This window comes from Oncorhynchus mykiss, chromosome 30 (genome assembly GCF_057628025.1).
Source record: "Oncorhynchus mykiss isolate SJ-2025 chromosome 30, ASM5762802v1, whole genome shotgun sequence".
Taxonomy (NCBI): domain Eukaryota; kingdom Metazoa; phylum Chordata; class Actinopteri; order Salmoniformes; family Salmonidae; genus Oncorhynchus; species Oncorhynchus mykiss.
Window position 1 is genome coordinate 15,417,288 of NC_143051.1, and position 123,840 is coordinate 15,541,127.

Consider the following 123,840-nt stretch of genomic DNA (forward strand, 5'->3'; position numbering starts at 1 on the left):
AATACCACTATAAACCTTTTGTTAATTAAAAAATAATTTATCATCACCCTGTAATTTAGCGTGCTGGTATAATTTGGCAGGCAAGTGTAGTATTTTTCATATAATTACCTGTACTATATACAGACGTGGGACTGATTTAGACCTGGGACAACAGGTGTGTGCAATTAATTATCAGGTAGAACAGAAACCCAACAGGCTCCGGCCCTCGCGGGTAAAAGTCGACTACCCTTGATATAGGGAATAGGGTGCCATTTGGTAGTCAGACATTCTGTATCTGGATAGAGTTCCTGTGGAGCGAATGATGGACTTATCTACATTACAGGCTGCACGCTGAAGTTAAACACACACGTCCACTATAACAGTGTTTCCCAACTCCGGTCCTCCAGTACCTTCAACGGTACATGTTTTTGTTGTGGCCCCAGACAAGCACACCTGATTCAACTTGTCAACTAATCATCAAAACCTTGATTAGTTGAATCAGGTGAGTTTGTCCCTGTGCTACAACATACATGTGTACTGGAGGACCGAAGTTGGGGAAACGCTGCACTGGCCAAATGATACATGAACATCCTGCCATTCATGTGATAAATCCAGGGAAAGGAAGTATCTATAGACCTCTGGAGTCTTTGAATTGGTCCCTACTGTACATTGGGTATTTATTAAAGCTACGACGTTAATGTTAAGTGGTTGGTAATAACATAGTTTGTAATCTTTCCAGAGTGGACTGAGTCAACAAAGTTTGATTTGATCCAAAAATGGTACGAGGATCGTTGATCATCATCATCATCAATAGGCTAAAGCAGGCAGGAGAAAGAAGACTCTGCCTTACTCAAATGAGAGACAGCTTAACATTCAATTAAATCATTATTGAAAAAAGGTAATAAATTAGTCAAATGAGTTCTTCTCAACAAGTAGTGAGCATTTTATGGTTTCACTTTTAAAAAACCAGGTGTGCATTAGAAAATAAAAACACTGAATATCGTTATTATTCCAACGGGTAACTTCATCAAATCATTGAAATTGCATGGAAGACATTTTGTTAATACTAGTTTATTGCTTTGACTTTGTACTAATTCTCATTGTAACAATAGATCCAATACATTATAGGGATTAAAAGAAGTGAGGGAGGATGGATGGATGGATGGAATGTTGGAAGGGCAGCAAGTCAGAGGGCCCATCTCAAAAGACACCCTATTCCCTATATAGTGTAGTACTTTAGACCAAGGGCCCTTCAGGCTCTCGTCAACAGCAGTGCGCTAGATAGGGAATATGGTGCCATTTTGGGACGCAGACAGAGGATGGAATCTTGAAAGGGACAGTAAGACAACATGCAGAAGATTAGATCATGCTCAGCCTTCGTGTTGATTAGAAAATCAGAGCTGTGCTTATCTCAGTTCCTATAGAAGCTAATGTGTATCAAGGGAAGGCAGGGTGACGTGCTGGGTCAGTACTGTCACTGTGGGATGCTAAAGGTCATGCCTCCAGTCCCAGCTTAAAATGTGACAGAATTTGAATAGAGGAGCAATGATTCAGTTTTAAAACTATACACTTGCAATTGGTACGTTCATTCCAATCAGTTGTTTCTGTAATCAGTCTTGTGGAAAAACATTTAAGGGCTTGTTCAAGCTGTTGACTCAGTGTATGTCGTTGCATAGTAAGGGACTGAGATTACAATGAAAATATACATTTTCTGTGATTTCCTTATCAAAGTTATATTGTGTTATGTAAGGCGTATCGTTCTGTACTGTGCTGTAGCCACTCAACACCACTGAAAGTAGATCGTGTCTCATCACTGCAACTCCCCAACGGGCTCGGGAGAGGCGAAGGTGGAATCATGTGTCCTCCGAAACATGATCCGCCTAACCGCGCTCCTTAACACCCACCATCTTAACTCTGAAACCAGCCACACGAATGTGTTAGAGGAAACTGTTCAACTGGCGACTGGGGTCAGCCCGCAGGCACCCGGCCCACCACAAGGAGTCTCTAGAGCGCGATGAGCCAAGTAAAGCCCCACCAGCCAAACTCTCCCCTCACCCGGACGACACTGGGCCAATTGTGCGCCGTCCTACGGGACGTGTCACAGCACGGGAATGAACCCGGGTCTGTAGTAACGCCTCTAGTACTGTGATGCAGTCTCTTAGACCGCTGCGCCACTCGGGAGGCCCAGATCAAGATATTTAACTCTAAAAAGACTATAGCATGTAAAGCGACACATCAGTCTAATATGGATAAGTGTGTACTGTCTACCACTGAATGAACAATTAACTGATTTGACATAATTTGGCATGGCTTCTATTTAAGGACAATAACAAAAAGCTATTTACCATCCAACAATACATACGTAATGAAATGATGCCAAACTGAATCTCTAGGCCCTACTGAATGTGGTCTTGCCATTGTCTAACTCAGAACAGTCACTTGTCGTCGATTTGACAAAAGCAGCAACAAAAACAGCAGATGTCCCAAGCGTAAAATGCTTCAGAATCTCCAGACGCTTTGAATGGTACATTAAGCACCTGAATCAACTAACTGTTGGCTTGATTGAACCTAATTCATTTGTCCAAGCCTCTCATGCTGCCAGAGACTTGCTTGTACTGGCTGAAAACAGAACTGTGATTCTGAGAAAAAGCCTCTCGTGGTGCCAGAGACTTGCTTGTACTGGCTGAAAACAGAACTGTGATTCTGAGAAAAGCCTCTCGTGGTGCCAGAGACTTGCTTGTACTGGCTGAAAACAGAGAACTGTGATTCTGAGAAAAAGCCTCTCGTGGTGCCAGAGACTTGCTTGTACTGGCTGAAAACAGAGAACTGTGATTCTGAGAAAAAGCCTCTCGTGGTGCCAGAGACTTGCTTGTACTGGCTGAAAACAGAACTGTGATTCTGAGAAAAAGCCTCTCGTGGTGCCAGAGACTTGCTTGTACTGGCTGAAAACAGAGAACTGTGATTCTGAGAAAAAGCCTCTCGTGGTGCCAGAGACTTGCTTGTACTGGCTGAAAACAGAACTGTGATTCTGAGAAAAAGCCTCTCGTGGTGCCAGAGACTTGCTTGTACTGGCTGAAAACAGAACTGTGATTCTGAGAAAAAGAAAGTGTCCTCCATTGTTAGGCCGGATGCAATTATGACTAACAGTTAAATCAATCGTTGAGCTCTGGGACTGTGTGTGTGAAGTATGGGAGTGTCTGAGAACAGTCATGCATCGTCAATTTGACGAGACAAAAATGCTACATTTATTCAACTTTATAGGAAACAATATCAAAAAAACAAAATGGGACACATTCATAACGGACTCAAAACTAACATTCACTTTAAACAATAAAAACCCCCACAAAAATACAATCATAGAAATGGTCCATGTAATTTTAGCTGTCAGAGGAGACGCGGTGGAGTGTATGAACAAACAGAAAGGACGACTTACAAGTACTCTGATTACAGTAATTACAGGAGTCTCTTCAGGTGCCAGTGTCCACTACAGTGGGTACAAGAATATAACTTTGGGGTGAGTGTTCTCCAGTTCTGTCCATTAGAAAATCTTTACATAACATTACCTCTATGAGCAAACCATTGTTTAGGGTCTGTCAGCGAACCATAAACAACCATACACCATACGGCTAAAGTGGACTCTCTCTTTTCGATAAAGCAAGGAGGACGTCTGTATTGAATCCTGCCACGGTTAGATGCAGTAAAGAAGTATTTATAAAGCTATTGGCTAAGAGACATGCATAGATAGGAGAGGCTACAGTACCAGAGATCATGCTTCTGACATGGATGAATGCCTCCCAGGCATTATCTCATCAGCCACCACCTGACTGTACCATTCACACGACTGGCTGCATCACACCAACAGTACTCAGTCTGTTCACTCGACGTGCATCATGAGAAGGTGCGTGTGTTGGGCGAATCAACGAGACAAGATTTCTCTATCGACAATGAGAGAAAGTAAGGCTCTGGTCCAACATCCACACTAGCACACTGCTTTGAAGCTATTATGGTTGGTGCATGCACTTTAAGTAGTATGCTAGTGTTGATGTTGGAAAGCAGCCAAAGAATGTGTGATAGTTGGTTGGTTTGGAAAACATCTCATCATAGACATGAGCTGATTGGCTGGCCTAAACCAGCTGACATAAAACACAGGAGTGAGATACTACGTGACAAAGACGGGTGAGAATGAAGGAGTACTGATACAGAGAGAAGGGACATCACCCTCTATAGTCTGACTTGGGGTCAGTGTTTTCTTACCCTTTGGTCTGGTCTGAGGAACACGCATGTCTGAGGGGTGGGCGGCAAGACAGAGGTTTTTAAAGAGATCAACAGGTAGAAAACATACAATAACCCCTTTAACCTGACCCTTTGTGAAGACGTGTAAAATATCTTCCGAATGCCATGAAACAATGCTAGAGAGAGAGAGTCCCCATTCCAAAACTGATTTGGAAAACAGAGCCTGCCTCCTTCCAGTCTTTCTCTCACTATTATGCAATACCATATTGGCTGTTTCAAGGAGTCACTTTCTCTTTCTTTTCTTTTTTTGCAAAGACTGCTTTTTGTATAGAGAATCATGAGTCGGGAGACTATCGGAGTGGCATGGATGTACTTCAAAGAGGGATGGAACAAGTGTCACACACGAGGCCTAAGTTCTTCTCTTGTTGTAACCTAGTCCCTCTCTTTTCAGGACAGCATACTGTAGAACTGTAGAACGAGTATCATGAAACAACCTGGACTGGAGGGCAAGGACAGAGAGCTGATGTTTTGGTGAAATGGCTGTGGTTTTCATCTTTCTATTCATGACGAGTCGTCCATTTTTGGGCCTTTTTTCCAGTCTGGGTATCCCCACAGTGGAGTAGATGGGGACATGACGTCTTTGCAGTGCCTCAGAAAGAGAGTTGAGTTGAGCTGTGGAAGGTGTGGTGAGGATGAGAGGAGGGGACAGAACAGGGCGCACACAGTACATTCATCAGAAGCTTAGAGACAGTCCGTCTCCTATAGCAACAGATTAGAGAACTAATCAAACAAATCAAAGCTATTCTGACTGTTGGAGAGCTGCAGCAGTTCATTGGTTCATCTGGAAATCTATTGATCACAAATTAGGAAACCAGTAGAGGAAAAAAACTGAGCAGATAACAGAACACCAAACCGTGTAAAAAATGTACAAAACCCAAACTTGGGTTGATATTTAGGAAAAGGCATAGATAGATACAGTATATATGATGTGGTTGGTGAGTGAAACTGGTCAGTTGGTAGTGTTAGGTGGTCAAGTAGTAGTGTTGTTCTCTCTCTTCTTTGGGCCAGGACTCTGCTCAGATGGTACCCTCTGGTGGCCAGTGTATGCATATTCAGTAGGGACTCCACTGGTTCACTTGAGGCTGGGTTAGGGTTGGATAGGGCTATGGCCAGATGAAGGGAGAGGATTAAGGGAGGAAGGTGTGGAGGGAGGGTGTGAGTGAAGGGCTTCATGTGAGGAGTAGTTAGGGTTGATGGGTGTTGGTTTGTAAACAGAGAAAGGATAGTATGATGAAGACTCCACTAGTGGGGGCTCTAAAACGGAGCAGATGATTTAAAATACACCACATAGCCAAAGGTATGTGTTCACCCTCTCGTCAAACATCTCATTCCAAAATCATGGGCATTAATATGGGGTTGGTCCCCCCTTTGCTGCTATTACAGCCTCTATCTACCCTTCTGGGAAGGATTTCCACTATATGATGGAACATTGCTGCAGGGACTTGCGTTCATTCAGCCACAAGAGCATTAGTGAGGTCGGGCACTGATGTTGGGCGATTAGGCTTGGCTCGCAGTCGGCGTTCCAATTCATCCCAAAAGGTGTTTGATGGGGTTGAAGTCAGGGCTCTGTGCAGGCCAGTCAAGTTCTTCCACACCGATCTCGACAAACCATTTCTGTATGGACCTCGCTTTGTGCACGGGGGCATTGTCATGCTGAAACAGGAAAGGGCCTTTTTTTGGCAAATTGTTGCCACAAAGTTGAAAGCACAGAATCCTCTAGAATGTTATTGTATGCTGTAGCGTTAAGATGCCCCTTCACTGGAACTAAGGGGCCTAACCTGAACCATGAAAAACAGCCCCAGGTCATTATGCATTCGGGCAGGTAGCGATCTCCTGTCATCGCCAGAATGCACAGTGTGATTCATCACTCCAGAGAACGCATTTCCACTGCTTCAATGGTGGCGAGCTTTACACTACTCCAGCCGACGCTTGGCATCTCGCATTGTGATCTTAGGCTTGTATGCAGCTTCTCGGCCACGGAAACCCATTTCATTAAGCTCCCGACGAACAGTCCTTGTGCTGGTAATGCTTCCAGAGGCAGTTTGGAACTTGGTAGTGAGTGTTGCAACCGAGGACAGACGATTTTTACATGCTACACGCTTTAGCACTTGGCAGTCCTGTTCTGTGAGCTTGTGTGGCCTACCACCTCGGGGCTGAGCTGTTGTTGCTCCTAGACGTTTCCACTTCACAATAACAGCACTTACAGTTGACCAGGGCAGCTCTAGCATGGCAGAAATATGACGAACTGACTTGGTGGCATCCTATGATGGTGCCACGTTGAATGTCACTGAGCTCTTCAGTACAGGTCATTCTACTGCCAATGTTTGTATATGGAGATTGCATGGCTTTGTGCTCGATTTTATACACCTGTCAGCAATGGGTGTGGCTGAAATAGCCGAATCCACTAATTTGAAGGGTTGACCACATACTTTTGGCCATGTAGTGTATGTGGAGGGAGAAATTATTAAAGATGAGGATCAGTCAATGGTAAAAAGTGTGGGTCCTAAGGTGTGGACTGTGAATTCCTAAAGGAGTCAGACCTCCAAAGTTAGGAATCAAATTAGTTTGGTGATTAGTGGGAAGAGCTATGGGCATAGTGGGTTGTTCCAGGGGTGCTGCTACAGTCCAGTATTGTGACATGACATCTCAGGGCCATTGTGGTGAGGGTCTAGCGGTGGACCCAGTTCATTCCCAGACTCAGCCCCAGCCTCAGTCAGTGAGTACAATACCAGTCACTTTATGTTGCTGGACTCTGAGTGGGAGATGTTGAGTGTGTTGGCGGAAGGGAAAAGGTCACGATGGTCTGTGGGGCTGTGGTAGTCCGACGTCAGGTCTGGTTCTAACAGGGAGGACAAGGTGAAGTTGGAGGAGCCTTTCTTCAGACACTGTGTGTAGAAGTTAAGAAGGAGGTCCAGCTTGTTCTCTATCGACTGCACCTGTACAGAGATTAACACACACTAATTATTTTGTGCACTAAAATCTATTTATGACATTATAGTATTTTTTTACTCGGTATTTCATTATAAATTACAAAGCTAAATGGCAGTTAGTAGTACTACTAACCCAATAATTATCATTAGACAAATACAAGCATAAATTGAGAAATCATGCACTCACCCCTATATTATACTGAACAAAAATATAAACGCAACATGCAACAATTTCAAAGATTTTACTGAGTTACAGTTCATATAAGGAAATCGGTCAATTAAATAAATAAATTAGATCCTGATCTATGGATTTCACATGACTGGACAGGGGCGTAGCCATGGGTGGGCCTGGGACGGCACCCACTTAAAAGCCAGGCCAAGCCAATCAGAATGCGTTTTTCCCCACAAAAGGGCTTTATTACAAACAGAAATACTCCTCAGCACCCCCCCTCCCCTGATGATCCTATAAGTGGAAAAGCCGGATGTGTAGGTCCTGGGCTGCGTGATCTGCAGTTGTGAGGCCGGTTGGACGTCCTCATAAATTCTTTAAAACGACGTTGGAGGCGGCTTATGGTCGAGAAATGAACATACATATCTCTAGCAACAGCTCTGGTGGACATTCCTGCAGTCAACATGCTAATTGCATGCTCTCAAAACTTGAGACATCTGTGGCATTGTGTTGTGTGACAAAACTGGACATTTTAGAGTGGCCTTTTATTGTCCCCAGTACACCTGTGTAATGATCATGCTGTTTAATCAGCTTCTTGCTATGCCACACCTTTCAGGTGGATTGAATATCTTGACAAAGGATCAAATAACACTTATTTTGTACAAAATGATTCTGCAACTTCTGGATATCAGGACAGTGATCACTCATCTCGGATTAGACAAAGATTTTTTCTTCAACATACAATACGCACAAGACCTTCTATAAACATCCGGCAGGGCCGACACCCCCGTTATTTGCGAGAGGAACCGACGCAGGTACAAAGAGCTGGATGCCTGGTCAGGACCCGAAAAAAGCGAATGAGCAAGCTGCCGTTACCGTCAATACTACTCGCCAACGTGCAATCATTGGACAATGAACTAGACGAGGTACAATCACGAATATCCTACCAACGGGACATCAAAAACTGTAATATCCTATGTTTCACGGAATCGTGGCTGAATGATGAGATGGATATTCAGCTAGCGGGATACACGCTGCACTGGCAAGATAGAACAGCACACTCCGGTAAGACAAAGGGGGGGGGGGGGGGGGGGTCTGTGCATATTTGTAAACAGCTGGTGCACGAAATCTAAGGAAATCTCTAGATTTTGCTCGCCTGAAGTAGAGTATAGTGATAAATTGCAGGCCACACTACTTGCCTAGAGAGCTTTCAGCTATACTTTTCGTGGCTGTTTATTTACCACCACAGACATATGCTGGCACTAAGACAGCACTCAGTCAGGAAATAAGCAAACAGGAAACCATTCACCAAGAGGCGGCTCTCGTAGTGGCCGGACACTTTAATCAGGGAAACATAAATCAGTTCTACCAAATTAACATCAACATGTTAAATGTGCAGCCAGAGGGAAAACAATTCTAGATCACCTTGACTCCACACACAGAGACACATACAATGCTTTCCCTCGCCCTCCATTTGGTAAATCCGACCACAGCTCTATCCTCCTGATTCCTGCTTACAAGCAAAAATAAAAACAGGAAGCACCAGTGACTCGGTCTATAAAAAAAGTGGTCAGATGAAGCAGATGCTAAACTACAGGACTGTTTTGCTATCACAGACTGGAACATGTTCCGGGATTCTTCCGATGGCATTGAGGAGTACACCACATCAGTTACTGGCTTTATCAATAAGTGCATGGAGGACGTCATCCCCACAGTGACATACCCCAACCAGAAGCCATGTAAATCAGTTCTACAGGCAACATTCACACTGAGCTAAAGGGTAGAGCTGCCTCTTTCAAGGTGCGGGACTCTAACCCGGAAGCTTACAAGAAATCCTGCTATGCCCTGCGACGAACCATCAAACAGGCAAAGTGTCACTACAGGGCTAAGATTGAATCATACTACACCGGCTCCGATGCATGTCTTATGTGGCAGGGCTGGCAAACTATTACAGACTACAAAGGGAAGCACAGCCGCGAGCTGCCCAGTGACACGAGCCTACCAGACAAGCTAAATCACTTCTATGCTCGCTTTGAGGCAAGCAACACTGAGGCATGCATGAGAGCATCAGCTGTTCCGGACGACTGTGTGATCACGCTCTCCGTAGCCAACGTGAGTAAGACCTTTAAACAGGTCAACATACAAGGCTGCAGGGCCAGACGGATTACCAGGATGTGTGCTCCGGGCATGTGCTGACCAACTGGCAGGTGTCTTCACTGTCATTTTTAACATGTCCCTGATTGCGTCTGTAATACCAACATGTTTCAAGCAGACCACCATAGACCCTGTGCCCAATAACACAAAGGTAACCTGCCTAAATGACTATAGACCCGTAGCACTCACGTCCGTAGCCATGAAGTGCTTTGAAAGGTTGGTAATGGCTCACATCAACACCCTTATCCCAGAAACCCTAGACCCACTCCAATTTGCATACCGCCCAAACAGATCCACAGAAGATGCAATCTCTATTGCACTCCAACCTGCCCTGGCCGGGTGGTGCCAGAATAACAACCTATTCCTCAACGTAACCAAGACTAAAGAGATTATTGTGGACTACAGGAAAAGGAGGACCGAGCATGCCCCCATTCTCATCGACAGGGCTGTAGTGGAGCAGATTGAGAGTTTCAAGTTCCTTGGTGTCCACATCAACAACAAACTAGAATGGTCCAAACACACCAAGACAGTTTTGAAGAGGGCACGATAAAGCCTATTCCCCCTCAGGAAACTAAAAAGATTTGGCATGGGTCCTGAGATCCTCAAAAGGTTCTACAGCTGCAACATGGAGAGCATGGTTGCATCACTGCCTGGTATGGCAATTACTCGGCCTCTGACCGCAAGGCACTTCAGAGGGTAGTACGTACGGCCCAGTACATCACTGGGGCTAAGCTGCCTGCCATCCAGGACCTCTACACCAGGCGGTGTCAGAGGAAGGCCCTAAAAAGTGTCAAAGACCCATCCACCCCAGTCATAGACTGTTCTCTCTACTACCGCATGGCAAGCGGTACCGGAGTGCCAAGTCTAGGACAAAAAGGCTTCTCAACAGTTTTTACCCCCAAGCCATAAGACTCCTGAACAGGTAGGACTATTTGCATTGTGTCGCCCCTCCCCACCTGTCTTTTTACTGTTGTTTTATTTCTTTAACTACCTATTGTTCACCTAATTTTTTTGCACTATTGGTTAGAACCTGTAAGTAAGCATTTCACTGTAAGGTCTACCTACACCTGTTGTATTCAGCGCACGTGACAATTAAACTTTGATTTGATTTGGAATGCTCATGAACAGGGATGTAAACAAATGTGTGGCAAAAGAATTTGAGTGAAATAACTTTTTGTGCGTATGGAACATTTCTGGAATTTTTTATTTCAGCTCATGAAACATGGGACCAGCACTTTAAATGTTGCGTTTGTATTTTTGCTCAGTGTACATGGAATATTAGCCTAATCAGGGGAGCCACGCATTGATGATCAGGGTTTTTCCTGTCTCAAAGTGGTGGCCGTGGCCGTGCGTTAACATGATGATCAACCTACTGTACTGGAGCTCTGTACCTGTTTCTCCACCTTGATGACACGTCCCATCATACTGAGCTCGTCCATAAGGTCTAGTTCTGGAGGGGTCTTCTCTCCCTTCTCACTCCTCACCTTCTTATTATCTGGCTGGTAGGACGATCCACGACCCACTATCTGATCCACTCTGGGGAGGACCAGGACAACACACAACAATCATTATCAAAATGGTTCATTTAGTGGTGTTATGGTTACTACTGATGATAGAGTGTGTGTGGAACGAATCCACTGTGTCTCCAACTGTTGTAGGTTGTGTGTGTGTGTGTGTGTGTGTGTGTGTGTGTGTGTGTGTGTGTGTGTGTGTGTGTGTGTGTGTGTACCTGGATTGTAGACTCTTGATCCTCCCCAGCATGTCCAGGTGTCCAGCAGAGTACTGCTCTATGACGTCCTTCACGTCGTATGGACGCAGAGTCTCCTTAAACTTCCGCTTGGCCACCAGGAACTTCAGAATCCTACACACACAAGTAGAGATCTACTAGAATGTGTTGCCTGTGGGTGCCTCACACTGCAGAATAAAAGCAGTGAATACTGCAAAAGTGTTAAACCATGAAACAAGTCATGCACGTCATCAATGCCACTACGTAGGTGTGATTAAGTGGGATTTGCAGCCAAAGTGACCGTGTCAATATTATTCACAAATGGCCTCATTAAAAGAAAACCACTGGAGGACTGCAGGGATTCCCCTTTGTTGTGGACTTTGACAATGGCATTGGTTCTGTATTACCAATGACATATGTAGAGCCATGTATAGAACACTGACTGTATACAGGGCCTTCGGAAAGTATTCAGACCCCTTCACTTTCTTCACATTTTGTTACGTTACAGCCTTATCCTAAAATTGATCAAATATATATTTTTCTTATCAATCTACAGACAATACCTCAATGACGAAGCAAAAACTATTTTTTAGAAATGTTTGCTCATTTATTTAAAAAAATACAAGACCGAAATATTACATTTACGTAAGTATTCAGACCTTTGGCAGCGGTTAACAGCATCAAGTCTTCTTGGGCATGACGCTAAAAGCTTGGAATATTTGTATTTGGGGAGTTTCTCCCATTCTTCTCTGCAGATCCTCTCAAGCTCAGTCAGAGGCACTGTGCATATCTTTAATAGACACCCTTATTCCGGTGCACTGTGTAAGGAGAGAGGGACACACTCAGTTTTCTGCACACCCTGTCCCTCTGCTTAGTCAGCATCTCTCTCACACACACACGAGGTGGACCCCTGTGTGTGTCTCGTCTACCTCCTCTCAGCGAGACAGCTGTGTGTGTGTGTGTGTGTGGTGACCCCACAGTTACAGAGACTGATGCTCTGACTCCCAGTGTAAAAAGCTAATTATATTCACATCCACCCTCCACCAATCGGTAGCCTTTCCTAGAGAGAAGTAAAGAGTGTGTTGGGACTGTAGAGTGTTGAACATATACTGGGCAGAGTTCTGGCTGCTTGTCACACTATAGAAGAGTAGTCAGACACCCGAACACTAAGGTGCTGGCTCGGCAGAATGCAGGAAAAACCAAATGTTAGCGTAGCCAAACATACGCACTTAACCTGTCAAACAAAGCCGTGATGGATTGCTCCATGAGTCGGAGTGGGCAGAGAGGGGAGGGAGGGCGAGGCGGGTGGGGAGGGGGGCTGTTTTATGAGGAAACACTATCTCTCACACACAGATGGGCTAAGACCTCTTTAATATCCGTGTGTTCTGTCAGGGGGAGGACACACACATTACATTTGTAGTGGTGGTGGTTTGGTGAAACAGACACACACAATCACAGCAGGGATATGGAACACAATGTAATGTGGAAACGTGTTAACCATTGTTGGCAACTGAACAACTGGCATGTGCAATGGCAGTTTAGTGCTATGTGCTGCAACGCTGTGCTGCAACGCTGTGCTGCAACGCTAGTGTGTTGATGGCAAACACACACTTTTCCTCTTTATCCCCCTTTCCCTCTTCTTTCTTCTGCTCTGCAGGAGAGAGAGAAAGTAGGAAAAGAGGGGTGGTGGTTGACAGCTGGTACCACAGAAGCCGTCAGCGCACCCTTCCTCCTTCCTCTTCCTCACAGTGGGCTCTTGATGACTACGGAGTTTTTCAAAAATATTTTTGCAAGATGTATTTTTTTTATTTTGCAGGTAGATGCATATTTGTTTCTGTTCGGGTGGGTCTCAGGTGTGGGTAAAATAAAGAGTAAGGAAAAGTAGAAAGGAATGAACAAGAAAAAGAAAAATATCATTTTATTTCCATCCTCTAAGGGGTTCTTCAAAGCGCTGAGTCTCTCTCTTCATCGAGTGGTATGACCGTATTAATACATTGGCTGCCTGAAGTATTCCCACTGCAGCTACCTGGTATAGGGGCATAGCTGGGTGCACTAAATCATTAGCTACAGACTCAGAGGCTCTGGTAGGGAATCAGTACTACAAAGTTATTGAGATCTGGACCAAACATATTCAAGTCAGCATTGTCGTGGAAATTTCCTCTATTTACCAAATCATGAGAGCAAACCACACACAAGTCAGAGTTAGTGATCACAAAGTCCATATTTAATTATATGAGCTCTATCACAACCCTGTGACTCTCAGATCAATTCAGTGTCTATCAATGAATTCTCTGAGAGTCCCTCACACATTGCAACTGAGATCCTTTAATAGCAAAGACACACATAGCCAGACAGCATAGGCATAATTTATCGTTCAGCTTTGTCTCCTAAACTATGCTCTTTTCTCAAACTCAGAACCATAAACCAATCCTCCATATCAACAGCCATATATCGAATACATCCTATCTTGACAAGATCACAGAGACACACTGACTGGCACACAGACATTGTGGAGCCAAGAGATACACGCTTGACCTCTCCCCTCTCTCCGGCCCAAGCAACTTAGTCTTGACATAGAACAGATACTGCAACCCCGCCACAGTATTATACAAAATAACATTCTGAATGAGAAGTAACTTACAAACATATGATGAATATAAAACATCTTACCTATGTTACCAACCAATTCTGATTATTCCCCAACAGCATTCGGTCATTTTTGGTTTGGTTTTATGTGAATGACTCATGGCAACAGCAGTGAAGTGGGTTGTGATGGAGGATAGGTGCAGTGAATTGTGTTGTTTTATAGTGTCAGCCATAGTAAGTACAGCGCCATTGGAGCAAATGAGGTTTAAGTGCCTTGCTCAAGGGCACATAGACAGATTTTTTACCTTGTTGGCTCAAGAGTCTTCTTCGGGTGTTCAAACCAGCGACATTTCAGTTACTGGGCCAATGCTCAAACCACTAGGCTACCTGCTGTCGTTAACACCAAAAGAGAAACTCCTGCTTACATGAGCTCAATCAACAGCTTCTAACTTTAAAAGCAGAGGAATGGAACTATCACTTCTTTAAAAACCTCAACACGGAGGATCAAACAATAGGCAAATGGTTGACTTTACAAACTCTGGATAAAACAGTTTCAAAAATATAAAATGTTCACAACTGTGCAGAAATACAGAAGTTGACTACTAGTGGCTTTAGCACAACTTGATTAGTTTGAGTAGAGTACTATAACAAGTATGCAGATCTCTCTCCTCCTCCTCTCTCACCATCCCTGCATATCCCAAACACCACACATTTACACAGGCAAGTAGGCAGGCTGATTAACTACATTAGCCTTCCTATAGTGAAGCCTCAGCAATACAGTCGATGCTAATATCTAACCAGTTTCTTAAAAGACATCAATCTTACGTGTGGAGTCTTACATAAGATTCCAGTGTTTCTACAGTGATGTAGTGTGGACACAGAATATTCACGTTTCAGTATGGTAGCTAATAGGGCCTACACTCAAATGAATCCAGACCCAATCCACTAACCCTTTCATATAAACACATGCACTCACATAACCCCTCATACTTATAGAATACTGTACACAGTGTACACATGGAAACACACACACACAGTCTGATGCAACATGAAAGATGCTGTGTGTCTGTATGGCTGACCCTTGGGATCTGCCAGTAGTGGTTCAATTACAATCCACTCACACCAACTACCCACAGACCAACATACCTGCCTCACTGACAGTTGTTTGCTGGCAATTGTAGTGTTTTTCTGCCTCCCTCAGTGGAATAAGTTTTGCATGTGCGTGCGTCTGTGTGTATAGAGCGATGAAGGTATTCCTCCAGGATATTTACATGGTTAAGCACAGAGAAACCTCACGGGGTCGTGTTCCCCCCCCCCCCCCCCCCTGAACACATGGAGCTGTTAATTAGTGCATAGGTTTGCCAGCTAGGCATTTTTCTCGTTCCTTCACACCATTCTTTCTCCATTCCTTATATCGTAGCTAGTTTTTCCTAATATTGGAAGTTCCCTTGTGGGCATAGAAAGGTGGTCTATGTACACGACTACACCACAGCATGCACAATCTTACCTTTAAAACAATGTTATATGAAGACTTTGGTCAACAAATTCTTATGATAATTTCCATCAAAGTAAGACGAGACAAAATAACTGTACAATAGAGACTAGTATAGTGATGTCATGTTTGTCTATTTTTGGGGGCCAGGGAGTGATCGCTAAAACACACAGTGTATCATTAACATGGAGCTCTGCAATAGACTCTCCATGATCACGGCTCTGTCAGCTGCCCTCCAGGCCCTGACTGACTGACTGAGACAAGGTCAGAGCCAAGCAGCTGGCCTGCGGCAGGAAGGATCAGTTACCACACTAAAGAGGACATTTCCCTACCGTCAGCTGAAACTGCATACGGCCAGAGTCCACTGGAAAAGCCAACCATTCATCTTACTCCATCCACCATAACATGAAGTACTGTAGGCCCAAATATAATATTCGGGCCTATTGTGACAATAGGACCAGAGGAGGCAGGTGACCTGGTTCCATCATGATGTGGACCAGTAGGTACCCTGTGGGTACAGGTAGGGGTGCTGTGAGAGGGGTTGTAGGACTCACCTAACAGCCCGTATCAAGGTCTTCACTGCTGTGATCACCTCCTCCATGGCAACATCACAATATGGTTTGTCTTCAACACTGTCCTCCCCCACTCCTTCCACTGGAGACAGGACAGCATATAGTTAAGGGTGAGAGGGAGGGAGTGAGTGAGTACAATAACATACATGAGAGAGACAGTATGTGAGTATGTACTGTTTAAGTGTATGTAAATGTAGAGAGTGTGTGTTCATGTGAGTGAGTCAAGTCCCAGTTCCCACCGTCTGCAGGAGGTCTGGGTTTGAGTCGTAGGGAGGTGCGGAACCGCGTGCGATCGTTGAAGCTCCAGCTCTTCTGCACCTTTCCGGGACTGGTGGCTTCTGGGACATTGTCCGTGCTGGGCGACTGGCGGACACTTGTCCCGGGAGGCAGTGGGGACGCCTTGTTCCGGCTCGCCTGGGACAAACGGGAGTTGTTCAGCCGCATCCTGTCCCGGAATCCCATTTTGCTGCTGCTGAAACAACGAAGGAAATTAACTTGTGTCTACATGTTTATCTGTCACTTAGGACAACCTTAGAGTTCTGTTGTGTGATTTTCCTCATTGACTATAGGTTCATAGTGTCCAGTGGACGATCCAGTTGTTTTAGACACTGAGTTTAGCCAATCTGCAGAGAAGCAGTCCCAGGTAGTTAGCAGGTACAGACAGCAGTACACTACATAGTGTGTAGCTACTGACTCCCATTAAAAACAGTCACACACAACATACTCAATGACCAACAAAGCACAGAGAGAACAGAGACAGACATTCAGACGGAGATGTCACACAGGCATGCATGACTGACTGACTGGCTGATTTACTGCCGGATTTATTGACTGACTGGCTGACTGGGGGGGTATAGGTATATATAGGGAATAGAGAGCAAATTGTGACGTACACTCGGTGACCACTTACATGTTACAAAGTCACAAAGCATTTCAAACGTCACGCACCAGAGAACGATTAGAGACATGTTGTTTACGCTGATATAACCCTTGTTTGTGCGCTGGCCTGCCATTTAAATGTAATATTTAAGTAGCTGGAAAAGCATTAGGGGAAACGGCATTTCATATGCCGGAGCTGAAATGCTCAGGATGACTTAGAAGGGAAGGGTGGACAGAGTAAGATGTTGAATTACTGTTAGCCCTTTGCATTCCATTGGAAATGACATTAAAAATGGATGTGCTAGGGTTAAAAACACAGATGAACCCTCCAAAGACATGCACGGCATACTGAGCAAAGGATTTGAAGAGAAACATTTTAGCAGACAAAAGGGGAAAAACGATCAGGGGAGGGGAAATGTTTCTGCATGCAACAAGCATATGGTTGCATTGCATGCAGGATCATTTGAACCCTTTCTCCATAATTCACTACAGAGCAGAAGTGATCAAAGAATGCATGCATGAACAATGTGTGCAATTAACAAGTAACGGTCATGCAACACTATTAAGAAAACAGCATGTGTGACTTGCTAATTATTTGACCTTTTCATTCAAAAAATATGTTTTATTTGTCAGAACCTTCTGTAAAAATTATGAAATATGCTGTAAAATCTGTAAGTGTGTGAGGAGGCCAATGCTGACATTAGATCCACATAAACCATGAAACAAATTCCTTTGTTTTCTAATAAAGAATGCATGGTTTATTGTGTCATCCAGTTCACTGAAAGAAAGTGGTTTACAACAGAGTTATCCTTTGAACAGAACACCCTGTCATTCTTCTCACACAGTAAAGGCCCAGGCAAAGATTTCAACACCAGAGCAGTGTTTCCCATTCTCAAAGATCAATTCCAAAATGTGACTATCAAATGTGCAATTTACAACCATTTTCCGCCTGATGACCATCCTCAATGACAAGTGTCTTCACACTATGCTAAATGAAGAGACTAAAACCAACTCCTTATTGAAAGTGGGATATTTCGAGGGGACCAAATCCTTATTGAAAGTGGGATATTTCGAGGGGACCAAATCCTTATTGAAAGTGGGATATTTCAAGGGGACCAAATCCTTATTGAAAGTGGGATATTTCGAGGGGACCAAATCCTTATTGAAAGTGGGATATTTCAAGGGGACCAAATCCTTATTGAAAGTGGGATATTTCGAGGGGACCAAATCCTTATTGAAAGTGGGATATTTCAAGGGGACCAAATCCTTATTGAAAGTGGGATATTTCGAGGGGACCAAATCCTTATTGAAAGTGGGATATTTCAAGTGGACAAACTCCTTATTGAAAGTGGGCTATTTCAAGGGGACCAACTCCTTATTCGAAGGAGAAAATGTACAGAGACACACCCACTGCACTGGACCAGAAGGCTGTGGGACCCTCAGGCAGAGTGGGAAGGGGGTAGTGTGAATGTGTGAGTAAGGAAGGATGGGGGGGGGGTGCACAGGCTTGTCACCGTGGATACCTCTGCTGCTTACGGCCAGCGTGAATCCAAAAGAGAACGCTTTTTAGAAACGAGTTGACTGAGGAAACACACAAGGCAGAAGGAGGGTGAAGAGAATAGGAGGAGAGGAAGAGTAGAGGAGGAAGGGAAGAGGAAGAGGGGAGAAGAAGAAGAGGGGGTGGGGGCTAGAAGGGGAGAGGAGAGAGGAGAAAAGGAGAATTGGAAGATAGGAGAGAAAGAGGAGGAGGAAAAAGGAGACCAGAGGCAGGGTACGCAAGCAGTGAGATCCTAAAAGGTGAGGGGCTGAGGGAGGTGAAAAGGAGAGGGTGAAGTGGAGGGGTAGCCCAGTACTGCAACTCAACAGTCTTAAATGGCTTCCTTTCCTAGTCTCCTTTCACTTTGAAGGTTTGCCAATGTATTTTGACACACCCATGGAGGAGGGAGGTGTTGAGTTGGGGGTGTACTGTAGGCAGCAGGAGAGTCTGCAGAGGAAGCAGTTCACCGGAGTATATCCATAATAAGACTGCAGCCCCCGTTCCAGAAAGTCGAAAATAATTAGCTCCACACCTAACCATTGTCTTCTTGATTTGGGAGACACACTGCCATCAATGTGTTATTAATGTCTTTCAGTACATGCAGTACTATTCAATCAACTGTATGGCAAATACAGCATACATCTGGTTCATACTGAGGGGCTACAAGACCAAACATATATCATGGAAAACATGGCATGTTATTGTATGTATCTGTCATGCTGGGTTGTGTCCCATTACCATGGAGGACCACTTCCTAGCTGGATTTGTCAGAGAGAGAATGCAGAGACACATATGTTCAGAAGAACAAACCTGCTAGGGACTTCTGCCTTCCTGAGAACAGGGTTGATGGAGGGATGACATGGAAAAGAAGCGGATGACAGGAGAGAGAGAGCGGGACAAAAAGGAGAGAAAGAGGGGATGAATGGATGAGGGTGATGGAGTTGACATGAAGATGAATCAGACGAGGAAAGTGAATGAGAGGCAGACAGAGATGGAGCAAGCAGTGCTGTTAATTACACACAGGTTTAGAATCAGTATTTGTGACAGGTGGTTAGATACACAACAGTACATCCACACAGGAACCACAGACCAGGGAACAGCCAGCATTTCTTTCTAAACCAGCTCGCTGCTATAAAGAGTAAAACCTGCGGCATCCTCTGGTGAGAGATTGTTTGATACAAATTAGTGCATGTGTCACGGTGATCTTTTCTTGCGTGTGTATATGTCAGTGTGCATCTATATATTGGTCTGTCGTTTATCTGTGTGTATGTGTGTGTGTGTGTGTGTGGTGGTGCGTACCTGTCCCCTGACAGGTAGGGGGAGCTGTAGGGCCGTAGCCCGGACAGCAGGGTGTTGTGGGAGTTGTGAAGGACATTCTTGGCGCTACGCCGTCGCTGAAGGTGACTGAACAGTAGTGTCAGTTCTCTGACCCCATGTGCACAAAAAAAACAAAGAAAGCAAGAAACAAAACAAAAAAACAAAAAAAACATAAAAAGGATGTCAAATTAAGGGTCAAAACATAAAAAAGGTGGGGATAATTCATATGTAATTTATCAAAATTAAGCATGACAAATATTGATGGCACCATCAACACGCTTTGCTTGTCACTGGACACAGAGCTGAGAGGCAAAAAAAAGTATATGTAAGTCATAAAAGTCCCCCTCTTTTTAAACAAACTAAATGAGTCAAATTAATATGTAAATACTTAAAATAAGAGAATACAATCTTGAGAAATAATAAAGATAAACAATGGTGGTAGTCACATTTGAGGCCTGAAGAAACCTGTAATAACTTAAAAAGGGAGAATGAAAATGAATGAAAGTGCACCCCACTGTTTTAGACCAGGAAGATAGAATGCCCATGGTCACCACTGGTAAAAGCAACTCAATTGCTGGGATATTGTTCATTTTTGTATATTTGTGTACGTTCATGTGTGTATGTTCATGTGTGTGTCATGTTAATTATATGTAGGTGCAAGTTACATTTAGGTTCTCTTCCTAGATCCTTTAATTCATCTGTACAGCCTCTCCTCACCTCCCTACAATGCTCTCTCAATGTTCAACCGGTTAGCAGTGTCAGCTGGCTTTCAAAACCACATTATTTTAGGATAGGTGAGACACGCTTGCTACTCCAAGTCACACCTAAGTCAAATCTACCTGTACAAACATTTTGTTCTTTTAATTTCATGGACAGTGGGGATGGTTAAATTCATGGGTCGACCAGCACCAACACATAACAACGGCAATATTGGAGAGGAGAAGAAGGGAGTACCTACCTGAAGGATGGAAGCATGCTGTCATAGAAGTACCAAGTGGCTGTCAGGTAGGAGTGCTGAGCATCAGTAGAGTACAGACGCCAAGCAGCCTGGAACACACACACACACAGGAACATGCAGGAACATGTTAAGCCACTAAAGAAAAATGATCCAATCATACAGCAATTTGTTAGTGGGTTCAGTTTTATTATTTTATTTAACCTTCATTTAACAAGGCAAGTCAGTTAAGAACAAACTCTTATTTACAATGACAGCCTAGGAACAGTGGGTTAACTGCCTTGTTCAGGGGCCGAAAGACAAATATTTACCTTGTCAGCTCGGGGATTCGATCACGCAACCTTCCGGTTACTGGTCCAACGTCCAACCACTATGCTACCTGTCACCCCTTATGACCTAGTCTGTTGATTGAGTGGATGACACCTGAGCTATCTGTGGTCACCTGTATAAGGTTGGCAGCAGGAGTCCTCCTCTTCTCAAAGTGCTTCTGTCTGTGCTGCTCCTGCACCTTCAGAGCAAAGCCTGACCCCAGGATACCCTGAGAGAGGGTTCAGAAGGAGCGGATCAGAGGGAGGGCCAAAGGAATGAGCGCCGATTGGCTGGGAGGGGAACTGACAGTGATGTACACCAATGAGAGAGACTCACAGCAGGAAGGGCGAAGAAGGACACACCCAGGAGCGCGAAGCCGGCAGCTAGGAGTCGGCCCAACCAGGTGCGGGGTGTTTTGTCACCATAGCCGATGGTGGTGAGAGTAATCTGGAAGTAGAAACACACACACACACACACACACACACACACACACAGAATAAGTCTTCCAGTGGTAAATACTATACAGAGCAAAACTAGTAAAACAGCATGGTACTAGAGAGACATTCTATTGGTCAGTCTCATCCTAGATCTGGAGAAAGGGAAATTCATACCCAAGTCAGTGGGTGTGTGTGTCAAATCAAATGTTATTTGTCACATGCTTCGTAAACAACAGGTGTAGGCTAACTGTGAAATGCGTATGGGTCCTTTTCCAACAATAGCAGAATTGGTCAGGAGCCCAGAAGACGACTGCTATCCAATGCAATGCAATCTTTCCTGTGTGAGTGAGTGTGTGTGTGGTACTGACCGTTCCCCACCAGAGGGAGTCTGCGTAGGTGTTGAACTCTGTGTTGACATCCTTCTCTGCCAGGTAAACCAGGAAGGAGGCAAAGATCAGGACCAGGAAACCAATGTACCACGCTGTAATGAGCTCCTGAGACCGAGAAAGGAGGGGGGAGGGGCAGGTAGTCATCAAAAGATCATCAAAAACATAATCAATTAACATCAATCAATATATGCCAAATATTAAAGAGCAAACAACACAATCACCACCATCACCTGACAACAATCACCATCACCTGACAACACAAACACCACCACTTGACAACATATTAATCACCTGACAACATAATAATCACCTGACAACATAATAATCACCTGACAACACAATCCACACCATCACCTGACAACACAATAAACACCAGACAACACAATCCCCACCATCACCTGAAAACACTATAATCATTATCACCTGAAAACACTATAATCATTATCACCTGACAACATTATAATCATTATCACCTGACCACACAACCACCATCATCACCTGACAACACAACAACATCATCACCTGACAACACAACATCATCACCTGACAACACAATTGACACCGTCACCTGACAATAGTATAACACCATCACATGACAACACAATCACCTCCACCCCCTGACAACACTACAATCACCTCCACCACCTGACACCACTACAACCATCACCACCATCATCTGACACAACTACAACCATCACCACCATCATCTGACAACACTACAACCATCACCACCATCATCTGACACAACTACAACCATCACCACCATCATCTGACAACACTATAAACCACCACCTGATAACAATCACCACCTGACAACACTATAATCCCCACCACAATCACCTGACAACACAATCCCCACCACAATCACCTGACAACACTATAATCCCCACCACAATCACCTGACAACACAATCCCCACCACAATCACCTGACAACACAATCCCCACCACAATCACCTGACAACACAATCCCCACCACAATCATCTGACAACACAATCCCCACCACAATCACCTGACAACGCAATCCCCACCACAATCACATGACAAGGCAATCCCCACCACAATCACCTGACAACGCAATCCCCACGACCTATAGCTGACAATGCAATCACCTCCACCACCTGACAACACAATCCCCACCACAATCACCTGACAACACAATCCCCACCACAATCACCTGACAACACAATCCCCACCACGATCACCTGACAAGGCAATCCCCACCACAATCACCTGACAACGCAATCCCCACGACCTATAGCTGACAACGCAATCCCCTCCACCACCTGACAACACAATTACCTCCACCACAATCATCGCCACCATCACCTGACAACACTGTAACCATCACCACCACCACGTGGCAACACAATCACCACCACCACTTGGCAACACAATCACCTCCACCACTTGGCAACACAATCACCACCACTACTTGGCAACACAATCACCACCACCACCTGGCAACACAATCACCACCACCACTTGACAACACAATCACCTCCACCACTTGGCAACACAATCACCACCACCACTTGGCAACACAATCACCTCCAATACTTGGCAACACAATCACCTCCACCACCTGGCAACACAATCACCTCTACCACCTGGCAACACAATCACCTCCACCACTTGACAACACAATCACCACCACCACTTGGCAACACAATCACCACCACCACCTGGCAACACAATCACCTCCACCACTTGACAACACAATCACCAACACCACTTGACAACACAATCACCACCACCACTTGGCAACACAATCACCACCACCACTTGGCAACACAATCACCTCCACCACTTGGCAACACAATCACCTCCACCACTTGGCAACACAATCACCTCCACCACTTGGCAACACAATCACCTCCACCACTTGGCAACACAATCACCTCCACCACTTGGCAACACAATCACCTCCACCACTTGGCAACACAATCACCTCCACCACTTGGCAACACAATCACCTCCACCACTTGGCAACACAATCACCTCCACCACTTGGCAACACAATCACCTCCACCACTTGGCAACACAATCACCTCCACCACTTGGCAACACAATCACCACCACCACTTGGCAACACTGTAATCATCACCACCACCACTTGGCAACACAATCACCACCACCACTTGGCAACACAATCACCTCCACCACCTGGCAACACAATCACCTCCACCACTTGGCAACACAATCACTACCTGGCAACACCACCACCACCTGGCAACACAATCACTACCTGGCAACACCACCACCACCTGGCAACACAATCACTACCTGGCAACACAATCACTACCTGGCAACACAATCACTACCTGGCAACACAATCACTACCTGGCAACACCACCACCACCTGGCAACACAATCACCCCCACCACTTGGCAACACAATCACCTCCACCACTTGGCAACACAATCACCTCCACCACTTGGCAACACAATCACCTCCACCACTTGGCAACACAATCACCTCCACCACTTGGCAACACAATCACCTCCACCACTTGGCAACACAATCACCTCCACAACTTGGCAACACAATCACCTCCACCACTTGGCAACACAATCACCTCCACCACTTGGCAACACAATCACCTCCACCACTTGGCAACACAATCACTACCTGGCAACACAATCACTACCTGGCAACACAATCACCCCCACCACTTGGCAACACAATCACCTCCACCACTTGGCAACACAATCACCTCCACCACTTGGCAACACAATCACCTCCACCACTTGGCAACACAATCACCTCCACCACTTGGCAACACAATCACCTCCACCACTTGGCAACACAATCACCTCCACCACTTGGCAACACAATCACCTCCACCACTTGGCAACACAATCACCTCCACCACTTGGCAACACAATCACCTCCACCACTTGGCAACACAATCACCTCCACCACTTGGCAACACAATCACCTCCACCACTTGGCAACACAATCACCTCCACCACTTGGCAACACAATCACCACCACCACTTGGCAACACTGTAATCATCACCACCACCACTTGGCAACACAATCACCACCATCACTTGGCAACACAATCACCTCCACCACCTGGCAACACAATCACCTCCACCACTTGGCAACACAATCACTACCTGGCAACACCACCACCACCTGGCAACACAATCACTACCTGGCAACACCACCACCACCTGGCAACACAATCACTACCTGGCAACACAATCACTACCTGGCAACACAATCACTACCTGGCAACACAATCACTACCTGGCAACACCACCACCACCTGGCAACACAATCACCCCCACCACTTGGCAACACAATCACCTCCACCACTTGGCAACACAATCACCTCCACCACTTGGCAACACAATCACCTCCACCACTTGGCAACACAATCACCTCCACCACTTGGCAACACAATCACCTCCACCACTTGGCAACACAATCACCTCCACCACTTGGCAACACAATCACCTCCACAACTTGGCAACACAATCACCTCCACCACTTGGCAACACAATCACCTCCACCACTTGGCAACACAATCACCTCCACCACTTGGCAACACAATCACTACCTGGCAACACAATCACTACCTGGCAACACAATCACCCCCACCACTTGGCAACACAATCACCTCCACCACTTGGCAACACAATCACCTCCACCACTTGGCAACACAATCACCTCCACCACTTGGCAACACAATCACCTCCACCACTTGGCAACACAATCACCTCCACCACTTGGCAACACAATCACCTCCACCACTTGGCAACACAATCACCTCCACCACTTGGCAACACAATCACCTCCACCACTTGGCAACACAATCACCTCCACCACTTGGCAACACAATCACCTCCACCACTTGGCAACACAATCACCTCCACCACTTGGCAACACAATCACCTCCACCACTTGGCAACACAATCACCTCCACCACTTGGCAACACAATCACCACCACCACTTGGCAACACAATCACCACCACCACTTGGCAACACAATCACCACCACCACTTGGCAACACAATCACCTCCACCACTTGGAAACACAATCACTACCTGGCGACACCACCACCTGGCAACACAATCACAACCTGGCAACACCACCACCACCTGGCAACACAATCACCACCAGTTAACACAATCACCACCAGTTAACACAATCACCACCAGTTAACACAATCACCACCAGTTAACACAATCACCACCAGTTAACACAATCACCACCAGTTAACACAATCACCACCAGTTAACACAATCACCACCAGTTAACACAATCACCACCAGTTAACACAATCACCACCAGTTAACACAATCACCACCAGTTAACACAATCACCACCAGTTAACACAATCACCACCAGTTAACACAATCACCACCAGTTAACACAATCAACACCAGTTAACACAATCACCACCAGTTAACACAATCACCACCAGTTAACACAATCACCACCAGCACCACCTGACAACACTATAATCATCATCACCTGACAACACAATCACCACCGACACCTGACAATAGTATAACATCATCACATGACAACACAATCACCTCCACCACCTGACAACACAACAATCACCTTCACCACCTGACAACACTACAATCACCTCCACCACCTGACAACACTACAATCAACACCACCATCATATTAAAACACTACAATCATCACCACCATCATCTGACAACACTATAAACCACCACCTGACAACACAATCACCAAGTGACAACACAATCACGACCATCACCTGACAACACAATCACCTGATAATACTATAATCGTCACCATCACCTGACAACACTATAAACCACCACCTGATAACACAATCACCACCTGACAACACAATCACCACTACCACCTGACAGCACTATAACCACCACCATCACCTGATAACACTATAATCCTCACCAACACTATAATCCCCACCATCACCTGACAACACAATCCCCACCATCACCTGACAACACAATCCCCACCACAATCACCTGACAACACAATCCCCACCATCACCTGACAACACAATCCCCACCACAATCACCTGACAACACAATCCCCACCACAATCACCTGACAACACAATCCCCACCATCACCTGACAACACAATCCCCACCACAATCATCTGACAACACAATCCCCACCACAATCACCTGACCATGCAATCCCCACCACAATCACATGACAAGGCAATCCCCACCACAATCACCTGACAACGCAATCCCCACGACCTATAGCTGACAATGCAATCACCTCCACCACCTGACAACACAATCCCCACCACAATCACCTGACAACACAATCCCCACCACAATCACCTGACAACACAATCCCCACCACGATCACCTGACAAGGCAATCCCCACCACAATCACCTGACAACGCAATCCCCACGACCTATAGCTGACAACGCAATCCCCTCCACCACCTGACAACACAATTACCTCCACCACAATCATCGCCACCATCACCTGACAACACTGTAACCATCACCACCACCACGTGGCAACACAATCACCACCACCACTTGGCAACACAATCACCTCCACCACTTGGCAACACAATCACCACCACTACTTGGCAACACAATCACCACCACCACCTGGCAACACAATCACCACCACCACTTGACAACACAATCACCTCCACCACTTGGCAACACAATCACCACCACCACTTGGCAACACAATCACCTCCAATACTTGGCAACACAATCACCTCCACCACCTGGCAACACAATCACCTCTACCACCTGGCAACACAATCACCTCCACCACTTGACAACACAATCACCACCACCACCTGGCAACACAATCACCTCCACCACTTGACAACACAATCACCAACACCACTTGACAACACAATCACCACCACCACTTGGCAACACAATCACCACCACCACTTGGCAACACAATCACCTCCACCACTTGGCAACACAATCACCTCCACCACTTGGCAACACAATCACCTCCACCACTTGGCAACACAATCACCTCCACCACTTGGCAACACAATCACCTCCACCACTTGGCAACACAATCACCTCCACCACTTGGCAACACAATCACCTCCACCACTTGGCAACACAATCACCTCCACCACTTGGCAACACAATCACCTCCACCACTTGGCAACACAATCACCTCCACCACTTGGCAACACAATCACCACCACCACTTGGCAACACTGTAATCATCACCACCACCACTTGGCAACACAATCACCACCACCACTTGGCAACACAATCACCTCCACCACCTGGCAACACAATCACCTCCACCACTTGGCAACACAATCACTACCTGGCAACACCACCACCACCTGGCAACACAATCACTACCTGGCAACACCACCACCACCTGGCAACACAATCACTACCTGGCAACACAATCACTACCTGGCAACACAATCACTACCTGGCAACACAATCACTACCTGGCAACACCACCACCACCTGGCAACACAATCACCCCCACCACTTGGCAACACAATCACCTCCACCACTTGGCAACACAATCACCTCCACCACTTGGCAACACAATCACCTCCACCACTTGGCAACACAATCACCTCCACCACTTGGCAACACAATCACCTCCACCACTTGGCAACACAATCACCTCCACCACTTGGCAACACAATCACCTCCACCACTTGGCAACACAATCACCTCCACCACTTGGCAACACAATCACCTCCACCACTTGGCAACACAATCACCTCCACCACTTGGCAACACAATCACCTCCACCACTTGGCAACACAATCACCTCCACCACTTGGCAACACAATCACCACCACCACTTGGCAACACAATCACCTCCACCACTTGGAAACACAATCACTACCTGGCGACACCACCACCTGGCAACACAATCACAACCTGGCAACACCACCACCACCTGGCAACACAATCACCACCAGTTAACACAATCACCACCAGTTAACACAATCACCACCAGTTAACACAATCACCACCAGTTAACACAATCACCACCAGTTAACACAATCACCACCAGTTAACACAATCACCACCAGTTAACACAATCACCACCAGTTAACACAATCAACACCAGTTAACACAATCAACACCAGTTAACACAATCACCACCAGTTAACACAATCACCACCAGTTAACACAATCACCACCAGTTAACACAATCACCACCAGTTAACACAATCACCACCAGTTAACACAATCACCACCAGTTAACACAATCACCACCAGCACCACCTGACAACACTATAATCATCATCACCTGACAACACAATCACCACCGACACCTGACAATAGTATAACATCATCACATGACAACACAATCACCTCCACCACCTGACAACACAACAATCACCTTCACCACCTGACAACACTACAATCACCACCACCACCTGACAACACTACAATCAACACCACCATCATATTAAAACACTACAATCATCACCACCATCATCTGACAACACTATAAACCACCACCTGACAACACAATCACCAAGTGACAACACAATCACGACCATCACCTGACAACACAATCACCTGATAATACTATAATCGTCACCATCACCTGACAACACTATAAACCACCACCTGATAACACAATCACCACCTGACAACACAATCACCACTACCACCTGACAGCACTATAACCACCACCATCACCTGATAACACTATAATCCTCACCAACACTATAATCCCCACCATCACCTGACAACACAATCCCCACCACAATCACCTGACAACACAATCCCCACCATCACCTGACAACACAATCCCCACCACAATCACCTGACAACACAATCCCCACCACAATCACCTGACAACACAATCCCCACCACAATCACCTGACAACACAATCCCCACCACAATCACCTGACAACACAATCCCCACCACAATCACCTGACAACACAATCCCCACCACAATCACCTGACAACACAATCCCCACCATCACCTGACAACACAATCCCCACCACAATCACCTGACAACACAATCCCCACCACAATCACCTGACAACACAATCCCCACCATCACCTCACAACGCAATCCCCACCACAATCACCTGACAAGGCAATCCCCACCACAATCACCTGACAAGGCAATCCCCACCACAATCACCTGACAACGCAATCCCCACGACCTATAGCTGACAACGCAATCACCTCCACCACCTGACAACACTGTAATCATCACCTCCACCACTTGGCAACACAATCATCGCCACTATCACCTGACAACACTGTAATCATCACCACCACCACCTGGCAACACAATCACCACCACCACCTGGCAACACAATCACCACCACCACCACCTGACAAGACTATAATCATCATCACCTGACAACACAATCACCACCGTCACCTGACAACAGTATAACACCATCACATGACAACACAATCACCTCCACCACCTGACAACACAACAATCACCTTCACCACCTGACAACACAACAATCACCTTCACCACCTGACAACACAACAATCACCTTCACCACCTAACACAACAATCACCTTCACCACCTGACAACACAACAATCACCTTCACCACCTAACACAACAATCACCTTCACCACCAGACAACACAACAATCACCTTCACCACCTGACAACACAACAATCACCTTCACCACCTAACACAACAATCACCTTCACCACCTGACAACACAACAATCACCTTCACCACCTGACAACACAACAATCACCTTCACCACCTGACAACACAACAATCACCTTCACCACCTGACAACACAACAATCACCTTCACCACCTGACAACACAACAATCACCTTCACCACCTGACAACACAACAATCACCTTCACCACCTGACAACACAACAATCACCTTCACCACCTGACAACACAACAATCACCTTCACCAGCTGACAACACTACAATCATCACCACCATCACCTGTCAACACTATAAACCACCACCTGATAACACAATCACCACCTGACAACACAATCACCACCTGACAACATAATCACCACTACCTCCTGACAACACAATCACCACGTGACAACACAATCACCACGTGACAACACAATCACGGCCATCACCTGACAACACAATCACCACCATCACCTGACAGCACTATAATCACCACCATCACCTGACAACGCAATCCCCACCACAATCACCTGACAATGCAATCCCCACCACAATCACCTGACAACACAATCCCCACGACCTATAGCTGACAATGCAATCACCTCCACCACCTGACAACACAATCCCCTCCACCACAATCATCGCCACCATCACCTGACAACACTGTAATCATCGCCACCATCACCTGACAACATTATAATCATCACCACCATAAACCACCACCACCACCTGACAACACTATAAACCACCACCACCTGACAACACTATAATCATCACCATCACCTGACAACACTATAAACCACCACCACCACCTGTCAACACAATAAACCACCACCACCTGACAACACTATAAACCACCACCACCACCTGTCAACACAATAAACCACCACCACCACCTGTCAACACAATAAACCACCACCACCTGACAACACTATAAACCACCACCACCACCACCTGTCAACACAATACACCACCACCACCACCTGTCAACACAATAAACCACCACCACCACCTGTCAACACAATAAACCACCACCACCACCTGTCAACACAATAAACCACCACCACCTGACAACACTATAATTACCATCACCTGTCAACACAATAATCCCCATCACCTGACAACACTATAAACCACCACCACCACCTGTCAACACAATAAACCACCACCACCTGTCAACACAATAAACCACCACCACCTGACAACACAATAAACCACCACCACCACCTGTCAACACAATAAACCACCACCACCTGTCAACACTATAAACCACCACCACCACCTGTCAACACAATAAACCACCACCACCTGTCAACACAATAAACCACCACCACCTGACAACACTATAATCACCATCACCTGACAACACAATAATCCCCATCACCTGACAACACTATAAACCACCACCACCACCTGTCAACACAATAAACCACCATCACCTGTCAACACTATAAACCACCACCACCTGACAACACAATAAACCACCACCACCTGTCAACACAATAAACCACCACCACCACCTGTCAACACAATAAACCACCATCACCTGTCAACACTATAAACCACCACCACCTGACAACACTATAATCACCATCACCTGACAACACTATAATCCCCATCACCTGTCAACACAATAAACCACCACCACCTGTCAACACAATAAACCACCACCACCTGACAACACTATAATCACCATCACCTGACAACACAATAAACCACCACCACCACCTGTCAACACAATAAACCACCACCACCTGACAACACAATAATCCCCATCACCTGACAACACAATAATCCCCATCACCTGACAACACTATAAACCACCACCACCACCTGTCAACACAATAAACCACCACCACCTGACAACACAATAATCCCCATCACCTGACAACACAATAATCCCCATCACCTGACAACACTATAAACCACCACCACCTGACAACACTATAATCATCACCATCACCTGACAACACTATAAACCACCACCACCACCTGTCAACACAATAAACCACCACCACCTGACAACACTATAAACCACCACCACCACCTGTCAACACAATAAACCACCACCACCACCTGTCAACACAATAAACCACCACCACCTGACAACACTATAAACCACCACCACCACCACCTGTCAACACAATACACCACCACCACCACCTGTCAACACAATAAACCACCACCACCACCTGTCAACACAATAAACCACCACCACCTGACAACACTATAATCACCATCACCTGACAACACAATAAACCACCACCACCACCTGTCAACACAATAAACCACCACCACCTGACAACACAATAAACCACCACCACCACCTGTCAACACAATAAACCACCACCACCTGTCAACACAATAAACCACCACCACCTGACAACACAATAAACCACCACCACCTGTCAACACAATAAACCACCACCACCTGACAACACAATAAACCACCACCACCTGACAACACAATAAACCACCACCACCTGTCAACACAATAAACCACCACCACCACCTGTCAACACAATAAACAACCACCACCACCTGTCAACACAATAAACCACCACCACCTGTCAACACAATAAACCACCACCACCTGTCAACACAATAAACCACCACCACCTGACAACACTATAATCACCATCACCTGACAACACAATAATCCCCATCACCTGACAACACTATAAACCACCACCACCACCTGTCAACACAATAAACCACCACCACCTGACAACACTATAAACCACCACCACCACCTGTCAACACAATAAACCACCACCACCTGACAACACTATAATCACCATCACCTGTCAACACAATAAACCACCACCACCACCTGTCAACACAATAAACCACCACCACCTGACAACACTATAATCACCATCACCTGTCAACACAATAATCCCCATCACCTGACAACACTATAAACCACCACCACCACCTGTCAACACAATAAACCACCACCACCTGACAACACTATAAACCACCACCACCACCTGTCAACACAATAAACCACCACCACCTGTCAACACTATAAACCACCACCACCTGACAACACTATAAACCACCACCACCTGTCAACACAATAAACCACCACCACCACCTGTCAACACAATAAACCACCACCACCTGACAACACTATAATCACCATCACCTGACAACACAATAATCACCATCACCTGACAACACTATAAACCACCACCACCTGTCAACACAATAAACCACCACCACCTGACAACACTATAAACCACCACCACCTGTCAACACAATAAACCACCACCTGTCAACACAATAATCCCCATCACCTGACAACACTATAAACCACCACCACCACCTGTCAACACAATAAACCACCACCACCTGACAACACTATAATCACCATCACCTGACAACACTATAAACCCCATCACCTGACAACACAATAATCCCCATCACCTGACAACACTATAATCCCCATCACCTGACAACACAATAATCCCCATCACCTGACAACACAATAATCCCCATCACCTGACAACACAATAATCCCCATCACCTGACAACACTATAATCCCCATCACCTGACAACACAATAATCCCCATCACCTGACAACACAATAATCCCCATCACCTGACAACACAATAATCCCCATCACCTGACAACACTATAAACCACCACCACCACCTGTCAACACAATAAACCACCACCACCTGACAACACTATAAACCACCACCACCTGTCAACACAATAAACCACCACCACCACCTGTCAACACAATAAACCACCACCACCACCTGTCAACACAATAAACCACCACCACCTGACAACACTATAATCCCCATCACCTGACAACACAATAATCCCCATCACCTGACAACACAATAATCCCCATCACCTGACAACACAATAATCATCATCACCTGACATCCCTGACTACCAGTCTAAGGTGGATATAGTTTCTGAGGTCCATGACCCTAACCTTTCAGTATGTGTACAGTATCTGTGGGTGTGTTGTGGTTGGCATGACACCCACTGTCATTTTGCTTTGACCACATATCACTAAAACTAGTCGTTTCATCATCCACTGTGTGTGTGTGTGTGTGTGTGTGTGTGTGTGTGTGTGTGTGTGTGTGTATGTCCACCTTGCTGTGGGCATAGACCACAGAGCCCAGTAGTTTCCAGGTGCCTCCTCGTCTGTCCATGCGTACCATCCGGAGGATCTGGAGGAACCGCATGCTGCGCAGGGCAGAGGTGGCAAATATGTTCCCCTGGGTACCCGCTGCGATCACCGCCAACGACGCCACAAACACTATGAAGTCTATGGAGAAAGAGGGGGAAGAAAGAGTGGAGGTGAAAGGAGAGAAGAGAGAAGGTGAAAGGAAAGAGAGGAGGTGAAAGGAAAGAGACGAGGTGAAAGGAGAAAGAGGAGTGAAAGGGGGTAAGAGAAAGAGATGCACAATGCACATCCAGTACACACTCAGTCCCAGTAAGCTCAGACACATATCAATAGATCAATAACTATCCATTAGCTACTGCTCTTTGGAAACCATGTATGTATGTATGTATGTATTTAAATACTACTCTGTACATGTATCGTAAGTACAGTCGTGGCCAAAAGTTTTGAGAACGACACAAATTAATTTTCACGAAGTCTGCTTCCTCAGTTTGTATGATGACAATTTGCATATACTCCAGAATGTTATGAAGAGTGATCAGATGAATTGCAATTAATTGCAAAGTCCCTTTTTGCCATGCAAATGAACTGAATCACAAACAAACAAAAAATCCACCGCATTTCAGCCCTGCAACACAAAAGGAACAGCTGACATGTCATTAATTCTCTCTTTAACACAGGTGTGAGTGTTGACGAGGAGAAGACTGGAGATCACTCTTTCATGCTGATTGAGTTCGAATAACAGACTGGAAGCTTCAAAAAGGAGGGTGGTGCTTGGAATCATTGTTCTTCTTCTGTCAACCATGCTTACCTGCAAGGAAGCACGTGCCGTCGTCATTGCTTTGCACAAAAAGGGCTTCACAGGCAAGGATATTGCTGCCAGTAAGATTGCACCTAAATCAACCATTTATCGGATTAACAAGAATTTCAAGGAGAGCGGTTCAATTGTTGTGAAGGCTTCAGGGCGCCCAAGAAAGTCCAGCAAGCGCCAGGACCGTCTCCTAAAGTTGATTCAGCTGCGGGATCGGGGCACCACCAGTATAGCGCTTGCTCAGGAATGGCAGCAGGCAGGTGTGAGTGCATCTACACGCACAGTGAGGCGAAGACTTTTGGAGGATGGCCTAGTGTCAAAAAAGGCAGCTAAGAAGCCACTTCTCTCCAGGAAAAACATCAGGGACAGACTGATATTCTGCAAAAGGTACAGGGATTGGACTGCTAAGGACTGGGGTAAAGTCATTTTCTCTGATGAATCCCGTTTCCGATTGTTTGGGACATCCAGAAAAAAGCTTGTCCGGAGAAGACAAGGTGAGCGCTACCATCAGTCCTATGTCATGCCAACAGTAAAGCATCCTGAGACCATTCATGTGTGGGGTTGCTTCTCAGCCAAGGGAGTGGGCTCACTCACAATTTTGCCTAAGAACACAGCCATGAATAAAGAATGATACCAACACATCCTCCGAGAGCAAGAATGGGCTGCCATCAGTCAGGATGTGGCCCAGAAGTTAATTGACAGCATGCCAGGGCAGATTGCAGAGGTCTTGAAAAAGAAGGGTCAACACCGCAAATATTGACTCTTTGCATCAATTTCATGTAATTGTCAATAAAAGCCTTTGACACTTATGAAATGCTTGTAATTATACTTTAGTATTCCATAGTAACATCTGACAAAAATATCTAAACACACTGAAGCAGCAAACTGTGAAAATTAATATTTGTGTCATTCTCAAAACTTTTGGCCACGACTGTATACTTACACATGATCTTGTAGTTGAATAGACACACACACACACACACACACACACACACACACACACAGGGAGAGAGAGACAGAGACAGCATCTTGCCTATGACACAGAAGGGTTTCCTGGCGAAGCGTAGTCTCCCCTGCCATCCTCTGTAGCGACAGCAGCAGCCAGATGCCCAAACCCTCACAGCGTATTCCAGACCAAACACCACGATCATCACAAACTCCTGTAGGGGGAGACAGACAGCGAGAGAGAAAACACCATGATCATTACAACCTCATCTAGGGGGAGACAGAGGGAGAGGGTCAGTCATTAGTCATAATGAGGAAACCAACTGAACAGCACAGATCAGCATAGGGTCACAGCAAGGTCAGTTAAAGAAGCTCACCATCTGTTTACAAAATGATCATCTGTGACAATGGACAAAGAGTTAGAGGAGGAGAAGGACAAAGGAAAGAGAATGGGAGTGGAAACAGACAAAATCATTCTCCTTAGTCACTGTCAGGGTTGCCAAATATAGTGCTATATATAGTATGAGTCAAAAGTTTGGACACACCTACTCATTCAAGGGTTTTTCTTTATTTTTACTAGAATAGAATAATAGGGAAGACATTCAAACTATAAAGTAACAATCATGTAGTAACCAAAAAAGTGTTAAACAAATCCAAATATACAGTTGAAGTCGGAAGTTTACATACACCTTAGTCAAATACATTTGAACTCAGTTTCACAATTCCTGACATTTTATCCAAGTACAAATTCCCTGTTTTAGGTCAGTTAGGATCACCACTTTATTTTAAGAATGTGAAATGTCAGAATAATAGAAGAGAGAATTATCAGCTTTCATCACATTCTCAGTGGATCAGAAGTTTACATACACTCAATTAGTATTTGGTAGCATTGCCTTTAAAATTGTTTTACTTGGGTAAAACATTTCAGGTAGCATTCCACAAGCTTCCCACAATAAGTTGGGTGAATTTTGTCCCATTCCTCCTGACAGAGCTGGTGTAACAGTCAGATTCGTAGGCATCCTTGCTCGCACACACTTTTAAAGTTCTGCCCACAAATTTTCTATAGGATTGAGGTCAGGGCTTTGTGATGGCCACTCCAATACCTTGACTTTGTTGTCCTTAAGCCATTTTGCCACAAATTTGGAAGTATGCTTGCGGTCATTGTCCATCTGAAAGACCCATTTGCAACCAAGCTTTAACTTCCTGACTGATGTCTTGAGATGTTGCTTCAATATATCCACATAATTTTCCTATCTCATGATGCCATCTATTTTGTGAAGCGCACCAGTCCCTCCTGCAGCAAAGCACCCTCACAACATGATGCTGCCACCCCCGTGCTCCACGGTTGGGATGGTGTTCTTTGGCTTGCAAGTCTCCTCTGTTTTCCTCCAAGCATACTTCCAAAGTTGTGCCAAAATGGCTTAATAAGTACAACAAAGTCAAGGTATTTGACTAAAATGTGTGGGCAGAACTGAAAAAGTGTGTGCGAGCATGGAGGCCTACAAACTTGACTCAGTTACACCAGCTCTGTCAGGAGGAATGGGGCAGTTAAGTTCAACACTTTAAAGGCAATGCTACCCAATACTGAGTGTATGTAAACTTCTGACCCACTGGGAATGTGATGAAAGAAATAAAAGCTGAAATAAATCAGTCTCAACTATTATTCTGACATTTCACATTCTTAAAATAAAGTGTTGATCATAATTGACAGGGAATTTTTACTTGGATTAAATGTTAGGAAGCATGAAAAACTGAGTTTAAATGTATTTGGCTAAGGTGTATGTAAACTTCCAACTTCAACTGTATATAGTAATTAATTGATGTTTGTCTCTCTGTTCCATTTCCCATATTTCATTTGCATTAGCGGGTAAATTGGCTCAATCTTCCATAACAGTACTGTTCACGTAGGCCTCCCGGGTGGCGCAGTGGTTAAGAGTCCCTGGGTTCGCGCCCAGGCTCTGTCGTAACCGGCCGCGACCGGGAGGTCCGTGGGGCGACGCACAATTGGCCTAGCGTCGTCCGGGTTAGGGAAGGATTAGTCGGTAGGGATCTCCTTGTCTAATCGCGCACCAGCGACTCCTGTGGCGGGCCGGGCGCAGTGCGCGCTAGCCAAGTTTGCCAGGTGCATGGTGTAGCCTCCGACACATTGGTGCGGCTGGCTTCCGGTGTAGCAATGAGACAAGATAGTAGCTACTACAACAATTGGATACCACGAAATTGGGGAGAAAAAGGGGTAAAATTCAAAATAAAAAACTAAAAAACTAAAAAACGGTACTGTTCACGTAAGCAAAGCTCAATAAGGAATAAAAGACTGATTCAAAGAGTGAATGGTCATAATGTAGAATCATAAAATACAAGGTTGACCATTCATTAACAGTTAGAGAGGAGGGCAAACAGGAGAGAGAAACAGAGCAAGAAAGATTGGGAGAAAGAGAGATAGAAGGGGTGGAGGGAGAGAGAGTAAAAGGAGAGGCAGAGAGTAAAATAAAAAGTGAGAGGAAGGAAGATAGAAGGGGTGGAGGGAGAGAGGAAGGGAGATAGAAGGGGTGGAGGGAGATAGAAGGGGTGGAGGGAGAGAGAGAGAAAGGGAGATAGAAGGGGTGGAGGGAGAGGGAGATAGAAGGGGTGGAGGGAGAGAGAGAGAAAGGGAGATAGAAGGGGTGGAGGGAGAGAGAGAGTAAAAGGAGAGGCAGAGAGTAAAATAAAAAGTGAGAGGAAGGGAGATAGAAGGGGTGGAGGGAGAGAGAGAGGAAGGGAGATAGAAGGGGTGGAGGGAGATAGAAGGGGTGGAGGGAGAGCGAGAGAAAGGGAGATAGAAGGGGTGGAGGGAGAGGGAGATAGAAGGGGTGGAGGGAGAGAGAGAGAAAGGGAGATAGAAGGGGTGGAGGGAGAGAGAGAGGAAGGGAGATAGAAGGGGTGGAGGGAGAGAGAGAGGAAGGGAGATAGAAGGGGTGGAGGGAGATAGAAGGGGTGGAGGGAGAGCGAGAGAAAGGGAGATAGAAGGGGTGGAGGGAGAGAGAGAGGAAGGGAGATAGAAGGGGTGGAGGGAGAGAGAGAGGAAGGGAGATAGAAGGGGTGGAGGGAGATAGAAGGGGTGGAGGGAGAGAGAGAGAAAGGGAGATAGAAGGGGTGGAGGGAGAGAGAGAGAAAGGGAGATAGAAGGGGTGGAGGGAGAGAGAGAGGAAGGGAGATAGAAGGGGTGGAGGGAGATAGAAGGGGTGGAGGGAGAGAGAGAGGAAGGAAGGGAAAAAGTGAGAGGAAGGGAGATAGAAGGGGTGGAGGGAGAGAGAGAGAGGAAGGGAGATAGAAGGGGTGGAGGGAGAGAGAGAGGAAGGGAGATAGAGAGAGGAAGGGAGATAGAAGGGGTGGAGGGAGAGAGAGAGAGAGGAAGGGAGATAGAAGGGGTGGAGGAAGAGAGAGAAAAGGGGTGGAGGGAGAGAGAGAGGAAGGGAGATAGAAGGGGTGGAGGGAGAGAGAGAGGAAGGGAGATAGAAGGGGTGGAGGGAGAGAGAGAGAAAGGGAGATAGAAGGGGTGGAGGTAGAGAGAGAAAGGGCGATAGAAGGGGTGGAGGGAGATAGAAGGGGTGGAGGGAGAGAGAGAGAAAGGGAGATAGAAGGGGTGGGGGGAAGGGAGAGAGGAAGGGAGATAGAAGGGGTGGGGGGAGAGAGAGAGGAAGGGAGATAGAAGGGGTGGGGGGAGAGAGAGAGGAAGGGAGATAGAAGGGGTGGAGGGAGATAGAAGGGGTGGAGGGAGAGAGAGGAAGGAAGGGAAAAAGTGAGAGGAAGGGAGATAGAAGGGGTGGAGGGAGAGAGAGAGAGGAAGGGAGATAGAAGGGGTGGAGGGAGAGAGAGAGGAAGGGAGATAGAAGGGGTGGAGGGAGAGAGAGAGGAAGGGAGATAGAAGGGGTGGGGGGAAGGGAGAGAGGAAGGGAGATAGAAGGGGTGGGGGGAGAGAGAGAGGAAGGGAGATAGAAGGGGTGGAGGGAGAGAGAGAGAGGAAGGGAGATAGAAGGGGTGGAGGGAGAGAGAGAGGAAGGGAGATAGAAGGGGTGGAGGGAGAGAGAGAGGAAGGGAGATAGAGAGAGGAAGGGAGATAGAAGGGGTGGGGGGAAGGGAGAGAGGAAGGGAGATAGAAGGGGTGGGGGAGAGAGAGAGGAAGGGAGATAGAAGGGGTGGGGGGAGAGAGAGAGGAAGGGAGATAGAAGGGGTGGAGGGAGATAGAAGGGGTGGAGGGAGAGAGAGGAAGGAAGGGAAAAAGTGAGAGGAAGGGAGATAGAAGGGGTGGAGGGAGAGAGAGAGAGGAAGGGAGATAGAAGGGGTGGAGGGAGAGAGAGAGGAAGGGAGATAGAGAGAGGAAGGGAGATAGAAGGGGTGGAGGGAGAGAGAGAGAGAGGAAGGGAGATAGAAGGGGTGGAGGAAGAGAGAGAAAAGGGGTGGAGGGAGAGAGAGAGGAAGGGAGATAGAAGGGGTGGAGGGAGAGAGAGAGGAAGGAAGATAGAAGGGGTGGAGGGAGAGAGAGAGAAAGGGAGATAGAAGGGGTGGAGGTAGAGAGAGAAAGGGCGATAGAAGGGGTGGAGGGAGATAGAAGGGGTGGAGGGAGAGAGAGAGAAAGGGAGATAGAAGGGGTGGGGGGAAGGGAGAGAGGAAGGGAGATAGAAGGGGTGGGGGGAGAGAGAGAGGAAGGGAGATAGAAGGGGTGGGGGGAGAGAGAGAGGAAGGGAGATAGAAGGGGTGGAGGGAGATAGAAGGGGTGGAGGGAGAGAGAGGAAGGAAGGGAAAAAGTGAGAGGAAGGGAGATAGAAGGGGTGGAGGGAGAGAGAGAGAGGAAGGGAGATAGAAGGGGTGGAGGGAGAGAGAGAGGAAGGGAGATAGAAGGGGTGGAGGGAGAGAGAGAGGAAGGGAGATAGAAGGGGTGGGGGGAAGGGAGAGAGGAAGGGAGATAGAAGGGGTGGGGGGAGAGAGAGAGGAAGGGAGATAGAAGGGGTGGAGGGAGAGAGAGAGAGGAAGGGAGATAGAAGGGGTGGAGGGAGAGAGAGAGGAAGGGAGATAGAAGGGGTGGAGGGAGAGAGAGAGGAAGGGAGATAGAGAGAGGAAGGGAGATAGAAGGGGTGGGGGGAAGGGAGAGAGGAAGGGAGATAGAAGGGGTGGGGGGAGAGAGAGAGGAAGGGAGATAGAAGGGGTGGGGGGAGAGAGAGAGGAAGGGAGATAGAAGGGGTGGAGGGAGATAGAAGGGGTGGAGGGAGAGAGAGGAAGGAAGGGAAAAAGTGAGAGGAAGGGAGATAGAAGGGGTGGAGGGAGAGAGAGAGAGGAAGGGAGATAGAAGGGGTGGAGGGAGAGAGAGAGAGAGGAAGGGAGATAGAAGGGGTGGAGGAAGAGAGAGAAAAGGGGTGGAGGGAGAGAGAGAGGAAGGGAGATAGAAGGGGTGGAGGGAGAGAGAGAGGAAGGGAGATAGAAGGGGTGGAGGGAGAGAGAGAGAAAGGGAGATAGAAGGGGTGGAGGTAGAGAGAGAAAGGGCGATAGAAGGGGTGGAGGGAGATAGAAGGGGTGGAGGGAGAGAGAGAGAAAGGGAGATAGAAGGGGTGGGGGGAAGGGAGAGAGGAAGGGAGATAGAAGGGGTGGGGGGAGAGAGAGAGGAAGGGAGATAGAAGGGGTGGGGGGAGAGAGAGAGGAAGGGAGATAGAAGGGGTGGAGGGAGAGAGAGAGGAAGGGAGATAGAAGGGGTGGAGGGAGAGAGAGACAGTAAAAGGAGAGGCAGAGAGTAAAAGAAAAAGTGAGAGGAAGGGAGGGAAATTAAACAGGTGATAAAGGCAGAGAGTAAAAGCAGAAAGCCATCCTCCTAAAGATGAAAGAGGAAGTAGTGATTATGGCTGTTTGGATTACTGGTTCATGTCTGGGATTTCCTCTATACTCAACAATACCTGAGTCCTCCCGCCTGCTTACACCACCGTTTCTTACACTGCCATTCTTCCGCGGAACACACACACACACTCAACGGCAGGTGTGACGGGAAGCAGAATCAGACACTCTGTAGCTCTTCCCCAGTATGATGTTGTAATCACACTCAGACAAATGCAGTACACATACGGTCCAGAAAATGGCAGACCTGGGTTCGAATACTATTCGGAATCATTTCAAATACTTTAGCTAAGCTTAATTGAGCTTGCCTGGCACAATGGAACCAATAGAATAGTCCCAAAATGACAAACCCCACCCATATGGCACTCCAGGCAGGCTATAGTAAACATTCAAAGTATTTGAAAGATTTCAAATACTATTTGAACCGAGGTGTGAAAAATGATGTTACAGTATATGGTTTATATAGCTGCCCCTAAACCACCCTACCACTTAGGAGCAATGCCTGGGCTAGTCAGATAAAGGGAGAGGAAGATTCAGTGGGATAACTAGTGTTTACACTAACAGTATATCAACTTAGCTACTGTAGGTTCCAGTCTGCCTCCGCTTTCTCCAACCTGTTGTTGTCTTGCCAAACAAGGCAATGATATAGTGATGTTGAAAGCAAAACCAGACAGGTACTCAGGCTAACACATTACTGATTTAGAATCGTGTTAAGGTAGGTTGGCACTTGGCAGGGGCAAATTGTACATTTAGTGTAAAAAATAAAATAAATAAACTGGTCCTAAATCAGCCCTCCTACTCTGAGAGGCTTGGTACATCTGTCCCGTGGAGCTGGGTGTATGGTGGAGGGGAGGAGATGGGGGCTGACGGCTTACCAGGATGAAGAGGCCTTCGTTGGCTATCTTTTGATGGTCTGGTATGGTGGAGAACACAGACAGAACCAGACAGCTGAACACCAGCAGGAAACTGTAACACACACACAGAGACAGGTCAACATACACTCTAAACATAGCCAAATGCTTAGACAGACACAAAAATAGACATTAGGCAGACAAGTGTGTATATGGTGAGAGAGGGAGAAACAGACCATGGCTATAAGATAGAATTGGTTTTCTTTTTCATTGTACTCTAGTATAGATTATTAACTTGAGTGTGCGGAACAATGGACACTGGTCACTTCTGTGGGACAATGTCACACATTCATCCAGCCTTGCATTGTGTCCCCAGTAGATGTATTTGATAATTACAATTATGGTGTTGTACTCTGCACAGCATGTCTGGCATGCTGAGTGGACACAGATTCTCACAACACCATTATCCCAGAAACCCTAAACCCACTCCAATTTGTATACCACCCCAACAGATCCACCGATGATACAATCTCTATTGCACTCCACACTGCCCTTTCCCACCTGGACAAAAGGAACACCTATGTGAGAATGCTATTCATTGACAACAGCTCAGCATTCAACACCCTAGTGCCCTCAAAGCTCATCAATAAGCTAAGGACCCTGGGACTAAACACCTCCCTCTGCAACTGGATCCTTGACTTCCTGACGGGCCGCCCTCAGGTGCTTAAGGGTAGGTAACAACACATCCGCCACTCTGATCCTCAACACAGGGGCCCCTCAGGGGTGTGTGCTCAGTCCCCTCCTGTACTCCCTGTTCACTCATGACTGCATGGCCAGGTATGACACCAACACCATCATTACGTTTACAGATGACAACAGTGGTAGGACTGATCACTGACAATGATGAGACAGCCTATAGGGAGGAGGTCAGAGGCCTGGCCGTGTGGTGCCAGGACAACAACCTCTCCCTCAACGTGATCAAGACAAAGGAGATGATTATGGATTACAGGAAAAAGAGGACAGAGCACGCCCCCATTCTCATCGACGGGGCTGCAGTTTAGCAGGTTGAGAGCTTCAAGTTCCTTGGTGTCCACATCACCAACAATCGAACAGGGTCCAAGCACACCAAGATCGTCGTGAAGAGGGCACAACTAAACCTATTCCCCCTCAGGAGACTGAAAATATTTGGCATCGGTCCTCAGATCCTCAAAAGGTTCTACAGCTGCACCATCGAGAGCATCCTGACTGGTTGCATCACTGCCTGGTATGGCAACTGCTCGGCCTCCAACCATAAGGCACTACAGAGGGTAGTGCGATCGGCCCAGTACATCACCCTGGCCAAGCTTCCTGCCATCCAGGACCTCGACACCAGGCGGGGTCAGAGGAAGACCCTAAAAATTGTCAAAGACTCCAGCCACCCTAGTCATAGACTGTTCTCTCGGATACCTCTCATGGCAAGAGGTACTGGAGCGCCAAGTCTAGGTCCAAGAAGCTTCTAAACAGCTCCTACCCCCAAGCCATAAGACTCCTGAACACCTAATCAAATAGCTTCCCAGACAATTACACCGCTGCTACTCTCTGTTGTTATCTATGCTTTGTCACTTTAATAACTCTACCCACATGTACATATTACCTCAATTAACCGGTGCCCCAGCACATTGACTCTGTACCAGTACCCCCCTGTATATAGTCCCATTGTAGTCCCATAGTCCCATTGTTATTTTACTGCTGCTCTTGAATTACTTGTTACTTTTATTTCTTATCGGTTTTTTTTTAACTGCATTGTTAGTTAAGGGCTCATAATAAGCATTTCACTGTAAGGTCTACACCTGTTGTATTCGGTGCATGTGACTAATACATTTTGATTACAATACCAGTACTTTTGAAACGCACAAGGTTCTTTGACAGTTGGAGCAGTGCCGTTAACCCGACTCCATTCCAGGTGATCCCAGTGGAGTTTTTTTCCCCTCTCTCATGTGAATATTCTGGGAGCACAGTACGATTAGCCAGGTGGCAGCTGCTGGGGTAGAGACTAGGCCTCACAGTATGCTGCTGGGGTAGAGGCTAGTTCTCACAGTATGCTGCTGGGGTAGAGGCTAGTTCTCACAGTATGCTGCTGGGGTAGAGGCTAGGTCTCACAGTATGCTGCTGGGGTAGAGCATAGGCCTCACAGTATGCTGCTGGGGTAGAGGCTAGTTCTCACAGTATGCTGCTGGGGTAGAGGCTAGGTCTCACAGTATGCTGCTGGGGTAGAGGCTAGGTCTCACAGTATGCTGCTGGGGTAGAGGCTAGGTCTCACAGTATGCTGCTGGGGTAGAGGCTAGTTCTCACAGTATGCTGCTGGGGTAGAGGCCAGGTTCTCACAGTATGCTACTGGGGTAGAGGCCAGGTTCTCACAGTATGCTGCTGGGGTAGAGGCCAGGTTCTCACAGTATGCTGCTGGGGTAGAGGCTAGGTCTCACAGTATGCTGCTGGGGTAGAGGCCAGGTCTCACAGTATGCTGCTGGGGTAGAGACCAGGTCTCACAGTATGCTGCTGGGGTAGAGGCCAGTTCTCACAGTATGCGGCTGGGGTAGAGGCCAGTTCTCACAGTATGCTGCGGGGGTAGAGGCTGGGCCTCACAGTATGCTGCTGGGGTAGAGGCTGGGTCTCACAGTATGCTGCTGGGGTAGAGGATAGGTCTCACACACATTCTCTCTAATCTCTGGTGACAGCTAACGAAGGCCATGACCAGTAATACCCTCTATTACGACAACAACAATCTAACCTAAGATAAACGACTGTATGAATGGAGCAATCACACTGTGGATATGGATGGGTCATCACTGAAGGAATGACAATCACACTGTGGATATGGATGGGTCATCACTGAAGGAATGACAATCACACTGTGGATATGGATGGGTCATCACTGAAGGAATGACAATCACACTGGTTAGTGTTTAACGGAGTGTGTGGCAAAGCCATAATTGTGATTATATTTGGTCTGTTGGACAACAAGGGTGATGGTAACACTATAATGAATGACAAAGTGACTTTATAATGTTGTTCAACTCTGGTGAGTAACATGTCCACTGTATTCACATGTGGCAAATAACCCTGAAACTTGACCAAACAAAAAATGTAAAAAATTAACAATAAAGAACAAGAGTAATAACACACAGAGTGGACAGAGAACTGTTCTTATCCACTATCTCCATCTCTCTATCACACACTACAAGAGTCTACTACAGTCCATCCATCCTCATTCCCTTCTCTTTACAGTAAACAGGGGTGAAAGGACACAGGGGGAGAATCATTTCCTTCCAGACTCTCACACACACACACAACCACAGATGATCATTGTAAATGAAGGAAGGAAGAGGATGACTGATTGGTGTGGGTGACCAGGGATAGAATCGCAGAGGATCTGACAACAACCCAATGTCAGAGTCAGACACACTGTAGTAGCTACAACAGGACTGGAACCCACCCATTGGGACAACAGGAAGAAAGGAACACAAGACACATATGTCGTAGAGATGTGACAGTTCAGACAGCAGTTGGGAGGAATATGTCAACCAGGGAGAGAATACACCAGAAGCCGTATGTATATCATGCATCTCAGAGGAGTGCTGATCTAGGATCTGCAACTTTCCCCGTCCTTGTAATCTTACTCATTGTGATCTAAAAGGCTAAACTGATCTTAGGTTATATTGTTTTAATAGAGGAGTGTCCACATCCACCCCGGGGTTAATTTGTTCTAGAGGAGTGTCCACATCCACCCCGGGGTTAATTTGTTCTAGAGGAGTGTCCACATCCACCCCGGGGTTAATTTGTTCTAGAGGATTGTCCACGTCCACCCCCAGGTCATATTGTTTGAGGATTGTCCACCCCAGGGTAAAATTTTAATAGACGATAGTCCACGTCCACCCCTGGGTTAATTTGTTCTAGAGGAGTGTCCACGTCCACCCCTAGGGTTAATTTGTTCTAGAGGACTGTCCACGTCCACCACTGGGTTAATCTGTTCTAGAGTGTGTGTCTGTGTGTGTGTGTGTGTGTGTGTGTGCGCCTCGCCTGATCAAACAAATGTGAATAGATGAATAGGACGTAATTCAAAAGATAACTTCTTGTGGAGATGATCCGGTGGGTGCAAAGCCTTATACCACATGTTATTCTAGCGCGTCAAACCACAAGCCACGCCTGGCCCATGTCGAGCTAGCAGCCACCCGTGCTGGCCTGGCCCATGTCGAGCTAGCAGCCACCTGTGCTGGCCTGGCCCATGTCGAGCTAGCAGCCACCCGTGCTGGCCTGGCCCATGTCGAGCTAGCAGACACCCGTGCTGGCCTGGCCCATGTCGAGCTAGCAGCCACCCGTGCTGGCCTGGCCCATGTCGAGCTAGCAGCCACCCGTGCTGGCCTGGCCCATGTCGAGCAGCAGCCACTACTGTGCCGCTTAGGCATAACACGCATCCAATAAAAATTACTACCTCATATTACTCTCTGGCCACCGCTTCCTTCAATTGTCATGAATTAACACACAAATCAAAATGGAAAGAATACATTTGCTTAATCTTTAGGACCTCCTAAAAAAAGGAAGAAAAGGTATTTAAAAAGGAAGGAACTAGCTCAACTTACATTTTCCACTGCAAAATGTTTTGCTATGGTGTGCCATAATGACTACGACACCAGTCTGCAGGGGTCATACTATAATAGTTAAATTAAACAGGTCTGAGAACTGGACACCAGGGCCCGCTTTCCCAAAACTATCTTAAGACTAAGTTCATCTTTAGAACCCTCTTAAAGAGCCTTTTGAAAGACGCACTACGCAGAAATCGCACCGTCATTTCCTGATTGCTCATATTCTAATAGTTTGCCTAATTTCAGTTTGTGACAAAACAAGCGAGTATAATGTATAGAATCATTGTACCATCTAAACTGCTGTGAAATATAGTTTTTACAACCAAAAATATTGTATTTTCAGCTGTTTGAAGCTGGTGTACAAATCGAAAAGATTAAAAAAATATATATATATATATATATATATATATATATATATATAACTTAAGGGGAAGCATAGAAATCGCGAACAGAGAACAGATCGATTACTTCCTAGGCTTGCTTTCAATAGAACGATCGATCTAACACACATTTCTATGTGCATTTTGTCAGGTTCCCGACAAAGTTACATATTGCAGCTTTAAATTTCCAAACCCTTTCCCAAAACCGTCTTTATTGACGTTGCATTTGAAATCACCTCAGACCACTAGTAGAACAGCTAAGTGCGTCGTTAGACTACAGTTTGACCTCCAGCATCACTTTACTCGCAGAAAAACTCAGCTAAACATACAATGAAGATGTTCATCTGTCTCTGTGACCGCAGAAATCATCAAAGTTCAATATAAATAACATAACTTTACAATGTTATAACAATCTAGCTATTATATAATTTGGTTAAATATTGACATCACATTCATGTATGTCGATAGACCTACCTAGTATTAAGCCATTATGCGGCGCTTCAATATTTGTATATACACTGCTCAAAAAAAATAAAGGGAACACTTAACACAATGTCAATCACACTTCTGTAAAATCAAACTGTCCACTTAGGAAGCAACACTGATTGACAATAAATTTCACATGCTGTTGTGCAACTGGAATAGACAACAGGTGGAAATTATAGGCAATTAGCAAGACACCCCCAATAAAGGAATGGTTGTGCAGGTGGTGACCACAGACCACTTCTCAGTTCCTATGCTTCCTGGCTGATGTTTTGGTCACTTTTGAATGCTGGCGGTGCTTTCACTCTAGTGGTAGCATGAGACAGAGTCTACAACCCACACAAGTGGCTCAGGTAGTGCAGCTCATCCAGGATGGCACATCAATGCGAGCTGTGGCAAGGTTTGCTGTGTCTGTCAGCGTAGTGTCCAGAGCATGGAGGTGCTACCAGGAGACAGGCCAGTACATCAGGAGACGTGGAGGAGGCCGTAGGAGGGCAACAACCCAGCAGCAGGACCGCTACCTCCGCCTTTGTGCAAGGAGGAGCAGGAGGAGCACTGCCAGAGCCCGGCAAAATGACTTCCAGCAGGCCACAAATGTGCATGTGTCTGCTCAAACGGTCAGAAACAGACTCCATGAGGGTGGTATGAGGGCCCGACGTCCACAGGTGGGGGTTGTGCTTACAGCCCAACACCGTGCAGGACGTTTGGCATTTGCCAGAGAACACCAAGATTGGCAAATTCGCCACTGGCGCCCTGTGCTCTTCACAGATGAAAGCAGGTTCACACTGAGCACGTGACAGACGTGACAGAGTCTGGAGACGCCGTGGAGAACGTTCTGCTGCCTGCAACATCCTCCAGCATGACCGGTTTGGAGGTGGGTCAGTCATGGTTTGTCATCATATCCTATTTTTAGGTCACGTTCACGTTCTATAGCGGACGAGGGAACAAGCGACTGACTTTGGCTTTATTCATTCATGCTCACAGTTTACACAAACTGAAAAAAATATCAAACATTACATGCAAAATAGCAGGAGAAAACACAAATAATACTTAACACATGGTAAACATAATACAAATACATAATAGGATACAGAAAATGTATTCTCTCTAAGGGAGCACTGTATTGTGTACAAAAAAAGAAAGAAAAGATTGACCAGCCATTACTAATTTAGCTCTTCAGCCTAAATTCTTGAATCATTTCACCACGGGAAAGCTCCTGTAACACAGTCGAGTTTCCCCTTTGTAACGAGAGCACTGCGTGGTGTTTTGGGAAACGGGTGTGACATCTTTTAGGACATTATTTTTTAGGATGAATCCTTAAAAAACACGTTTTAGCCCGAGTTACATTGCTATCAGGAAACCTGGCTCAGGTCTGAAAGACAACACCCCCTTTGAACATTAGCAATTAACTGGAAACATTTGGGCAAAAATCCACCAAAATCTGCTTAGTTGTTCGTTGCCTCAAAATCCTGGAGGTCAGAAAAATGATAACGGCAAAAGCGTATGATATATAGCCCATGCATTGTCCATGTGCGAGAGGTCGCATTTCAACATTTCAGCTGAGGGAACAGTTTTAGCCACAACACCCCCCACCCCTCTCCAGCTCCCTTCAGAGAAATGTCAATTAAGGAGGCGCATCAGTAGAAAAACCACCAAATCAGCAGTCTCTTGTTTCTGAGGAGGTCGAATGGAGTATAATCTGCTGTATAGCTCCTCCCGAGTGGTTTTCGGTTTCCATATAAACAAACTGATATCAGACTAAACTATGTCAAAAACACTGTCTTGCAAGGTAATGAGAGTCACAATTAAAATTGAGAGAAATGCTACTGTATTGATGACATTATGAGAAGAAACTTTGTTTAAAAACGTACCAGTAAGCACTTAATATCATTTTTTGCATAGGCCCTTATGGATTGATTGATTGATGATTGATGATTGATTGATGCAGGGAATTGGAAATTGACAAAAGCCAAAACAGATCAGTGAAAAAGTATTACCAGACTGGTCATGACAGGTAAAAGCATTTGGTCAGAAGCAATACCACCTTCTGGCCTTCTCTGGGAAGATCTCAATTGCATACTCCTTACATCCGCTCTCCTCATCTCCTTATCAAAACCTATTGTCTCTGTGTGTGTGTGTGTGTGTGTGTGTGTGTGTGCGCGCACGCACGCACGCACGCACGCACGCGTATCGCTCTGTGTGCGAGCGCACGCCTCTCGCTCTGTGTGCGTGCGTCTCGCTCAGAGAGGCATGCGCGCACACACAGAGAGGCATGCGCGCACACACAGAGAGGCATGCGCGCACACACAGAGAGGCATGCGCGCACACACAGAGAGGCATGCGCGCACACACAGAGAGGCATGCGCGCACACACAGAGGCGCGCACACACAGAGAGGCGCACGTGTGCACACAAAGAGAGACGCGCACACACAGAGAGGCGCTCTCTCTCTCCTATCCCAGCTGTTGTACTTTCTGAACAGATACAATTTGGGCCTGCTCTGCGGGTCCCTGCCTTCTCCCTTCCACCCGTAAAGACCTACGGCCTGCTGTGACCCTCTGCCAACGAACCTGGGGGTGAGGAGACATCCTGAACCGCAGGATTTTTTTCTCCATCTGACACCCCACTACAAAAGCAAACCCAGCCAACCAATGTAGCCAGTCTGGGAGAGGGTATATTTGTAGCATGAGTGAGAACAGGACACAAACCAAACCATCCTAAATGGGATGACAAGCCACAGATACACTATGGGATAAATGCCTGGTAGAATATACATTAGCCAGTTGCATGCATGCATGCACACACACACACACACACAATATCTATTTACCATATGATCTGAAAACAAAACAATGGGAATCTTGCCTTTCAGCTACACCTCAACTCTAGGTTGGTTTGACCACTGTTTCCTACTACAGACAGAAGAAAAAAAACAGGAGACTTCTCCAGCAGCCTTTGGCTCTCTGCAAGGAAACATGTCTTCAAATCCAACAGTGTTGTGTCTTGTGTATATTTGAAGTTTCTTTGAAATTCAAGCTAGTTGTAAACAGACACTACCTCTCTGTCCAGCTACACAAAAACACAGCCTGGTCCAAATAAACAGCCAGAATAGGCCTCTTTCATTTTGAGCAACAGTAGGAAACATAGGAGTCTACGTCCCAAATTGCACCTTATTCCCTTTATAGTGCACTACTGTTGACCGGGTCCCATAAGGCTCTGATCAAAAGTAGTGCACTATATAGGGAATAGAGAGACATTTTTGGTGAAGCATTCTGAGCTACATTACTTTTCAGGGAAGTAGGCTTTTAATGGAAGTTAGGTTGGGCCTCTTGTTTGTAAGTGCCTTGACCTACTATAAATGTTTTCCTGAATGCATACTGAAAGTGCAATAGAAAAAAGACACTTTACTTGAATCCTGAGGTCTTTATTAGTATAGGAATGAAAAAACAAAACAGGCACAATGGATATTTTTAACCATCTGTCACCATGCCATCAGTGTTTATTTATTTATTCATTCAATTAAAACAACCGCTTGTCCCCACCCGACCTCAGATGCCGGCATAGTGAAGCCCCCGCCCCAAAGAGACTTTCCAAGGGCGGGAAAGCCCAGCCCGATGCCCGGTCAGGCATGGTTGTGAGCGCACCCACAACCACCAGGACCAGCACACATACCGCTCACAGCGTGAAACCAAAATCAAAAACATACAATAATCACATCCCCACCAACTGGGGTCCATTTCAGGGGATCTCTTTACATGACTGGTTTTTGATATTCTAGAGAATACAGACCATGTCCAATGTATATTTGGAGTTTTGTGGATATTCACCAAATCCTGACATTCTGAATCCATGTGTATTTTAGACACACACTACCGTTCAAAAAAGTCTGGGGTCATTTAGAAATGTACTTGTTTTTGAAAGAAAAGCACATTTTTTGGTCCATTAAAATAACATCAAATTGATCAGAAATACAGTGAAGACATAGTTAATGTTGTAAATGACTATAGTAGCTGGAAACGGCTGATTTGTTATGGAATATCTACATAGGTGTACAGAGGACCATTATCAGCAACCATCACGTCTGTGTTCCAATGGCACGTTGTGTTAGCTAATCCAAGTTAATCATTTTAAAAAGGCTAATTGATCATTAGAAAACCCTTTTGCAATTATGTTAGCACAGCTGAAAAATGTTGTTCTGATTAAAGAAGCAATAAAACTGGCCTTCTTTAGACTAGTTGAGTGTCTGGAGCATCAGTATTTGTGAGTTCGATGACAGGCTCAAAATGGACAGAAACAAATAACTTTCTTCTGAAACTCGTCAGTCTATTCTTGTTCTGAGAAATGAAGGCTATTCCATGCGAGAAATTACCAATAAACTGAAGACCTCGTACAACGCGGTGTACTACTCCCTTCACAGAACAGTGCAAACTGGCTCTAACCAGAATAGAAAGAGTGGGAGGCCCCGGTGCACAACTGCGCAAGAGGACAAGTACATTAGAGTGTCTAGTTTGAGAAACAGATGCCTACAAGTCCTCAACTGGCAGCTTCATTAAATAGTACCTGTAAAACACCAGTCTCAATGTCAACAGTGAAGAGGCGACTCTGGGATGCTGGCCTTCTAGGCAGAGTTGCAAAGAAAAGCCATATCTCAGAAGATTAACACAGACACTGGACAGAGGAAGATTGGAAAAAAAGTTATGGACAGACAAATAAGTTTGAGGTGTTCGGATCACAAAGAAGAACATTCGTGAAACACAGAAAAAATAAAAAGATACTGGAGGAGTGCTTGACGCCATTTGTCAAGCATGGTGGAAACAATGTGATGGTCTGGGGGTGCTTTGGTGGTGGTAAAGTGGGAGATTTGTACAGGGTAAAAGGGATCTTGAAGGAAGGCTATCACTCCGTTTTGCAATGCCATGCCCTGTGGACAGCTCTTAATTGGAGCCAATTTCCTCCTACAACAGGACAATCACCCAAAGCACAGCTCCAAACTATGCAAGAACTATTCAGGGAAGAAGCAGTCAGTTGGTATTCTGTCTATAATGGAGTGGCCTGCACAGTCACTGGATGTAAACCCTATTGAGCTGTTCTGGGAGCAGCTTGACCGTATGGTACGTAAGAAGTGCCCTTCAAGCCAATCCTACTTGTGTGAGGTGCTTCAGGAACCATGGGGTGAAATCTCTTCAGATTACCTCAACAAACTGACAACTAGAATGCCAAAGGTCTGCAAGGCTGTAATTTCTGCAAATGGAAAATATGTACAAAAGCAAAGTTTGAAGGACAATTATTGTTTCAATTAAAAATTATTATTTATAACCTTGTCAACGTCTTGACTATATTTCCTATTCATTTTGCAACTCATTTGATGTGTGTTTCATGGAAAACAAGGACATTGCTAAGTGACTCCAAACTTTTGAATGGTAGTGTATATGATGTTGGGATTACTCTGAATATCACACATGGACATTTCCTATGGTTGGATATGGACTCATTCAATATCCTGAGATATGGGACATCCTATTTTCTCTCTTCATGTTGACAAATACCGACTGTATACATCACATATCTGGGTTCTCAGCATATTCAAGATACGAAGCTATATTGATTTCAGATGTTTCTCTTGGCTGAGGTCCATATCCGGATCTTGATATGTTTTTTGATCTATGTATAGTCCCTCCACCCCTACAGTACATGTACAAATGACCTCGACTAACCTGTACCCCCGCACATTGACTCAGTACCGGTACTCCCTGTATATACCTCCTTATTGTGTTAATTTTGATTATTTTTTACCTTTAGTTTATTTGGTAAATATTTTCGTAACTCTTTCTTGAACTGCACTGTTGGTTAAAGGCTTGTAAGTAAGCATTTCACGTTAAGGTTTACACATTGTATTTGGCACGTGACAAATAAAGTTTGATTTGATATGCTGTCAATCAGGATGATTTCTGATGCATTTCTGAGTTCAACACATGCTCAATTGACAAATATGAAATACATATTTTTTCTTTCATGCACAAAGAAAGCATTTATGGATTGCCTCCGGATATCATACACATAAGGCCGGATATTGACTTATTAGATATCCTGAGATAGGCCTATGTGGACATCTTATTTTCTGTATACGATAACAAATAGTAGGCCTACATGGTATGTTTTCTCAGCACATACAAGGCATATGCTCTTGACTGAGGTCCATATCAAGATCTTGATATGCTAAATAAGAAACATTTTTGAAGCTTATTTGAGTGGAGGACATGCTCAATAAATTTGATGAATATTAAATCCTTATCATTTTTTCAAACACTAGCTATAATTGTTGACTAGGTATCCACTTTCCCTTTGTTTTCCCTCTGGATAAAGGTCCACACAAACCGCAAGCTAAAAGCACTAACTGGTAGCCTAGCAACAAGAATCACATTTTCTTTTTGTCATTTTTTAGTTTGGGTATCACAAATTAGTGTGTAAATGGGTGTGTGGTCGAACTGACAACTGGTGAAACAAGGAAGTGAGATGTTTGTCAGAAAATATCTCAAAAGTAGTTCATGCTAAAGTAAGTAGGTCATTTGAGAGGCTTTATTTATTAAAAATATATAAAATATATATAATTTGGCCAGCAGCAGTAAGTAGAGCTAGCTAGCTAGGCTTGATAGGGGGGGGGGGGGGGGGAAGCTAACTGGGAGCCTTGCTAGCTGACAAATAACGAAAACAAATTACCGCCATCAAGGTGACAGTTAATATTTTTAAAACGTAGGCATATTTTGTATTATTGGTTAATATAAGCTAGCTAGATACTGATAACTTAGCTATCTATCAAAGTAGCAATTTGGCTAGCTAAGGTTAGCTACCTTGTTCCAGTTTGTTTTCTCGTCATGAATGAAGCAAGTAGCTACCTTGTGGTAGGGTTACGTGAAATGACAATATTTTCTTGCAATATCGACAATTTTGATTCATGATTTATGCATTGACAGTTTGGATTGGATCACAGACCAGCAATACTCACCGCTGACGACCCAATCTACATTCCTCGTCCATAACAAACAGGGCAGGCAGGAGTATTGAGGGTGTGCAACTTTTATTTTCTGTTAAACAAATCAAATACATTTTTAGCAACGATTGACCGGTTTGCATCTTTACAGAAAACGTGATTGGAGCTCTGGGATTTTCTATGCTGCATTTGTTTTTAAACAGTAATAGCCGAGATGTGCTTTCGAAACAGCAACTTGGATCAGGTGTGTGTATTGAATGTATCTCACCCCAGATATTTTCTGAAATCCAGATTGGATGCATGTAGAAACTGTCCCATTACAGAGAATATCCTAGCTCCGTATATGAAATTAAGGACATGCGTATCTGGAGCATGTCAAGTCCTTATATCTAACGGAAGTGTAAAGATATTCTCTGATATTGACCATTTTCACCCAGTGATCCTCACCCCTGATTGGAGGACCTCAAACATTTATACTGTGCATGTGTGTATGTATTTATTCATACACTCATTAATTCCAACCTTCAAACAGCCACAGACCAACCCATCTTTCATCATTCTACCATTTCCTCTTGCAATACATCCCTCCATTCTACCATTGTGTCTCACTAGGGACTTGAACCTCCCAATCTGCAACATTAATGCAGAAATTGCCCCAAAAATACACATTTTATCCAAGAGCACAATTATATTTCCTATCGACTGACTGTTGTCCTTCAAATCCTGCAACAATACGGTTTGCACGTCCAACCGCACCCTGATATGACATAACCATTCCTGGACCTGACTCCAAAAACAAGCCACCAACAGTACCAAAATAAATGCTCTATTGATTCGGTTTCCGCGTGGCAGAGTCTGCGCAGGGCTGACTGTTCAATACCCCAAATACTGAGCATTCTTTTTGTAGAGAGAATTTTATATAATAGCTTAAATTTAAAGAATAGACTGATGCATCAATTGTTGTTTTGTATATCTGTTCATAACCCCGATGCCATGGTATTGGGACATCAAATCTGTTACCGACTATCTTGAATTTTATGTGGCATAGTTGTCAACCCTCTTGACCGTAAGTGAAACATACATTTGACTATTTATATTGATAATTTTAAGACATTTTAATTGGTGGCAGACAAACTAATTCCTTTTTAGTAATTGCCTATTCCATTTTTGTGGCAGAGCTGCGATGAGTTGGTTATAAGTTTGTATTGAGCATACATCTCCATGCACCTTGATTAATTGCTTATGTGAGAATTTTACTGCTGTTTACAAAGTCATTCATAAACATGATACCTTCCTTATACATTCAAAAACATTGGTTTATCCACTATCAGTACATTGGAGTTTAGCAATATTATTTACTGTGTGATATGTTCTGCCTCTTCTGGAGAGTAAAACTGGAATTGTAGCCAACAGTGCATGGTTCCATTTAAAAAGCAGGATACTTTAAACAGGGTTCTATTGTCAAGCCACCAGAAAATAATGGTTTCAATCTGTATAAACAGCAAAGATACCCCTTTTAAATGTCAGATGTGCCTCTCTTAGTAACCTACCGGAACCAGTTTGGATTTAGAAACAGTTTTGGTATAATAAACTTGAATACAGTGGTGTAATGCCTTGATATTGAATAGTTTTAGCACTTCAAACTCATTCATTATATAAATATACCAGTTTAACGTTATCTGGTTTGCCATTCCAAATAAAATATGTAAACTGCGGTATCACTACAGTATTAATGAGAGTTTCAAGAGTAAGTTTTCTATAGAAATGGATTGTTGCAAGATCATTCAACTTTTTCGGAATGTGTACGCCAACCACATCAACTGCACATTTAAGTCGGGAGACCACATATCAATTTAAAGTGTCTTTTAGAGACCCAATCCGTAATATAGTACAATTATCATAGTTGGATAAACTGGAGAAATTATCCAGGTCCTCAATAAGACCCTTCAGGGTTGAACATTGTGGACTCAAGAGAGAACTTGAATCATCGTCTCTAACGCATTCATTTCTAACCCTTTAATTTTATGATTGGATCGGATTTTTATAGTTAACAATTTATAACAAACAAGTATGGTGATAGAGGGCAACCTTGTTTTACACCTCTTGACAATTCAGAGAAATAACCATTGATAATTTTACATAAAGGAGTATTGTACATTACTTTTAACCATTTTATGAGAGATTCACCAAAATTGAAATAATAATACTTTTTTAATTATAGCTTTACTTTATCTGCTATAAAGATTGCCTGGTTTCCCTGCATTCTCATAGGTTTTCAATTATTTCTAATAATTGTCTAATGTTATCGTCAATTAATTTTTGCATTCAATATTGCAAGGGTGACATTTTGTGTGTGAGACAGTTTACCATTTATATATGAATAATAAAAAAAAACATTCAAGTAGTGGATCTTTCAGTAATTCATCAAATATATATATTTTTACCTTTATTTAACTAGGCAAGTCAGTTAAGAACAAATTCTTATTTTCAATGACGGCCTAGGAACAGTGGGTTAACTGCCATGTTCAGTGGCAGAAGGACAGATTTTTGCCTCGTCAGTTCGGGGATTTGATCTTGCAACTGCTCGGTTACAAGTCCAACACTCTAACCACTAGGCTACCTCCCGCCAGGTAGATCTCTATTGGAATACCGTCAAGGCCAGGGGTTTTCCCGAGTATGAAAGGAGTCAATTGTCAACCGTAGTTTGGGTCTGCGCAATTTATCCTTCACAAAAATGTGTGTTGCAGATAGTTTAACTTTAAAGTTGGAGGAACTTGAAAGGACATTTTTTTTTAATACATTTTGCTTCTTCATTCAAAATATCCTTGTGAGAAAATTATTTCTCCATCATTTAACTATTTTCTGTAGGTTCTATGTTGAAGGTGTGTGGCACCAGCTCTGATCGACGGGGCTCTGAATGAAGGCTTTCAGGCATTGACAGTCTCCGTCCAATTTACCCCGTTTAAAAAAAAAAATGAAACCAGATCTTTCCTGAATAAGTTCCTAAAACTACTTTTGTTTTGCATCTAAACTATTAGAGGCAGATCAGTTTAACCATCCGTGTTGGAGCTGGGGTGGGCTGTTCTCTGCAGGCAGATCAGTTTAACCAGTCATGTTGGACCTACATGGGTCGGCAGCTCTGTGCAGGCAGATCAGTTTAACCAGGCATGTTGGAGCTGGGTTGGGAAGCTCTGTGCAGGCAGATCAGTTTAACCAGGTGTGTTGTAGCTGGGGTAAGAAGCTCTGTACAGGCATATCAGTTTAACCAGGTGTGTTGTAACTTGGGTAGGAAGCTCAGGTGTATAAAATTGAGCACATAGCCATGCAATCTATATAGACAAACATTAGCAGCAGAATGGCCTTACTGAAGAGCTCAGTGGCTTTCAACGTGGCACCGCCATAGGATGCCAATTTCCAACAAGTCAGTTAGTGAAATTTCTTCCCTGCTAGAGCTGCCCCGGTCAACTGTAAGTTCTGTTATTGTGAAGTGGAAATGTCTAGGAGCAACAACAGCTCAGCGAAGTGATCGGTCACACAAGCTCACAGAACGGGACAGCAGAGTGCTGAAGTGCGTAGCGCACTGTCCTTGGTTTCAACACTCACTACCGAGTTCCTAACTGCCTCTGGAAGCAACTTCAGCACAATACCTAAATCGGGAGCTTTATGAAATTGGTTTCCATGGCCGAGCAGCTGCACAAGATCACAATACGCAATGACAAGTGTCGGCTAGTGCAGTGTAAAGCTCACCGCCATTGGACTCTGGAGCAGTAGAAAGGCGGTCTCTGGAGTAAACTTCCAACTTCAACTGTACTAACAGTATTAACAGTATTAACAGTTTAAAATGTAAATACCTTATTTAGATATGTAGTCAGACCATTTGCTATGAGATTCGAAATTGAGCTCAGGTGCATCCTGTTTCCATTTATCATCCTTCAGATGTTTCTACAACTTGAATGCAGTCCACCTTTGGTAAATTCAATTGATTGGACATGATTCTGAAAGGCACACACCTGTCTATATAAAAGGTCCCAACAGTGCATGAGGGAAAACCAATCCATGAAGTCAAAGCAATTGTCTGTAGAGCTCCGAGACAGCATTGAGTTAAGGCACAGATCTGGGGAAGGGTACCAAAACATTTCTGCAGCATTGAATGTCCAAGAACACAGTGGCCTCCATCATTCTTAAATGGAAGTTTGGAACCACCAAGACTCTTCCTAGAGCTGGCTGCCCGGACAAACTGAGCTATCAGGGGGAGAAGGGCCTTGGTCAGGGAGAGGACCAAGAACCCGATGGTCACTCTGACAGAGCTCCAGAGTTCCTCTGTGGGGATGGGAGAACCTCCCAGAAAGGCAACCATTTCTGTAGCACTCCACCAAATCAGGGCTTTGTGGTAGAGTGGCCAGACGGAAGCCACTACTCAGTAAAAGGCACATGACAGCCTGCTTGGAGTTTGCCAAAAGGCACCTAAAGACCCTCAGACTATGAGAAACAAGATTGCCTGGTCTGATGAAACCAAGATTGAACTCTTTGTTTTTCAGCAGCAGGGATTGGGAGACTAGTCAGGATTGAGGGAAAGATGAATGGAGCCAAGTAGAGATCTTTGTTGAAAATCTGCTCCAGAGCACTCAGGACCACAGACTGGGGCGAAGGTTCACCTTCCAACAGGACAATGACCCTAAGCACACAGCCAAGACAATGCAGGAGTAGTTTCGGGGCAAGTCTCTGAATTTCCTTCAGTGGCCCAGCCAGAGCCTGGACTTTAACCCTGATCGAACATCTCTGGAGAAAACTGAAAATTGCTGTGCAGCAACGCTCCCCATCCAACCTGGTAGAGCATGAGAAAAACCGATGCTGTAATCGCTGCCAAAGGTGCTTCAACAAAGCACTGAGTAAAGGGTCTGAATACTTCTGTAATCATTTTTTTAAAAATAAATTAGCAAACATTTCTAAAAACCTGTTTTTGCTTTGTCATTATTTTTTAGAATAGGGATGTAACGTAACAAAATGTGGAAAAGGGTCTGAATACTTTCTGAAAGCCCTGCATGTCCATGAAGGCAAGGGGGAGTGACTAGGCATCCGGATAGATAAGAGTAAAAAGAAGATTGAAAAAATTATTGATTAGCAACATCATATTGCGTGTAAAAGTGTGGTGCGTGTGTATGTGTTGCGTCAGTATGCGTGTGTTTTGTCTGAGAGTGTCAATGTAGTGTGTATACACTGAGTGTACAAAACAGGAGAACCTGCTCTTTCCATGAAATAGCTTTCACTTTGATTCACCTGGTCAGTCTATGATCCCTTAGTGATGTCACTTGTTAAATCCACTTCAAGCAGTGTAGATCAAGGGGAGGAGACCAGTTAAAGAAGGACTTTTAAGCCTTGAGACAATTGAAACATGGATTGTGTATGTGTGCTATTCAGAGGGTGAATGGGCTAGTTAAAATATTAAAGTGCCTTTGAACGGGGTATGGTAGGTGCCAGGTGCACTGGTTAGTGTGTGTCAAGACCTGCAACATTGCTGGGTTTTTCATGCTCAACGTGTGTATCAAGAATGGTCCACCACCCAAAGGACATTGAGCCAACTTGACAAAACTGTGGGAAGCATTGGAGTCAACATGTGGAATGCTTTGTAGAGTCCATGCCCAAACGAATTGAGGCTGTTCTGAGGGCAAAACTCAATATTAGGAAGGCGTTCTTAATGTTTTCTTACACTCAGTGTATATAGTCTTGTGAGTGTGCATAGAGTTAGGGTCAGTGCAGATAGTCCAGGTAACCATTAATTAATTATTTAGCAGTCTTATGGCTTGGAGGTAGAAGTGGTCTTGGAGCCTGTTTTTCCAAGCCGAAGCTCTGGTACCATTTGCGAGATGGTAGCCGAGTGAACAGTCTATGGCTTGGGCCATTTTTTTGGCCATCCTCTGACACCGCCTGACAGAGGTCCTGGATGACAGGGAGTTCAGCTCCAGTGATGTAGTCGGCTGTCCGCACCACCAACTGTAGCGCTTTGTGGTCAAGGGTGGTGCATTTCAGTGTGGCAGAAGTTTTGTTGCCTACCCTCACCACCTGGGGCTGTCCCATCAGGAAGTCCGAAATCCAGGATCCAATTAGAGGGAGGTGTTCAGTCCCATGGCCCCCAGCTTGGTGATGAGCTTGGAGGGCACTATGACGCTGAGCTGTAGTTTATGAAGAGCATTCTCACAGTTATTTCCCATCTTGTACAGGTGGGAGAGTGCATTGTTAAGTGCAATTGCGATTGTGTCATCTGTGGATCTGTTGGGGCGGTATGTGAATTGGAGTGTGTCCAGGGTGTTGATGTAGGGTCATGACCAACCAGCCTTTCAAAGTACATCATAATTACAGATGGGAATGCTACAGGGAAATGGTCATTTCGGCTGGGTACCTTGAAGTTCCTTGGGAACAGGGCCATGGTATGCGCTTGCTTTGAGAACACACCCTGGTATTCCATCTGGCCCGGCAGCCTTGCAAGTGTTAACCTGTTACAAAAGTTTCTCACATCGGCCACAGAAAGAGAGAGATCACACATTCATCTGGAACAACAGGGGCTTTTACGCAAGACTCAATGTGGTATTCCTCAAAGCGAGCATAAAATGTATTTAGCTTGTTTGGGAGTTTTGCGTCACTAGGCATCTTATGGCTGGGTTTCCCTTTTTAACCCATTATCGTCTGCAAGCCCTACCACATACCAAGAGCGTCATAGCCGGTAATAAAATTCCACCTTCCTCCTATATTGTCCATTTGCATGTTGTCTCGGAGGTCGTAGCAGGCTTTCTTGTATGTGTCCATGTCCCGTTGCTTGTAAGTGGTAGCTCTAGCATTTAGCCCAGCAAGGACATTGCCAACCACTAATCTGTGGTTTTTGGTTTGGATATTATTTTTTGGTTTAGATATGTTAGTATAGTCACTGTGGGGACAAGTCATTTATGCACATATTTATGAAGCTTGTGGCTGATGTGGTAAACTTCTTAATGCTATCAGATGAATCCCAGAACATATTCCAGTCTGTACTAGCAAAACAGTCTTGTAGCTTAGCATCTGCTTCATCGGACCACGTCCGTATTGAGCTGGTACTTCCTGTTTGAGCTTTTGTTTGTAAACAGGAAGCAGAAGAATATAGTCTTGGTCAGACTTACCAAAGGGAGGAAGAGGGAGGGCCTTATATGCATTTATGTGGGTAGAATAAACATGGTTTTAGCACTCCTAATGGTGCAGGAGACGTGTTGGAAAAAATAAGGTAGAACGGTTGGTAAAAGTAAGGTAGAGCGGTTAAGTAATCCGGGGTTAATGTCTCCGCCCATCAGAAACGCTGCCTCTGGGTGAGCGGTTTATAGCTTTTTTCTAATGTCCCCATACAGTTCATTGAGTTCCAAAGGGGTGTTGGCTTGTGGAGGGATGAATACAGTCGTGATGATTATGGATGAGAACTCTCTTGGTAGATAAGTGTCTGCAGCTTACCATGAGGTGTTCTATATTAGGTGAGCAAAAGCTCAAGATTTCCTTCACACTGGAAGAAGCACACCAGTTGTTGATGAAGAGACAACCCTCCCCCTTCGGACTTTCCCCGAGGCTGCCTTCGCATGGAGAAACGTCTTACTACTGCAGCACCTGCATAGAGTCACCCTGCCACGTCTCTGCAAGGCATATAATACTTTGGCTTTTCCAGTCTCTCTGATAGAAGACTACGGAACAAAGCTCATCCATCTTATTCTCAAGTGAATGGATATTTTCTAATAGAATGGAGGGGTAGTGCCGGTCGATATTATATTCGCCTCAATCTCACCAGGATGCCGGCACATCTCCCACATCTATACCTGCAGCATTTTGGTAGCCCAGGAATGGGGTCCAGTATGAACAAAGGAACAGCTAAGTTGACGTCAAATTTGAAGACGAAATCGAGGTTAGTAAGTGTTGATCTGATATCCAGAATATGCTTGATGGTCATATGTGCACATCACGTTAAGTTTAGGAATTAACTCCACGTAAGGGTTAAGGTTTGGGACACACTTAAATTTTTTAAAGTATAAACAACTTTCTATCACTGGATTCGAACTTGCAACCTTTGGAATCAGAGGCAGATGCTTAAGCCCATCCACAACACCCTAGAAAAACCGAAACCTACTTGAAGGTAACGTTGCTCACTGTTGCCCATAGTGGCCGGTTTCCACGTCATCTCCCAACATCCTTAGACATGGATGGGCATCGAATACTGACTTGAATAGGTCTGCACTCCTTTGTCCAGTAGTAGGGGTTACGGCGACACTGGCGAGTGTGGGGCTGCCCTGCTTTGTCCAGGAGTGGGGGTTATGGCGTTGAAGGGGTGTGTGGCAACACTGGCGAGCACAAGAGAGTGTCAGCAAACGGGAAAAAAAAAGGTGGTAACAGTAGAATAGGTTATAAATAGTGTCTCCGTGTCTTTAAATAGCGACTGTAGGCAAATTTACTTTTCCTCAGGAAGCAGCACAGCTCTGTACAGGCCTGCCTCTCTCTCACTCCCCCTCTCTTGGTAACAGCACAGTACAGGCCTGCATCTCCCCCGGTAACAGCACAGTACAGGCCTGCCTCTCTCGCTCCCTCTTCTCAGGTAACAGAACAGCTCACACTCCACCACTAATCCCCAACCCATGCATGTCGCTGGTGACCAGAAACTTCAGGGAAGAGGGGAAAAAAAAAAAAGTGCTTTTTCAAGGTAGGAAAGAAGCCAACGGTGCACTTTATAGACTTTGGTAACCTTGGGAGAAAACTGCCTACTCATTAGTCACGGTGTGGAAAAACGAGGCACCCAAGAAAAGAGAGAAGTGTGTGTTTGCGGGACCAGGGAAACCCTGCATTTTGACAGACAGTTTCCACTATCAGCCATCTTTCCAAATGTTATTCTTTCATTCACATCTTGATCGTATAAATCTTATTATTTGGTGTGTATTATTATTACTACAAGTGTGTAATGGTAATGCGTGTTTTTTTTTATTTGGGTCAAAGACGAGACGTGTAAATTTGGTGTCCGAAGGCCAGTCATTTAACATAAAAAGATAAAAATGTATAATTATAATATTAAAATCACCCAATTCTTACCCTTATTTTGAACCAGAAATATTTGTGTTGCAAACTATTAAATTAAGGAAGTTATTGAGCGTTAAAGTGTCAAAATGTCCTTTAGTGTAACTGTCCGGGTTAAAAATTCTAATGACAAATTGTTTTTAAAATGTAGAAATTCATCTAAAAATAAAAGTTGTGTTATATCACAATGTCACCCGTTATGCTGAATGACAGTAGCTTTGTTATCCCATGTTTTCACTAGTTTACAACATTTAATCATGCAATTCATATTTACTTGTATGAATACTGCATATTATATTTAATTATATTTTATGCCATTTTAAGGAACATTATCTTTATACTGTACATGCCATTATCTAATAAAGGAGAGGGCTGCACGGCACAGACAAAAGATGAAAGCAGATCCAGTTGTTTTCATGCTACTGTCAGCAACAGAATAGGATATAAAGCTGGGTGGATAACACTTAACATTAAGTTGAACTATTACATTGTAGTTAATGTTTTATTGCACTGCAGTTAAGGTATAACTGATGGATTATATTACTTAATAAAATATTACACACAAAATATGGATAATGAATTATATTATTTAATAGCTGCTTCACATTTGGGGCACTCTATGCAAAATCAGGCTGCACAAGTTTGAATTGAAGTAGTTTGATGGGCATTTTATGGAGCTATTTTGTGTAGGTATCTCGAAATTGCATTTGTATACCTGTATTGCATAGACATTTACCAGTTATTGTCACAATGCACAATTTTTTTTTTTAAGGGTTGGATCAGCTAAATATTGCGGAAAGAATATTGGTTCCATCAATGTAATTGTCTGCATCATTTCCAATCCCCCATATATTTTGGGGGTAAATATATATATCCACATACACATGCATACATATACACATACACATAGACATACATACTTTTTTAAAGAATATACCTTTATTATTATTCCCGCAAACCCTTCCTCCGATCCCCCAATTGGAGTAAACTAATAAACACTTCGGCTTTTACCTTCAATTCATACATCTTATACACATTTTACATTCACAGTCTATTTTACAATAGTTATTTTTGGTTTGTTTTTAGTCCTTCCTCTATTTCTGATGTCCATGCAGTTTGATTTCTATTTGTAACTGTGCTATTTCACAAAAGTTCTGAACATACAGTGCCTTGCGAAAGTATTCGGGCCCCTTGAACTTTGCGACCTTTTGCCACATTTCAGGCTTCAAACAAAGATATAAAACTGTATTTTTTTGTGAAGAATCAACAACAAGTGGGACACAATCATGAAGTGGAACGACATTTATTGGATATTTCAAACTTTTTTAACAAATCAAAAACTGAAAAATTGGGCGTGCAAAATTATTCAGCCCCCTTAAGTTCATACTTTGTAGCGCCACCTTTTGCTGCGATTACAGCTGTAAGTCGCTTGGGGTATGTCTCTATCAGTTTTGCACATCGAGAGACTGACATTTTTTCCCATTCCTGCAAAACTGCAAAACAGCTCGAGCTCAGTGAGGTTGGATGGAGAGCATTTGTGAACAGCAGTTTTCAGTTCTTTCCACAGATTCTCGATTGGATTCAGGTCTGGACTTTGACTTGGCCATTCTAACACCTGGATATGTTTATTTTTGAACCATTCCATTGTAGATTTTGCTTTATGTTTTGGATCATTGTCTTGTTGGAAGACAAATCTCCGTCCCAGTCTTTGGTCTTTTGCAGACTCCATCAGGTTTTCTTCCGATTGGTCCTGTATTTGGCTCCATCCATCTTCCCATCAATTTTAACCATCTTCCCTGTCCCTGCTGAAGAAAAGCAGGCCCAAACCATGATGCTGCCACCACCATGTTCGACAGTGGGGATGGTGTGTTCAGGGTGATGAGCTGTGTTGCTTTTACGCCAAACATAACGTTTTGCATTGTTGCCAAAAAGTTCAGTTTTGGTTTCATCTGACCAGAGCACCTTCTTCCACATGTTTGGTGTGTCTCCCAGGTGGCTTGTGGCATGTCTTTAAGAAATGGCTTTCTTCTTGCCACTCTTCCATAAAGGCCAGATTTGTGCAATATACGACTGATTGTTGTCCTATGGACAGAGTCTCCCACCTCAACTGTAGATCTCTGCAGTTCATCCAGAGTGATCATGGGCCTCTTGGCTGCATCTCTGATCAGTCTTCTCCTTGTATGAGCTGAAAGTTTAGAGGGACGGCCAGGTCTTGGTAGATTTGCAGTGGTCTGATACTCCTTCCATTTCAATATTATCGCTTGCACAGTGCTCCTTGGGATGTTTAAAGCTTGGGAAATCTTTTTGTATCCAAATCCGGCTTTAAACTTCTTCACAACAGTATCTCGGACCTGCCTGGTGTGTTCCTTGTTCTTCATGATGCTCTCTGCGCTTTTGACGGACCTCTGACACTATCACAGTGCAGGTGCATTTATACGGAGACTTGATTACACACAGGTGGATTGTATTTATCATCATTAGTCATTTAGGTCAACATTGGATCATTCAGAGATCCTCACTGAACTTCTGGAGAGAGTTTGCTGCACTGAAAGTAAAGGGGCTGAATAATTTTGCACGCCCAATTTTTCATTTTTTGATGTGTTAAAAAAGTTTGAAATATCCAATAAATGTCGTTCCACTTCATGATTGTGTCCCACTTGTTGTTGATTCTTCACAAAAAAAGACAGTTTTATATCTTTATGTTTGAAGCCTGAAATGTGGCAAAAGGTCGCAAAGTTCAAGGGGGCCGAATACTTTCGCAAGGCACTGTATATACATTTTACAGACCCCGTATGTTCTACATGTTTTATCTTGCTATTAGTCCCACCCTTCAGCTCCATTCAACCTCTCCCATCTATCTCTCAACATCATCCATTTTGGATTTCTATTTGCCATATATTTTTCAACTGTGCTGTGATGCTTCACAAACGACCTGAACCTTTCTATTCTCATAGCTTCTACAGATTGTAAATTAAAAATAAACATTTTTGCTAAAATAATTGTTATATTATTGATTGATTGACTATGGCTTTTCAAATCACCCAGTATTGCTGTCTGCAGCATTAGTTCTAGGCAAATGTTGCAATTCTTCAGCCATTCCTGGACCTGTGACCAAAAACGAGATACATAAGGACAATACCGAAATAAATGTTCTAGTGACTCTGCCTCCTCACAGCAGAATCTGTAGAGATGGGAAGATTGTATCCCCCATTAATATAACATTCTATTAGTTGCAAGAATTTTGTATAGTAAGTTAAATTGAAAAATTCAACATTTTGCATCCGGCGTGTTTTGCGTATCTATTCATAAACCATGTGCCATGGAATGGGTACATCGAAAATCTCTTCCCAACTATTTCACCATTTATATGGCACAGCTGTCAGTTTTTTGGTTCTTAAATGAAATTGGTATATGTTTTTATTTATCACACTTTTCTTTGACCATTTATGTTCTTTAATACAGGGCCGACATACAAGTACCTTACTTTTTCCCCTTCTACTTGCCTCTTCCATTTTTGTGGTAATGCTGCAATTAATTTGTTGTAATTTTGGGTAGAGCAAACATTTCCATATGTCTGTGTTAGCTGCATGTGTGACAGTCCTATTTATGATATCATTCACAAATATTTTACCTTTTTTTTTTTTAATTTCTTCAAAAAATACTGTTTTTTTTTTATCAATAAGTATATTTGAATTTAACCACAATATTTGTTGTATTATTTGTTCTGTCTTTTCAGGTAGATTAAACTGAAATTGCAACCAACTTTCTAAGGCTTGTTTAAAAAATAAAGATATTTTGGAGATGATTTCCTTTTCAAACAATCGAAAGTGAGCAGGTGTAATCTGAATAAAGGGAAAAAAGCCCTTCTTGAACATAGGATGAGACATTCCTACCAATTTACTAGAGAACCAGTTTGGATTTAAGTATAACTTTTGTATGACTGATGCCTTTAGTGAGAGGTCTAATGCTTTAATATTTAATAATTTCAGCCCTCCAAATTCATATTCGTTATATAAATAGGCTCTTAATTTTCTGGCTTGCCGTTCCAAATAAAATTGAATATTTTATGTTCATATAATTTAAAAAGCAGGTCACTAGGTGCAGGCAAAACCATAAGCAAATAGGTAAACTTTGATATGACTAAAGAGTTAATCAGGGTGATTTTTCCACAAATAGACAGGTATTTTCCTTTCCATGGTAGCAAGATCTTATCTATTTTTGCTAACGTTCTATAAAGATTTATTGGAGTGAGATCATTTCTTTCTTTTGGGATTTATATACCGAGTATGTCCACATTTCCGTCAGACAATTTTATTGGTAAACTACATGGTAATGTAAAATTTGAATTTTTTTAGTGATCCATAATTTGGTTTTAATCCAGAGAGAATAGCAAAAGTATCAAGATCCTCTATAAGGCCGTGGAAAGACTAAATTGTGGTTAAAAGAAAATGTGAATCAGAGTACAATGACACCTTAGTTTTTAAGCCACGGATTTCTAATCCCTTATTATTGTTTGATCTAATCTTAACAGCTAACATTTTGATGGCAATAATAAATAGATATGCCGATAGTGGACATCCTTGTTTTACTCCTCTAGAGAGTTTAAAACTTTCAGAGATGTAGCCATTATTTACTATTTTACACTGAGGGTTACTATACATATTTTTAACCCATTTTCTAAGAGATTCCCCAAAATTGAAATATTCTAGGCATTTATATATAAACTCCAGTCGTACTTTATCAAAAGCCTTTTCAAAATCAGCTATGAAAACCAGGCCTGGTCTCCCCGATATTTCATAGTATTCTATTGTTTCCAGTACTTGTCTTATATTATCTCCAATGTATCGTCCATGTAAAAAACCTGTCTGATTAGGATGAATAATATCTGACAATACTTTTTAAATTCTACGCGCCAAGCATTTTGCATCACAACACTGAAGTGTAAGAGGTCTCCAATTTTTTAAATGGACTGGATCTTTATATATACCACTTGGGTCCTGTTTCAGTAATAATGATATCAGACCTTGTTGTTGCGTGTCTGATAATCAACCATTTATATAGGAGTGGTTAAAACATGCTAATAATGGTCCTTTGAGTATATCAAAAAAAGTTTTGTATACTTCCGCTGGTATGCAATCCAGCCCTGGAGTTTTCCCATCCTTAAAGGCCACAATTGCATCAAGCAGTTCCTCCTCTGTAATTTGGCCTTCACATGAGTCTTTCTGTACAGATGTTAATTTTACAATATTGTTAGGAAGTAAATCCATACAATTAGTTTCAGTTAGTGGAGATGGAGGAGCCTGAAATGAAAACATATTCTTAAAGTACTTTACTTCCTCTTTCAAAATATCATTTGGTGAATCATGCGTGAGTCCATAATTTGTAACAAGTTTTAATACATTTTGTTTGGTAGCATTTCTATGCTGAAGATTGAAAAAGAATTTGGTGCATTTTTCCCCATATTCCATCCAGTTTGCTTTATTTTTACAATCTATTACACTGAATCTTTCTTGAATAAGTTCCTCCATTTCTTTTAGTTTTCCCTCTAACTTATTCTGTGCCTCTATGGTACCGTTTTTATTGCTATCTAACTGTACTGTTAGTCCTTCAATTTCCTTTGTTAATATGGACTCTTTTGATCGAAATTGCTTTTGTTTTATTGATGAGTACTGAATTGCATGGCCTCTAAAGGCACACTTAAGTGTCCCATACAATAAGGGGATCTGCTGTACCTATGTTATGTCTGAAAAAGTCTGTGATAAATTCTTCTGTCCTAGATCTAAACAATTTATCATCTAGTAGGCTTTGATTAAATTTCCAATATCCTCGCCCACATGGAAATTCCGTAAGAGTAATATATATGCCAATTATGTGATGATCCGACCGCATTCTGTCCCCTATCAACACTAACTTTTGGTGCCAGAGAGAATGGCATAAGAAAGTAGTCAAGACGACTAGCTTGATTAAGTCTCCGCCATGTATATCTCACTAGGTCAGGGTATTTAAGTCTCCATATATCCACTAATTCCAATATATCCATGACATTCATGATTTCCTTAAGTGCTTGAGGGTGATAGTTTGTAGTGTGATTTCCTTTCCGGTATTTAAGACCGTATTAAAATCTCCCACCATAATAATAGAGTCTAGTGTAGAGTTGATAAATTCTTATATATATTTTCAAACAAGCTTGGATCATCATTATTCGGACTGTATAGGTTGATAAGCCATATCTGTTTATTGTCCAATAACATTAAAAATAATCCATCTACCTCGATAATCTGTTTGGACAATTTGCACATTTGGATCAAAATTACTGTTAATTAAAACCATCACCCCTTTTGAATTTCTTTGCCCATGGGAGAAATATATTTCGCCCCCCAGTTCGATTTCCACAAAACTTCATCTAAAATTGTTGAATGGGTTCCCTGTAAACAATATATATTATATTCCTTCCCTTTTAGCCAGATAAATACTGATCGTCTTTTCTTATTATCTGCTAGGCTATTACAATTGTAACTGGCTATACTTATTTCACCACTTACCATAAAGATACACAACTTTCAATTCTATTTATCAAAATATATGTTTGTAAACATACCATTAAAAAGTAACATGATGATTGAGTATCTATATAGCTGTACCATGATATTTGCATTGCTACTAAGTAAACCTCCAATTGGTCCCCACCATTCCACCCGCTAAAAGCCCTCATCCCGAGCTGGGCCGTCATCCCAATGCCCGTCAGACCACCTCTGACCCCCGCATCCCATAGCCCTGAACAGACTGGGATCCATCCTTCGAAAAGAGCACACAGTGCCATTTATCGAATTGAAGTAGATCAACTGCCAAATGCATTTCCATCGCCCTCACCTCAATTTGTATTATATATAGCTGTGGATCATCCTCTATTGTCCCTAACATCTTTACTCCTTCGCAACAGTTGTGGAATACACACATACACCCACTCAACCCTTTCCCCACCCACAATCACAAACTCCCATTCACAGCAGTTGCACAATGCATAATTACAACATTAACTATCATGTAATAATTGGGTAATAATGCAACGTAAAGTGTTGCTGCAGGCTCAAATTATAGTAAAGTGATTATTATTAATATTAACAATGAAATAGTAAAACATGTTTGAGAGAGAAAGGGAGAGGGAGTTGATTTAACATTTAAACTTTGATTAAATGTTATAATTGTATAGGCTACTATTAACATCTTGGTGACAGGGGGCAGTATTTTCACGTCCGGATGAAATGCATGCCCAAATTCAACTGCCTGCTACTCACCCCCAGAAGATAAGATATGCATATTATTAGTAGATGTGGATAGAAAACACTGTAGTTTCTAAAACTGTTTGAATCATGTCTGTGAGTAGAACAGAACTTATTTAGCAGGTGAAACCCCGAGGACAAACCATTCAGATTATTTGTTTTTTGAGGTCATTCTCTTTTCAATGGGTTTTCATTGGGAATCCACTGGATGTCAACAGTCTTTAGAAATTGGTTGAGGTTTTTCCTTTGTGTAATGAAGAAGTAGCCCTGTTCAAAACGAGGGTCACTTGAAGTGCACTGTTTGTTAGAGGCGCATGACCAGAGAGGTAGCGTCAGTTTCTTTACTTCCTGTATTGAACACAGATCATCCCGTCTTAAATTTTATCGATTATTTACTTTAAAAAATACCTAAAGTTGTATTACAAAAGTAGTTACAGGTAACTTGAGATATGTTGTAGTCACATTGCGCAAGTTGGAACCGGTGTTTTTCTGGATCAAATGCGCCAAATAAATGGACATTTTGGAAATATATCGACATATTGGAGTGCCAACAGAAGAAGCTTGTCAAAGGTAAGGCATGATTTATATTTTTATTTCTGCGTTTTGTGTCGCGCCTGCAGGGTTGAAATATGCTCCTCTCTCTTTGGTTACGGGGGTGCTATCCTCAGATAATAGCCTTTTTGAAATCTGATATGTTGGCTGGATTCACAACATGTGTAGCTTTAATTTGGTATCTTACGTGTGATTTCATGAAAGTTTGACTTTTAGAGTAATATATTTGAATTTGGTGCTCATTTAATAGATGTGAATCCTATTCTGTGCCAGTCTCATAACTGCTACATTTTTGGAGGATGAAGGAGGATGTCAATCCTGATCATCCACCCACCCATCCATACAATGACACAATATGATACTGGGGAGAAAAAAAAGAGGGAAACATTTAGAAAAATGTAGGCGCCGCTGATAAGGGAATTACATGCGTAATGGTAATGATTAAAATATTCCACCCTGAAACCATATAATTGTATGAAATGTATTAGAATCATACAACTATAATCTGATGATGTGTGTAGTTTTAGTCAGAATTAGAACAATTACCTTTTGTTCCTTTTTAGTATGTAAGCAGGGTCCAAGTGTGAAACAAATGATAAGAGGAGCTATCGACAGACAAGTTGTACTACTGTGTTCCTTACAGGACATTCTGTCTCCACCCGTGGAGGGGAGAAACTGTTAGGCTTGTGGAAAATTATGAAACATGTTGCAGATTAAAGAAACAATGTATCTGTGTAGTGGAAAAACATTGACTGTCTGAGCAAGGCGTAGCTTAAGATTTCAACTTGTTTGTGTGTGTTATAAAGACTGTTTGCATTTTTGATATTAGAATGTTCTCGTTAACAAACTGTACTAACTTTTTGCATAAGTTGAGTCTATGCCTAATTATTATTAAACCCATGGTCTTACAAACCTTGGGGATTGGTCAAAGCTATTGATTGTTAGTTATTATCATTGTGATTGAAAATTCTCCTGACAGCTTGGTCCTTCGAAGCCGGATTTCAATACCTGTTTTCTGTTGTCCCATGGGAGTGCCGAAAACCGTGCACGGACGGATCAGAGATCCGTAAGTTAACTTCTTGGTGACGGGGCAGTATTGAGTAGCTTGGATGAATAAGGTGCCCAGAGTAAACTGCCTGCTACTCTGTCCCAGATGCTAATATACGCATATTATTAGTAGTATCGGATAGAACACACTCTGAAGTTTCTAAAACTGTTTGAATGATGTCTGAGTATAACAGAACTCATATGGCAGGCGAAAACCTGAGACAAATCCAACCAGGAAGTGGGAAATCTGAGGTTTGTAGTTTCATTTATGTGATTGCCTATCCAATATGCTGTGTCTATGGGGCCAGATTGCACTTCCCAAGGCTTTCAGCAGATGTCAACAGTCTTTAGAAAGTTGTTTGAGGCTTCTATTATGGAAGGGTGTCGAATAAGCGCGGTTTCAACAAGTGGACTAGGCTGAGGCCAATCAGTTGTTTACTGCGCGGTCACGCGGGCGCGCCGTTACTTATTTTTCCTCTGTAATGAATACACTATTGTCCGGTTGGAATATTATTGAAGATTTATTATAAAAAGACCCAAAGAATTGATTGTAAACATCAATTGACATGTTTCTACAAACTGTAATGGAACTCTTGATTTTGTCTGGATTTTGCGCTCGCGCATTGTGCCTTTGGAATAGTGAACTAAACACGTGAACAAAACGGAGGTATTTGGACATAAATATGGATATAATCGAACAAAACAAACATTTCTTGTGGAAGTGGGAGTCCTGGGAGTGCATTCCAACGAAGATCAGCAAAAGTAAATTAAGTTTTATAATGCTATTTAATGACTTTTGTTGACTCCACAATTTGGCGGGTAACTGTATGGCTTGCTTTTATTGCTGAATGCTGTTCAGATTATTGAATATTGTGCTTCTGCCGTAAAGCTTTTTTGAAATCTGACACAGCAAGAACAAGTTTATCTTTAATTCCATGTAAAACATGCATCTTTCATCAAAGTTCATGATGAGTATTTATGTTATTTGATGTGGCTCTCTGCAATTTCTCCAGATGTTTTGGAGGCATTTCTAAACATGGCGCCAATGTAAACTGAGATTTTTGGATATAAATATGAACCTGATCGAACAAAACATACATGTATTGTGTAACATGAAGTCCTGGGAGTGTCATCTGATGAAGATCGTCAAATGTTAGTGATTAATTGTATCTATATTTCTGCAACACCTCTCTTTGGTTGCTTTTTTTTAAATGCTTTTTGTGACTTGCTGACCTAACATGTTCTGCTTTCCCCAAAAAGCCTTTTTGAAATCGGACACTGTGGTTGGATTAACGAGAAGTGTATCTTTAAAATGGTGTAAAATACAACAGATTTCTGTTGTTTTGAATTTGGTGCCCTGCAATTTCACTGGCTGTTGGCGAGGTCGGACACTAGCATTCCAAACGATCCCAGAGAGGTTAAAGACCTGACCTCTGGAAATTGAGGTTCCATTTAAGGACAGAGGCAAACTGGTACGCAACAGAAAACTGTGACAAAAACCAACCAACATTGAAACCTCCACTGCAAAAAAATAAGGTTGGTGCTTTTTATTCATGTATATATACTGTATATTGGATAATATCTGTATGATTGCATTAAATGAGGTAAAGGATTTTAAGAGAATGCCGGAATTAACCGGAGATGAGTAAAGGATTTTAATGTATTTAAGGTGTTAGATGCTAAAATATCCCAAGGAGCATATATCTGGTGACTTGTCTTTAGAATTGTGTGTGGAGAAAAATGATTTAAAGGGAACCAAGTATTCTATGCAAATGGAAGACAGGAATTAGTTGTAAATTCAACAAAGAAGCAGGGTCCGTAATGACCCTGGGCAACTGTGGCCACTGCCGAATAAAAATAGCTAATGGTGAGACCTAAAATGTATAATAGGGTCAAAAGACGTAGGCAGAAAAACGTAAATTGGAAGGCGAAATATAATAATTGAATTATAAGAGAGAAGGTCAGAGACATGATTGTATTAATATAGGTCGCCTGTCTAAATACGTTTAAATAGAAGGGGATTGTCAGATCTTCCGGAGGCGCACATCTAGGTCTGGTTATCCAATGAAGAAGGGAAACCTATATAGTGGGATGAGATACGAGATATTAACGAGTCAAAGGTCACAAGGAACAACAGAAAAATAGTCTGTTAACTAGGACTTTACAAACCCTGGGACATAGCTTATTAGTTGTATACGTGTGAGACCTAATGTCCGATCAAAAGACACCTCTATAGATAAAGTTTTAAGAAAGGAAAAAGCACACACATAGGGACATACACATCAATTGTGAGACACAGATTGTGAGAAGAGATCAGAGTTTTAAAAGCACACATACAATAAGAGGATAATTATTTGCGTGTGAGACAGATATATTGATCAGTCAAAAGGAACAACAAAGAATAAGTAGAACTTATGTTTGTATACGTGTGAGATCTAAATAATTTCAGGATTCATACAAATAATTATTCAAAAATTCTAGGAAAGATTAACGGAAGGTATTTATCAACATAGGTTAAGGATAATAACGGTAGAAAGCACATACACATAGATCGTGAGAAGAAGCAGAATATCCTCAAAGGAGGTCCCGGAATTAACAGGGGATGAGAGGTAAATCTAATGCCCAAAATGGAGAAAGAAGATCGAATTTGAGAGACGTCTAGATGTAGAAAAATTAGAATGAATAATAAAGTAGATACATAAGACATGTGTAGATAGTCAAGGGAAACAGCACGTCGAGGGTTAGATACCTGGCTGTCTGAAGCCCGGAAAAGAAGGTAAGAAGGCAAGTGTAGAGAAAGGGTGAGAAAGTTTCGAGAAGGACATCAGCAGGGGAAAAATTGTGTGTGTGAGACGTAATAACTTACCAAAGTCACAATAGGAATTATTCCTAAATTCTGAGTAGGAGATAGAGTCAAGAGAGGAAAGGAAAAGAGAAGATAAGGGGACATACAGAGAGAAAGAGAGAGGCAGAGACAATGAGAGAGAGAGAGAGAGAGAGAGTAAGGAGAATCATCGCCGGAGAAATGCTTGGACCTTTAAATTAGGGCTATTTTCTGGGAATTGTCTTGGGTAATAAATATGTGCCTGATTTTATGACTATAGACATTAATAAATAGGGTTATTTGCGAGGAGTCTCCATCATTTCAATCGTTTTAGTGGTCCAGTGGTATACAGTGCCTTGCGAAAGTATTCGGCCCCTTTGAACTTTGCGACCTTTTGCCACATTTCAGGCTTCAAACATAAAGATATAAAACTATATTTTTTTGTGAAGAATCAACAACAAGTGGGACACAATCATGAAGTGGAACGACATTTATTGGATATTTCAAACTTTTTTAACAAATCAAAAACTGAAAAATTGGGCGTGCAAAATTATTCAGCCCCCTTAAATTTTGCTGCGATTACAGCTCTAAGTCGCTTGGGGTATGTCTCTATCAGTTTTGCACATCGAGAGACTGACATTTTTTCCCATTCCTCCTTGCAAAACAGCTCGAGCTCAGTGAGGTTGGATGGAGAGCATTTGTGAACAGCAGTTTTCAGTTCTTATCACAGATTCTCGATTGGATTCAGGTCTGGACTTTGACTTGGCCATTCTAACACCTGGATATGTTTATTTTTGAACCATTCCATTGTAGATTTTGCTTTATGTTTTGGATCATTGTCTTGTTGGAAGACAAATCTCCGTCCCAGTCTCAGGTCTTTTGCAGACTCCATCAGGTTTTCTTCCAGAATGGTCCTGTATTTGGCTCCATCCATCTTCCCATCAATTTTAACCATCTTCCCTGTCCCTGCTGAAGAAAAGCAGGCCCAAACCATGATGCTGCCACCACCATGTTTGACAGTGGGGATGGTGTGTTCAGCTGTGTTGCTTTTACACCAAACATAACATTTTGCATTGTTGCCAAAAAGTTCAATTTTGGTTTCATCTGACCAGAGCACCTTCTTCCACATGTTTGGTGTGTCTCCCAGGTGGCTTGTGGCAAACTTTAAACTACACTTTTTATGGATATCTTTAAGAAATGGCTTTCTTCTTGCCACTCTTCCATAAAGGCCAGATTTGTGCAATATACGACTGATTGTTGTCCTATGGACAGAGTCTCCCACCTCAGCTGTAGATCTCTGCAGTTCATCCAGAGTGATCATGGGCCTCTTGGCTGCATCTCTGATCAGTCTTCTCCTTGTATGAGCTGAAAGTTTAGAGGGACGGGTCATGGTCATGGGCCAGGTCATGGTAGATGGGTCATGGTAGGTCATGGTAGATTTGCAGTGGTCTGATACTCCTTCCATTTCAATATTATCGCTTGCACAGTGCTCCTTGGGATGTTTAAAGCTTGGGAAATCTTTTTGTATCCAAATCCGGCTTTAAACTTCTTCACAACAGTATCTCGGACCTGCCTGGTGTGTTCCTTGTTCTTCATGATGCTCTCTGCGCTTTTAACGGACCTCTGAGACTATCACAGTGCAGGTGCATTTATACGGAGACTTGATTACACACAGGTGGATTGTATTTATCATCATTAGTCATTTAGGTCAACATTGGATCATTCAGAGATCCTCACTGAACTTCTGGAGAGAGTTTGCTGCACTGAAAGTAAAGGGGCTGAATAATTTTGCACGCCCAATTTTTCAGTTTTTGATTTGTTAAAAAAGTTTGAAATATCCAATAAATGTCGTTCCACTTCATGATTGTGTCCCACTTGTTGTTGATTCTTTACAAAAAAATACAGTTTTATATCTTTATGTTTGAAGCCTGAAATGTGGCAAAAGGTCGCAAAGTTCAAGGTGGCCGAATACTTTCGCAAGGCACTGTAATTCTAGCCTACCACGCGGGAGACCCGGGTTTGTTTCCCAGCCTATGCACCAATTGACTAAAATCCAGGTTTCTGATTGTAATTCAATTATTGGTATGTTTTGCCTGGAAAGATACGGTCGTTAGTGTTTAAGATATAAACTGAAAGTTTTAATAACTTGTTTAGGTTCAATTGAAAGACTAATTCATTCAAAATAATAGCGAGGCGATTTCGATGTAATACGTTGTCTGTTCCCTAAATGGTCTGCTGGAATAAGGTATTGAGAATAGGAGTCGTATTTAAATAACAATCACAGAAGAGACAGTTACCTAAATCTAATGCATTTATTTAATGGTAATAGAGGTGTGTCCACCGAAATGTTTTTATTCTTATGGATTGACTGATGTATTTTATACATTTGGTGATTTACATGTTACTTTTAAAGTCTTGGACATTTCATACGTGTGAAGCCGAAAGAGAAGAGAAAGTTGTAAAATGTGTTTTAATCTTACGATAGAGGTAAGGCAGGCCGTTGTTTGAGTAGGGGTTATATTTTCGCCTACTGGTAAGAATAGGTGAGTTAGTTATGCTCGCTGGGCTATATTTGGCTGTAAGGGATTCAGGTCTGAATAGTTAACTTTCACGATTCATGACAGTTTCTGATTATTCTTTTTTTTTTGTTTTATTGTTTAGGTAATACCAGTGAATTTGAGCAGGAAGTTAATGTATTCTAACATAATAATCTGTTTCCATTACATAGAACAAAAGCAGATTGACTGAAGGTGCTTATCCTTAAGGGAACTATACAGTCATCTCTCATGGCGGACCATGTGGATCTGCTGCCATAAGGTTAGGGTTTTCTGTTCAACAAAAGTACTGAGTGGAGGGGGAGCCTGGACATGTAGAATTTTTAACACAAGACATGCATCAGTGTATTGCATTAGATTTTTCCAATTCAGGAGCTCAAGCTTTTTGAGAATGTAACAGTGATGATGGCTATGGGGCTTCCTATCAAGCACTTTAAGAGACTAGTTGCAGACAGACTGAATGGGTTTTAATGTTGTAAAGCAAGCTTGGGCAAAATCAGTCAAGTCATATGTTAATTAGGGGAGGGAGCGAGTGAGATAGAGGCATATTTCTACCAAATTGAGAAGGCCTGGAAATGTTTTGTTTGTATTTAACCTAGGGGTTGCCTTTGGGTTTGAGGAGATATCCATGTTTCCTAGAGTCACAATATCTTAAAGGGGTACACACACACACATGGTATTTTAGAAGTCGTATTTTCTGAGTTTTAATTAAACACATGAATTATTTTGATAAAGGAATGTTCTGGGAACCTGGGATACAACATGTAGAAAATGTTTGATGTTTTTTCTTTCATTTGTCTAATATAGTAAGAAACATTTCTTTGAAGGGGTGGTATGACTTTTGACCTAAATCATGGCTTTCCTTTGTGGTCTGATCAGCTTCATGGGAAGGCCAGTTGGATAATGAATTTAAGGTCATTTGCGATACTGATTTTAAGGTAATTTGTGTAGATGATAATTATGATGGAGTTTATAGTTCTTTGACATATTTGTAATTTGAACCAATGAGAAGCCTTAGACTAAGGGTAGACTTCCTTAAGTCTCTCTTCCTATGGCCATAAGGGTACAATCATTTTTCTTTGTGGAGGATTTCAGAGTAGTGATTTTGATCTGATTATGTTATTTGAAAGTTTGTTTTATCTTTTGACCAGTAGTAGTATTTTTTATACAATACTCTCATGGAGAATTATGGGTTAAAAAAGGGGGTGAAGGTGGGTTTATAAAAAACTGTCATAAGGTTATTTTGAAACTCCCACTATTTTGGCTTAACCTGTCTGGGACAGGAACCCCGTTCCGCTAGCGGAACCCAGTTGACAAATTATTACAAACAGTAACCAGCCAAGCAGAAGCGTTCCAAAACTCAGAAATAATTAATCCCGCATAAATGATCCAAAATATTTCAACCGGACAATAACGTTGTCAATATAAAACGTAAACAAGAAATGCACTTGCGCCTGAAAACTCTGCGTCACGTTAGGGTCCACTCGTGCAGACTGGTCTTACTCCCTCATTTATAAGAATACAAGCCTGAAACGATTTCTAAAGACTGTTGACATCTAGTGGAAGGCATAGGAACTGCAAATGGAGTCCTAAATCAACGGATACTGTAATGGCATTGAATAGAAAACTACAAAATAAAAAATAAAAAACGACTTCCTGAATGGATTTTTCTCAGGTGTTCGGCTGCTAAATCAGTTCTGTTATCCTCACAGACACTATTTTAACAGTTTTGGAAACTTTAGTGTTTTCTATCCCAATCTACCAGTTATATGCATATCATATCTTCTGGGCCCGAGTAGCAGGCCATTTAATTTGGGCATGCTTTTCATCCAAAATTCCGAATGCTGCCCCCTAACCTAGAGAGGTTAACATAAAACTTAATTAATGTTCCAACCGGACAATTCCTTTGTCTGTACAAATGAAGTGGAACGTAGCTACCTTTCACGTGAGCGCGCCAGACCAAGGCTGTGGCACTCTGCCAGACCACACACTCAAAGAGCTCTTATGATCCCCTCCTTTAGAGTAGAATCTTCAAAATAGGTTCTAAATACTGTTGACATCTAGTGGAAGCCTTGGGAAGTGAAACATAACTAATATCACCCTGTATCTTCAATGGGGGCTGAGTTGAAAAACTACAAAACTCAGATTTCCCACTTCCTGGTTGGATTTTACCTGCCATATGAGTTCTGTTATACTCACAGACAACATTCAAACAGTTTTAGAAACTTCAGAGTGTTTTCTATCCAAATTTACTAATTATATGCATATTCTAGGCTTTACGGCTGAGTAGCAGGCAGCTTAATTTGGGCACGTTTTTCATCCAAGCTACCCAATACTGACCCCTACCCTAAGTAATGTTTAGAAAGTTTTGTTTTCCCTTAGGTAGTCACCTGTTGCTGTATTCAGTGTAAGACATTTAACACAAGGCTGTAAAATTGATAATAGTATTATTATATTTTGTTGTTGAATAAGGTTATAAAGTTAGCAAGAATAAGTGTAATAATGGTAGACTTATGTTAAGTATGTAGAACATATTCTGAGCCAACAGGACAGGGATATATGACATCTGTGGTGATTCAGGATCATTGAGAGTATCGAGATAAACTTGATCAACTAGGTAATAATCTTAGAGATTACTACCATAGACATGTTGATTTTTCTAAAAATCCATGAGTGCAGACAGGGAGACAGTGAGACATTTAGTCAATATTTTGAAAACAGAAACCATATTTGATACTGACTGTTTTGAGAAAGAGCGACAGACAGATAGAAGGGCAGACGGAGAAGCCCTTCCCCGCACTGCTGAGACCTTGATGGTTTGGGAGTAGCATGAGGAGAGAAGATAGAAGTGACACAGAATGGGAAGATAACAGTTACTGAGTGGAGACCAGCATAGTTAAATTATAAACAGGATTAGATGGCAGAGTGTAAGGCTCTCCCGAGAAATGGGGGACAGAAATAATACTGTGACACACAGAAAAGACAAAATAAGAATGAGAAGGAAGAGATTTTGGTTCGCTTAGCTTTAGGATATTCATTCATGGAGAGACTGTCGGCTCCATTGGTTTTAAAAATGTGAAAAGTTAGGAGAGGAGGCAGGTATTTTCTTTTTTAGTTTAAGTGTATCGTTAGCAAATTCGCTAGGAAGAGACATGATGATTTTGTTGAAAGCAGTCGTTACCCTAACTAAAAGGGGAACGGTTTCAGGAACTCAGGTGTTAGACACTGAACCATTGCCCAGAAATGATTCTGCACAACAGGCCGAAATAGTAGCATTGACTAGAGCCTGCGAAATAAGAAAGGAGAGAAAGGTTACTATTTACACAGACAGCACACATGCATTTAAAACCATAAAAAGCAGCACAAATAAATCTTAAAGATAAGACACTTGACAGAGAATTGTTACAGGATAGCTAAGAACGAACGCCCCAGGAAGAATTGGACATGTGGAAAATGAAAGGAGCGATCCTACAAGATAATGTCAGACTTTAGAATAATTTACTAATCTTACCTAAGTCATTGTTTAGATATGCAGCAAATTGACACCTGGGCAGAGCCATGTACCAACAGGGAGGAAGGATGGTAGAGCAGGTTAGGAAACTTAGTGGCCTAGGGGATAACTACTTTCTTTTTTTTTAAATGGTTGAATATCCAGTCCAACATTTGGAAATGGACTTCATTGAACTATTCCGAAGTAAGGGGAAGAAGGGGTGTTTAACAATAATAGATAAGTATAGTAAATGGGTAGAAGCGTTCCCAACTTACTTGGCGGACACGATTATGGTAGTTAAAATATTAGGTCAAGATATTATCCCTAGAATTGGTTTACTAGGATCTATTTCTTTAAATAATGGATGACATTTTAGCTAATCAGGTAGAACAAATAGAATGCCAGAGTTAGGGACCAGAACAGTTAGACATAGAAGTTGAAGATTTACTAGCAGAACACAAGACTGTTTGTTAACCAAACCCGTATGTCCAACAGGTGAATTACAGGAGAAGATGATTCACTCAATCCAACCAGGAGACTGGCTGTGGATCCAGTCCCCGAGGAGAAAAGACTGGAAGCAGACCCGTTGGGAAGTCCCAGACCAGGTTCTGTTAAACCACCTTTGCCATTAGAACAGCTGAGAGTCACTTGGGTCCACATTACCCACTGCAAAAGGGTATTTACACATACAAGCACTGCTGCTCACACACACACACACACACACACAGAGAGAGTTAGGAGAAGAACCGAGTACCAACAGGGTCCGGAGGTCACCTCCTTAACGAAGATTCCCTATCCCGACCGCTCATCACTGTGTGTGCTCCTAGAGGTTTGAGTATGGGGTGGTACGTAGCAGACCGACTAAGGGCAGGAGAGGGTTGGCGGTTTTTGGGAAGAGTAGGGACTCTGAGGTGCAACATAGTCTTGATAACCTTTCTGATACATCCAGATCCACCACCTGCCGGTATTAATTATGACGCCATTGTCATTGATAAGTAAAAAATAAAATATATAATACACTGATGAGTGACTTACAGAATAAGGAGTCAAAGAAGATCAAGAAGGTAAACATTAAACAATTCCCTTGGAAAGCAAATAACTTTACAGGGATTGGGTTGGTCAGATTGAAGTACTCGGCCACCCACGTCGGTTCACTTTAACTCCTGATGAGTACCAGTGATATAGATACAAGAATGGCACCGAGAACTTAGATGATTTTAATGGCTGAAAGGTCATCGTTAATGCGACTGACTTAGGTTTGGAAGTACAGGAGAAAATTCTTAACCTCACAGCACCTATAACTGATGTAGGGTGGGCTCGTACCAGCAAAGGACGCATACGACAGAAACTTCCAAAAAGGGTGGTTAGGAACTTGCACCCCGGGGTTATTGGTCCAACCAGTTCGAGTTAGTCATCAGAGGCCAGTTACAGGAGGCTAAAGTAGGCACAGGAGGAGTTTTGACCAGGATGGGAGTAGCTTTGTCTAGATGGATGCTATTGGCATCCCCAGGGGAGTTCCAGATGAATACAAAGCTAGGAATTAAATTAGGTGAAGGCTTTACCACTACGTTCTTTTGGTGGTTGACAATAAATAAAAATGGGGATTGGATTACATCTATTATAATTAAACAGAGATTCATGAATGAAACCGGGGATGCAGTAAAGGGGAATTCTGACCAATTATCCTCCACCTCCCTCATGACCTGGTAAAACAGACCGACTTTCCATATATTATTGGCAGAAAAGGGAGGTGGAGGGAAAATGACTGGGGTTCAATTGCTGTACGTTTATTTTTTAATAACACAGCTCCAGACGGATCAGTGAACAAGGCCCTGGCTGGTTTGACCACATTAGCTCATGAGTTAGCAGAGAACTCTTGGGTGGAAGTACTGTATTGTGGGCTGCTTTCACCTGTATGTGTGTGTTGGTGTGGTGTGGATGCCGTTTGGTCCCATGTGCGAGAAGTTTAATCACTAGAACTCTAGGGAGATCGATGACGCAACAGATGGTGAGATATGGACCGATTCCGAGCTCCGACCAGTGGGTTAAAGAATACAGGCCTCCAGGCCTAGGAGATGGCTCCGTTTCTTTTAACCACGAGGTGCCAATGTTAGTCTCATCTATCTTCAATGTTTAGACAGACTGTTCCTTTAACCTCAGAGCTACCCCCCTACTTTTTTCAATTTCCACCTGAAGACATACCCAAATCTAACTGCCTGTAGCTCTGGCCCAGAAGCAAGGATATGCATATTCTTGGTACCATTTGACAGAAAACACTGAAGTTAGTGTAAATGTGAATTGAACGTAGAACAATAGATCTGGTTTAGATAATACAATGAAAAAACCATACGGTTTTTATTTTTATTGTTGTATCATCATCTTTAAAATGAACAAGATAAAACAAACATTCAGATAGGATGATGGGGACGATTTCAGTGAAAAACGTAAGGCGGCAACAGTACTTGTGCAAAGTTTCAGAATGATAACTTCCAAAATGAGTGTGGTACATGACATTTATCATGAAGTCACCCAGGTGGCCCACACAAGAAGCCCAAATGTACTCAAGTGGCGAAATTGGTGAAGTTATACATTTTGAATGGAATAACTATATACAAAATACCAAAATGGTATTCTAACACACCCACCCAAAAAATTGAGAAAAAACATGAAAAAATATATATACATTTACAAAATAACACTTTCAATATTTGGAAGACCCTCAGTCCTCTACACAATATTGTGCTGCTGATGCCAGGTGCAATTGCAGTCTCTTTCTGCTGTAAAGCAGAGGGTCACCAAGCATGTGGCGTAGGTGATGGGGGACTTCATTTTGCAAAGAACACAGCGACGCCTCCATGCTGTGCCCTTTTGGCCCTGAGGCACATCCATGCCTGCAGAAATAAATTTGGGCAGATGAACACCACTTGTGGCAGGAGCAGAAGGGACAGAGGTAGAGGGGCCAGAACATGGTGCAGTGGTGCTGTAACCAGCAAGCTCCTTGATGAGCAGCTCCCTGAAGGCTAGCTGTGAGATGGGGGGGCTTTCCACAGCTCTTAGCCATTTCCTTGTGTAGGATGAATGCATTCACCACAGCAATGTCGATGAAATGATAGGTCTTGTACCATTTCATCGTCTTAGACGAGGAGAACATTGTAATAGCCTATCAGCTGACAGGTCCACACCTCCCATGCTCTCGTTGTAGTCCTTATTGCAGTTGGAATGGGGACATTTTCCATGCCCCAGTAGCGCTGAGACAACAGGTGTCCGGCTGGATAGACCAGCTTCAGTGGGGGATGGACACCTTGGCACTGGGGGCTCCCATTCGGAGTCGATGTCACTGTGAAAGAAAATGTTCAGTTAGAATAGTTTCACATGTTTATTATACCTGTATCAACAGGTATAATAAACAGATATATACAGTGCCTTGCGAAAGTATTCGGCCCCCTTGAACTTTTGCCACATTTCAGGCTTCAAACATAAATATATAAAACTGTATTTTTTTGTGACGAATCAACAACAAGTGGGACACAATCATGAAGTGGAACGACATTTATTGGATATTTCAAACTTTTTTAACAAATCAAAAACTGAAATTGGGTGTTCAAAATTATTCAGCCTCCTTAAGTTAATACTTTGTAGCGCCACCTTTTGCTGCGATTACAGCTGTAAGTCGCTTGGGGTATGTCTATCAGTTTTGCACATCGAGAGACTGAATTTTTTTCCCATTCCTCCTTGCAAAACAGCTCGAGCTCAGTGAGGTTGGATGGAGAGCATTTGTGAACAGCAGTTTTCAGTTCTTTCCACAGATTCTCGATTGGATTCAGGTCTGGACTTTGACTTGGCCATTCTAACACCTGGATATGTTTATTTTTGAACCATTCCATTGTAGATTTTGTTCTATGTTTTGGATCATTGTCTTGTTGGAAGACAAATCTCCGTCCCAGTCTCAGTCAGGTCTTTTGCAGACTCCATCAGGTTTTCTTCCAGAATGGTCCTGTATTTGGCTCCATCCATCTTCCCATCAATGTTAACCATCTTCCCTGTCCCTGCTGAAGAAAAGCAGGCCCAAACCATGATGCTGCCACCACCATGTTTGACAGTGGGGATGGTGTGTTCAGCTGTGTTGCTTTTACGCCAAACATAACATTTTGCATTGTTGCCAAAAAGTTACATTTTGGTTTCATCTGACCAGAGCACCTTCTTCCACATGTTTGGTGCGTCTCCCAGGTGGCTTGTGGCAAACTTTAAATGACACTTTTTATGGATATCTTTAAGAAATGGCTTTCTTGCCACTCTTCCATAAAGGCCAGATTTGTGCAATATACAACTGATTGTTGTCCTATGGACAGAGTCTCCCACCTCAGCTATAGATCTCTGCAGTTCATCCAGAGTGATCATGGGCCTCTTGGCTGCATCTCTGATCAGTCTTCTCCTTGTATGAGCTGAAAGTTTAGAGGGACGGCCAGGTCTTGGTAGATTTGCAGTGGTCTGATACTCCTTCCATTTCAATATTATCGCTTGCACAGTGCTCCTTGGGATGTTTAAAGCTTGGGAAATCTTTTTGTATCCAAATCCGGCTTTAAACTTCTTCACAACAGTATCTCGGACCTGCCTGGTGGTGTTCCTTGTTCTTCATGATGCTCTCTGCGCTTTTAACGGACCCCTGAGACTATCACAGTGCAGGTGCATTTATACGGAGACTTGATTACACACAGGTGGATTGTATTTATCATTAGTCATTTTAGGTCAACATTGGATCATTCAGAGATCCTCACTGAACTTCTGGAGAGAGTTTGCTGCACTGAAAGTAAAGGGGCTGAATAATTTTGCACGCCCAATTTTTCATTTTTTGATGTGTTAAAAAAGTTTGAAATATCCAATAAATTTCGTTCCACTTCATGATTGTGTCCCACTTGTTGTTGATTCTTCACAAAAAAATACAGTTTTATATCTTTATGTTTGAAGCCTGAAATGTGGCAAAAGGTCGCAAAGTTCAAGGGGGCCGAATACTTTCCCAAGGCACTGTATATAGAGTACAGGGAACATAAGGTTATTATATATATTATTATAGATCTGCTAGATTTCCCGTCTCATTTATATGACAGACCAGCTAGATCTACTGTCTATTTTAGATTATGACATTTCAGCTAGATCTTCTGTCTCTATTATATTATGACAGACCAGCTAGATCTACTGTCTCCAATTCACTTTGGTCATTGTTGTGGGCCTGCCCTCCCCTCAACAGCCTCAAATAGGCTATTTCATGTGGGGGTGGGGTGGGGTGGAGCGGCAGACACACGCATCTCGGCAATGCTCCCTCTAATCCGCAATATGTATATATACACACATAAACATAGGCTATGGGTCATACACATACATACAAACATACTCCCACCCACAATGTATAGCCAACGTGTACTTTACACATTTTATAAAATATTTATATATTGCTACTACATTTTTTTTTTTTTTTTAATCACAAATAATATTTGATATTATTAATTTCAAACAACGGCATTAGCATGAGAAGAACTTACCAGTCCAAATTGATGTCCTCTCCGTTCAAAACATATTCCTCCATTTGGGAATTAAAGCTATGCTCGCTAAATGAATCGTCCTCCAACAATCTCTGTCTGACTTTCCCGATCAATTTCTTCTAAAATTGTGTGTACATCTGTATATCTAGACTTAGATTTAGCTTTCCCTGACTTAGTCGCCATACTGATTGATATATAAACAGCTGAAGATGAGCTTTACCAAAATAGTGCTGTGCGTAACATGCGTGGCTCCTTCCGGTATGAATCTTCAATGGCGAATGACCCTCTACGCCAGAGTTTACAACATGGGTTGGTCTTCCAACACATAACCATTGCCGTTTACCTCAGCTCATTGGCTATCTATCCAGCTAGATTTCAAGACGATCAGTGGTCATTGGGTTAAAATACAGTCAATCAACGAAACAGCGGTCATATCATTGGTGCACAAAGTCGTCATTACTTGTCTTCAAATCGGTTTCTTTCAGTCAATACGTCCCGCGAAATGTGTTACAAACAACCCGTTGATTGCAAAGAAATCCAACATGACTAGATAAAGTCACGTTTAGTGTGTGTATTTACATCGAATGTGTGGTAGAAAATTTAATGAGACTGAATTCACGACAAGTGGTTCACAAAAATGTTCGTGTTAGGCTATAAAAATTGATTTTATCAAACAAAAGACCATTCATTGTGTAACAATGATCATTGGGATTGCAAACAGAGGAAGATCGTCAAAGGGTACACAATTTATTTTATTGCGATTTGTGATTTTGTTACGCCTGTGCTGGTTGAAATAGTTTTTATTTTTTATGGGGCTCTGTCCTCAGATAATCGCATCGTATTCTTTCGCAGTAAATCCTTTTTTAAATCTGACAACTCAGTTGTATTAGCAAGATCCTAGGCTTTCGAACCATGTGAGACACTTGTATTTTCATGAATGTTTAATAGGACTATTTATGTAGCGAACACCGTATGTTGTTGAATTTAATCCCGCTAACGGGTTCTGTGCGCAGAGAGGTTAATGAAGACTGTATTAAAAAAACTAAAAAGAACAGTTATAATTGGATATAGGCCTAGAGCAGTCGATGAGGAGTACCCGATGTAAATACATGTCTTGGTTTTGTGTAATATTTTTGATTCCATATGACGGTGGATGTATCAGTGAGTATTATTTAGTCATTAAGGGTGGATTGATACGGGAATTATATGGTTAATGGTAATGATTAAAACATTCCACCCTGAAACCATATAATTGTATGACATCTGATGTGTGTAGTTTTAGTCAGTATTAGAACAAGGACGTTTTGTTCCTTTTTAGTATGTAAGCAGAGTGCAAGTGTGAAACAAATGATAAGAGGAGCTATCAACAGACAAGTTGTACTACTGTGTTCTTTACAGGACTCTGTCTCCACACAACATCTCCACAAAACATTGACTCTCTGAGCAAGGCGTAGTTTAAGATTTGAACTTGTTTGTGTGTGTTATAAAGACTGTTCTAAAATCAAAAATGCAAACATTCTCCTGAATAAACTGTACTAACCTTTTGCATAAGCTGAGTCTTTGCCTATTGAGTAGTGAATGGGATATCAACCAGATTCCTTATTCTATGGCTTCCCTAATGTGTCTAGTGTTACAATACATAGTTTCAGGCTTTTATTTTGAAAAATGAGCCTGAACGACAACATTGCGTCCGTGGTCAGCTGGAGGCTCTGAGTGATTTGTGCGTAATAGACAAATGGTACCATTGTTTCTCTCTTTCCTACTAAGAAGCCACCTGTCCCGGTTTATATATTATCGAATAGATATTTGAAAAACACCTTGAGGATTGATTATAAAAAACGTTTGCCATGTTTCTGTCGATATTATGGATCTAATTTGGAATATTGTTCGGCGTTGTCGTGACCGACAACCTGGTTTCCGGTGGATTTCTCAACTAAGCGTGAAGTACAAACGGAGGTATTTCGGCTATAAAAACAATCTTTATGGTACAAAATGAACATTTGCTGTCTAACTGGGAGTCTCGTGAGTGAAAACATCCAAAGCTCATTAAAGGTAAACGATTTAATTTGATTGCTTTTCTGATTTTCGTGACCAAGCTGCCTGCTGCTAGCTAGGCATAATGCTATGCTAGGCTATCGATAAACTTACACAAATGCTTGTCTTGCTTTGGCTGTAAAGCATAACTTCAAAATCTGAGATGACAGGGTGATTAACAGAAGGCTAAGCTATGTTTCAATATTTCATATTTTCTAGTAATATTTTTTGTCCGTTGCGTTATGCTAATTAGTGTCAGGTGATGACAATTCTCCCGGCTCCGGGAGAGGGAGTTAAGAGGTTAAGCCTCAATCTCAAACATTGGAGCAACCACTTGCTTCCTCCACGCCACTGTTTTTTTACACCATTTTATAACTTTAAAGAATTCCTCAAAGAGAAATACTATTGCTGCTACTAATAATAGTTCATAGGATCATTATTGTTATTGCTGAAGGAATCCTATTTAATCAATATTTTTGGGTCGTAGTGATGTGTCGTTCAGGGTAACAAAATAGTCATACAGTATAACACCAGTATTTTATATTAAAGTACAATAACTTTGTTTTGCTGACTTAGAGACAAAAACAACTCTCAAAGGATGAAGTGAAAGATTGAAAAAAATTATAAAATCTTGGACAGTGTAATGCAAAGTCTTTGTAAAAAACCTTCAACAAATTTGGAGTTGTACCTATTATACACCAAATATGTGGTTTTCAAAATAAAATAGTTTCATTATACATTATACTGTGTTATACTGAATTACATTTTACTAGGGTGCATTCATATGAACCACAATAAAAATGAATTATTGGCTTTATTCTTGAACATAAATATTATAACAGCATAGGTGACACTCCAATGAACATAAAAACAAACCTTTTAGAGAATTGTAATTGCGGTTTTATTTTTGCTACTTTGTAAACATACGTCTTTGACCCATATTCCAAATTCCTGAGACACCCAAAGGGAGTGGGGTTATGGCCAGGGTCACCATTGTGCCGCGCCCCTAGAGCAATTAGGGTTAAGTGCCTTGCTCAAGGGCACAGCGACAGATTTTCACCTAGTCGGCTCCGGTATTCGAACCAGCAACCTTTATGATCTAACCTCGAGGCTACCTGCCACTTTTTTTTTTTTGCAAAACGTTTTGCTACTACAGTGTGCACTAATTAATACAACCCTACATTCTCATTGACCTAACGCAGCCTACATACTGTATCATGTATATTAGCTCTGATTAGTCTGTTTAGATCTGGTATCCATGGTTTACTATATCAACAGCACCGCCCAAATGCAACTACCTACTTCAATACTTCTGACATGAGTAGACATAGTACTGCAACAATTAATAACTGTAAACGTCATCTATAAACTTGGCAATACAGGTAGTCAGATCAAAGTTGGTTAATGACGCAGCAGTCCAGAACACACACACACAAATGCCATATTGTGGTATGGCACACACGCACTCTTCAATATAATTAGTGTGTTGTACTGTGTATACATACTGCCTTCTTTCAAGAGCTTGCCTGGCGGGACCTCCAACAACTGTTATGGTACCATTGTCCCCCTGAAGATGATGCATTTCAAACAGCGAGTCCCTTGCTGGAAAATAACATACATATGAACATCAGTCATTAGACTGAAGCGGAATCAGATGAATGGTATTAAATACAAACACATCGTTTACAGGTGTTTGAAGCCATTCCATTTGCTCCGTTCTGGTCATTATTATGAGCCGTTCTTCCCCTCAGCAGCCTCCTGTGATTAAGGTCTATGGTTCGTACGTACCAGTGCTTATGGCATCTGAAATGCTGAGATCTTTTAAACAGATTGATTAAAAATGATACACATGCATGCACTGTAAAAAAAATATCTACTGTACCAGCAAAAAGTTTGGACACCTATTTATTCATGTAAAATATATATAATAATAAATGTAATATCTATATTTAATAATAAATGTAATATATATATGTATAGCTCAAAAAAATAAAGGGAACACTTAAACACCACAATGTAACTCCAAGTCAATCACACTTCTGTGAAATCAAACTGTCCACTTAGGAAACAACACTGATTGACAATAAATGTCACATGCTGTTGTGCAAATGGAATAGACAACAGGTTGAAATTATAGGCAATTAGCAAGACACCCCCAATAAAGGAGTGGTTCTGCAGGTGGTGACCACAGACCACGTCTCAGTTCCTATGCTTCTTGGCTGATGTTTTGGTCACTTTTGAATGCTGGCGGTGCTGTCACTCGTGGTAGACAGAGTCTACAACCTACACAAGTGGCTCAGGTAGTGCAGCTCATCCAGGATGGCACATCAATGCGAGCTGTGGCAAGAAGATTTGCTGTGTCTGTCAGCGTAGTGTCCTGAGCATGGAGGCACTACCAGGAGACAGGCCAGTACATCAGGAGATGTGGAGGAGGCCGTAGGAGGGCAACAACCCAGCAGCAGGACCGCTACCTCTGCCTTTGTGCAAGGAGGAGCACTGTCAGAGCCCTGTAAAATGACCTCCAGCAGGCCACAAATGCGCATTTGTCTGCTCAAACGGTCAGAAACAGACTCCATGAGGGTGGTAGAGGGCCCGACGTCCACAGGTGGGCGTTGTGCTTACAGCCCAACACCGTGCAGGACATTTTTCATTTGCCAGAGAACACCAAGATTGGCAAATTCGCCACTGGTGCCCTGTGCTCTTCACAGATGAAAGCAGGTTCACACTGAGCACATGTGACAGACGTGACAGAGTCTGGAGACGCCGTGGAGAACGTTCTGCTGCCTGCAACATCCTCCAGCATGACCGGTTTGGCGGTGGGTCAGTCATGGTGTGGGGTGGCATTTCTTTGGGGGGCTGCACAGCCCTCCATGTGCTCGCCAGAGGTAGCCTGACTGCCATTAGGTACCGAGATGAGATCCTCAGACCCCTTGTGAGACCATATGCTGGTGCGGTTGGCCCTGGGTTCCTCCTAATGCAAGACAATGCTAGACCTCATGTGGCTGGAGTGTGTCAGCAGTTCCTGCAAGAGGAAGGCATTGATGCTATGGACTGGCCGCCCATTCCTCAGACCTGAATCCAATTGAGCACATCTGGGACATCATGTCTCGCTCCATCCACCAACGCCACGCTGCACCACAGACTGTCCAGGAGTTGGCGGATGCTTTAGTCCAGGTCTGGGAGGAAATCCCTCAGGAGACCATCCGCCACCTCATCAGGAGCATGCCCAGGCATTGTAGGGAGGTCATACAGGCACGTGGAGGCCACACGCACTACTGAGCCTCATTTTGACTTGTTTTAAGGACATTACATCAAAGTTGGATCAGCCTGTAGTGTGGTTTTCCATTTTAATTTTGAGTGTGACTCCAAATCCAGACCTCCATGGGTTGATAAATTTGATTTCCATTGATAATTTTTGTGATTTTGTTGTCGGCACATTCAACTATGTAAAGAAAGAAAAAAGTATTTAATAAGAATATTTCATTCATTCATATCTAGGATGTGTTATTTTAGTGTTCCCTTTATTTTTTTGAGCAGTGTATAAACCAATGCATATATTTAATGTGTCCTATGATTAAAAGGACTCCGTGTTCAATGTCTGGCTAATAGTAGTTTCTCTCTCCCATCACATCAACCTGTGTAAATACATTGTGTATATGGTTAGGAGGGCAGATCATTAGACCAGTAAGTGACGTTAAAAGACCACGTTACCACAGAGGGGGCAGTAACTTAAAGGGATAGCTCTGTCTTCAAGGTTAGAAAACTAAAATGTTGGAGGGGGACATGGTGGTGAGTGCTGTGACTGTGGATAATGGAGTGTACACATTACTCTAAGAAGAATGGATTTTATAGATTTGATTTATTTAGATTGTTTTCCGAGTGTGAATGACCAATAAATTGCTTGATTATGCATTTGAAAAGTCCAATAAAAAGCCTACAGTAATGTTACAGAATTAATACACCATAGACAAATAACTGTACTCTTCCAGCCCTGGCTATGTCAAAGAAGATGAAAGTCTTAGTGAAAGATTTATTAAGGTACTGCTACATGGGCCACTTTCAAAGGAAATACTCATATGCCTTCACCACCAGTTATCTAGAACTGGACGAGCGCAGACAGGCAGGCACACCTGATATCAGGAAGTCCAGTTAGTGCATCCAATCAAAGCCCATTGTGTATGTAGTAATATCGTCTAATAATGAATACTTGCGGAGTTGGCATCAGCAGAAACTCCAGCTAGCATTTCTCTATGTAAAATATTCTAATTGGTTAAAGGGGAGGTGCTGTGAGAACTGTGACATTTACATGCGCTAGTGTTACCGCTAGCAGGTAATTAGTCAAACCTCAGGGCTACGCTCCCAATGGCACCGTATTCCCAATATAGTACATTACTTTTGGCCATATCCCTATCGAGTTATGGGCTCTGATCAAAAGCAGTGCACTATAGAGGGAATAGAGTACAATATGGGACTTAGACCAGGGTTATGAAATGCCTTGAAGGCTGGAGTTAGACAGTTTGGGAATACAAAGTTATACGCAGTTGTATATTTATTACAAGTCCATTGTAATAAGTAATATAATTAAATAAATATACAGTACCAGTCAAAAGTTGACACCTACTCACTCAAGAGATTCTTTATTTTTACTATTTTCTACATTGTAGAATAATAGTGAAGACATCACAATGAAATAACACTATGAATACCACTATGAAATAAGACATGGAATCATGTGGTAAGCAAAAAAGTGTTAAATCAAAATATATTTGAGATTCTTCAAAGTAGCCACCCTTTTCCTTGATGACAGCTTTGCACAATCTTGGCATTCTCTCAACCAGCTTCATGAGGTAGTCAGTCACCTGGAATGCATTTCAATTAACAGGTTTGCCTTGATAAAAGTTCAGTTGTGGAATTTCTTTCCTTCTTAATGCGTTTGAGCCAATACATTGTGTTGTGACAACGTATGGGTGGTATACAGAAGATGGTATTTTACCAAATACGGCTAAGTCCATATTATGGCAAGAACAGCTCAAATAAGCAAAGAGAAACAACAGTCCATTACTTTAAGACATGAAGGTCAGTCAATGTAGAAAATGTCAAGAACATTGAAAGTTTCTTCAAGTGCAGTTGCAAAAACTATCAAGCTCTATGATGAAACTGGCAGCGTTACCTCTGCTGCAGAGGATAAGTTCATTAGAGTTACCAGTCTCAGAAATTCTGCAGCGATAACCCAACCCATCCCATCTGGTTTGCGCTTAGTGGGACTATAATTTGTTTTTCAACAAGACAATGACCGAACACACTACCAGGCTGTGTAAGGGCTATTTGACCAAAAGGAGAGTGATGGAGTGTTGCATCAGATGACCTGTCCTCCACAATCCTACCAACTCAAACCAATTGAGATGGTTTGGGATGAGTTGGACCACCGAGTGAAGGAAAAGCAGCTAACAAGTGCACAGCATATGTGGGAACTCCTTCAAGACTGTTGGAAAAGCATTCCAGGTGACACTGGTTGAGAGAATGCCAAGAGTGTGCAAAGCTGTCACCAAGGCAAAGGGTGGCTACTTTGAAGAATCTAAAATATATTTTGATTTGTTTAACACTTTTTTTTGGTTACTACAGGATTCCATATGTGTTATTTCATAGTTTTAATGTCTTCACTATTATTCTACAATGTGAAAAATAGTTAATATAAAAAAACCTTGAATGAGTAGCTGTGTCCAAACTTTTGACTGGTACTGTATATAAAAAATATATGCCATTTAGCAGACATTTTACATACTGGTGGTCCAGGAATCGAACCCACTATCCTGGCGTTGCAAGCGCCATGCTCAACAAACTGAGCTTCAGAGGACCATTGACAAGTAAATTGACTTGACTGACCCTTTTAAACCATCTTCTACCTTCTCATAGCAGAGGTTTAGGCAACTGAATCTGTATAGTACACTGCTTTTGATAGGGCTCTGGTCAAACGTAGTGCACTGAATAGGGAATATGATGCCATTTGGGACAGAAACGCACTATTTTTCCATTGGTTGGCCACACTGACTGAATCTCTGGTCCACTAGCTTCTATAGGAGTTGGACTTCCAGTAGCAGAACTTCTGCCCTGCAAACCCACTATCTGGTCCACTGAAGAAAGCTGGGTTTGGAATCTCTTAAAATAGACTCCCCAGTGGATGTGAAACACATTTTGAAAGAGCGTAATTTTGTTCACAAGTAGTAAGCAAAAGGACAACAAGACTGTATACATGACTTGTACTGTATATTGCGTTTTTGGGTAAACTACAGCATACCTGAAGTCAATGACATCAATCTGCCAATGTATGCTAACCCAATGGAAAGACGAGCAGGGAGATTGAACATACAGTACCTAAACATTTTCTGAAAACTATCGCTTATACGTCCTGGAAAGTGCAACCTCTACCCACCATGCTCTACTCACTTTCCTCTCCCCTCCCCCCTCCCTCTCAACAGGGATTGAACCTTTGCCAGGTTCAGAGTGGGCCACTTGTAGGCCTCTCAGTCACTCGCTGTCTGCCTGTCTCTCTCTGCATCATTACAACAAATTAAGTGACAGGCCATGGAGGGAACGGAATGGGAGAGGAGGGATAATACTTCTGAATTATTCATCCCTTTCTGACATCCCTCCAGCTCGTCCACCCCTCCCTTCTCAGTCTTGCTTTCGCTCGCTCTCTCATTGTCCCTCTCCCTCAGTTTCCCTTTCTCCCACTGTCTCTCATTCTCTTCCCCCCCTCTACACCCCCTTCTTTTTCCCCTCTCTCACACTGTTCCCGTGCAGCGTTGAAGGTCAATGTTCACAGTGATTGAGCCTTAGTCCTGAGGGAGAGGTTTGCCGACTTGTTGTCCTCCATCACACGGCTGCGGTGTAGGCCTACGTGGTGTTCCACACTACCCCCCATCGTCATCTAATCTGAGCTCCACTAAAGGCCATAGGACCCTCACTCGGACATTACTGAGGAAACAATGTGGGAATTTGACAAGCGGGGCCGAAATGATCGATTGAGCAGTAGAGGGAATAGAGAGTATGCAGCTGTGAGGAAAGGAAACGCATGTGAGAGAAAAAAAAGAGAGAAAGTCAGAGAAGAGATGATTGCTGCCAGAGTGAGAGGATGATTCCCAGAGTGAGAGAGAAAAAGAAAGAGATTAAGTATCTGTAAGGTCTCATCACACACCTGCTGTCATGACTTTAATCTCAGGGCCAAGAGGCCACCAGAGCACTGAGCAGCCCTCTTAACAAAACAACAGTGAGCTTAAGACACCTAATGTGCGTTCCTTTCTCAAATATAAATATTTCATCTCCTCTGCACCCGTCAAATGTGCTGTATGCGCAAACACTACCTTGAACTACTTGTAACACCACCTATCAATTCTCCACTGGTCGAAATCCTTAAATCGGATGATTTCAAAATAAACCAAAGGAAAAATGGGAACCATGGGAAAATGATATCTTGAAACATAAAGAATGACTGTAAAAATATTAATACAATTCTGTTAATTTCACAAGGGAGAGAATAATCATTTTAGTAATGAAGCAGGAACAGAAGCTGCTGATTTTGCAGTATTTAAAGGCTGACCCTATATAGTGTGCCACTTCTGACCAGAGCCCTATGGGCCAAAGTACTGCAGCACAATATAGGGTGCCATTTGGGATTTGGCCCAGTCAGGCTGAGGCTGACCTTTAGGCAGTGTTTACCTCCTGCCTGCCCTCATCATAGAGCCTGTTAATTAACAAGGACAAACCTGCAGAGTCAGGAAATCAGGTGGAGAAAGCGAGGGAAGATGGGGAGGGCAGAATGGAGACAGGGGATGGAAAAGGAGGGAGAAAGGGGAAAAAGAGGGAGGAGAAAAAGTGAAAGGTGAATAGCGTAGAGGAGGAGAAGGAAAGAGGGATGAGTGATAAAGGTGAAATGTGGCATTGAGAAAATGTAGAAGGAAGGGAAGTGATAGAGAAACTGAGAAACTGAAAAAGAGGAGAGAAGAAATGGAGGAAGGGTTGGGTTGAGAAAATTAGTTGAGCAATAATACGAAACAGAAAGAAATGGAGTAACACTGCGAATAACAGTTCACAGGGACGCAGAATATAATGTGTGGCAGTCACCTGTGTCATTAAAACAGACATTACATTTAATTATTGGTCATATTGTACACTGTATAATACACACATGCATATTCACAACAAAACACTCACATGAAGACAAAAACGCCATGCAATGCGTGCACACGCGTGTAACACACACACACACACACACACACACAGAGAGAGAGAGAAAAGGCCCCTGCTTAGTGCAGGCAGGCCGACCAGGCCTTATAAATACAGGCCTATATTATGCATTTGTTTTAGTCCAGTCTCCATGGTGAGGTTTCCCCACATGTTTATAGAAGCTGCAGTTATAAATTAAAATGGTCGTAACACTTAAGCAGCCAGGCCTTCCACCACGCTGCTGGCCGGGTACAGCCAGAGAGAGAGCGAGCGACAGGGTCCTTGGACCTGGGACTTCCCAGGAACAAGAACAAGGGCTTCCTTGGATCTGTGGAGTGTGTGTGTGTGTGTGTGTGTCACTATATTAGGGTAGATTAGTCTAGCTAGCACTATGTCAATGAGTGCAGTGGTGGTTGACGTGGGGGCAACAGGGAGACAAAAGCAAGTGGAGAGTGCGTGTGCGCTGTATAGGTGACCGGTCACCATCAGTATAGGTGACCGGTCACCATCAGGACTAGAAAACTGTTTACCTTCTATAAGAGCAACTAAATGAGTTAGATGTAGGATCTTACATTTGACCAGTTTCATCACAGGTCTAAAATAATCCTGCAGCAGGAGGATTTTATTATTTAAAAAGTGATCTTTTCTAATAGGCTGCAGTAGACTATAGTTTGTGATGTAGTGCGACAAAGAGAACTGTGGGTTTTCCAACCAGCTCTCACAGTCTCACATCAGAATTAGACGTTCATCCAGGTTTCTCAAATGTCACATTTCAAAGTTGTTGGAAACATAAAATGTCGAAGTGTTTAAGGTTAAGTTTAGGTATATTAACTTAACCCTAACATAAAAAAGGTATTAACATTAACTCCACAAACTCCAAAAGATTAGGGTGAGGGTTAAGGTTTGGGATAGGCTTAAAACCAAAATCTCAAAAACAACTTTCTATTGCTGGATTCGAACTTAGAACTTTTTGAAATCAGAGGCAGATGCTTACCAAAACCTACTTTTTTTCACCTTTATTTAACCAGGTAGGCTAGTTGAGAACAAGTTCATTTACAACTGCAACCTGGCCAAGGTAAAGCAAAGCAGTGCGACACAAACAACAGTCACACATGGAATAAACAAACATAGATTTTTTTCTATTGTATTATTGACTATGTACAGTGTGTGCAAACTTGAAGGTAAGAGCACTCACTGTTGCCCCTAGTAACTGGTTTCTATGCAATCTCCCGACATGGATGGATGTTTAATACAGACTTATATCACAGGTGATCTGACTGGGGTTTTCAGTGAATTTATGTTAATCACAAGTGAAGGTGTTTTAAGGGAGTATGCGAGCACACTCGTTCGGTTAGGCGCAGGCCGAACTGAAACATGCTGACGCCTTTAGGCATTTAGGTTAGCAGTGTGGTTAAGATTAGGTTTAAAAACAGATTTTATGCTAGTTACCATAACAGAGCTGCCTGCAGGGCATTCTCGCTGCTCTTCGTGAAACACTGGTGGTGCTGGGGTCAACTGACTGACTGACTGGTCATAGTGGTGTGGGTCATGAGTTACGTTCATAACCTCAAAACTGGAGCAAACCGTTTAGAGTGGTTTCAGTGTTTCCAAAATGAACAGGTCAGAACCATTGAAAGCACTTTGCAAGCGCAAACACTTTTTCAGCAGGTCAGTATTTTTAGTAACAGACGCTTGCACACAGACCATTTTTTATTTGGGGGGGGGGGGGGGGGGGGGTTAGGGACACAATGTGAAATAGATGGAATTAAAGGGGCCCATAATGTGTTGCGAAATAGTGCTGGTGTAATAGTATGAGGTGTTGGAGAGAGATGTGTTGATGGTTACAGCATGCCAGCTCTCTCTCACAGTACCACCAGTTACGGAAGATGACAGTATCCACAAACCAGAGAACACACTCTAGCTCTTTGTCTATAAACAGGATTTAACACTCACAGGCACAGCGCTGCCTTAACCTTTTAACTGGGTGACGCGTCAGAAGACCCTCTGTCCCAAATGGCACCCTATTCCCTATATAGTGCAGTACTTTTGACCAGGGCCCATAGTTGTGCAGTATGTAGGGAATAGGGTGCCATTTGGGACAAAACCGCCCTCAACAGGACACTGCGTTTCCCGGTAGGACTGCCATTGTGCGTAGAGCTTTTCTGGCAGTCTTCAACGCCACCGTCCTAACGGTCCCCCCTCCACAGGACCTGCCAGGTTTGACTGTCCACTGTAACGCTTACTTAACCCCTGTAGGTCTAAGACCTTAGTAGATATTGCAATCTAAGCAAACATATGGAATTGTTTTAATAAGATGGTCATAAAATGGATCATTGTACATTAAGGGTCAGGTCAAAGAACTCTACTTTCATGTCGTCCAACAAAACGTCTGGAGTTTGCTAAACGGCATTGGCACTTGGATTGGAACTAGTGTTTTGGTCAGATGTCATGAAAATAGAGCTTTGGCCATGCACACCAGTGGTGGGTTTGGCATTGAAAACAGAAGCACATGCAGAAAAGTACCTCATACCTACTGTACAATATGGTGGTGCACCTTTGATGTTACAGGGCTACTTTGCTTCCACTGGTCCGGAGGCCCTTGTTAAGGTCAACGGCATCATGAACTTTACCCAGTACCAGGACATTTTAGCCAAAAACCCGGTTGCCTCTGCCACGAGGTTGAAACTTGGTCGCAAGTGGATCTTGCAAGCACACATCCACAGAAATTGGCCACAACATCAACATTTTGCAATGGCCATCTCAGTCTCCAAACTTGAACCCCATTGAAAACCTGTGGTTTGAATTGACGAGGGCAGTCCATAAGCTCAGTTTAAGGATCTGGAAGGATTCTGTGTGAAGGAATGGTCTAAAATCCCTCCCAATGTGTTCTCTAACTCATAAAACGTTTTAGAAAAAAGGCTCAGTTCCATTATCTTAGTAAGGGGAGGTACTGAAAGGTATTGAAAAACAGGTGTTAATCTTTTTGACCCCTACCTTTGAGATAAAAAAATATTTTACTTCTTAAAAACTTCTTATGGCTGAGATCCCGTTACAGGGAGCGATATAACAACAACCAGTGAAAGTACAGGGCACCATATTCAAAAGAAAATAAATCTCATAATTAAAATTCCTCAAACATACATGTATTTTATATCGTTTTTAAAGGTAGTCTTGTTGTTAATCCCACCACAGTGTCCGATTTCAAATAGGATTTACGGGGAAAGCACCACAAACTATTGTTAGGTCACCAACAACTCACTAAAATACACAGCCAATTTTACCAGCCAAAGAGGGAGAGAGAGAAAAAGCACAAAGAGATAAAATTTATCACTAACCTTCGATAATTTTCAGATGACACTCATAGGACTTCATGTTACACAATACATGCATGTTTTGTTTGATAAGGTTCATATTTATATCAGAATATCTGAGTTTACATTGGCGTATTAGATTCACTAGTTCCAAAAACATCCAGTGATTTTGCATAGCCACATCATTCAACATAAATACTCATCATAAATGTAGATGATAATACAAGTTATACACATGGAATTATAGATATACCTCTCCTTAATGCAACCGCTGTATCAGATTTTTTTTTAAACTTTGCGGAAAAAGAAACCCATGCAATAATCTGAGACGGCACTCAGAAGTAAAAACACCACAGCCGCAAAGATGGCGTCAACATAAACAAGAAATTACATGATAAATATTCCCTTACCTTTGATGATCTACATCAGAAAGCACTCCAGGAATCCCAGGTCCACAATAAATGTTTGTTTTGTTTGAAAATGTCCGTTATTTATGTCCAAATACCTTCTTTTGTTAGCGCGTTTGGTATACATATCCAAACGCTAATTCTGGTCAGTGTTATATCGGACAAAAACTTCAAAAAGTGATATTACCGGTCTAAGAAACATTTCAAACTAAGTACAGAATCAATCATTAGGATGTTTTTAACATATAGCTTCAATAAAGTTCCAACCGGAGTACTCCTTCTTGCCTTCGTGAGCAATGGAACACAAGTGACTACCACGAGGAAAAAACATGATCAGAAAATGGCTGACTGCCAGACACCTGACTGATTCTGTTATCATTCACTCCCACAACATCATAGAAGTCTCATTATAATTTCTATTGATGGTTGACACCTAGTGGAACCCCTAGGCAGTGCAACATCATTCATATCTCAAGGGGATTTCATTGGGGACTCTGGTGAATACATACAAAGCTCAGATTTCAGACTTCCTGTTTTGATTTCAACTCAGGATTTTGCCTGCCATATGAGTTCTGTTATACTCACAGACATCATTCAAACAGTTTTAGAAACTTTAGGTGTTTCCTATCCAATACTAATAATAAAATGCATATATTAGAAACTGAGACTGAGGAGCAGGCCGTTTACTTTAGGCACCTTATTAATCCAAGCTACTCAATACTGCCCCCCAGCCATAAAAAGTTAAACAAAATCTTTGAGCAATTGCATTTAGTATAAAATAATAAGTTTATATTTAAATTTGAGCATAATATAGCTCAGTATTTGAATTATACTGAACAAAAATAAATGCATGCAACAATCTAACATTTTACTGAGTTAGTTCATATGAGTAAATCAGTCAATTGAAATCCAAATCAAAAGTAACAGTATCTGGTGTGGCCACCAGCTGCATTACTTAATGCAGTGCATCTCCTCCTCATGGACTGCACCAGATTTGACAGTTCTTGCTGTGAGATGTTACCCCACTCTTCCACCAAGACACCTGCAAGTTCCTGGACATTTCTGGGGGGGGGGGGGGGCTCTAGCCCTCAACCTCCGATCCAACACGTCCCAGACGTGCTCAATGGGATTGAGATCCGGGCTCGTCACTGACCACGGCAGAACACTGACATTCCGGTCTTGCAGGAAATCAGCCATACTGCTCGTTCTGTGCGTGGTGGCATTGTCATGCTGGAGGATCAAGTCAGGATGAGCCTGCTCCAGAGTTCAAGCCTCGGTGGAACGCTCAATCCGTCGATGATAAAACGCGAATCCGACCATCACCCTGGTGAGACAAAACCGCGACTCGTCAGTGAAGAGCAAGTTTTGCCAGTCCTGTCTGGTCCAGAGACGGTGGGTTTGTGTCGATAGGTAACGTTTTTGCCGGTGCTGTCTGGTGAGGACCTGCCTTAAAACAGGCCTACAATCCCTCAGTCCAGCCTCTCTCAGCCCATTGCGGACAGTCTGAGCACTCATGGGATTGTGTGTTCCTGGTGTAACTCGGGCAGTTGTTGTTCCCATCCTGTACCTGTCCCGCAGGTGTGATGTTCGGATGTACCGATCCTGTGCAGGTGTTGTTACACATGGTCTGCCACTGCGAGGACGATCAGCTGTCCGTCCTGTAGTGCTGTCTTAGGTGTCTCAGTACGGATATTGCAATTTATGGCCACATCTGCAGTCCTCATGCCTGATTGCAGCATGCCTAAGGCACGTTCACGCAGATGAGCAGGGACCCTGGGCATCTTTCTTTTGGTGTTTTTCCAGACACAGTAGAAAGGCCTCTTTAGTGTCCTAAGTGTCTTTTCATAACTGAGACCTTAATTGCCTACCGTCTGTAAGCTGTTAGTGTCTTGATGACCGTTCCACAGGTGCATGGGAAACAGTGTTTAAACCCTTTACAATGAAGATCTGTGAAGTTATTTGTATTTTTACAAATTATCTTTCAAAGACAGGGTCCTGAAAAAAGGACGTTTATTTTTTTGCTGAGTTTACATATACTGTTCAAAAAAGTTTAGGGTCACTTAGAAATGTCCTTGTTTTTGAAAGAAAAGCACATTTTTGGCCATTAAAATAACATCAAATTGATCAGAAATACAGTGTAGACATCGTTAATGTTGTAAATGACTTTTGTTGCGCGAAACGGCAGATTTATGGAATATCTATAAAGGCGTACAGAGGCTCATTATCAGCAACCATCACTCCTGTGTTCCAATGGCACGTTGTTAACTAATCCAAGTTAATCTTTTTAAAAAGGCTAATTGATCATTAGAAAACCCTTTTGCAATTATGTTAGCACAGCTGAAAACTGTTGTTCTGATTAAAGAAGCAATAAAACTGTCCTTCTTTAGACTCGTTGAGTATCTGGAGCATCAGCATTTGTGGGTTTGATTACAGGGTCAAAATGTCCAGAAACAAAGAACTTTCTTCTGAAACTCGTCAGTCTATTCTTGTTCTAAGAAATGAAGGCAATTCCATGAGAGAAATTGAAGATCTCGTACAACGCTGTGTACAACTCCCTTCACAGAACAGTGCAAACCAGCTCTAACCAGAATAGAAAGAGGAGTGGGAGGCCCTGGTGCACAACTGAGCAAGAGGACAAGTACACGAGTGTGTCTAGTTTGAGAAACAGACGCCTCACAAGTCCTCAACTGGCAGCTTCATTAAACAGTGCCCGCAAAACACCAGTCTCAACGTCAACAGTGAAGAGGTGACTCCAGAATGCTGGCCTTCTAGGCAGAGTTTCGCTGCCCAGTGTCTGTGTTCTTTTGCCCATCTTGATCTTTTCTTTTTATTGGCCAGTCTGAAATATGGCTTTTTCTTTGCAACCTGCCTGAAGGCCAGCATCCCGGAGTCACCTCTTCACTGTTGAGACCGGTGTTTTTCTTTCAAAAACAAGGAAATGTCTAAGTATCCCCAAACTTTTGAAAAGTAGTATGTATGCATGTATGTATAAATAACACACACACACACACACACACACACACACACACACACACACACACACACACACACACACACTAAAGTGTTTTGCTTTATTTTTACTATTTTCTACATTGTAGAATAATTGTGAAGACATCAAAACTATGAAATAACACATACGGAATCATGTCGTAACCAAAAAAAAGTGTTAAACATATCAAAATATTTTATACTTGAGATTCTTTAAAGTAGCCACCCTATGCATTGATGACAGCTTTGCACTCTCTTTGCATCCACTCCAAGCGGGCTGTCATGTGTCTTTTACTGAGGTGTGGCTTCCGTCTGGCCACTCTACCATAAAGGCCTGATTGGTGGAGTGCTGTAGAGATGGTTGTCCTTCTGGAAGGTTCTCCAATCTCCACAGAAGAAGTCTGGAGCTCTGTCAGAGTGACCATCGGACATTGGTCATCTTCCAGACCAAGGCCCTTCTCCCCCGATTGCTCAGTTTGGCCTGGCGGCCAGTGTGGTAGCAGAATCAGAATTATTTAGGATTGATAAATAAGATGTTTTATTCATTTTTATAGTATGCTTATGTGAGAAAAGTTACTTGGGCCCAGAGAGGGGAGAGGTCGGCTTGGTCTTATCTGTGAATGTGTCTAACTATTCCTAAACCATGTGAAGAGATGGTGTGATTAATGTGAAACCAGTTAGGTGGCTCCACAATGTATGTGTGCCAGTCATTCCTCTCTGTAAGCTTGTCCAGGAGGGGTTGTATTTTTTATGGGAGTATCTAGAAATTGACAATTGATATATGCCATTGGATGAGGTAATGTTTTGGTCATAAATGGTACCAAGAATGAGATAAGAACTTTGTCTAAGAGGGCAAACTGAAGGATAATTTATAGCTAATGCTGTCTGGCTATAGGATACTCTTTTTTCTGGTAAAAGGTTCTTTGTGTAATGGTCCTAAGATCTGTTATTTGTCATGCGAGTTTAGATGGGTGTGTCTCTGCTATAAAGGATCTCAGTTGCCATTATGTTGACACTCTCAGAGAATTCATTTATGGACACTGAATTGATCTGAGAGACACAGGGCTATGGTGAAGCTCATATAATTAAAGATGGACTTTATGATAACTCTGACTTGTGTGTGGTTGCTCTCTCATGATTTGGTAATACAGGAAATTTCCACGACACCAGCTATAGGAAGAGTCTTGGTGGTTAAAAACTTCTTCCATTTAAGAATGATGGAGTCCATGGTGTTCTTGGAGACCTTCAATGCTGCAGACATTTTTTGGTACCCTTCCACAGATCTCTACGGACAGTTCCTTTGACCTCATGGCTTGCACGGTCAACTGTGGGACCTTATATAGACAGGTTTGTGCATTTCCCAAGTCATGTCCAATCAAATTCTAGAAAACATCTCAAGGACGATCAATGAAAACAGGATGCACTAGAGCTCAATTTCAAGTCTCATAGCCAAGGGTCTGAACACTTCTGTAAATAAGGTATTTCTGTTTTTTATACATTCTAAAAACCTGTTCTCGTTTTGTCATTATGGAGTAGTGTGTGTAGATTGATGAGTTTTTATTGAATCAATTTTAGAATAAGGCCGTAACGTAACATGTGGAAAAAGTCAAGGGGTCTGAATTGTTTCCGAATGCACTTTACCATTTTCACAGATAAGAGTTTCCCAGACAAACAGATGGGGTCGTTTGAGGAGCTGATACTGATATTTCTGCTTTAAAAATGTGTATGATAAAGAAGAACATGATTGTTATTCCATCAGGCTAAATAAAGCTGCAGCCTTGACCAATGACCCAGAAGAGATGAGGTAAACACCCCCTCTCACATACACACGCACGACCAGACATACAGGCTTACATGAGTCGACACACACATGGCCTGTCCTGGGTGAAAGTGAGCCCTGGGCTCTGTGGTGAGGCATAGATGGATCTGTCATCATTGGGGGGAAATCAAACCCTACAGGTCTTCCCTAGGACAGACATCTTGTACCCATGGGGACCAATTCTGCCCTGAAAGGGAAAATAAGTATAGCATCTCCTGCTCACCTCACCATCCGCCTCAGAATCCCCCTCCTACTGGAGGACTAAGCACAGCTACATCCATCTTTATCTTGCTCTCTGTTTATATCTACCTCTCCATCCACAACCATTTCTAACTCTCCTTCTCGCTCCCATAATCACACACTCTCCCTGAAATGCCTCATCTTTCCTTCACTCTTGAAAATTTTCCTTGATTTTACCTGCTTTTTATCCCCAATTGCCATCTCGTCTCATCGCTGCATCTCCCCAACGGACATGGGAGGCGAAGATCGAGTCCTAGGTCCTCCGAACATGACCTGCCAAACCGTGCTTCTTAACATCCGCCCACTTAACCCGGAAGCCAGCCGCACCAATGTGTTGGAGGAAAAAACGTTCACCTGACTACCAAGGTCAGCCTGCACGTGCCCGGCCACAAGGAGTCGCTAGAACACGATGGGCCAAGTAAAGCCCTCATGGCAAAACCCTCCCCTAACCCGGAGGGCGCTGGGCCAATTGTGCTCCGCCCCATGGGACTCCCAATCGCGGCCAGTTGTGATCTTGCCCGTGATCGAACCTGGGTCTATAGTGACACCTCTAGCACTGCGATGCAGTGCCTTAGACCACTGTACCCACTCGGGAGGCCTCCCTTCACTATTTTCATTCCAATGTCATCCTCTACATCAATCCCTCTCTAGCGTCGTCCCGTCACAAATATTTACCCGTCTTTCTCTTTTTCCATCCAAGTCTCACTTCCCTCTCAAAATATTATTCTCTCTCTGCATCTGTCCCCTCGCTTCCAGTCACACCTCTGTACTAGCTGGTTGTGCTGGCCGCTCCGAAAAGGGGCTTTGACAGTTGCTGCAGATATCTGACAGGCCATCGAAAGAGACGTCAAGCACATGACAGAGACCCACGGCTGGACAGACAGGCAGGGAGAGGGGGACAAGGGGGAAGCAGGGTAGAGGAGAGAGGAAGTGATACACTTCGATAGAGAGGGATGAGAGAATGAGAGACCGACAGAGACACCTCAAAAGCTCAGAAGTTAAGCTCACAGAACCCTTCCCAGTCCAGTAGAATAACACCCCCTCGATTCAGATCAGAGGAACACAAACCAGACCTGATCCAATCCAGTTACGCTCACCCTAATCTCATTAGCCACTCAATTACATAATTATTGTTTCCTTCACATGAGCGGTATGTAAAAATAACAAACTGTGCTCCTTTATCAAAGGGGTAGTGTGCAGAGCTGCTGGAATAGTGTCAGTCTCCCAGGCTGGGTTCCACATGGCACTCTATTCCCTATGTCCCCATAGGGCTCTGGTTAAAAGCAGTGCACTATGGAGAATAAAGTGCTATTAGGAATACACTCCCTGTCCCAGCCCTTCACAGCAGGGCATAATTAGGCCTAATGAAGACAGAGGTTTAGCGAGGGAGAGCAACAGAGAGATGGGATGGATTTGGAGAGAGGGGGGTTTACAGATGGGGAGAGGGAGTGAGAGGGGGAGATGGGGTTAGAGAAGGGAGAGAGCGAGAGGGGTTTAGAGAGGGGGGGAATAGAGAGGGAGCCCGAGAGAGGGGATGAGAGGGGTGAGAGGGGCTTACAGAGCGAGAGAGAGATTGAGAGAGAGAGGTTACAGTGGCAGAATACCTGACCACTGTGACTGACCCAAAATGAAGGAAAGCTTTTAACTATGTACAGACCGACAGTGAGCAAAGCCTTGCTATTGAGAAAGGCCACTGAAGGCAGACCTGGCTCTCAAGAGAAGGCAGGCTATGTGCACACTGCTCACACAATGAGGTGGAAACTGAACTGCACTTCCTAACCTCCTGCCAAATGTATGACCATAGAGACACATATTTCCCTCATTACACAGAACTACAAAGAATTTGAAAACAAATCCAATTTTGATAAACTCCCATATCTACTGGGTGAAATACCACAGTGTGCAATTACAGCAGCAATATTTGTGACCGGTTGCCACAAGAAAAGGGCAACCAGTGAACAAACACCATTGTAAATACAACCTATATTTATGTTTATTGATTTTCCCTTTTGTAACTATTTGCACATTATTACAACACTGGATATATGCATAATATGACATTTGAAATGTCTTTATTCTTTTGGAACTTTTTTGTTAATTATCTATTTCACTTGCTTTGGCAATGTGAACACATGTTTCCCATGCCAATAAAGCCCTTGAATTGAGAAGAGAGGAGAGAGATGTAGGGGATGGTGAGGGAGACTTGGCTTTGTTGTCCTCACACCATTTACATTCTAAGAACTCTGCCAGTTTCAGGTATTTCAACCCAGCCTTCTCTAAACACCTCTACTGTCCTGAACTTTCTGGCCTCCCCAGTTTCTCAGTTCAATTCAAAACATCCTTTCATTCCTTACTCAATTCACGTATCTGAGAGACACAGAGACTAAGGCGAGAATGGCCGTCGAGGGAGAGTAAGAGCTCAGTTTGCCTTGCCCTCAGCTGGCTCATGTCATTGGTTACCTTGTAAAACCTGTTGTCTGTCTCTGACCCACAGTAGCATCTCAATTAGCCTCCACTCACAATCTCTGGGCCTGTATTCATAAAGACTCAAAGAGAAGGATGGCTGATCAAGGATCAGTTTTGCTTTACAGATCCTAATGAATACAATTATATGGACAGGGGAGACCTGGGCCTGTATCCACAAAGCGTCTCAGAGTAGGAGTACTGATCTAAGATCAGGTCCAAATAATCTTATTCATTATGATCTTAAAGGCTAAACTGATCCTAGATCAACCCTCCTACTTTGAGAGGCTTTGTGAATACAGGCCCTGGACTCTGAAACCTATTAGAGCTAGACACATACAATCGTCAACCCCTTTCTGAAGCTCCTAGGCCATCTATACTCTCCCTTCTGTTCTGTTGCTCCTAGGCCATCTATACTCTCCCTTCTGTTCTGGTGCTCTTAGGCCATCTATACTCTCCCTTCTGTTCTGTTGCTCCTAGGCCATCTCTACTCTCCCTTCTGTTCCTATAACACAAAGAAATCAATAATAGATGGTGTACTTTCACCCTCCCTCCATAGAATCAATCACTCCCTCTGGTCAGTTCTCTCTTATGCTTCCTTTTCCTGTCCCATCCCACACTGGACAGGAACATTGTGCTCAAGGATCTATGAGTGACTTCCCCACCCCACCCCTAGCTAAAAAGGTTAAGACATTGTTGCCTAACAGCTCCGTTCTGGGCTCTGGCCTGGCACCGAATGGTACATACAGTCCAGTCTGACAGTCGGAGGCTTTTAGACTGTAGTAGCGTCCCAAAATGGCACCCTATTCCCCATTTAGTGCACTATTTTTTTGGACTAGAGCCCTATAGGTCCACCCTATGGGCGCTGGTCAAAAGTAGTGTACTATATAGGGAATAGGGTGCCATTTGGGATGTGAACAAAGTCCCCTGATCCTGAGGGACCCCTGTAGGGAGAGGTGGTCATGTGATCGTCTATATGTGGCATGGGTGGCGGGTGGGAATGGGTGAGGAGTCATAGGTCAGATAGAAGATTGCTAGATGAATCTAATCCAGCTGAATGCCAGGCATCTGACAGGTTGACACCACACAGTTTACCAAGGTCCCTATTCTCCTAACACACATCACACTCTCTTCTTACAAACCCAGACAGCCCAGGCCTGATGTCCTAGGTGTAGGAAGTTGGCTGAAGGGTGACAGAGGTTTCAGGCTTTTAAGTAAGTGAACCTCCCGTTTTAAAATGTGGTACTTAATGGTCTCCAAGACATTTAAACGGAAGCTCGTCAGGCGTATGAATTCACTGTGTGTCTTAGCAACAGTTCAGGGTGGTGAGCATAGGAATTCCTAGGACCAGGTTGTCAGGAAGAGCAGCAGACATCCCAAATAGCACCCTATAATCCCAATATAGTGCACTATAATCCCTATATTTTCACCAGTTCCCAAAAGTAGGGTACTATATAGGGAATAGGGTAAAATTTTGGATGCAGAATCTTTGTAGGTCTTAACGACCCCTTCATATTCTCCCAGGTTCTCACAGGACACATAGCTTTCAGTTCAGCCTCCTCTTCAGTTCTCTCCCAGAGTCCTGCCAGCTCTCTAGTCAAAACGTCACCAGTCTGGAATCTCAATAGAGAGAGAAAGCAAATGTGTGCGCCCAGGTGGTGAAACCAGAGGAACCCTGTGAACGGTGCTGTCTCTGCATCTCTGGTTCAGCTGCTGCAGCGGAAGCTTGAGAGAGAGACTGAAGGGGGGTGTCCAATGAAGAGCTTTTGGGTAGAAGTTGCCCATATGCACAGATCTACGATCAATTTGCCTTCCCCCAAATGCTAGCGTTTGAGAGAAGGGGGACCTGAAGAGGGCGCATGAGGACACTGACATAGTCGAGGGCTACTTCACTTCCTTTCCTATACATGTAACCCTGCACAAAGGGACCCTCTCTAGAAATGAGATCTGCACCAGCTGCTTTCCCATCTTCACAGCTAAGGCCTAATTAAACGATATAGGGATATTAGCACTCAATGTACGCAGCAGCACTGTGTGGCTCAATTCAATTCTGATTGTTTTTTGCTGTTGTATTTATTTAGCCCTCTTACCAGGTAAATTGACTGAGAACACATTCTCATTTACTGCAACGACCTGGGGAATAGTTACGGTCGGTGGGGGGGTTTGAATGAGCCAATTGGAAGCTGGGGAGATTGAGTGTCCATGATGGTATGAGGGGCCAGTTTGGTAATTTAGACAGGACACTGAGGTTAACACCCCTACTCTCACTATAACTACCATGGGATATTCAGTGACCACGGAGAGTCAGGACCGATTAACATCCCAGCCAAAATACAGGACCCTGTTCCCTATCACTGCCCTATAGACCAGAGGAAAGAGTTCCTCCTACTGGCCCTCCAACACCACTTCCAGCAGCATCTGGTCTCCCATCCATGGACCGACCAGGACCGACCCTGCTTAGCTTCAGAGACGAGCAGTGGGATGCAGAGTTGAATGCTGCTGGGTGGTGGCTCCCTAGCACAGCATAATTCCTGTACAGCCATACTGTAGTTATTCTCATGCTATGTGACTATTGTAATTAATAACAAATGCATACCTCAGGGTATAATAACATTGAGGGGGAGATGTGCTCAGTTAGGCAGATACAGCTAATACAATTCATATGAAAACAAACTTACTCAAACCCAAAGTGCATACACACACACACACAGATAAACATGTAGGCAATTGTAGGGATTCGCGCCATATAGAGTACGGTTGATGAGTAGAGCAAGTCAGACTTGGCTAGTGGATTAGTGTGTGTGCGTGTGTGTTAGAATGACAGGAGATGAGCAGGCAGTGGGATGCCTTCAGTCTCAGCTGCGATTCAGGACCTGTGGACAGTGCAGCGCTGGGAAGAGGGGAGGGGGGGGGGGAGCAAGAGCGTAGCAGACAACCCCCTCTCCCGTCTGTAAGAACAGTCCATGAGACACTCGGAGAGCCTGGCATCTGAAACGAAGAACTTCCTCTCGCTCAGCTCTGAGATAGGCTCCACTAATATCAGAGGAATAGCACCAGTACTGACTGAGTACCAGCGAGGAATGATCTTTAAATGGGGGAGAGCCAGGGTTGTGATGGTTCACACAGCAAGCACTGTGTGAGTATATATACACATACATACATACATACATACATACGAGAGACGGCAAAAGAAAGACCACAAGAGAGTGAGGGAAAGCAAGAGGAGTGCCTGCACTAAGGTGTATTGCTGTGTATGTAGGCCTACGTGTCTGTGTGTACAGTAGCATAAGGAAAGAGGAGTGCATTAGAATACGTATCTGTGGTCCTCATTGGGTTTCCCCTCTGGTGTAAACACAGGGTGACACTGGCAGAGACAGCTGGGCTTGTCTAAACAACCCCAGGGTAAAACACTAGGGATGACGGGGCTAGACACTGAGGAGGACACACACACTCCTTCCCCTTAATCAGAGTTATGTCAGAGGAGAGCCTTATACATCAGATACATAGAGTTCTAACTAACATACACTAGAACAAGACAGGACGAGGTGGCTGGCTGGCTGTCTGACTGGAGGACGAGGAGTGGCTGGCTGTCTGACTGGAGGACGAGGAGTGGCTGGCTGTCTGACTGGAGGACGAGGAGTGGCTGGCTGTCTGACTGGAGGACGAGGAGTGGCTGGCTGTCTGACTGGAGGACGAGGAGTGGCTGGCTGTCTGACTGGAGGACGAGGAGTGTCTGTGTCTGACTGGAGGACGAGGAGTGGCTGGCTGTCTGACTGGAGGACGAGGAGAGGGGGTTCTCTGTCCTCACTGACTCCTGACACTGTCTTGTAGCACAGTGTTTCACAATTCCACTAACCCCAACAGCCCAACTCCAGTAAGCCCAAAAGGTGTACTTGTCCAGGGCTACAACAAAAGTGTGTACCATTAGGGGTACTGGAGGACTGGAGTTGTTGTACCGTGACTAGCGTCCCATCCTTGTTATCAGTTGTAAAAATAAAAATAAATTAAAAAGTGTTTTCTGTGAGTTGTTCTGCCCCCATCACACCAAACTCCAAACCCTTACACACCATCATCAAAGAGGTATGAAAGGAAAGCTGAGAGTGGTCACCCTAAATCTTTCTGATCAGAGGATGTCACAGCAGAGCTGTGGTGCGTCTCAATGGAGCTTTGATTATGGTGGAGTAAAAAGCCCCAGATTATGTATGAGTTGCCAAGAGGAGTGTTGTGCCGGGCCCTGTGTAGTTCTGATAAGACCCGAGTTTAGGTCTGGCTCTGGATACAAACACAGTCGTGTTCATTAGCGCACACTGTGGAAAAACATTTCAAAACATTGAGCAATGGAAAATTAAAACAAGCATTTCTTGTTGGACAAGTTATGTTAACTTCCTGTTGCACTCGGTTTTGAACCGTTGCCATGTTTCGTACATAGTGAACACAACCCAGCTGTATGGATTCAGAGTGCTGGGGATGACCTCATCTGTCCCAGTGTTATATGAGGAGTTATTGGATTGGATAGGGCTATGTATATAGTGTAAAGGGAACTCGAAGCAATGACGGATCACATTAAGAGCGGAAAAGATCTTCCCCAAGTTGTAACTCACAGTTAGCAGAGGTTTATTATGGTAAGGAATATTGTGGTTGTCCATAGGCTACACTACTTGCCTTTAAGTTATGGAGAAAAAAAAATCTCCAATAAACTGATTCGTGTTTTGGTGATTCCATTCTGTTTAAGCATTTATTTACTGTCACTAAAAGGCTGCCATAAACTAAACTTGTTCAAAGGAAATGTTATCTTCACACAATTGGACCTACATTACCTAAACCTCACTGTTACCATGGTTACCCCATGGCTATTCAGTCTGGAAAAAAAGACACCCTAAAAAAAGATACAAGAGACACTTAACCAGTTGTCCGTGCTGTTGGTCCTTTTGATGGTAGGAAATTGAGATGAAATATACATAGGAAAGGGTTGTTTCCCGACTTTGAGGAGCAGGTAGGTTCAGTCGTTTGTATGTTCAATCTAACGCATCGCACGTGATGCACAATATGTCAACAACAGCCGAATCGAATGTAACAGCACGTTTCCTGCAATCAACTGAAAGTGTTTGTGAAATTTGCCATCTGATTATGTGGGACAATGTTCGGTCTGTGGTTGGGTTAAACTCAGCCATTGTTTGTCATGTGCAAATTTGCTTCATTATTGAATATATAAAACCGCAAATACACAGACCAGTGTACTGAAAGTCGGGTTAATATAAGGACAAACATTAGCGGACAACAGGTAAAGTAAGTTTAAAAAAATAAAAAATAAATGCAACATTCTGACTAATGGGACTGTTCGTGAATGCTAAGCCTACATGTTAGACACCAGAGTAAATCTTCCACTCTCGGGTTCTAAAAGAGGGTAGGACCTCCAATATGACTACTCCTGGACGGGATGTTGTAGTTTTTTTCAAGGGATTCCATTGCACACTGGCCATAATCGACCACTAAACAACATATTAAGTCAACTAACAATCAGCAAAAAGTGGTAGTTTTTGATCTGAGATGTGTTGACGTACAAAACAAATGCAGTAGGCCTACAAATTATTTCCAATTAACAATGCCGGTTTTGGAGAAATTCAATTATAAAGCCGTTCTATTGGGGATTTCATTAAGTTAAGACAGCGGAAATTGAGTGTGAGGTCCCATGTTGTGATGTATTGCGAACGTGTGAGCTAATTGCCAACAAAGCAACTCCACCTGATGAATTAGGAATGACTCAAATGAAAGCGTGGCATGTGCATTATTCAGGAAGTCATGACAATATACAATTGTTTCAATGCAAATATAAGTAATGTAAAAAATGATATGGCAAAGTAAATATACAAATTCAGCTATTGAAAGTGTAAATCCGCGTGCGCAAATGAGATGACTAGGCCCTACAACATTGTATTGAAAAACAATTAGGGTACTTACATGAACGCATGGTAGATGAATGCCCATCCTCGTGGTCTTTCCAGTACGTTGTACAAGAAGTTCTGAAACTTTCTGTAGCGCTTGCTGGAGGCTGAGGTGGTCGCCCGGGGTCCAAGACGCCCGGGCAGCGGGGTACCGAGGAGCCCGGTGCGGTGAGAAGGGTGCACGCGCTCCGGGGTCGATGGTTCACTCCTCTCCGTATGAACGGCGGTAAGAGCCACAAACTCAACCCGTCTATCGTCGTTAGGTGCGGGGAGAACCAACATTCTAATGCCACCGTTATTTGATGTGGTGCTTAACATGGTTAAAGTATATCTATATAAGTATTACATGTAACGGAATTCAGTTTCAATCACCTATTTAACAGTGAGTCCATATCTACATTGGTGATTTAGTCAACTGAATTCGAAGCCATAATCAGGTTGTCTGCATCGGATAATTACTTGAGACTAAAGACTAATTACAGCGAGTCAATTTCGTCCCTCTAAAAGTCTGGGTCTGGACTTTGAATTTAATTTATCTAAAAATCAAGTCACAGCCATAAAATAAAATTCGCATGGCATTTTGACAAGTGCGGTATGTAAAACCGTAACTTTGAGAAACATTGTTGAAACTCAAATGCAAAGTTGTCAAAGGTATTACGCGATAATTCCAAGGACCGTTAAATCTTGGAACACGAGGTGCAACCGAGTGATGATTACAATATATTTGGGCCGGGGGAACGGTAACTTTATAACCTACCCTATTGATAATTAGTATAGTCGTCCCCACATGCGCATCTTGCTCGAAATTAGCCTATATGGAAAACACTTAAAGCCCGCAATTGAAAGCTTAAAGCAGACAAGTGTATTTATTAAAGGACTACAATTAAGTTGGTTAAATAACTATCGATTGAACATTATCGCCCTGCTCTTTTAAAAAAATATTTACTTATTAATATTATATTAATCGCATATGAGGTTCGCTGCTGCACAACATGCCCACTGAACTGACACTCACTCCAGCGGACTTTCCTGTGAGTCTCGCTGGTCCAGCGCGCTCGTGGTGAGGAGCGGTGAAGACCGTCCGTGAGATATCTAAAATCAAGAGTCAACTTTACTCTAAACTTCTATTATTTCAGAGAAGACTCTAGGGTCACACGCAGCAGAATCAGATGGTCCAGAGATAAATTAGAGGGACCCAGGGCCGTTGCGCTTCCGAAGACTTAGCACGCACAAACCAAAAGCATCTGGCTGTCTTGAACACACGGATTGTATGGGATGGACGCTGAGAGAGGGAGCGAGAATGCGCACGGTGATATTCGGTTGTGTGTAATGTTTGCTCAGTAGCATGAGACAGGTCTAATATCTCTGAGCTAAGTGTTCATATTTTTGATGAGGCTGACAACTTTTCATTTTAGAAATACAGATGCAAACATCACAGTTATGGTATGTTAGTATTTGGAGCTATAATAAATATTGATTTATTGGGCACCACATTGATAGACTTGGTTGTCACACATTTGTCATGCCTTTCAGTTATCAGTGGTGACCAAATCAATTGTTTCAACTTTCTCCTGTCATGAGGCAAGGGCACTGTAGGGGGGTAGGGACGTCCCAAGGATCCCTGTTAGCACGGACCATATGTTTACCATCAGAGCTGTATCCAGGGGTACTGGGCAGGGGACACAATATAAGAGGGACAGACAGTGGCCTGACCATGGAATTAGAATACTATTATGACATAGCATGACAATAGATCACAGGAAAAACATAGGAATAGAAGAGGAATTCTGTTTATGACACATTGTGACAATAAGAATAGATTGGGAATCCTAGTTCTATGGTCCAGGGATTCTATTTCTACAGTCCTGACATGGAGCACCCGGAGTTATGTGGTTCTGGGCATGACACACATTCTGTGGCTATGACACACAGTGCCCTGCAGAGCGGTGACAGCGGTCACCTGTTTAGACGGGACCTCTCCAGAATGCTTGTGTAAGGTTCCTGTCCTGTTTTGCCACATCATCACGGATCACACTAATGACATCAACAGATGGCAAGCCAACCGTGGGTTGTATTCATTAGTGCGCCATATTTAAACTTTTTGCAACAAAAAACCTGTTGTTATTGGACAAGTTCAGGTAGACCTGCCCTGTTTCAGTCAGTGTTCTTCCGTTTGGTGTATTGTGAATACAACCCATCTCTACTGCAGTGGCAGTACACTCAAAGAGATGGAGAAAACAGTGATTTACAGGACAACCTGTAAACCAAAGCACATAAATTAATATATCAGTGGTCTAAAGTGTAAAATAACATATTTGAACAGAAAAACTCACATGAACTAAATGACATTTCTAGAAGATGTGCTTGAACATATATCTTTGGACCTTCTGTGACACTGGAAAACAAGCATTCATCATTGTCACCATTTTGGTATGTAGCCTAATGGTGCACAATATACACACTCCTGGTCTATTTGATTATTTTCATTAGTTTATGAAACATGGTTGAGGAATGAGCAGGGGGATGCATGGTGGTGCCACTGCTGTGCTGGAGCTACAAATCTCTAGTGTATTCCCAGGACCCTATGCTTACATAACTTTACATCACTCAGCATTAAATATTTTACATTGCTTCAGAATGCATACAGAGGGCTTTACAAACGTAGTGCAACGTATAGGCAATAGGGTGTAATTTGGGAGGTAGCCTAGCTATGCAGTATGTGCGTTGCTTGGACACTTATTTCCAGACAATTAAGGTCAACTAAAATCTAGCAAGCTATACATCATCCTCGGACGTTGTCATTGGTTTGTTTCACACTAGACTCCATCCATCCTGTGCCTAGGTAAATAATGCCCTGGTTACTTCCGCTTTGACCGAAAGCTTAGCCTCTATAAAATCAGACATGCAAATGTCCCCTGAGCATGCATAGGCTCTCTGGAGGAGGCTCTATAACATTCAACATCTGGGGATACCCCCATACCTTAGTCATAGTGGAGAAGGCATCATCAAAACATTCCTCCCACCATCCCCCCTCTCCCTCTCAGCAGCCTTTCTGTGATTCTCCAGGGGGTTAGGCGGTGACTCCTGAAGTTGAGTCGAGCGAAGCGACGATAGACAGGGCTGATCTGGGCCTGCACCAGGGGATTAACATCAAAGTTTAACCACAGAAAAGCATCCCACGGACCCTTCACCAACCCTCCAGCTCCCTCCACTACCCCACTCCATCAGCCCTCCACCACCCCCTACACTAATCAGTCCACTACCCAGCACCATCTTCACCCAGCTCTCTTAATTAACATGCAGACAGGACAGAATTGGAAAGGACCGGGTCTGGCTGCATGGGCTTCTGACAACACAACAGCTGTGCAAGGTCACAGCACAAATGTGTCATTAGCCGTTCACTAACACACAGACGTGCATGCAAACACACAGACTCTCTCTCACACTCCAATACTGTACACTTGAGAAGCCGCCACACACACACACACCTATCCACTGGGGTATTACACAGGCCCACACAATCATAAACACCCATTGTCCTCTTGTCTTGAGCAGGTTGGAATAACTTTGGGTTACACCATGTAATGTAAGGTGTGAAAGGGGACAGTGTCACCATGTAAGGTAAGGTGTCAAAGGGGACAGGTGACACAATGTAAGGTATCAAAGGGGACAGGTGTCACCATGTAATGTGTCAAAGGGGACAGGTGTCACCATGTAAGGTGTCAAAGGGGACAGGTGACACCATGTAATGTGTCAAAGGGGACAGGTTACACCATGTAAGGTAAGGTATCAAAGGGGACAGGTGACACCATGTAATGTAAGGTATCAAAGGGGACAGGTGACACCATGTAATGTGTCAAAGGGGACAGGTGTCACCATGTAAGGTGTCAAAGGGGACAGGTGACACCATGTAATGTGTCAAAGGGGACAGGTGTCACCATGTAAGGTAAGGTATCAAAGGGGACAGGTGACACCATGTAATGTAAGGTGTCAAAGGGGACAGGTGACACCATGTAAGGTATCAAAGGGGACAGGTGACACCATGTAAGGTGTCAAAGGGGACAGGTGCCACCATGTAAGGTGTCAAAGGGGACAGGTGACACCATGTAAGGTATCAAAGGGGACAGGTGACACCATGTAAGGTAAGGTATCAAAGGGGACAGGTGACACCATGTAAGGTGTCAAAGGGGACAGGTGACACCATGTAAGGTATCAAAGGGGACAGGTGACACCATGTAAGGTATCAAAGGGGACAGGTGACACCATGTAAGGTAAGGTATCAAAGGGGACAGGTGACACCATGTAAGGTATCAAAGGGGACAGGTGACACCATGTAAGGTGTCAAAGGGGACAGGTGACACCATGTAAGGTATCAAAGGGGACAGGTGACACCATGTAATGTAAGGTATCAAAGGGGACAGGTGACACCATGTAATGTAAGGTATCAAAGGGGACAGGTGGAACCATGTAATGTAAGGTGTCAAAGGGGACAGGTGACACCATGTAATGTAAGGTGTCAAAGGGGACAGGTGACACCATGTAAGGTATCAAAGGGGACAGGTGACACCATGTAATGTAAGGTGTCAAAGGGGACAGGTGACACCATGTAATGTAAGGTGTCAAAGGGGACAGGTGACACCATGTAATGTAAGGTGTCAAAGGGGACAGGTGACACCATGTAATGTAAGGTGTCAAAGGGGACAGGTGACACCATGTAATGTAAGGGGTAAAAGGGGACAGGTGGAACCATGTAATATATATATATATTTTTTTTACCTATATATAACTAGGCAAGTCAGTTAAATAAGATTTTATTCTTACAATGACTGCCTAGGAACAGTAGGTTAACTGCCTTGTTCAGGGGCAGAATGACACATTTTTACCTTGTCAGCTTGGGGATTTGATCTAGCAACCTTTGGGTTACTAGTCCAACACTCTAACCACCAGGCTACCTGCCGCTCCATGTAAGGTGTTGAAGAGGACAGACGTCGGGCTGGCACGGTTGTGCTCTCACACCCCGCTCTCCTCCATTGCATACTGCTCTGCTCTCGAACCGGCATTCACTCACGCCCCACAGAGCCTAGCTGAGCTCTAGGAGTAGACAGCCGTACTGGGATTTTATGGGAACTTAAAAATCCCCCCACATCAGCAGCACGTAGTGCTGAACTCTGCTGCTCGCTCTCGCTCCGACGGACCCCAACAACCTTTAATATCCGCTGAACAACTTGGAGCTTTACATACGCGTTACACCACTTAATGGCTTTCCCAGACCACATTGTTTGGCTTTATTTAATCTTTATTTTTTTTTCTCCTTCCGTTAATCTGCATGTGTTTCCTCTTTTCCCCAGATTTCACTTAATGGAAAACATCAGAGAAAAAATGAGGGGGAAAACACAGATCCATTTGTTGATACAGTGTGTTGTTGTTTGTTGCTTCATGTTATGATAGGCTTGGTAGTAGTCTTTGGAGAGATGCTGCTATCATTTAGACTACGGCTGAACTGGGGATGACATTTCTTTTAAACCCACTAAGATTCATGTAGACACACTAAATGCCAGACACACTATTGTAACATTAACAGAAAACACTGTTGTACTACACTATTGTAACATTAACAGAAAACACTGTTGTACTACACTATTGTAACATTAACAGAAAACACTGTTGTACTACACTATTGTAACATTAACAGAAAACACTGTTGTACTACACTATTGAAACATTAACAGAAAACACTGTTGTACTACACTATTGTAACATTAACAGAAAACACTGTTGTACTACACTATTGAAACATTAACAGAAAATGCTTTCAAATAGTTTAAAAAACAGACTAACTTAATGATCAGTCTGTCTGAATCTCGAGAACACAGTCAAATGGGTGGAGGCCTCACCCACCACCAGCACATTCATTACCCGGGGAAATAGCTTTTGAACCTTGCTGCTGCTGCCCCCTGCCCCGGTCCCCAAGCAGCCCTCCGCTCCCCTAGCATATCTGCCCCGGTCCACAGATGTCCCTGTCAGGCCAAACAACACATGAGCTAGCGGTGTGTATGTGTGTGTGTGTGTGTGTGTGTGTGTGACCGTCACAGCTCAAACTCTGCCTCTGGACTCCCAACAACCTTATTTTACTTCCTTTGTTATTAAGACTAGATTAGCAACATTTTATTTTTCTTTATTGTAAAGAGATAAGATAGTTACTTGCATCGTGTATTTTTGCTCCTGATTTGACCAGAGCCCTGCAGCTTTGTCCAGGTCGAAACAGGCCATGTAGTCTTCATAAAACAGTCAAAGCACTTAAATACAATCTCCCTGTTATCACATTATTCAATTAATGTACATCATGTATGTACATTGTGTCCATACTAGACACAATGTCTGCTACATGCAGAATGAATCACACTGGTTAGTTAATCATGGATTGACCCCTGACCTTCTGCCTTGTAACTGTGATGCCTGAATAACCACAGAATGACAAAATCTCCCACACCTCAAAGATAAAGATCATCAAACACATGGATTCTAGTCTAACTCAAAGTCAACTCGTCTTAATAAGGTCTGATGTGGTTAACTTGTTGGGACAAGCTGGTGTGGTGGCCGCATCACAAGGTCACAATGTGCGTCCCAAATGGCTCCCTATTCCCAAAGGGCTCTGGTCAAAAGTAGCGCACTATATGCGGAATAGAGTGCCACTTGGGACCTACCCCAACGTGGAGCCAGAGCAGTCGGTCATAATTCATCTCTCCAAAAGTTACCTTGATCTAAGCGGTGGGGGCCATTGGACAATCCTATTCACGCTCTACTTTAGCTACATAAATTTCTCCCCCTCTGCCCCTTATTAGACGGAGGCGAGCATGAGTCTATTCATTAATGCAGCTATTGTTCAGTGATTTAAGTCGATTAGAACGGAATGGGTCCCAATCTACCAGTAGGCTTATGGACCAGAATAGCATCACTGTTTACCTGTTACATAACACAAACGGTTTCCAGCACTTAAACTGACCCAACCAAAGACCTAGCACTATTATCAGACAGACGGGTTTTAAATGTGGACAGCACTCAAAGCTAAAGGTAGGGCTAATCTTCTCATTAGGTAGATGTTAGACTCACTGGGCCGGATGGGGAGGTTAGCAAAAAGTAGAACCAGGAGTTATTCCACGGTCAGTCTTGCAGACAGGAATAACTCCTGGCCCTACTCATACATTATAGACAGGGCCCAAGTAATAATAAATCATTCTTATTGGGAAATATGAGATATTTAAACATGAATTGTTGTTGACAAATTGCGGTTTATGTGTAGGTGAGGCATCACTCTCGCTATATTTCTGTCCCAGCCTAATTACCTATTTTCCTTTTAAGATTTAGGTCGGATAAGGAATGATGTCTGATCTCCAAAGTGCTGAGCCGTCTCCAGCCAACTACCTCGTGATTCCATTGTTACCCGCTTTCCCTTTCACAACGAACAGCCCTTTCCAGAAGTAGAGAAGTGAGAAGAAAAAAAACAGTAGGACCTACATTGCTCTGCTGTTGGAAGTGTGGTCCTCGAGGGGTGGACATTGTATGGATAAATTAACCCAGTCGCCCCCTTGTGGCCATAGTGCTTACGTTCTTAGGTACGTCACTCCCCAGGGGGAGCCATCTACGACTCTTCTCCATCGCACGCTTCTGGGTTGATCTCTCAATCTCGTACCATCACATGCCGGATTTTTGGCATCTGCTTCAAACTCCCGCCTCCAGGTGTTTCGTGGGCGCTCAAATTTCCATTTCCATTGTGGGTTTCAGGATAGTTTGTCTGTCGATGTTGGAGGCCATAGAGTGATCGTTTTTATTCAGACAGTTGTAGAGTGCATATATATCTTGAAGTGATATTTGTCAAGAAATTCCTACTCAACAACTTGTACATCATTTATCACCATCAAGTCTAACCTATACCGACTGATAAATTGCTTCACTAAAGGATAACTATAGCCAGGTTTCCATCAAAATAAAGACTGATTTTCATGCAAATATTCTAAAATCCGCATTTAGAAAATATGCGCATTTTTCCACCCTTGGCGTTTACACCAAACGGACTCCTTTTTTTTTTTACCAAACTGACTTGTTGCAGAAACAAAATCAGTGCGTGAAGACGTAGGGCAAACAATTTATTTTACCTTTATTTAACTAGGCAAGTCAGTTAAGAACAAATTCTTATTTTTAATGACGGCCTAGGAACAGCGGCTGTTCAGGGGAAGAACGACAGATTAGTACCTTGTCAGCTCCGGGGTTTGAACTTGCAACTTCCGGTTACTTGTCCAACGCTCTAACCATTAGGCTACCCTGCCGCCCCAATGTACTTTTTCGCTTTAGTTTTCATGTACAAAATAAAAATGTTCAAAGAGTTTCCATAGCATTTTAGACTCTACAGAGCAAGAATATTTGTATTTTTCCAACGGCAGTCAACCATCGATCATCATGTCACCAGAAAATGACCCTCGAAATGTATTGGAAAGGCGCATCAAACTCATCACTGTGCTCTTTCACCACCCTCTGAAGTGCATAACGCCAGATACCAACAAAATACATGTTTTGTTTTTCCGTATGTTTTGCTCGCATTTTAGGTATTTGACATACATGTGCTTTGCAACTAGGTAGTTTGAGTCTGTGTGTACT

General features: G+C 43.3%; 1 protein-coding gene across 2 annotated transcripts; it reads right to left on the bottom strand.

The window, feature by feature from the left end:
- Positions 1 to 3,200: 3,200 nt before the first annotated feature.
- Positions 3,201 to 115,662, bottom strand: LOC110487991 (potassium voltage-gated channel subfamily KQT member 4). Of its 2 annotated transcripts, XM_036971525.2 has the most exons (14): positions 115,205 to 115,662; positions 42,963 to 43,053; positions 36,320 to 36,446; positions 34,444 to 34,619; positions 21,704 to 21,829; positions 21,235 to 21,345; positions 21,032 to 21,127; positions 20,593 to 20,681; positions 19,617 to 19,742; positions 16,141 to 16,370; positions 15,884 to 15,983; positions 11,255 to 11,386; positions 10,917 to 11,061; positions 3,201 to 7,208 (listed from the first exon to the last, which is right to left on the bottom strand). In XM_036971525.2, the coding sequence occupies exons 1-14, from the start codon at positions 115,504 to 115,506 to the stop codon at positions 7,005 to 7,007; spliced, it is 2,055 nt and encodes a 684-aa protein (XP_036827420.2). In that variant the 5' UTR covers positions 115,507 to 115,662; the 3' UTR covers positions 3,201 to 7,004. The 2 variants fall into 2 exon arrangements, with proteins under 2 accessions (XP_036827420.2, XP_021415602.3); XM_021559927.3 differs by lacking the exon at positions 19,617 to 19,742 and having other exon boundaries at positions 115,205 to 115,646.
- Positions 115,663 to 123,840: the final 8,178 nt, after the last annotated feature.

Excerpts from the sequence above, each read along its gene's own strand:
- LOC110487991 (XM_036971525.2), bottom strand. The coding sequence starts at position 115,506 with ATGTTAAGCACCACATCAAATAACGGTGGCATTAGAATGTTGGTTCTC. Across the intron at positions 19,743-20,592 it reads AGCATGCTTCCATCCTTCAG|AGAACTGACACTACTGTTCA; the intron begins GTAGGTACTCCC and ends ACATGGGGTCAG. Across the intron at positions 11,062-11,254 it reads ATCAAGAGTCTACAATCCAG|AGTGGATCAGATAGTGGGTC; the intron begins GTACACACACAC and ends GGTCCTCCCCAG.